This window comes from Heloderma suspectum, chromosome 2, assembly GCF_057233095.1.
Source record: "Heloderma suspectum isolate Gila_16-S chromosome 2, 16-S_ref, whole genome shotgun sequence".
NCBI classification, from domain to species: Eukaryota; Metazoa; Chordata; class Lepidosauria; order Squamata; family Helodermatidae; genus Heloderma; species Heloderma suspectum.
Window position 1 is genome coordinate 13775607 of NC_139459.1, and position 107267 is coordinate 13882873.

Sequence of the window (107267 nt, forward strand, 5' to 3'; positions counted from 1 at the left end):
ACCAACAACCATTTTCTGCACACAACAACCCTGTAAGGTAAAATGGGCGGAGTGAGAGTGAACGGCCCAAAGTCCAACACTCGAGCTGTCACAAGCCATGGGCTCTGAATTGCTTCTGTTAAGTATGTCTTCATACTATTTTGAATGGGAGCAGGGGGGAGGCTGCTACCCTCCTAGAAACATCCAGATAGGAAACAGATTGGTGATAGCTTTGGCCTGATCCAGCAGGGCTGTGGTCTTGAACATTGCATTTTTATGGAACGGCAACTGAAAAAGGAACACTATTGTGTGATCCCATCTCTCTGTTTTGGCAATTCAGTCTATCCATTCCCAGAAGGATGTGCAGCGCCTGTGACACCTATGCTATATTGTGATCACATCACCCCAATCTGGAAAGATCTGCACAGGTGGCCAGTTGTTTTCTAGAGCAAATTCAAAGTGTTGGTGTTTGCCTTCAAAGCTCTCAGGGCCTGGGTATCTCAGGGACCACCTGTCTCAGTAGGAACCTGCTCGGTTATTAAGATTTATTTATTTATTTATTTATTTATTTATTTCTATACCACCCAATAGCTGACGATCAGCAGGAGAGGCCCTTTTGATGACACCCTCACTTTCAGAGGCCTGCTTTTGGGGCACGCAGGAACGTGCCTTCTCATGTGCTGCTCCTGAATCCTGAAATGCACCTGGACTTATGACTGGTCCTCTCTCTCTCTCTCTCTCTCTCTCTCTCTCTGCTTTTGAAATTGTTATGAGATCTTTCTAGGTTGTCTTTAACATTTTACTATGTCTTTATTTGTTTATGACTTTTATTTTCTGAATTTTTGTTAACTGTCTTGGCTGGTTCCAGGAGGCAGTATAGAAATGTCCCAAAAAAATAAAACACAGATTCCATTTCCATGTGGTCACTGCACATCATCTATGAATTAAAACAGCTTTCCTCAACCTGGTTGTGCTGGGAGTTGTACATCAGCACATCTGGAGAGCAACAGGTGGGGACCACTGAATTAAAGCAACCTGGTACTGATCTGTGTGGCAAGCGAGTAGCGTAGAGAGTGGGAAGGTAAAACACAAGTCACTTCACCGCTTGGCCTCACCCTGGTTAAAAAACAAGAACCAGATGCCTCCTTCCTTCTGTAGCTTTTCCACTCATCACAGCCTGGTGAATAAAAAGACCTGTCATTTGACCATCCAAATGAACTCACTTCTTCCAGAGTTAGGGAAAGTCCAGCTCCCTCCATTCTACAGAGGGGAAATGCTGTTGCAGCATTTCACCCTACAGTGAACAAAGTGTGGATCCAATCCTATCAGGAAACCAGCCTTACAGTGGAGCAGCCCAGAAGATGGAAGGTGCTGGCTTCTTTTTGACATGTCTGCTTTGCATCATCAAGAAGGGTGAGTTTGGCATTGACAGCTTTTCCCCTTTGGTGCTTACACTGTTCTTGGAATTGCCTGAATGCCTGCGGAAACAAATGGAGGGGGAAATTGTTGCTGTAGGTCTCAGTCTAAAGCCCATCACAGTCAACTGCTTCACTCCGCCTTTGGCAAAACCACCAAGTTACCTGATGATCCTCAGGCCACTTTAACTCAGCCTTCCCCCACATGGTACCCTCCAGATGTGTTGGCCAAGCTGGCTGTGAATGATGGGAGTTGCAGTCCAACTGGTGGAGGCTGGTGGCTCCAATGTCAGTGGGGCAGTGAATATACTCTGGGTTTCAGTCAGAAGCAGTCAGAACTCTGCAGGAGCTATCCAAGGTGTTTCACACTTTGGATAGCTAGAGTTCTGGCTGGTTCTGACTGAAACTTGGAGAGGATTCACTGTCCCACTGACATCGGAGCCACCAGCCTCCACTGGGTCCAAAACATCTGGAGGACACCAGTTTGGGGAAGACTGCTTTAAATAGTGATTACAATGTTGTTTTAAAGCATAATTGTAATATGGTGTTTTAATCTTTTTATTCTTTTACTGTTTTATCTTTTGTGTTCACCGCTCCGAAATCTGTTTTAGATATGGAGCAGTTGTAAATAAATAAGTACATAAGTAAGTAAGTAAATAATTCGGGCCAATATCCATAAATGATAGCCTGAATGGAAACATAGCCCTATGAGGAGAGACTGAGAGAACTGGGCATGTTTAGCCTTGAGAAGAGAAGACTGAGGGGAGATAGGATAGTGCTTTTCAAGTCCTTGAAAGGTTGTCACAGAGAGGAAGGCCAGGATCTCTTCTCGATCATCCCAGACCTAGGGAGGTGGTGGGCTCTCCCACACTGGAGGCGTTCAAGACGAGGCTGGACCTGTCAGGGATGCTCTGACTTGGATTCCTGCATTGAGCAGGGGGTTGGACTTGATGGGCTTATAGGCCCTTTCTAGTCCTACTATCCTGTGATTCTATGGTTCTAGTTGCTTTGCTTCTAGGCATGTCTTCCAAAGGATGGTCCATGCATGTGCCGTCAGAGGTGACGGGTGAAATTGGCAAGTCCGTCACCTTGCCCTGTACCTTCACACACCCCCACAACACGTACGACAAGACCCTGACTGCCATTTGGCGGGTGAAGGAGCCTTACAACGGGACAGTTGTTTTCAAGTGCATCACTCACAGCTCAAGCGACCTGTGCAAAACCACGATCGGCTTGAAGGACGGGTACAAGCTCTTGGGGAAGCCACGACAGAACAACCTCTCGCTCCAGATTGACAACCTGACCTGGAACGACAGCAACAGATACTTCTGCAGAGTTGAGTTCTCTGGAGACTTTCACGACAAGTATGAGAGCCGGATGGGGATCCGCCTCCGGCTCCTAGGTGAGAGGAATTTAGACCCAGCGAGGAGGTTTATTTTGTATGGAGGCAGAGCTGGAAATGGAGGGCCAGCGCCAGGGGTCCACATCAGTGGGCCAAACCAAAACAGGAGACATCTCCCAACCCGTAGAAATATAGCAACAAAACAACTGGGCTGGGCTTACTGGTGATAAATATAAATAGAACTGAATCTAATAATAATGTTTTTTATCTATGTAGTTACAAAGTATGTACATAAAAACAGTAAGAAAGAATATAATGTTATTGTGCTGTAAAGAAACACACATCAAACCAATAAGGGAGAATGCAATGTTGTTGCGTTATAGAGCATCTCCACACCAGCCTAAAATCCTGCATTTAAAACGGGGCTTTCTGCTTCCGTTTTAACTGCAGGATCACAACGGACTCCCTTTACACGTTCTTCCTTTCCCCCCTCCCCTTTCCCCCTCCTTCTCCCCCTTCTCTGAGTCTTCCATATGTTTAATTGATCTCGCTCCTCTTCTTGCTGCTTTTCCTTTTTCATGGAGGGAACTCAAGCCGAACACAAGCAGAGTAATTTGATACCTCATTACCTCTGATCTATTTACAAACAGAATAAAGGCCATTTAGTGTGGGAGACATGGAGGTTCATGATGTCATCTAAAGGGCCCACAAACTTCCATGAGTGAGCAATCTCAATAGCAGGATAAAAGCTCTGTGTGAAGAAGCGCATAAAGGCCTAACTAGATTCAGTTCTATTTATATTTATTGTCACCAGTAAGCCCAGCCCAGCTGTTTTGTTGTTGGCATCGGTGGGCACCAGCCAAGGGCCACACTCCAGTGGGGCCCCACTGCCAAGCGACAGAGTCCCTCAGCTCTACTCCAGTTCTTCCTTGCTGCCTCTGCCTGCTCGCCTGCTCTCTCAGAGTGGGTGAGCACAGTGATGGGAGCAAGGAAAAGGACCATCTGCCTCCACTGGACTTTCCCTCCCCTACCAGGCAATGGTGTGGATTGAGCCCAGAGGGCAGTTGGATGGGCAACTGGTGACAGTGGCAAAGAGGTGAGCCCACTCCAGATGGGTACTCGCAGTGGTAATTTTGGACAGCCCCCATAGCCACGCCCCCAAGAAGAGTCCAGAAATGCAGGTAGCTGCATTGGTCCCCATCAACAAACTTGTGTTAGCACTTATCTTCTCCACCAGGAGCAGGCCTTTGTAAAGCTGTTAGGTGTTAATTGCCTGTTGAAACCCAAACCACCCCCAAATATTTTGTATTACAACAGGAATAGCTCTCAATAATAGGTTAATGTTACTGTGAAAATCCATTCCCCCTGGCCTAGCTTCTGGGAGGATTGCAGCTAAGCTCAGGGGAAACAGTGAAGCCAGAGGGCAGTGGGGGTGGCAGATGATGGCATCATTCCTGCTCATCAAAGAGTCCCAGGGCTTCGACTCTGTGAGCCCTGGTTCCACTACACCACCAAGAACATTTTGCCTACAGGGTCTTCAAAACCAGGAGGAAATGCTACAAATTTAGCCTGAATTCAAATGTGGCTTTTAGGCTATTCAACTCGAGAAAGGCCGCAATGTAAGTGCATCAGCTGCAAAATTCCTCAGAAAGCCTCCTTTTCCAGGAGCTGAGGTGGCCAACTGACCAGAAGAAAACCCAGCCTGGCCTGCTCCAGTGACTTTAACACCAGCTTGTTCTGCAGAAACCAGCAGGTGAAGCTTTTCACAGCATAAAGATAAACTTTACCATGATATTTATCTCCTGCTTAAATTTCCGGAAAGCAGGCTGCTGCGAAATGCCCAGAAACAGGGGCTGGGGAAAAGATAGTAGCCCTAAGGAGCACCATGCCATCAGGACTGAGTGACCTTTTATGTTTTTCCGATGAGCCTTAAGGCAAAGACAGACCCAATGTCTTCAGAGCGACAGGAGCACTTAGCTGTTCTCTAAACAAACAGGCTGTAACACTGGCCCCAATTCTCCAAGCAGTGAGACTTTCCAGAGGTGTAGTGGTTACTCAGGTTCAGTTTCCTTGTTAGAAGGACACAGGAGGCTTAAGGCATTTTGCAAGATTTGCATTTATTTACCAATGTACAGGTTGAGCACAGATGGAGGGGCCCAGCTTAAAACTCCAGCAGACAGCCCAAGGCAGGGTGGCCAAGTGCCAAAGAGGACCTACACCTTCGATAGTGATGGAGAGGATTTGTCATGGATTTCGACACCTGTCGAAATTCCCTCTTCTATCCAACGCGTAAGGGTGCAAGTGCGCTGTTCTCTATTACCAGGAGTCCTCTTTTGCAGAAGGATGTCCTCCGTTTGAAGGGCTGTGCTGTCGTATTCTGGTTTAAAGACAGAGAACCATCAGAACTGTTGCCCTTCAAGGGTTAGCACCTGGGCAGCAAGCTGGACGGGCAGGCACACAACTGACCTGGTTGCAGTCTTCTGCACCATGCTGAGATGCCCTGTATTTTTATTTAAATTATGATTTCCAAATTTGCACCCACACACATAGATTAACAGAAGCAAGTTTTATGCCAACCCGTGTTCTCTTTTTTTGTGATGTGTTTGCTCATGTTTGGGGAATCGAAAGTGGCCACCCCTTAATTGCATCTGGCCAACCCTATCCTCAGCCCCTACCAGGTATCATTGGGTCCTGCCCCTATCCTCCAGGTTCCCGCCCTCTCCCTGATCTGCCAGGCCCCACCCTTTAATTCCCATGTTCCACCCTCTACATTTCAGGAACTGAGCCTCAGAAGAGCAACATCCGGGGTTACTTCAGCGCTCAACTTCCTTCTGTGTTAACGTCTGTGATTCAAGTTGGGGCCTCATTCCGCATGACAGACAGACCCCCTGCCCTTATCCAGGCCTGCCACAAAGGTGATGGCCTGCACCACTTGTGGCCGCAGGCTGTCCATGAAGCATCACTTGCAGGAGGATGTTTTTTACGGGGGTGGTTTTATTTTGGGCATATGTACATTTCAGGAGAATGTGTGCCTCCCAGTACTGCTTTGCTTCCCGAATCTGCCACCCTTCAGAGGTGTTGGGTTGCAACTCCCATTGTCCCCAGCTGCTTTCTGGCAGGGTTGATAGGAGTTGTAGTGCAGTGCCTCTGGGGAGCCCCAGGTTGGGGGATGCTGCCAGTACTCTGACACAGGGAACGTAAGATCGTGAGAAGAGCCCTGTGGGATCAGAGCAAAGGCTTAAGTAGTCCAGCATCCTGTTCCCCACAGTGGCCAACCAGATGCCCCAGTGGGAAGCCTGCAACCTGGGGCCTAAAGGCAATAGCCTTCTCCCACGGTTGCTCCCTAGCCACTGGCATTCTGTGGCATGTGGTCTCTGCATCTGCACATACCCATCATCAGAAACAGCTACTGCCAGACTCGTCCTCCGTGGGGTCGGCGAACCTAAGCTCGTGGCTATCACTACCGCACACGGTGGGAGCAGATTCCGTACGTCTGGATTTGGGTTGCGCAAGGGGCTTCCTTTTGCCCATCTTGAATCTCCTGAAAGTAAGTTTCACTGGAGGGACCCCAAGTTCTGGCATTGTGGGAAACAGAGGGGAAAGCTCCTCTTCCCGCTTTCTTCACACCCTTCATAATTTTCTAAACTCCAGGGAAGGAGAATACATTGCAAATCATGCATACTGAGCTGGTGAGGTTTGATTCCCCGGGTTGCTTTGTTGTGGTTGTTGCTGCTGCTCATGCTTTGGGACGTTCTGCAGCTCCCCCCAGGATCGTGAACATCTCTGTCCAGGGCAGCCAGGATCACGCCGTCCACGCAAAGTGCACAGCGGAAGGGGAGCCGCTGCCCACCCTGACGTGGACCGGTCCTCTCTCTGGCAACAGTGCCTCAGTGCCAAGTATGACCCACCAGATCACCAAGGAGCTCCAGCACCTCGCCCGCGATGGAAAATACACCTGCACAGCCGTCAACAGCCTCGGACGAGCCGAAGGGGCCGTGTACTTCTACAGATTCAAAGCTGGGGGCGGCTCTTGGATCCTGGTCATCTGGTTCGTAGCCTTGGGGATTAAACTACTGGCGCTGGTGGTGATACTTGGGATCGGTGCTTTCTGGAAGGGAGGTAGGCGCCCCTCAGTCGGAAACTTGTGTGCTGGGAAGCTGGGAAAACTGGGTTCTCGCATGTCACAATTTCTCAACCTCAGTTCCCGGGGGAAAAATAAGTGATGTGTTTCAGCTATGTGGCCCTACCACCGGGGGGCCCAGTTCAGCTGTCCAGGTTCACCAGATGGCCATGCCCCTCCCCTGGCTCCGCCCCCTTTCCACCCAACCACCAGCCGTTTGGTGGTTTCCCAGCTTTTGTGCAGTTTCCCCCCCATGCTAAAAGGTTGAAATGCCTCTCCTAAGGTGTTTTATTTTACTGGCAATAGGAGCCTCGAGCTGAAACAGGCTGGTGTTCTTGATCTTTTGGCCCTGCCCCTTTTGCCTTTGGCCACACCCCTTTTGCCTTCAGCCCCACCCACCCCTGGAATGGGGCACCCTGAAAACTTCTCCAAAGTGGAACTTGGCCCTTGGGCTGAAAGAGGTTGAACACCGCCGTGTTAGGTAGAGTGAGGGAGCAGGCGCTGGGAAGCAGGAAGCAGTGGCTACCGGGGGTTGCAGCTCCGTGGGTAGAGCGCCTGCTTTGCATGCCCAAGGTCCCCGGTTTGATCCCCGGCAGCTCCAGGCAGGGCTAGGAAAGAATCCTGCCTGAAACCCTGGAGAGCCATTGCTGCCGATCAGTGTTGACACTCTTGGGCTAGATGGAGCGATGGTTTGACCCAGTATAAGGCAGCTTCCAACGTTCCAGGCTGGAGAGCAGTGCTGTGCGTGCCACAGGGCCTGCCTTGCATCTAGGGAAGCCAGAGAATTCCGCCACGGATCTCGGTGAGGCCGAATGCCAGTGCATTCAGCCCCACGAAATCCATGGCGGAATGAAGCCCCCCCCCCGCCCCGCAAAATGGGCCCGGAACGGAGCGGCTACCTGCTGCCGTCCGCGCTGACTTGAGAATGGCGTCCGCAGCCATGGCCGCCATTCGCTTCTTCCATATAGCCGTGATAGGCTACGTAAATACTTACGTAGCCTATCACGGCTAACGCAGGGACACCATTTGCGTCCCTGCGGAAGCCGTGATAGGCTGCGTAAGTATTTACGTAGCCTATCATGGCAAAACTAAGGGGACGCAAATGGCGGCGGCTATGGCGGCCGCCATTTGCTTTCCTTTTTTTGCCATTTTAGCCTACATAAATATTTACGTAGGCTATTACAGCAAAAAAAAAAAAAGAGAGAGAAGGGGAACGCAAATGGCGGCCGCTGTAGCCGCCGCCATTTGCGTCCGCTTTTTTTTTTTGCTGTGATAGGCTACGTAAATATTTACGTAGCCTATCACGGCAAAATACAGGGACGCAAATGGTGGCAGCTACGGCCGCCGCCATTTGCGTCCCTGCAGGCTGCCCAGCGGCCAGATGTCTGGCTGCAGGTAGCCCTGGCCGGCAGCTCCGTGGAATCTCTGCGGAGCGGAGCTGGCCAGAGAGAATTTCCGGGGGAGGGACAGAGCACCTCCCCCCACTGCGAATGTCACCCTTCGAAAAGGCAAGTGGCTTTCGTACATCCCTACTTGCATCTGCAAAGCCAGCCTCAGGTGTGGCGGGGGATGCCCTTCTATCACCAGCGTTGAAGCATGATCCCATTCCTGGTTCCATATGCGCATGCCTGCACTTTGCAAGGGGTGTGGAAACTCTTTCAGCCCATTGGTCAAATTCAGTTAATTCTGGAGAAGTGCTTGCGGGCCGCATTTGCATCGTGGGCAGGGTCTAAGGCAAAGGGGTAGGGCAAAAATAGTCCAAACACCAGTATATTTTAGCTCAAGGCTCTTTCCTGCCAGTAGCTAAGCCTTAGGAGAGGCATTTCTACATTTAGACTACACAAAAGCCAAGAACCATCCAACCATCGGCAGTCAGGGAAAGGGGCATGGCCATCTAGGGAAACCCCAAAGCCCAGACTAGGACCCCAGGCAGGCCAGGTTTGGCCAGTGGGCCTGAGGTTCAACACCCATCTTACGATCATCACCTGAGGCCCTGCTCTGTGTCCCACCACCAAATGAGGCTAGATTGATGGGAACATGGAACAGGGACTTTTCTGTGGTGGCACCCCCTCTGTGGAAGTCCTTTCCCTGGGGGCAATTAGATTTGGTCCCTCACTTTCAGCGAGCAGTGAAGGTGTTTTTATTCCGCTTCTTGTTCTGATTGTTTATGAGTTGATTGCTGCTCTTCCTAATGGTTTCACTCCGCTTTTAGGCTTTTTAAGGGGTTTACATTCTGCTGGGTTGTAGCGTTTTAAAAATGTATTCCTTGAGAGTCTCTGACTGAAAGGCTGCATAGAACTGGGTTTAATAATAAATAAGAAAAGCAATTGGCCTCGGTAGAGTGAATGGTGGGGCACCATCTTGTCCTTCACCTCAGGAAGCAACATGTCTGTCGTGGGGCAGCCCGGGCTTGATTATAGGCTTAGTTTCAGTATGGTGTAGCAATCTCCTCAAAGATGAAACTATTGATGCCCATGGAAAGCTAGCATGTCAGGGAGGAGGCTAAGCTACTTTACTATGTGCGGGGAAATTTTGCATGGAGGAGCTTTCAGTTAGGCCCCACCCTCAAGTGGTTCAGCCCAGACCCAGCTTTACTACCTAAGTGAGAACTAGGCACTAACCCAGCCTTCCCCAACTGGTGTACTCCAGATGTTTTGGAGTGCAACTCCCATCAGCCCAGCCAACATGGCCAATGGTCAGGGATGATGGGCATTGCAGTCCAAAAATCTGGAGAGCTGAGGAAGGCTGCCTTGCACCTTTGCTGTCCAATCTTCACTATTTGCTCACTTCAGATTGATTGATTGGATTTTTATCCCGCTCTTCAGCCAGAAAAGACTCCCAGACTGGCTTATAAACAATCGGTAAACAAGACAGTCTCCCCCATCCCACAAAGGCTTACAATCTAAAAAGGATACAACACACAAGGAAAAAGGGATGGGGAGGGAAGAGGAAAAAATGAAGTTGACTTTCAGCAGGGCTGGTGAATGGCCCTGCTTCCCCTCTCATCTCCCAGGGGGTGGGCAGTCCAACTGTATCAGGCTCAGATGTTCCTTTTGCCTGCTTCTGCCTCCCTCACTCCATCTTCCCCACAGCTCCTGTTGTTGTCAGTTAGCCCTGTATGTGTGCATGTGTGCGCGGGGGGGGGGGCATTAAACAATGATGCACTGAGAAAACTTTCTTTCTCCTTTTTTTTTGTCCCTTGCATTACAGATAGCTTTATGGGTCAGAGTAGCCGGTCACGGTAAGAAACTCATCTCAGCTTGCAAGTTAAAAATAAGCACATTCCTAGCCTTTGTGGATATATGGATAGGTTTCAAATGGTGTCAGCAGTTATCGGTGAGTGTCAGAAGTAAGAAGGGGGAAGGCGCAGGCTAGGATTTACAGTGGATACAACTGGTGCTTCAAGACCTATACACTAGCATCCCTGATGGGATAGCTTTCCACATTCAGGCTTTCAAAAAAATGAGGGAGCACTGCAACGTGCAACCAACCTGCTACTCTCCACTTCATGCTGTGTGCCATGCCAAACTGTGCAATGTGCTAAACAACTCTGCATTTGGGGAACAGGCCAAAGTTAGAAGTGCAGCATTTGTCACTGAACCGCACAGGCAAAAAATATAGTTATTTGTCATGTTTTATTCCACCCTGAGCTCCTTGCATGGAAGAGTGGGGTATCTGTCTGTCTGTCTGTCTGTCTGTCTATCTGTCTATCTATTAAATACATACATATGTAATTAATAGTTTTATTATCTCACCATCCCTGTGCACTAAGATGTGGGGTGGTTGGGGGTAGTGTGTGTTGTGTGTAGGGGGGGGGGAGGTGTGTCTGGTGGGTAAGAGTGTGTCAGAGGGGTGTAAGAGAGTGTGCACGTGCACACGTGCAGCCCCCATTCATTACCAGATGGGGCCCTTAGGGCCAAGAAGGATGTGCACCCGTTTTAAACGAAGAGAAGGGAGGTATGCCAAATGAGGAAATTCCACCCCAGCTATTCCCTCCCCAGTAAAAGGAAGCACCATAAACCTCAGAACACAAGAGAACTGCTGAATCAGACCAAATGTCTAACTGGCCCAACGTTCTGTTCACAGGCCCATCAAATCACTTCTGCTTTCAGAACCATTAACAGCCATGCCATCTTTTGCATTTCTCTCCCCAGCTGCAAAGGGCAGGATACAGGCAGCGCAGCATACACTGTGATTTTTTTATACTGGATGTTGCCATTCCCCCCCCCCCCCCCGGGCTCCAGTCATATAGCATTTTTTAGCTATGTCTCTCAAGGCGCTTTCTTAGAGGAGATTAATAATTATTGCCAACCTCATTTAACAAAGGGCAGGATGGGAAATCAATTTGTGGTGGCAGTGGCAATAGGGGGAAGGTTGTCTGATAGCAAAATATCCAACAGAGGATGCCGTTTTTCCATTTCCTAAAAAAAACAGCGTCTTGGGGACTTCTGCAGAGTTGTTAGTAATACACAGATCTTCAGAGTGCAGAAGGATCAGCACAAGTGATGTGTCTGACCTGGGAGCAGATGAGCCAGCATTCCATTGGAAAGGCTCATACAGTTCGAAGTGGAAACTTCTCAAACTCAGTAAGACTGAGTTTGACTCAAAGGTGCCCTTAAATTTTCCCATCCATGCCTTCTTTCCACCATGGCCTGGGAAGAAGCTAGGTGCTGTTCCCCGCAATTGGCGTTCACGTTGTTGATGCTTTCATCGGCAGGCAACCAATGCAAGAATCTCCATACGAAAACCTCAGTTGCAGGATCAGCTCCGTAAGTCAACGTCTGCCCCTGCCCGAGTGAATCTAAAGAACCACGTGTGTGTTAAAGATCCAGGACTGTGTGCCTCTCTCCATTTTTATGGAATGAAGTGGAGATCTTGCCCAATGCAGATCTGTCACAGATATCTGGATACAAAGTAACTGAAGCAGACAAAATCAGTAATAATGTCTTGTGGGTTCGACACGCAGTGAACCCACCCAATGGCGAACATCATCTTTGGAGGCTCCTTTTTGGGTGCCACCACCCACAACGGTGTGATGGTTGGCTGCCAGGGACAAAGCCTTCTCTGCAGTGGCCCCCCGTCTGTGGAATGCCCTTCAAAGAGATCCACCTGTCTTCTTCACTGTATATGTTTTAGATGACAAGTTAAGACCTTCCTCTTCCAGCAGGCATTTCGCCTTTAATCTGTTAATTTTACTGCTGACTCCAACATTTTAAATGTTTTAATGCATTCATATCTTAACATTTCGATACTTTCATTGTTGTATTTATTGTTAAGACAAAGGTACAGTTAGCGGGTGGCTCTTCTGCCTGAATGAGTGATATTCATCCTGTTCTGAGGCGGGGGGATGCACTCCCCCTAACGGATCAGGTTCTAGTTTGGGGGGGGGGGGCTCTTAGATCCAGCACTGTTGGAGGAACAGGTTAGCTTAGACTGATATACCTACTACAATCCTATCTGAACAGAGATAGCCTAGCTACAGTAATCCACGATCTGGGAATTCCTCCTTCGGATTACTGCAGTGCATCACAGGCGGGGCTGCCTTTGAAAATGGTCCAGAAACTTCAGCTGGTTCCAAACAGGGCAGCAAGATTGTCAACGGGGACTGGCCAATATGATCATATTAGGCTAGTTCTTTATGACCTGCACAGGCTGCCAGTCCATTTCTGGGCCAAATTCCAAGTGCTGGTGTTCATGTACACAGCCCAAAGCAGCTTGGAGCCAGGTTACCTGAAGGATCATCTCCTCTCATATATGCCTGCCTGCCCAGACCCTAAGATCATCCTCAGAGGCCCTTCTCCATGTGTCCCCACCAAACGAGGCAAGGTGGGCGGCTACCAAGGAGAGGGCCTTTTCAATGGAGGCACCCTATGGAATGACCTTTCCAGAGACCCTCGCCTAACCTTTTTTATTTCCCCAGGCATTTTAGCCCTTCTGTTTTAAAAATTGTGCTAGTGCATTTTTAGATCTTTTGCACTACTGCTGGCTTTTATCTTGGTTCCTACTTTGGTTTTATTCTGTTTCAAACTTAGGGTTTTTATGTTTTACTATGTTATTGTATTTTATGGTTTTAAGCTATGTTTGATAAACTGCCCAGAGAGTTTCAGCAAATTGGGGGGGGGGTATAAATGTAATGAATAAATACTCTTGCTTGTTCTTATTTATTGTTGTTGATTACTGCAAACTGCAGTAAAAAAATCCAGCCCCCCGGAGTCCGTGGCGGAACAGCTTCCCCCCCCGCCACCCCCCGAAATCCCCCCTGGAACAGACCTACCTGGCGGCAGATGCGGCAGCAGTGGCGGATGCGGCGGAGGATGCAGCGAGGGCGGATGCAGCAGCCAAATTTGCGCGCCTGCATTTGCGTGCCTGCATTAGGCTGTGATACGCTACGCAAAGACTTATGTAGCCTATCACGGCAAAGAGCAGGGGCACAAATGGCAGCCGCTACGCCATTTGCGTCTCTGCCTTTTGCCATGATAGGCTACGTAAATACTTACGTAGCCTATCACAACTTCATGCAAGGACGCAAATGGCGGCCACTACGACAGCTGCCATTTGCGGCCGCAGCAGCCCAGCAGCTGCCCAGCAGCTGCCGGAAGTCCGGCTGCAGCCGGCCCCAGCCAGTGGCTCCACAACCTTGCCGCGGAGCGGAGCCAGCTGGGGAGGATTCCGGGGGGGGGGGGAGGGACGGATTGCCTCCCCCCCACAGCTGAAGCCCCAGAGGTAAGGGATTTGTACATCCCTAGCGAATCCTGGTGCGTTTTCTTGATGTGCCCCATTCCTCCTCACCGCCACCACCCCAGGTAAAATGTGAGACAGGAGAGATAAAAGGAATACTCCAGCAACACCTTTCTGGCTGGATGACCTCCTCATAGCTGGCAGCGGAATGCTAGGAGTTGTAGGACGTTTTTCTGTCTAAACGTGCATACGTTTGCATCCTAAACCACTTTTCCATTCCTCAGGCTGTTGCAGTAATTTTTGTTCTCCCCCTCCTCCATCTCTGTGATAGTTTCTCCCTCTGGAAGAGGACTCTGTAGCCTCCAGTGAATTGCCATTTTAGTGTTTATTGCATTTCTGTTCTACCCAATAGCTGAAGCAAAGGGCTGAATGTGCCCTATCTTGGAAGCTAAACAGAGTCAGCCCTGGTTAGTACTTGGATGGGAGACTGCCTGGAATCAGGCTTCCTACATTGAGCAGGGGGTTGGACTCGATGGTCTTGTCGGCCCCTTCCAATCCTACTATTCTATGATTCAACTGTTACCGCTGCATCACTGGGCACGTGTGTCTGGTCCCTATGGTCACTTTTTGAACCCTGTTCAACATTTTGCCAGTGAGATATGCTAAAGCTCTCATTCCTCAGGTTCTCTAGGTTCTCGCACCACCACCCAGGCTTTCTAGAAATTAAACCCCTCAAGTAGAGTGATGTATCTTGAGAGCAGCAAGAGAAATGCACCTGATCTCAGAAGCCAAGCAGGGTCAGCCCTGGTTAGTACTTGGATGGGGAACCACCTGGGAATCGGGCTTCCTGCACTGAGCAGGGGGTTGGACTCGATGGTCTTGTAGGCCGCTTCCATGATTCTATGAAGTCCATTTTAATGCTTTAGAGCAGCCTTCTCCATCCTGGGGCCCTGTGTGTGTTGGACTAGTTTTAATTATCTCCCGATGAAAAACTAATGATCAGGCTGTATGAGAATGATGGGAATTGTAGTCCAAGGAAGGCATCAGGGCAGAGAAGGCTGTGTTAAGAGTATCATCTTGGCTCTTATGCGCACCCAGCGGGCTAATGTGTGATATGCCCAGCACCGTATTTGCCCATTAATTCTAAGTTTGCAATGACTATGTAAAGGACGGACAATACTTTTTCTATGTTTTGCAGTAACTCTGACTTTGTGTACAAAATATAAAATAAAATCAATGAAAGTCTTGTTCTCTATTCTTGGGGGAATATTCTTATTTTGAAGTTTTATTTCCATTAAAGAATGCACATATGCGATCAAGACATTCTTCTGGAATGAATGGCAGGGCTGTGGTGGCAAATTGTTATTTATTTATTTATTTATTTATTCATTCATTCATTTCATTTCTATACCGCCCAATAGCCGAAGCTCTCTGTTAAATTGTTACACTCTCCACCCCCAACCCCCAATGCTGGCAAAACTTTTATTGGGTGTCATTTTCTACCCTGCTCCCAGTTTCTCCCTTGCCACCCGGCCTGAGGAAAAGAAGGCTGCCAGCAGCGAGAGACCTGTGATCCTCCTTCCTCCCGTTCACTGACAGTGGTAGCATCACGTCTTCCTGCTTCATGAAATCCTGAGCCTTTACGATTTTGAAGGCCTTATAAAAATTAGGGGCATGATCCATCCAGGATTAAGCGTTTTAACATCTCATCGATTCGAATCGAAGAAATTCCCAGCACGTGCCTAACTCCCCCACTGAAAACGATGGGAGATGAAGAGTATTTCACCTTGACTGGATCGTAAGAGCCCTGCTGGATCAGACCAAAGATCCATCTAGTTCGGCATTCTGGTTCCAACGGAAGCCAAGATGCCTTGGAGAAGCCACAGCAGGGCATGAAGGCAAGGTGAGCATCAGCCCCTGGCATCACTGAGCAGCAGCCAGGGCCCACAGCCAGCCCCTGCCCTGGGCCACCCCTTAAACCAGGGACGGGCAGCCCGTGGGAGGGGCAGCCAGGTGTTTTGCTCTGCAACGCTGACAGCGCTAACCAGCGCAGACAGTGATGAGGGTTAAGGGGAGTTGTAGGCCGAAACGTCTGGAAGCCCTGAAGTTGCCCATCCCGGTATTAAACGTTTCCTTCCTGACCCAAAGCAGCTACAGGCAGATGGGTCTGGCTGCCATTTTGATTTCCCCCAATACCTTGAGATAATGTTGCTCTGGGGCATGGTAGAAAATGAGAACAGCAGCTAGACACTGCTACACAGTAGGGTTTGGCATGTCACTGCTGATGGCTACCTCCAGTTAAGTCCAGAAAGGCCCACCAGAGCGTACTTGCCCTGGGCGGTCTTCAAACCTGGAACCCTCTCTACAGGAAGGCAGCAGCCCTCTCCCTGGCACGCCGATTGCTTCCCCGCACCCACACATCAGCAACTGGTATCCCAACTGACAAAACCAGCGATTTACAGTAAGCGCCGCAGCAATATTTCAGCGTTTCTCATTGTTTATTTCACATCGCCCTTGCAGACACAAACCATTATAAACACACATCCTGTAAAAACCACATCCCAAACAATAGCTTCTGCAGTAAAACGTATCATGCCAGATGCACACATAATATTTTCTGCACTTTCACGGGTTTCTTTTTTAAATTATTAACACTGAGCAGAGTAAAAGAAACTCCTTTACTTCTTCTCTTTGAAAAAAGAAAAAAGCAGCAATTCTTTTTCCAGTTGTGAGGTCTGTAGAAAGAACCTCTAAAACAACCTCCTCAAACCTTGGGCCATCCAGATGTGGAAGATGGTAACTCCCACGTGCTGACTGGGGAGGGTGGGGATTGTAGTCCACACATCTGTAAGGCACCAGATTGGGGTCAGCTGCTCTAACATGAAGCCCACCCTCCACTATCGCTTCTACCAGTGAACTAGAAGGGGCAACTCGTCTGGAAGCTTAATCCATACCACGAGTTCTGAAGATCCCGCTGCAAAGACCTTATTTGCATAATTTGGCAAGATGAGAAAGGGAAACATTTCAGAAATGGCTAACTCCACAGTAATTAATTGAAGGCAATCACTGAACTGTACCACATCAGCTGCCAGTGCAAGATGCTGATGAATTGCTAGAGATTGTTAAGACAGAAAAACCCACCTGCTACGTGGAGTTAAACGTGTGAAAATGCGATTACATTTTCAAAAGGAAATGCATCCTCATTTTACTGGTGAGCTCAAAAAGAAAAAGGTGTTTTAAAACTGGGGGGGGGGGGTGGACTCCCACACTATGCACGCAGTGTGCCAAATCCGGTTCAAGGGAATGAAATGCCAACAAGGAATGATCAAAAGACCTGACAAAGCGGTGCAACATCACAACCTTATTTCATTCTGGTGAGGCTTATATGGTTGCATCAAGTCCATCGAAAGGAACTGAACATCTGCAGCAATTGTACTTGTGGGTTGCATCTAATGTGTGCTTGCGAGTGTGGGTGGGTGTTGTTGTTTTAAAATAAGTTTGATATCCGTTTTCCCAACAGGAGGGTGGGCAAGAGAGAAATGCACTCATATAAGGCAACAATAACGGAATAATCAGTATGCCCGGAAACACAACTTTAGAGGTCTGATGTACAAACTCTGATAAATAAAAAACATCGCAAGCAGCAGTTGGAACTCTTCATATTCCAAGCCCTTTCTGGAGTATCATCTGAACATCGCAAGACAGAGATACAGGAAAGACCACACTGTCTCGTCTTCCATAGCACTGGTGCCCCTACCCTAATGATGTTCACCTATAAGCATCAGCTTGTTTTCTATAGAACGTACTCTTCGATGTAGGATCACAGCTTTGCAGTCTCAGTTTACCAAAAACTTATTTTGTGATATTGACAAAAGGAATCCAAAATTATTCACATGATTACATATAAGGGTAGGGAAACAAACTTTTGAGTTGCACAGAGCTCTGCTCCTGGAGGGAACTCTGTGAACTTTGAAAGGTTGTTTCCCTGCCAGAATACATGGTCCAAGACGTACCACTACAGGAAAACCATAGTTTTCCTAATTAAACTCTCCTGTAATGAATGCACTGTTTTCTTCTCCACATTGCCAAAATCCAGAAAACTTTGTTCTTTGTTCATTCTGCTTCCTCATGACTAAAGCAACATGGAAACAAATGACTCATTGCAAGCACATGATAAGGAAAGAAGTTTTGTAATGTGCGGAAGGCTTCTCCCTCCCCAAAATCCTTAAACAAATAAATCCAGCTTTTGCCTAAATAGGTGGAGCGAAGATGTACGAGGTTCACGTCACCGGCAGAATTCAGTGAGATCAATTTTTATCATGAAATCATTGCAAACATCCAGGACAGGTAAATGAAAATGAATTAAGCAAAAGCAGAAGTTCAAGAATGGTCCAAAATTCTAATTAGCTATAGAAATTGGCCCATGAATTTCACAGTAAAAAAAAAAAAAGGCACACACAAGCAAAATCAAGTTGAAAAAGTGCTGGAAAGACACACTCAAAGATACACTGCATTATTTCCAAAAGAGTGACTGTTGATCTGCAAATACCCTTTTTACAGATGTTGCTCTCCAGGTCTAGTCAGCATGAGCAATGGTCAGGGATGAGTTGTAGTCCAGCAACATCTGGAGGGCCACAGACTCTCCACTGCTGCTTTACAGCCTTAAAGCACAATCCAGTGTGAAGATCTTCTGCACAAGCCCCACTGGAATGAATGGAGCTCTGCTTCACACTGAAACATGCCATTAAGACCATGTGCCCAAACCCAGAGAAGCGTTGTCTTGGCAGAAACTCAAGTGATTCCCGCAAGTTCTTAAAAGGAACAATGGAAGCCTATCTACTCAATCTCCACCCTCTCTCACCCCTTTCATAAAGGAGAACCCTGGGAACGAAAACTATTGTGCAACATCATGGTCAACTGTAAACTGAAGACAATCTGTGATTGTAACAAGAGGCACAGCAATGGCTCCCTGGCCCTTGCATAGTGCTATCGTATGGCATCCAAGTAATGCACTTCTGGGTACAAAGTGTTGACGAGGATGGCCAGAAGGTTAGTCCCATCATGAAGGCAATGGCAAGAGTCCTTGATGAACTGGGAGGCTTGTGAAATCTGCTCTTGGTATTCCGTGTACTGCTTGTTCGACGCCAGGGACTCAAGAGTGTTCAGTGCCTGCAAAGACAGGAGGCAAAATGACTTGCTGTTTTATTAACAAGGCACCCCATCCACGCTCTGAGGCTGCAATCCTATACACGCTTAGCTGGGTATAGGCCCCACTTAACTCAGTGGGGCTTACGTCTGAGTAGACATGCATTATTGCACTGTAAATATTCTTGTTATAGACAGCAGATTAAGAGTTGTAACCACTTGGCAATAACACTTAATGTTAAAGCAGCACTTCGGAGAAGCCAAAGCACTCTCAAAAACTCCACAACGATGCTTATAAAGGTAAAAATAACCTATGCCCATCCTGCACATCCGGGGGGCGGTGGGGAGCTGAAATTGAGAGATATTCTAACTTTTGAGCAATTGAGGCTGAGCTGCAACTGCTATTTAATCATTGTACTGCTTTTTATTTTTATGAGTGCTGGGCCAAACAGTGTTTTTGGCATTTCTTGGAGTTGGGCGAACTCCTCCCCCCCATTGAGACTGATTTTCTAGGAGAGGGGGAGAAATTCAAAGGGGGGCGGCGTTTACCTTAATACAGGGTGATCATGAGTATTTTTCTTCTTTTTTTTCTTTTACCAAAGCCTCTGTGAAAATTCTAGTCTACCCTGATCGGCAGGAGGTTTCAGACAGAGGTTGCTGTATCCCATCACCTGCTGCATAATCTTTTTATCCAGAGTTGCCAAGAACTGAACCTGGAACCTTCTGCAGGCAAACCATGTGCTCGCCCAGGAAGCCGACACCTCCAAGAGGTGGAGACCTCACCTGCGGTGTGGCCTCCATCCATCTTAGACTTTCTCAGGCAGTCTATAATTCCAAAAATGCACTAGGATCCTGATTTTTGAAGAGTCTCTGGCAAAATGCTGGCCTGGCTGCTGACACTGATGAGTAAGAAAAGCTTATACAGGAGACCCGGATGGACCCAAACAGACTGACAAAAGCAATGGGGACCAAAACCTGCCTGTTGAGCTTTGGCAGAGAGCTGCAATTCCACGCCAGGCCTCAGCCGGACCTGATTCTCCATAGGAATCTGTACCAACAGGAAGGTTGACATACTCCGGGCAACCACACGGAATCTTCAGTGAGAAAAGCCAAGAGAGGAGAGTCAGCATTAAAACCGTTGTGTTCAAGCAGTCTCCATCAAAGAGGAATGAGAACACACACACCTCTTTCCTCACAATGTTTATCTAAAATGTATGGTTCTGATCCAGCTGTATTACCGCACTGCATTACATGACAAGTGTTACACCCTGGGGTGACCTTGTGACAGTCTCTATCTCTCAACCATGGGGAGGCCTTTTTGGTGGTGGGACGCCACCTTTGGAATTCTCTCCCCCCTGCAGTATGACAGGCACCAATCCCTAATGGTGTTTCAGTGCATGTTGAAAACAGATTTGTTCAACCAAGCATTTGCTGATTTTAATGCCTAACTTTGTGAGATTTTCTTTCACTGTGGATTGTAGCTCAATTTTAATTGTTAACGAATTTTGCACACTGCCCTGAAATCTATTAATGAAGGGAGGTGTATGAATATTATAAATAAAACTTGACCCACATCTATAGGGACTGTGTAAAATCTGTTCCGTCTGTGTTTTGTGGATTGTCAGGCACCTTTCGTTATGTCATCCGCCCTTTGATGGACTGAGATTTTTTTTGTTTCCAACTTTGCACAAATGTGCATTGGCACAAATTTGCATGTGCGGAAATGTGCAAACTCCTACAAAATGTGTGTTTTCATGCTTTAGCCTACGGGGAAAATGTGCATTTTTGGCCTGGATTTTTTATTTTGCGTATTCTTCTACGATAAAATTTACACAAAATTTGGGAAAGTTAGAAAATCAGTCCGCACGTCTGCAGAATCCACCCAACAGAGGAAAAGCCAGTCCTCTGTGGAATCCATGGATTCATGAAGATCTAAACTCATTTGGTTCTGTTGCGGATTTCTCCAACATCCCTACCTACATCACAGGTTTATTGTGAGGATAAAATGGGAGAGATGGGGGATGGTGAGAACAGAACTTTGTACTCTGCTCTAAGCTTCCTGGAGGAAGGACAGAATAAAATTATACAAATGCAATGATGCAACTTTAACACCTTTGAATTCAGTCTTGGGTGATGAGAAGAAAGGACATTGTGGATGGACAAATTGCTCTTATGGAAGACCACATAAGTGTCTGTCCTTTGGATACAGCAGATCCTACATTGGAGGTGTGTTCAGACTACATCTGGGTCCCCAATATGGTGCCAGTGGGCACCAATATGCCCATGTACACACCTCTTGGTGCCCATCAGACTCCCTCTCCCTCCAAACCTTTATTTAGATTTTCTTTTAATTTAAAAAAGCCTTGTAACTGGAAGACTGGCATAGTGCAAAGCAAAGTGTTAGCTTCCAGCGCCATCTTTATTTCCAATTATGCCTCTGGGCCTGTTTGGGCAGGTTATTTTTCTTTTAACTTCAGCAGTTTGCCTCCTGGGAAATGGGTACTTTGTGACTGGCCAAGGCTACCATGGCAGTCATTTTGTGAATGGGCAAGCAGCCCCCTTGCAGCCATTTTGTGAGAGTGCCCACAATGCACTCTCAAGATTCCAATTGTGCCCACCAATCCAAAAGGGTTGGATTACATCATCCTATGGTTTTCCAAACATGGGGTCACGAAGAGTCGGACACGACTCAACGACTGAACAACAACAAATGGTTTTCCAAAAGCCATCTTTTTCATTGGATGTCTCCTTCCAAAGCCTTTACCTGTTCGATAATGGAGATTTCCTGCCCAGCCCAAAAACACCGAGTATCCCCGATGTGAGCCTCTCTTCAGCCAGCAGGTTCTGCCTGCCTTGCAGAGACATCAAGATCCGAATGACCGACTCCATCACGACGGCCTCCTCCTGCACCATCTGGAGGAGGCAGAGCTGCAGAACTTTGTGCCACCAAAGAAATAGCTTGGCTTCGTCCTTCGCAGAGCTTGCGTGGGGAAGCAACCCACAGAGAGAGCTGCAGTGAGAAAGCTGACCGTGTCCCTGACTCTGTTCTTCATCAGCAGCCCCCCTTCTTATGAGAAGTATATGCAAGACCCCACCAAAACACCAGAATACAAAACTTAAAGGTCCTTCCCTCGGATTCTACTGAGTCCAAGCCAGAATAATCCACATCAGCTCCTCCCTAGATTCATCTGCCACCACATAAGGACATGTGTCGACACACGCACTGGTCACGGACTGGAAGGGTCCCACGATTCCCAGTGGGTATTTAGGGCCTATAAGGAATACTGAAGATGGACTCGGACCTTCACAGGGCTGGGACTTTTCCAGCACGGTACTCAAGCCACACTATCTGACTAAAGCACAGGTGGGGAAACTCAGGCCTGGGGGCCAAATCCAGCCTTCCAGTGTTCCCCAGATGGCCACACCGCCTTCTCCACTTTCCCCCAACCACCAATCATTTGGAAGTTTCCTGGCTGTTGTGCAGTTTTCCTCCCATGCTAAAAGATTGAAATGCTTCTGTACAATATACCTATGTACACCAGTTGCTGGGGAACATGGGTGGGAGGGCGCTGTTGCACTCACGTCCTGCTTCTGGGTTTCCCATGGGTAGCTGGTTGGCCGCTGTGTGAACAGAATGCTAGACAAGATGGACCCATGGTCTCATCCAGCATGGCTCTTTGTATGTTCTTATGTTCTCTCCTACGGCTTAGTCGCTGGCAGTAAGAACTTTAAGCTACAATGTGCTGGTATTTTTTGACATTTGGGCCCCGCCCCCTTTGCCTTCAACCCCGCCCACCATGTGAATGAGACCCCCGAGAGAGTCTCTGAAATTGAATTGGCTCTCGGGCTGATACAGGTTCTCCACCTCTGGACTAAAGGGATGAGACAATCGTGATGGGAGAGGCAAGCTGGTACTCAGCCAGTCGCTGAGGCCATCAGAGGGCTTGCTCCTGGCAGTTCCACATGGACCTATGGCCCAACTGGAGTCCACCAGGAGAAGAGCCTTCAGTGTGGCGACCCCTTTCTTTGGAATTCCCTGCCCCTGGAGGTCAGGCAGGCACCAACACTGTTGTTTCTGGCACCTTCTGAAAGCAGCACTGTTGCAGGAGGCATTAACTGGCCAGCCACGGTTTCTACTGGCATTGTTTTTTTAAAAGCATGATTTTAATGGTGGTGTTTTAATCTTTTTAACCTTTTACTATTTCATCTTTTGCATTCACCACTCCGAAATCTGCTTTGGATATGGAGTGGTCTACAAACATTGTAAATAAATGAATAAATAAATGCAAGCAAGCTGGCCCAGGGAGAGAGGCAGGCCGTGGGGAGAGGTGGGCACGAGGAGCCGCCAGGCGGCCATTCAGGGCCAGGAACAAGCAGGGGCAAGACAAGGGTCTGGGAGAAGCACATAGTACAGGGGTAGCAACCTCATGCCTCCCAGATGTGTTGGGACACAACTCCCATGAGCCCCAGCCAGCAGGGCTAGGGGCCAAGGGTTATGGGAGCTTTAGCCAAAGACATCTAGAGGAAACCGGGTGGCCTACCCCTCCCTGACATGGCTGCTGCTTCGGGGCAGACACAGGGGCCCAGCTCTTACTGAGGTGGTAAACCTGCACCCCAGCTCCCCCTGTGCCACTTCAAACTACAGGTGTGAAATGCTCCTCCATAACCCCCCACAAAAAATCCATCTGCATAAAAAATTACGAGCCCACCCTCTTCCCTAACTTGTGGTTGCTGCTTTTTAAGACGTGCAGGGTTTGTTTGTTTGTTTATTTATTTATTTATTTATTATTTTCAGTCATAGGAGCCCCAAACTGCAGCCTGAGCTGATTCAGCCCAGACAGAGGAAGATCATCCCAGTGGGAAAGAGGCCAAAGTCTGCCACAAGGAAGGGGAAGTTTCTATAAGGCCATCTTCCCCATCCTGGTGCCCCCCTGATGTGTTGGACTGCAACTCCTATCATTTCCAGTCAGCATGGCTGGGAGTGAAGGGAGCTGCAGCCTGACACATCAGGAGTGTACTAGGTCAGGGAAGGCAGGTGCAGGGGCAGGAAGCGGCCCTGGCCAGTCACAACAGGGAGGGGCCGACCAAAGAAAAATGCTCATAAAAGTGACCTGGTACCTCAGAAGACCTGTTTCCCCTCAAGCACAGAGCTGCAAATGCAAACAGAAAAGAGGTTGGGCTGCCATGGCTAAAACTTACACAACCATGTGGGGGGAGAGATTCCCACACACGGGTTGCTTCATGGAGGGTGCGTTTCCAGCCGCCACTCACGCCGAGAGGGAGAATCGACTCCGTGATGCGCCCCCAAGAAGGTTTCAGCAGCCCACCATTCTCCAACCTTTGATTTAGCTCCAAGCGCTCAGAACATTACTAAGGGCCCACACCTCTGGCCCTGCAGTCTTCCACCTGTCTCCTCTTGATGGAAACTGCAGAGCTTCGCACTACGAGGAAGAAGTTCCCTGGCTGATTATGTTTTACAAGGCTTCCAAAAATAGACTGGCTCGGTCTGAGCCACAATTTCCAAGACAAAACATCGGCACGAGACAGCCTGCCTCATGCACAGCCTGCTCTAAGATGCAACGCTGGCAAAGGAGGCACATACAGGTTTTAGAAAAAGGCTGCCTGCCTTTCTCCACCTTGGGCAGAATAGAAATGAATTAAAGAAAGAAAGAAAGAAAGAAAGAAAGAAAGAAAGAAAGAAAGAAAGAAAGAAGAAAGTCACTCTTGGGGAATTAATGCTTCTGTGCTTGAGTATTCACTCTTTACGTTCTCGGCACTTCCCACATTCTGGTTGGTAAAAATAATCCACAGATAATCTTTACACATTATCTGTGGAGATAATCTGTAAAGGGCTGCAGAACCTCTTTCAGCGCCAGGGCTGGATTCCATTTTGGAGAAGGTCTCGGGGGCCGCATTCCATGGTGGGAGGGGCCAAAACACCAACATATTTTAGCTTAGAGCTCTTAGTGCCCAGTAACTGAGCCTTACGGGAGACATTTCAACCTTTTATTCTGAGGAAAAAACTGCACAAAAGCCAGGCAACCACGACAGGATCGGTGGTTGGAGGGAAAGGGGTGGAGCCAGGGGAGGGGGCGTGGCCTACTGGCGAACCCCAGAGGGCCCAATTTAGCCTCAGGATTAAGGTTCTGCACCAGGTTTACAGTGGTACAGGAAAAAAGGCTCTGCCATTTGGACTGGGCCCTTAAATCTGCCCCAGGGTGCTTCCAGACAAGGCTGCCATATTGCCATTGTGTTGCTCATCCGCATGATTTTATGTGGTCCAGAGGTCATATTCCCCTAGTAAGCCTCCCATGTTTTCCTCCACCGTGTCTTGCATCTTTTTTCTTGCCACGGGAAATCATTAAGAGAAAGATGGAAGACTTGCACAATGTGCTTGGGTTATTGCTAGGGCCCCTCCGTATGGAAGCACCCTGCCCCCAAACAGGGGACAAGTGGATTAAATTAAGTAAAATGCATCTTGGGGCTGAACTGTAGCTGCACTCACACCACGAACATCTGGACTGCCCTCCAGATGTTTTGGACTTCAACCCCCCATCATCCCCAACTAGCCTGGCCAATAACCAGGAATTCTGGGAGTTATGGTCCAAAACATCTGGACGGCATAATGTTGTGGAAGGCTGATCTAGGGAGAGAACTAAAATAATCTGTTCACCATCTGTAATATTTCAAAAGTTACCAGTGTGAGGAGAACATCACAATTACAACTAAAATTAATTTGCCACTGGTAACAAAAGGGCTGAAAGAGCTTGCTACAAACTGTGATAGGAAAGCTATTTAAATGAATCTGCATGTTTATTGGTCTATCTGGAGTGAAACGAATGCAAGGGAATTGACAGGAAAGAACGTATGTTCAGTACAAGTATGCAATGAAACACCAAAGAGTCTTGTAGAACTTAAAGACCAAATTCAAGATGGAATAAGCTTTCGTGAAACAAGGTCAGATGACATAGGAAGAAGTGGGCTCTGGGTGCCACAAGACTCTTCATTGCTTTTTGCTGCAACAGACTAACATGAGTACCTCTCTGGATTATATTTTTAAGTACTCTTTAGGATTTGGGGCATTTACTTGTTAATTACTTGATCATCTTTTTAGTTTTTAACTTGCATATTTGCATTTTAATACTAACACAACTAGGGTTTCAGCTGTAGAATGTGTTATTATTGGGGGTTGGACTCGATGGTCTTACAGGCCCCTTCCAACCCTACTATTCTATGATTCTATGCTGCGTCCTGAAACATAGGAAGCTGCCTTACACGGAGTCAAAACACTGCTTCATCTAGCTCTGTATTCCACAGTGGCTGGTAGTGGCTCCCCAGGGTTTCAGACTGGGGCCTTTCCCAGCTGTAGAGCAAGATAGTGGGTATCGGCCCTGGCATGCAACTGATGTGCTCTATCACTGACTTACAGCCCTTCCTGCAGGAAGCTGCCTTATACTGAGCCAGGCCATTGGTCCATCCAGCTCAGCACTGTCTATGCTGATGGGCCACTGAAGAAGACTACATGCTCAAAACATCTTCAGCAAGTCAAAATGGATTTGGGGTTAATGAAGACCGATTTTTACTCTACCTGTTAATAAGTGTTTGATCTCTTATTGGACAGCACCATAATGCATATTTATTTCAACGGTGATTAGGTCACATTGTTGGTTTTTGTTGTTCTTGAAAATCTTTACAGTCCTGCTGCAAAGCAGAGGAAGGGTGAATGCAGCGGAACAGCGGGGGGAGGAAATGTGCATCTTAGAAGGCCAGGATGAAATCATTTGTCCAGGGAATCTGCAGTCAGAATAAGAACTCCTGTTCCCTTCCTCTTTCCCTGGTTGCTACCCTACGCCCCAAGATGCCAATGCACGGGGTTAGGGATGGGTGAGAATTTTGTTTCAATTCGGTTTTGATAAGAATTTACCAAAATTCGCTAATTTGGGACAGAAACCGTAACGGACAGATTCGTCCATCCTAGTCCAAGGCTTGAGTGCTTAGCTCTTACAGTCTGATTTTGAATCCCTGGGTATTCAGCCACAGTACTACTCGGTTAGGGCTGCCACCTCTTTTCTCTGACAGGCTCTTCATCTCTAACAGCCATATGGCAGGCAGGTACATGCAACACGGTCCTCTCCATGCTGGGAATAGTTGTACCTATTGAATTTGGCTGGCGCAGAAAGGTGAGACTTTAGTTTTAGTCCATTTCTAATAAGAATTTACAAAAAAAGGACGAGATTTTAAAAATTCGAATGTGGGCGAAAGCGAAACTGACCGATCTGTCCATCCCTACCTGTGATACACCTGCTCCAGCCACTTGCTCAGCCTTGACAGCACCCTCATTTCATTGGCCAGGGTCTGCTCAGCATTCAGCTGCTGCAGTGTGTAGACGTAAAGAGTTAGGTAGCCCCCCAAGGAAAGGCACTCCTGCAGGAAGTCTTCGGCTGTGAGTTCGGGAACTTGCAAAGAGGCCAAGATTGGCCCCCAGCCCAAATCCTGGTTGAGTGGAGAGTCTTCATACAAAATGGGAAGGGGGTGGGGGGTGCGGAGAAATAGAGGAAGCAATGTTAGGCTAAACAGATCAACCAGAGCTCAGAGCTGCTTGACTAAGTTCCTTTAAATATGAAACAGTTCCTTTAAATCCCTTGAAATCAACAACTTCAGTCATAGAAGCTAAGGCAGCAAAAGGATCACAAAATGCTAAAGGAGTACATAAATAAGGCCAAATGACACACCAAAAAGGGTCAAAGCTGCACCCTGAATAAATTGTCTCTTTAAAACCTGTTTATGTGCATATAACGTGCATACAATTGTACACAGCTTTGCACATTTTAGTATGATTCTGCTTGTTATGCTTGTTATGGGGGAGGGACAAAGTATTGTGCAAAGCATCGAAGCATAACATCCTAGCCAGTGAAAGTTCTTCTCAGCACCCTGCTTACCATCCACATTACGCAAGCTTTCCAGTGCCGTAAGGGCGAGAAGCTTGGATATGTATTTTAAAATCCTTAGGTTCTCAGGATATTGAAATTGGCATACTAACATGAAATAATAAAATACTAAATAAATAAATAAATGAAATGTAATTTTAAAAACATAAATATTAATAATTAATAATTAATTTTCTTAATTCTTCTTGTTAATAACAACAACAATAATAAACAATCTGTATTATTATTATTAAAGTGCCTGAATATGGAAAAAAGACAGCAGAGGGGACCCCTTGAGTCCACAATGGGCTGCCCAAAATGCTAAAAACAGCAACAGGGGCTCTTGCTCACCTTCATTAAAATAGGCTGTGACACAGGCTTCTATGGTCTCGGCCATGTGTTGGACTGATGCCAGACTCTGGCACGCAGCTGTCAAGAGTGGCATCACCCCCAAGCCGTGCACCGTCGCACCAATCCAACCTCGCAAACTGACCCGCAGAGACTCGGCTGTAGCCACGGTGGCATTGTTCATCATCGTCAAGGCTTCTGCGAAGAGGCCACTTAAGGCCAGGTGGCGAGCGTGCATGTCTGTGTCTAGGGGGACGACAAGCAGAGAAAACACAAGTGAGAACAGGTCAACTTCGAAATTACAGGAAGCAGAGGGGAAAGCCGATGTCTAGCCTAAAGTCCCGGGCCATTTTGGAAGTGCCAGTCGAAAACAGACCCCACGGACCAACCGTTGAGAAATTAACCCTGTTTATTTCTTTGAATTTCTAGCTCATCCCCAACAATACTGGAAGCTGATCTTGCCCAGTACTGCTTACTTTGACTGTCAGCAACTCTCCAGATCTTTCCCAGTCTTGCTACCTGAGGTCCTTAAAACGGGGACTGCCATAGACTGAACCTGAGGCCTTCCGTATGCAAAGCACATCCTCTGCCACTGGGCTACGGCCCAGCCCTGGGTTGAGAGGAACGACAGAAAGAGGATCGGGCACGTGTGCCGGCACTCTGCCTTCGGTGCCTTGCGGTGGACAGGGGAAGTTGGCATCAGCGAAGCAGCGTCATCAGGCTGCAGATTTGGGCTTCAAAGTGGGATGGCGGGAGGGAGTTAAGCATACCCTGATTCAGTGGCAGAAGCTGTGGTTCCATTCAGCATTTCAGTGACCACCAGATAAAACTCTAGTGGCACTATCCAAGGTGCTGAAAGGTGCTATCCAAGGTGCTGCACCCATTTTGGATAGCACCCATCAGCACCTTGGACACTCCCATTAAGAGGTTTGGCTGGTGGTAACAAAACCCTGAATGGAATCACAGCCCTTCTGGAACTGGACTTCCAGAAGGGCTGAATTTATTACCAGCCACCACTGAATTTATTAAACACCGTCCTTCTCTCCAGCTCACCACCCCCTCCACGCAAAACAGAATTTCCCTTAGAGCCAACCTGGAGGGTTAAAGATGACAATATCATCTAGCAGCTTTGACATCTCCTGTTCCAGAGTGGAAATGGTTATTTTCCCATTTTGCTCCAAAATGCTGAGAAAATGGATGACCTGGCGAATGTAGGCTCGGCACTTGAGGGTTGCATCCTAGGAGAAGTTAAGAAGAAAATGGTAGTTCAGCCACCCTATCTTCCTAGAACAGCGATGTTGAACCTCAGGCCTGTGGGCCAAATCTGGCCCTCTGTCAGGGTGGACACTGAGCCCATAGAATCCCAGAGTAGTTCTGATTCTGAGGAATAGCAGTCGCTCCTGGGAGGGGAGCGCGCTCCTCTTTCCCAGGGCCAACAGCTGACGGAGATTCCTCCCACCAACATTCCTAGCTTAGATAGCAGTCCAGGGAGTAATGGAGCGTAGATAGCAGACTTGGTGGACGCGTGACGCAGACGCAGAGAGCGGCGCCAGATGGAGGGCGTGGAAAGGAGGCATAGTGCCCGGTTGGCGCGCAAACAACGGCTGCGCCCAGAGGATCCAAGGGAAAAGGGGAGGGACTCTCCCTAGTCGTTACGTTCAGGGGTCTGCCAGTAATTCCCTTTCAAATGGGGACCAAATGTTCCAACTTAGGGCATAGGTACTGTGCTACTCAGATCTAATTGCAAACGGTATAGTTGTTAAGTTGTAAAAGAAGAATAAAGCTTTGAAAGGAATCCCTTTGTCTGTGTCTGGACTTGGCTACTGGATTAGACTGAGAGAGGCCTCCTTGACACCCTCTGTGGTTCTCCAGATGGCCATGCCCCTCCCCTGGTCACACCCCTCCACTGGCCATGCCCCTTTTCCTTAACTGCCCACTGTTTGATGATTTCCCAGCTTTTGTACAGGTTTGTTTCCTATTTCTAAAAGGTTGAAATGCTTCTCCTAAGGCTTAATTAGGGGCAGTAAAGGTGTTAACCTAAAGTATGTGGGTAGCTTTGGTATTTTGGCCCCTCTATTTTTGCCTGGGGCCTAGCCCACCACTGAAATGCAGCCCCCAGAGTTTCTCTGAAATTGAATTCAGTGCTCATGCTGAAAGAGTTTCAATACTCCTGTCATGCATGTTTAGATGGGAAAAAAGTCCTGCAACTCCCAGCATGGCTCGCTGGGGAATGCTGGGAGCTGTAGGACTTTTTTGTCCATCTAAACATGCATAGGATTGCGGTGTTAATGATGTCCACACAGAAACCAGAACAGGGCCATGCGGCGAGCGACCACACAAGAAAATCGCTAAGCAGCAGCATGCTTACGAGATGTACGTGGCTGTTGGAGGAGGCACCAAAGCCTGCGGACGCTTTCAAGAGCTTCACGATCAGTTCAGCTGCAGGTTCCTTGGCCAGAATGATGGACGGAGGGTAGTGGCTGCTGAAGTAGCCAATGATGCTCTGATAGGACACAATGCTGATGAACTGCCAAGGGAGGGAGCTGGTCTGGCCAAGGAGATTGAGCAGTGGCGACTCCTGCAGAAGTTTGGAAAGCAGATTAGTTCATTCATGCCGCCATCAGCCACACAACACACACTATGGAACAGAGGAAGCTGCCTTATATCAAAGAAGACCATTTGTCCATCTAGCCCAGTATTCTCCATTGACAACTGGCTGGGACAACTAGACAGAGAACAGAAGCTGTAGTCCAACACATCTCATGGATGCCAAGTTGGGCTACTGAGCTTTTGCTTCGGTCATTCTACTGTAGGCTTTCCATAAACACATTGGTTATACGTAGCCTAAGAATTATAATTAGTGAATTCCCTTGTTTCTTTAGCGATCTTGATTTATTATTATGTACGTTCTTCTTTTTGTTGCCTTATTTTGTTAACTTTATTTTGAAATCAAACAAACATTTCATGTAAAATAATAACAACAGCAGCAGCAGCAGCAGCCCCCCCCCCCCCCCCAATAAAGGCGGGGGAGAATTGTCTTCCTCATCCACTGTCTTCTCCAGAAGTTGTTGGATTCTGACTATGTTGGCTGGGGGGATATATGAGCTGTAGTCGAACACATCTTGTGGGTGCAAGGTTGGGAAAGGCTGTTTTAACTGGAGAAGGTAGGGATGGGACTTTGTATTTTCTGCATGCAAAACATGTGCTCTACCACTGAGCTAGAGAACCCTCCCTTTAAGAGGAAGATGCAAGCTCATTCTCTACTGAACCTGTTTGCGCCATGTGCATTGTTCCCTGTGCCTCACAGCTAGGCAAGCCCAGAACTTGGAGGGGCTTGCTCCTAAAGGAAGACGTAGGCCAGGGGTGAGTAACCTGCCGCCTTCTAGAAGTTGTTAGACACCAACTCCAAGCCAGCAGGGCCAAAGGTCAGGGATACTGGGAGCCATAACAATCCAACAACTTCTGGAGAAGACAGCTGATGATGAGACAATTCTGATTTGCAGAGCCTTGCCTGCTAGAGGAAGTGAGATGTCTAACCCCTTCAAGGATGCCCTCCTCCACTGTAGGAAAACGTGGTACAGCTGCCACCAGTGAGTGAACAATACTCTTTTTGTTACAAAGTTAAAATGTTTCTTTTTGCCCAGGCATTTTAACATCTGAATATTTTAGAATTTTACAACAGCAGCAACAACAATTAACTTTTAAACTGAACTGACTGTTGTTTGGTTTTGCTGGTTGAAGAGTTGCTGTTTAATTTGCTTTTTCGTGTGTCACTGTATGGTTTTCATACTGGATTTGTTGTCTGTTTTTCATGTTGGTGTACACTGCCCTGGGATCCTGTGGATGAAGGGCAGTTTATAAATAAAAGAATAAATAAAAATAAAATAAAATAAAATAAAATAAAATAAAGGAATAAAAAAGAAAAGAATAAAAAAGAATAAAAAAGAATAAAAAAGAAAAGCGAAATAAAATAAAATATAAAGTAAAATAAAAGTAAAACAAAATAAATAAATAAAACAAAATATTAAATAGTAAATTTGATTTAAAAATTAAAATAAAATAAAATAAAATCGTGGCTAGGGGGACAATAGGGGGACCAAATATTGGCCTAGAGGGACTCAGTATTGGACAGCTTTATATGTCCATGGATGTGTCCCGTTTTAAGTAGCTGCTCGTGACAAAGGTGACAGCAGTAGAAGTTTAACTACAGTGTTGTACCTTGTAATAAAAAAAAAGACATGGTGGCAATACGCGTATTCGTCTTTGGCAGCAGGATATGGTATGACTTTATATGGAGATTTGTGAAGAAGAAACCCTCACCAAATTTGCTGAGTGCAGGAAAAGTCTGAAAAGCTCCGCTCTTGGGGAGGGCCTAGCAGACAAAAGCAACCGTGGAAAAGTGGAGGGGGGGTGCTCCCTTTTGGACGTACCTCTTTGGTTATAAGCTGCTCCTCCTTGGCCAGCAGGACCACCATATAAAGCAGACACACAATCATGTCGTGAGTTTCAGGAGTCGGGTTTGGATTCCAGGCACTCGAGAGGACACTGACCCAGTTGACTTCACATAAGATCGAGCCCAGGAATATGAAACAGCTTTTGGGGCTGCCTCTCTCCACCTAGGAAAGCAAGAAGAAATAGGACAACAATGTGGGACCTGCAATGAAACGTTGAAGCGGGGAGTGCTTCAGTTCAGGATTCTAGCCACTTCATTTTGTCTTTCCGATCCCAATTTTATTTTCCTTTCTATAACAGTCAGTCAGCATTGAGCATGTTCAATCCTCATTATGCTGTTTTGGGGGTTCCCCCACTGTAGGGCTTCCCCCCTCTTCAATGATTTTTTGTACTTCTGCAAACTACAGGGTTCAAGTGAAGCCTCCCTCTTCTGCATGAGTGATGCCATTTTGGCTACATGAACAACAGCACTCACAGCCTGAACATCAGAAATAGCGAGAATGATAGCCTTTTGGTGGCAAAACTGGAGGGGGGAAACTGAGGCAGTGAAGCTGTGTCTGGGTTGTACCACTTCAGGCTACAGGTGGGAGCTCACCTGATAGAATGCTCATCTATACAAAAATCCCCCCCCCACACACACAGAAAATTAGTGTATTAGGGGTAAGGTGAACCCTTTCCCCTAACATGCTAGCTTTCTATGTGCGAGAAACTGCCAGAGAGAGCGGGGGGGGGGGGGAGAGACATAGAAGCACCCATCTGTAGCATGAAGTGGTACAGCCCAAGCACAGGTTTACTACTTCAGTAAGAATAAGGCCTCAGAAAAACACAAAAGTGAGCATGCCTTTGCACTACCCACCCACCCAATAAAGCCTATGCAGAAGCTGGATACGTGTCCAAGAGTCAATATTCCTAAGGCCAACTATTATTTAGGTTTTTTTAAGCTCTCCACCTCACCCAAGCCTCAGGCTGGGCAATACAAAAAGCAAGCAAAGACATTCATAAAACAGAATACGATCTCTTCCAAAGCGGTGACATTCTTTCCACCTTCTGCCAACTTAACTGACAGCACCAAAGACCAGCCCCAAACAAGGCAGACCTTGCAGCATTTCCAACTAGCTTGGCAAGGTGGCAAGGGGAGGAGGTCCTATGATCAACAACTGAGAACGTCTCCCCTTGGGCCTTTGCTCACGGAACCTGATGCACAAACAGCCTCATTAAAGGGCGCCTTCAGTGCATATCTCAGAGATCGTAATTGGCCACAAGGAAGCAGGCCTGAGCCACTCAGGGCTTCGTAGGCTAACCAGTGTCTTGAATTGAGCCCCAGAAGAGAAGGGAGCCAGTGTAGACGCCAGAGCCCACACGGCTACCCCTGCTCATCTGGTGTTATTCTTGCCTCCCCCACTCCTCCTCCCCTTCTCTCTCTCATCTCTCTCTCTCCAGCCTTTTAATCCCCTATATTTTCTGCGTAGTTCTATCTTTATATTTTTAACACTTATTTCCTGATGCTCCTTTTAGCCTCTACCGCTTTTAACTGATTGGTGCTTGTGACCGTTTTAAAGGGCTGTTGGCTGTTAATGGGGATTAGGGGTTTCATTTATGCTTTTATTGGATGTGGGGTTCTAGCTATAGTGCAACTAATAAATTTGAGAAACAAATAAATAAATCATGCTTTACAAGCATTCAGCTCTTACTTTAAAGAATTCTTCCATAAGGTGCCGGTCTGGGTGCATTTCCTTCCAGGGAAGGCGATGAAATTCCGTATGCAACGTATAAAGAACGTGCTCTGGCATTTTGGGGGCTGTGCATGACTCACAGTAGTGTGTCAGATGTAGCCACAGGGCCCCATGGTGGCCCGGCAACAGCTTATCTAAAGGAAAAGGAAAAGAGCAGATGAGAAGAGTGAAAGACAGCCATGGGGAAAGATTTCCTAAATTAAGGCCAGTCGGGACCACAACGAGGGCTGAAAAATCGGCAAGCATATTAAGAGCCCCTGGATATATCAAGTGTCTCTCTCCCTTATCTCTAGTAGTAGTAGTAGTAGTAATAGTAAGAAGAAGAAGAAGAAGAAGAAGAAGAAGAAGAAGAAGAAGAAGACGACGCAGAAGAAGAAGAAGAAGAAGAAGAAGAAGAAGAAGAAGACCCAGTAGTAGACCAAGGAGAAGTCGTCCCAGAAGTCCGCAAGAACCTGAGCAAGCACTCCCAACTCCGATTCCAGAATCGGTTTCACCCATGCAGACAGGCAGAAGTATTGGCAGAAACTTGAGAGGGAAAGGAAAGTAACAGATTGTTTGGGGAACCAGTGATCTTTCACCCAGTAATGTGTCCCTTTCCCCAAGTGCCCTGTCCCCTAAGGAACCTCGCAGGGGAGTATCACTTCTTTGAGGAACCATCAGTGCTACTGTGACGTCAGCAGCCACTAACCCAGGGGTGCAGAAGCCCTGGCCTGCAGGCCTAATCTGCCTTGCAGAGATTCTGTGGGTCACCACGACCACTTCGCTTAGAACTTTCGTTGTCCAGGTCACCAACTATCGACTGCTCTCCCCACCACCTTTTTCCTCTTTTTTCCTCAGTTTTAAACTTTATCAAGTTGGGGCACAAACTGCCCTTCCGGAAGGCGCTCCAGCTTGTTCTCACATTCCGGTGCCTTCAGGTCTTTCCAGAGACCTTCATGGCAAGCCAGAATCCGCGGGGGAGGGAAAGAGAAGACATTCCCATGACCCAGGTCAGTTCTAGGCCATTTCTTGGGTGTCAGCGCTCTACTCTGTCTGCTCCCGTGTCTTAGTGGCAGCTGCGAACTTATGGTCCAGGAGGAGAAGCCTTAAAATGGCAGCCCTCTTAGAAGCAGACGTGGCACCATTGTCAAGGAGAGCCATTCCCCTCAGAAAGGAGGCTGGGCATTTCCAAGGGAAACGTACAACACGGGTGGGCAACACATGGCCCATGGGCCACATGCTCCTGGCCTTTTGTACTTCCCCCACTGAACCCACCCATCCACCGCTCCTGCTGAATTTAGTGCCACTCCAAAAACTTTTGCCATGCTGCAAAACCACTTTTTTTGCCATGCTGCTGAATTTCAGTGGAAAATTCACCAGCTGGGGACAGAGGTGAGGGCCTCAGTAGGGTCCTGGGGGACAATGCATCCCCATAAGCTTCAGAAGTTGCCCACTGACATTCAATATCTGTGCTGGATCCTATGTCCACTGTGGTTTTTCATCAGGATGGAATGGGCTCAGGAGAAACGCCACACTTCGCGCACCACTTAATTTTAAAACCAGAAGCAACAGACGTAGTAGTAGTGGGGAACATCTTGTGCTGAAGAGGTAACAATAGCTCCCTTCCCACCTACCTAATCGAGGCTCAGGTGGGGAGTTGGAAAATCCATTTCGAATCTATTATCAAAATATTTCAAATAAAGCTGAAGACTGAGACAGCGGTCTCCAGAATCTGGCAGGTTGAAAACTGGGAGAGGGAGGTTACTTCTCTGACAGCCAGGGGTGAAGTTTCTAAACCTAATTTACATATGCCCCGCCTGTTGGAGCAAGTGGGAGGAGCAATCTGCTCCAGGATCCCATCCTCCACTGCCAGAGCCTGGGTAGCACAAGCTTAAAAAGAAAATCGAGCCAATACGGTGGAAGCCAGAAAGACTTGGGCAGATAGGGGACTGCAGAGCAGATATAGATAGACACAGATATAGGTAGATATATGAGAGAAAGTTAGAAAGACAAACAGAGTATTCAAAACCTATACTTCAAGCTAAACGGTTTGGCTTCCACCCTCATCACTAGCTGTGCTGTACAGCTACTGATGAGGGCAGAAGCTGAAACATTTAGCTTAAAGTATATTTTTTGAATACTCTGTTCTTGGTCTTTCTGTCTTTCTCATACATTTTACCTTAAGACTGACAGCATCCACAGTGGATCCAGGGCCTCCTTGTTGCTTTGTTGTTGTGCCGCTTTACACACACACCCCACCCCCCCATATATATGAATACGGACTTTTGCCTACCTTTAAAACTTTCATGTATAATGCCTATGCTGTATGCATATAACTGCACCATCTTTGAAGCAATAGGTGTGTCACTCTCCAACCACGGGTAGCAGGGCTGTTTGCTTTAAGAAAAATAAGAAGAAAAAGATTTTAGCCAAGAAGCTTTTTCCACCAGTTTCCCGGACTTCAGTGCAATGTTAGAGGTCAGCCAATATGAACAGAGGAAAGTAGCTGCCTTATAGTGATTCAAACCACAGGTCTATCTACTTTGGCTGGTGATGGGACTTCAGGGTCTCTGGCAGAGGTCCTTCCCAGCTCAGGAAACACCAGGAGAAATCTGGAGAGCCACACTGTTAAGGGAGACAGGATGGGCTGGATGGGCCAAGAGCAGCCCTTTGGAGGCAGTGTCTGCAGGCCAAAGCAGTGAGGGAGCCAGGAAGGTGCTTCTGGTGGTTGTTCCACAGCTTTGTAACTCCCCTTCTCAACCAGATGCCTGACCAACCCTGAGTATCTTCCAGCACTGAGGCATGATTTTTCACACAAGTAAGCATACTGTAGAAAAGGATGAACGCATATGAAGATGGGGGGGGGGGGGGAGAGCTATCCAACAGACTATTTGAAACCAAGAGGTGCTCACGTATTTTAATTATGCGTTTCTAAATTAACCACCATTCGAACCTTCAGGAACAAATCAGTCTGGAAATTACTGTATTTAAAAAAAAACCTTGATTTTCTTCATCATATTAAATGAAGAAAATGAAAGCAACCTGAAAATACTAAAAGAAAAATATCCAATGCTCTATTAAGTAAATACATAATATTTGTACACAGCTGTAGTGTAGATTTAAAAAAAAAAATGCTTTCACATCAATAAGGTAGTGACAGATTACCATGAATGCAATCACAGAAACCGAGATCTTGTCATCCCTTTAAATCATTTTACAAACAACAAGTTCAATGTTTGCTCTTTCTTTCAATGTATCTATTTTCTGCAATAGACTAAACAGCTTCCTGCTTACCTTGCATCTTCTCTCACTAAAACTCCAATCCAAGGCTTAAAGAGTTTGGTGATGATTAAATGCAAAGAACGCAGTCCTGGGGAGAAGAAAAAGAAAAAAATTCATTAACAAAAGAATGAGATATTTTCCAATTCACACATCAACCACTTTCTGCAAAAGAGGTGAACACAAGGCTGCGTTGTCAGTGACTGTACTGTGCAAGCACAGAAATTGTATTCAGCTTACTGATAGCCACAGCTTTCAGTACTGGGTCTGTTTTTGTTTTTAAAGCAAGTTTCTATCCCTTAAGGTGGTTCAAAAGGGAAAGGAAAATGCCAATACAGTCCCAGGAGCAGGCTGAGCAATATGCCTCGGAGTCAGGGCTCAACTCCCACATGACTCTTTGCTATTCCCTATAACTAGCTGGAGCAGAAAACAGTATACAAAGTAAGCAAACGTAATGCTTAAGGCTGCAAACCTATACCCACTTAACCTTATACCCACTTAACCTCACTGAAGTCAACTGAGCAGACATGAATAGGATTGTGCTGTGATTTGGAGTTGCTTTAGACTACATCAAACCATCAGTTCGCCAAGTCCGACACTCCAACTCTGTTTTGCAGCAGCTCTTCGAGATCCAAGGGAGAAGCTCCTCTCAACTTGAGATGCTAGGGATTGAACCTCAGACTTTCTGCATGCAAGGCATGTGCTCCACCAATGACCTACGGTGGTCCCTCTCCATTTTTTCTATGATTTATGCAAGTCCCAGGATCCAGCTTTTCTTTGCCCAGAATCTGGACCACCTCGGTGCCTGGAGCTATGGTCTGAAGGCACCTGATACAGCAGGCTTCCCCAACCTGGTGCCCTCCAGATGTGTTGGACTACAACTCCTGGGGAAGGCTATGATACAGCAGCAGTACTGATGCTAAGCAGCTCTGCATCCAGTCAGTGCCTGGACGGGACGGGGACTTCTGATGAACCCTGGGTAAGGTGCCCTGCGCTGCCCGGAGGAGCACTGGGACAGAAACGTAATCACGATACTTTCTATTTTATATATAGATTTAGCACAGAATAAACACAGTCCTGGGTCAAGCAGGAGAGGTGGGAAGAGAGATAGGAAGCAGGACCATTCCATCAGCTCTGCTAAGAGAACAACTCCATCTGGCTACTCCTTCTCCTGAACTGTTTCCATTCCAGCTGGTTATTATCATAACTACTATGTAACTTCAAGAACTGGTGCCTGTGCTTCCCTGTTTTCCTCTTCCCTCCTCATCTCTTTTTCCTTTTGTGCCATGTCTTTTAGACTGTACACCTTTGGGCAGAGAGTCTTCTTTTTATTGAAGCCATTCTGGGAGCCTTTTTGGCTGAAAAGCACGGTAAAAATGCTCTAAAAAAATTAAACAAACACACAGATGTTGTTGGACTCTACTTTGACCCAACACTTTGGTGGACTCCTATGTCTGAGCTTTCTCCTATTCTGGATCTTGGAAACTCTTTGAGCCTCCTAGTTTTGATAAATGGCAACCATACAACCAGCACCCAGCTCCTGTGTCTTACCTGCCAGAACCCTGCTGCTGCCTACTGGCTCTCGTGATAAGCTGGCAGCTTCTGAGCCAACCAGGCGGTTGACGAGATACTCCATGAAGCATTTCACTTCGGTGATGTAGGGAGTCCACTTTGAGAACAACCCAAAGCTCTGGAAGTCTCGTGAAGACATGCGCAGCTTGAAAAAGTAGTCTGAAAGCCAGTCTATTGTCTCCATGACCTGCAAGGAGGAGGAGAAAGGTCTGGATGTACAAAGGTTTGGTGTTTGCAGCGGGGCACACTTTCAACATCACTAGGGATGTTCCTCTGGGATAGGCTGCATCAGCCTTCTCTGATCCGGTGCCCTCTGGATGGGTTGGACTGCAACTCCCATCATCATCAGCCAGCACTTCCAACACAACTGGAGGCCACCAAGCAGGGGTGAATAGCTCCTTCAGAGTTCTGATGGAAACCCAGAGGGGATTCACAGCCCCACTGACATCGGCGCCACCAGCCTCCACTGCATTTTAGGGCTCACATGGGCCCTGACACTCTGCTCTCTTAAAATAAGTGCCCTGAGCTGTGGTTTTTATCATGTACTTAGTTATAATATTTTCATTCTATCCTTAGCCCATGGAACTCAGGGAGGTATACATTAAATACACACACACCATTTTGCCCTCAGAACAACCCTGTGAGGTAAGTTACACTGAAACATAGCAACCTACCCAAAGTCAGCCAAGTCAGCTTCATGGCTGAGTACTCAACCCAGATTTTGTTCTGGCATTTGCAGGGGGCAAGGCAAGATGGCCTCTAACGATTTTTGTGATTTTCAAGGGTTTTCGAGGGAATTCTTGCATTTTTCATGAGGGCGGATGGCTTACCACGATAGATATGAGGTGGCAGAATATTTTGCAGTCTCTCTTATCATAGAATCAGAGAATAGTAGGGTTGGAAGAGGCCTACAAGGCCATCGAGTCCAACTCCCTGCTCAATGCAGGAATCCAGGTCAGAGCATCCCTGACAGATGGCTGTCCAGCCTCGTCTTGAATGCCTCCAGTGTGGGACAGCCCACTACCTCCCTGGGTAATTGGTTCCATTGTCGTATTGCTCTAACAGTCAGGAAGTTTTTCCTGATGTTCAGCCAGAATCTGGCTTCCTGTCACTTGAACCCATTATTCCGTGTCCTGCACTCTGGGATGATCGAGAAGAGATCCTGGCCTTCCTCTCTGTGACAACCTTTCAAGTACCTGAAGAGCGCTATCCTATCTCCCCTCAGTCTTCCCTTCTCAAGGTTAAACATGCCCAGTTCTTTCAGTCTCTCCTCATAGGGCTTTGTTTCCAATCCCCTGATCATCTTTGTTGCCCTCCTCTGTACCCTCTCCAGCTTGTCTGTATCCTTCTTAAAATGTGGTGCCCAGAAATGGACACAATTCTCCAGATGAGGCCTAACCAGTGCTGAGTAGAGGGGAACTAGTACTTCCCGGGATTTGGAAGCTTCTATTAATGCAACCCAAAATAGTATTGGCCTTTTTTGCAGCTACATCACATTGTTGGCTCATATTCAGCTTGTGATCGACAACAATTCCAAGATCCTTCTCACTTGTAGTGTGGTTGAGCCACGTATCCCCCATCTTGTAACTGTGCATTTGGTTTCTTTTTCCTAGGTGCAGAACTTGGCATTTGTCCCTATTAAATGTCATTCTGTTGTTTTCTGCCCGGCGCTCCAGTCTATCCAGATCATTTTGAATTGTGTTTCTGTCCTCCAAAGCATTAACTATCCCGCCCAATTTTGTGTCATCTGCACATCTGATCAGCATTCCCTGCACCTCCTCCTCCAAGTCATTCATAAAAATGTTGAAGAGCACTGGGCCCAGGACTGAACCCTGCGGTACCCCACTCATTACCTCTCCCCAGCTTGAGAAGGCCCCATTGATAAGCACTCTTTGAGTCCGATTCTGTAGCCAACTGTGGATCCACCGGATCGCTGTTTCATCTAGCCCACTTTGAGCTAGTTTGCTCATCAGGATATCATGGGGCACTTTGTCAATATCACGGGGCACTTCGTCTTCTACTGGGGGAAAAACAAGATTTGCCACCAGTGCTTCGAGAAGCAGCAGAGCTGCAGGAAACTGCAGTACCCCAGCGGCGTTTTGCATTTGAGAATAGCCCAAAGGGGAAAATGCGATGTTGCGATGTCCCCAGGGGCATTCTAGGGTTGCTGTTGTTTTAAAAAAGAAGTCTGCCCTGCTGGCCAGTGGAAGCAAAGCCTTTCTCCCAGTGAAAAAAAGGCTGCACCATTCATTTGCTTCATTGATATCATGGGATACCACCTCTGCTCTGGATGAAAGAGAATTATTCCACCCACCCATGAAAGTCTACAAAAACGCCTCCCGCACACACTTCTGGGGAGGTGACAAATGGGCCTGCCAAAGTGGGAGAGCATTTCTGAGCCAGCGCTAATGCATGGCAGATATCTGTAAGAACATTTAAGATTGCCAGAGGAGGCCTTGCTGGTCATTCCAAAACGAACGGAATGTCGCCATGCAAAACCCCGACAGCGGGAGTTCTCTGTTGTGGCACCCACCCTCTGGAAAACCCTCCCTTGCGCAGTTCGGGGGGCAGAAAAGGTGGCATCTTTCAAACACCGCCTGAAAACACACTTGTTCATGCAGGCTTTCCCTGGCTTGCAATTAATTCAACCATGCTGCTCCATCTTACTGCTTCTTGTATTGCTCTTGCTGTAATTAGAATTGTTTTTAATGTTGTGTTTTTAAAATTAAATCTGAAATGTGATTTTACTATTTGTATATGAACTGCTTAGAGATTTTATTATATTTAGTGGTATATAAATATCACAAATAAATAAATACGAATATAATTGTTTTTCTTTAGAAAACGTGCAGTTTGACTTGCTATTATTATTTTTAACCACTGGGAGTCAGAAAGTTTTGCCAATCTACTGCAAATCACCCAGAGATGTACCAATACATCTCAGTCTACACGTTCTGCCTGCCGCTGTCACAGATGATACATTACAAAGACCTCACTGTAGGAAATGAAGGAGCTGTCTTGTGATCAATGTAGCTAAGTAACGTTTGCCTTGACTGGACAGGGTCTTTCCCAGCCCTGCCACCCACAGATCTCTTTAAACAGGAGGATCCCCATTTGGCCATAGAAATGCCACACCTGTGCTTTAGACACTCAGCCACTGCTGCTTCCTGGAATGCCACCACCATTAGCAGTAGTCCAAGACCTGTCTGGATTTCCTCCCTTAGCACCTCTTGAGGACCAATTCCATGGACATGACCCATACTGTGCCACTCCACAGATGGCAAACGTGGTTCAGAGGCCGGATCAAGTCAATATGCTCAAGGTAGTCTGTGCAAGATCAGCGTCCATGACGCAGCCTAAAGATCGCTCCCGGAGACATCACAGTGCTACAGCACATGCCGGTCACCCACCTGTTCTGCTGACAGAAACGATTCTGCCGGAGTTTTCCAGGTGATGCCCTCACTGGTCTCCTCCTTCCCAGCATCACTTTTAGCTGCTGTGGAGGTGCAGCCCAAGGTCTTAAGGGATATCTTCCAACAGTCCGGACTCAGAAGTTGATCTGAGGAGCCTGAGGAGTCAAGCCCAGGGAGGGGATCATTCAGTATCACATCCTACCCATCAAAATTAAACTACAGCAGGCTTATGCAACCTAGCACCCCCCAAGATGTGCTGGACTACAAATCCCATCATCCCCACCCAGCATAGTGGCTGTGAATGATGGGTGGCATAATTATACACATCTGGGAGGCACCAGATTTGGAGAAAGTTTTAATTACAGCTTAACATTAGGTACTTTAACCTGGGGGGGGGGACGACACGATCTGTCGACTTCGAAGTGTCAGACTACAACACCTATCTTTCCTGCCCACTGGCCATGCTGGTTGAGGCTATTGGGATTTGTAGTCCAACAACATCTGGAGGGCCACAGGTTCCCCACTCCTGGTATAAACCAATGCAATTTTTAAAGCAAGTTTCTAGCCCTTATGAAGATGCTTGGAAATGTGTAGGCAACATGCATGCTAAAGTCTCAGAAGCCAGAGGGGAAGGTGAAGATGATGGTCACTGGTTGAGAGTTTCAGTGCCATGGCTGGCTCTTTCTACTCCCCATGACTAGGATAAGCAGAAAAACAATCTGTTGAAGTGTGAAAGTTGCAGAATAAGTTATGCAAAGTAAGAAAAGTTCCACAGTGTCTCTTTGATTTGCATAATTTATACAGGCCACAAAATCCAGCTTTTCCTTAGTGCAGAATATTAAATGTTTTACTGCAGAGTATATTAGAAAGCAGCTTCTGTTTCTAGGAGAAAACAGCAAGCAAAAGCACCAGAAATATAAATCTCCCTTAAGGAAGCAGGTGGGGGAAAGGAAGGGGTGGGGAATCAAATAGCAACAGAAGCACTATCATTTCCTAATGATCCTAATAATAGCTAGGGATCATTAGAAAAACAAAACTGCCAATATTGTAATGCCTTTGTATCATATATGCCAACATCATAATGCCCTCACCAGCATAGCCAATGGTGATGGATGATGGGAATTACAGTCCAGAAACTTCTGGAGGACCACAAGTTGCCCACCCCTGCTTTATACATATCTATGGTGCAACCACAGGAATACTGTATACAGCTGTGATCACTGCACCTCAGAACAGACATTGCAGAGCTGGAAAAGGTGTAGAAAAGGGCTGGACCAACTCCCCTGTAAGGAAAAGTTACAACAGCTGGGGCTTTTTAGCTTAGGAAAAAAGATGTGTAAGGGGGCGGGGGGGGGGGGACTAAACAGAAGTAGATAAAATTGTGTGGAGAAAAAGGATGGGGAGAATATTTTCCCATAATTCCAGAACCCTGGGTCATCCAGTGAAGCTGAATGTTTTGAGATCCAGGACAGACAAACAGAAGTAGTTCTTCAAACTACTCATAGTTAAACTATGGAATTCGCTGCCAGAAGCAGTGGTGATGGCCAACAACTTAGCTTTAAATGGGGTTTAGACAAATTCATGGAGGATATCAGCAGCTACTAATGGTTTATTTTCTTTCTTACATTTTTAGACCACTCAATATCTGTAGTTCTCTGCTAGTGGCCATTAGGGACAGGGGAGAAATTCATCTGATTCATATTTTAATACAAACTAACCTAATTTGCACTTCCTGAAGCAATACAGCCGCCTTCCACAAGCTGGTGTCCTCCAGAGGTTTCGGACTTGGGCATTGGTTAGAAATGCTGGAAGTTGTCATCCAAAACACCTGGAGAGAACCAGGTTGGAGAAGGCTCGGACCAGAACACAATGATCCTTTGGCTTTTGCACCCCTCTGAATTTTGCGATGCAGTTTTCCAGTGAAAAAATATGTGCGCTAGGGGGAAAGTGCGTACGTTGGGGGAAATTGCATACAAACCTCAGGGAGAAATCATGTTAAAAATGCATACAAATTTTCATGTAGACGTTATAAAAACATTCGCAAAGTGATGTGAAAACAGGACAGAACAAAGTTATGCTTAAAATAACATGAACATTATAAAAAGCCAAACAGACAGTCGTCCATCTCATGATGGCTATGTGCTCCCTGCAGAATCAGAGGCAATGTGCCTAGGAACAACAGAGGAAAATGGATATTGCTCTCACGTCCTGCTTCCGGGCTTCCCATAGACATCTGGTTGGCCACTGTTGGGGAACAGGATGTTGGAAAAACAGGGCTTCGGTCTGATCCAGAAGGGATCTTCTTATGTTCTTACTTGCAGAGGACCCACCAGAAAGATCTAAGATGGTGCCCACCAGGTGGTACGTACTTTGCACAAGCAGCCTCAGGAAGTCACTGTAGTGGTCAGGGAACTGGTAACAGAGAAGACAAGTCCAGTGCTTGCAGAAGATAGAAAAGGGCATCATGACATCTTCCTCGGGTTCAAAGCCACAGGCCTTGAGAGCCAAATGGATGGACTCCAGAAGTCTGGTGCGCTCAGACAGTGGGGGCTTGGTGCTGTGCAACCATTGCAGGAGGTCAAACTAGAAGGGGAGGAAGAACAACAAGTTACCCAAAGGGATCCGGGAGAACCTGAGACTCACGGGGGAAGAAGGGCTGACAAAACCAATCAGAAAGGAAGGACGTTCTGACCAAATAAATAGCTTTGGGTGGTAAAGAAATGCAGTAAATAGAATTAAACAAACCAACGAACTGCCACCTCCCTGCACATTCAAAATGAAGATATCAGAGAGGGCCAGTGCAGATTTCCCGCTCCTGATAAGAGCTGCGAGTAGACTGGGTGGCCTTGCAGGTGCACTCCCTTCTCCTCCCTCCTGCGCAACCCCCGCCCCCTTCCTCAGTAGTCACCACAGTTAATACAAAACAGCTTCAAACCCTGGTTTGATGTTAACCATAATTAACACTGACTAGAGATGTGAAACAGAAGCTCACAACGCACTAGGGAGGAGGAATGAGGCAGGCAGGCATCCCCTTCTGGATCTCTCAGCACTGATTAAGAGCTTGGGAATGTAACTTTGACGCTGGCCTGAAGATGGTCAGGCTAGAACAGGGGCTCAGAACCTGAGGCCTGTGAGCCAAATCCAGCCCTCCGGGATACCCCAAATGGCCATACCTGTTCCCCTGGCCCCACCCCTTTTCCCCTAATCATTTGGTGGTTTCCCAACTTTGGCATGTTTTCCCCACATTATAAAAGGTCAAAATGCCTCTCCTAAGTCCTAGTGGCTGGGAGCAAGAGCTTTACGCTAAAACACGCTGGTATTTTTTTGTATTTTGGCTCTGCCCACCACTGAAATGTGTCCTTAGATCTTCTCTGAAATCAAATTCGGCCCTCAGGCTGAAAGAGATTCAACACCTCAGGCTAGAACTTTTCCCCTGACAGATTAGCTTTTTACATGCACCACATAAGAAGAGCCCTGCTGGATCAGCCCAAGGGTCCACCTAGTCCAGCATTCTCTTCACACAGTGGCCAAGCAGCTGCCCATGGGAAGCCCACAAGCAGGACATGAGTGCAACAGCACCCTCCTGTCCGTGTTCCCCAGCAACTGGTGCACATAGGTTCACTGCCTCTGGTACTGGAGGTAGCACATAGCCATCAAGACTAGTAGCCATTGAGAGCCTTCTCCTCCAGGAATCTGTCTAACCCCCTTTTAGATCCATCCAAATTGATGGCCATCACTACATGTTGTGGTAACAAATTCCATAGTTTAACTATGCGCTGTGTGAAGGAGTCCTTCCTTTTGTCTATCCTGAATCTCCCACAACTCAGCTTCATGGGATGACCCCATTAGGTTCTAGTATTTTGAGAGAGGGAGAAAAATGTCTCCCTATCCATTCTCCACACCATGCATACACCTCTATCATGTCTCCCTCAACCTCCTTTTTTCCAAGCTAAACAATCCCAGCTGTTGTAACCTTCTCACATAGGGGGAGATGCTCCAGCCCCTCGATCACTTCAGTTGCCCTTTTCTGCACTTTTTCCAGCTCTACAATATCTTTTTTTAGGTGTGGTGACCAGAACTGGACACAGGATTCCAAGTGTGGCCGCACCATAGATTTGTATAGGGGCAGTACAATATTGGCAGTTTTATTCTCAATCCCTTTTCCAATTATGCCTATCATGCAGTTTGCCTTTTGTTGCAGTGACCGCACATTGGGTTGACATCTTCATCTAGCTGTCCACCACAACCCCAAGATCTCTTCCTTGGTCGGTCACTGCTAGCTCAGATCCCATCAGGCTATACCTGAAGTTGGGATTTTTTGCCCCAATGTGCATCACGTTGTTGGTTGTTGTTGTTTTTAATGTTGGCGAGCGTTTGCACGTTCAGTGTCCCACCTGCAAGTTAAAGGGATGCATCATGTGTGTGTGTGTTGGGGGGGGGGTGCTGATCGTCTCACTCAGCTCAAATTGGGCTGCAGGCCTTCCACACCTAGGAACTCACTTCAAAAAAGAGAAACCCAGGCAGGAGCAACTGTCAGGTCATAAAGGGAGCATCTGAGAGCCTCTTGCCTTTGTGAGCAGCATGAAAATGACATCGCTGTTGTCGCCGCCGCCGCCAAGGAAAGACACAACCTTCTCGTACAAGCTGACAAATTCTGCCGGGGAGGCGGCAGGGGTGAAGTAAGGTGACAGGAGGTTGCAGAGCCGCCGATTCTTCAGAATGGTCTGCAGCACTGGCCTACACTCAGATTGGGTCCCTGCAATGAACACCTGGAAAGAGATTTGGATACAGGGGCTCGTTCAACATGCGCACAGCCTTGCGTGGCCCCTATGCCGCAATTCCTGGCGGAAAACTCGTCTGCATTTGGCCCGTTGAGCATCAGGCTTCAATTCCCCCACAACGGATGTGATCACACGTAAGCGACGGCTGAGGGCGACTTTACACGAGGCCCTTAGACAGAACCCAGCATGACGTGACTGTCTCATTCACTGGCCCGGATGGTACTTGCCCTCTGTGGACTGATATAGCTCAGAGGTTGGCAACCTTTTTGGGCTGAGGGCACATTTGGCAATTGGAGAAACTGTCCTGGGTACCATCACAAAATGGCTGCAATGGGAGGCATGGCAAAGGACAAGGAACCTGGCCAAAAGACTGAGTAAAAGGCAGAAGTGGGGTCTCCCCAGTGCACTGAGCAACTCCTTTGAACCCAGTTTTCAGCACCAGCAGAAACCTATTTCACAGCAATTGCAGCTGCTGGTCAGAAAACAAGTTTTGTTTTTTGTTTTTTTAAGGGAGGTGGAAGGCACCTTGGCGAGCACCAAGAAAGGTGACCGGGGGTGCATTGGTGCCCATGGGCACTATGTTGCCTACCCCTGATATAGGAAACAGTCCATTGATCTGGGGCTAAACATTCTCTGCAAGACTTCTTGCGGGGCTGAATGGATCAGGCCCCAAATAGATTGTGGCACCCTCTTCGTTTCGGACAGGGATTGGGAATAGCTGGCCCTCCAGATATTGTTGGACTACAACTCCCATCATCCTGATCGTTGGCTATGCTGGCTAGGGCTGCTGGGAGTTGCATACCACCAACATCTGGAGGGCCACACGTTCCCCACCCCTCGTTTAGGAGTTCGGGGCCAGATGATGCCTAACCTGGGGGTCAAGAAGGTCACTGGAAAGGATCCACCATGTATTGAAAGAGCTAAAGAATTGTGCAGAAGCTGCAGGAGGGTCTGCTCTTCACAGGGATGAGGGCCACTTTATGGCTTACTTTCAACCAAAAGGGATCCAAAGGCACACAACAGGGTCCATTTTCAATGGAAAGATGGAGGTCAATTTCACTGCCCTGGACCACTTTTCACAGTCTTGTTTTCAATGAAATTATTAACACCCCAGCTCTTCTCAGGTCCTAAAACCATTTAAGTCTTTAAAGATTTGGGGGAAGTGTACATGAAACTGGCTTTAATCTTCAAAGGCCTACATGGCTTTAGCCTTGTAATGCCCCAAGAAGCATGGGGGTTGGGGGCAAGGATGGCCCAGGCCCTTCTTTGCCAGCCCTTGTCCAATGCTCAGGTAGCCATGAGATGGTTCCAGTAGAGGTTTCACTAAAAGGCACAAGGAGGTCCCAGGTAACAGAGAATCCATCTCACTACATCAGCGTGCTGGTTTTGCTCTCGCTCGCTCTCTTTTGTTGCCTGCCCCGTCTTCCAAGAGCTGAGGACAAGTTACAGTCATTTCATCAGAAGCCAGTATCTAATCACTACCCTCCAAAGTGATGAACTAAAGATGAAAACAAGGCCCCTACTGCCACACGCATTCGCATGCATGCGCCAAGCCAGGACCACACAGCGGGGCAGAGAAGTGTTCTCAGTGGCTGACCCTGATCTGCGGAGTTGCCCTCCCCTGGAGACTCGCCAGAGCCTGAGCATCTTCCGAAGGCAAAGAAAGATGTTCGCATTCAACTTCACACTCTGCATGGTCAGGGATAAGGAGCAATAAAGTAAGGCAAGGGAGAGTGATTTCTGTACTGCCGTTGAGGTTTTATGAGTGTCGCTTATTACTTGCTAAGATCGCACGGGTATCACCAAGAACCTAGGAGTTGGGTGGAATCCTCTATTGCTGGACTGAATTTTAGATATATATATTTTTAAGACTTCTTAGTGGAACTGGAAGTCAGGGCTAAAAATGCAATGGCAAATTAAAACTGACAACAGCAAAGGGATTCCATCCCGGAGCAGCTCACCTGGCCAAGGATTTCAACACAGGAGGTGAAGAATTGCCTGGTAGGCGGGTGGCGCTGCGTTTCGTCACACACAAATTCCACCACTGCAAAGAACAGATTGATCCCAACTCTGTGAATCCTGGGCACAGACTGAAGCTTATAGATATTTATTAAAGCTCTGTAAGTTAAAAAAAGACATTTAAAAACATTTAAGCAAAGGATGCAAGTCATCACAATGAATTTTTAAACAAGATGAACATTGGCATCACTTGTTCACTGAAGTAGCATTCAAGAGCCATATAGGGCAGCCTTGTATTTCACAACTCACCTGCTTGCCATAGGCGACATGGAATTCCAGGCAGGCAAGTGACTGGGCCTGGCAGAGGATGGTTGGACTGCTCTGTCTTTCCTCTGCCAGCCCTCTTGGTTTCCAGGCTAGCCAGGGAGGAAGGGGAGTCCCCTTCTCCCTGGCCATCACAGAAACTCAGGATACTACCCTCTCAGCCAGGTAGTTTTAAAAAAACATGCAGATAGTAACTTTTGTGGGTGTATTTATAAGGCTGGTGCAGACTTTTTTTTTTCTTTAATAGATTTATGTACTGCTGACCATCTTTAAAAATATCTCTAAGCAGTTTACAAGAAAATTAAATGAATTAAAATGCATGATATACATTAAATTACAATTAAACTACATAATAATTGCTAAACTATTTATATAAAACATTAATAAAAACATTAAAACCAATTCAACACCAGAATAACAGACAAACAGACTAGTCAGCACACTCAGAGGCAACGCAACAAGCAACTTACGTGATAAAGTTTTCCATGTGAACTGCAGCTTCTACGACACTCAGAGGAGGAGGCTTAGTGGCTTCTGCTTGTAGATGTTTCACTTCTTTCTTCAAAGCGTGAAGCTGTTGACCAATGGTGTCATTCTTGTGCTTTCCTTCAAACTTAAAAAGGAGATAACTAGTTATAGCAGAGCCCATGCATAATTTGAGCTACCTGTACCTATTTTTGATCACAGAGACCCAAAATGTGAATCAAACAACACAGAATCAGCCCTGGAGTTTTGAGGATTTGAATTTCCCTTAAAAAAAAAAAAGAGCAAGTGTCTAGTCCTCGTGGTTATAGGGAAGCAAAAAACAAAGAAAAATAGGAAGTGGCTTTATACCAAATCTGATCTTTGGTCCATCTATTGCAGCACTGTCTACTCCAGGAGTAGGCAACCTTTTGGCTGTGGGCACATTTGGCAATATGAGAAACTGTCCTGGGCACCACCACAAAATGGCTCCCATGGTACACATGGCAAAGGACAAGGAACCTGCCCAAAAGACTGAGTGGAAGGCAGAGGTGGAATCCAAGCCTCCACATGCTGAACAACTCTTTTGAACCCACAGTTTTCAAAGCACACAGAAATCTACTTCACAACCATCCCAGCTGCCAGTAACAAAATCTGTTATCATTTTTTTAAGATGTGGGGAGGGATAGGGCATCTTGGCAGGTGCCAAGGTGTCCAGGGGTGCATTTATGCCCATGGGCGCCAGGTAGCTTACTCCAATCTACTTTGACTGGCAACAACTGTCCAGGGCTGTTGGCAGGGAAGGGTTTCCCCCATCATGTGCTACCCCCCGCTCCTTTTAACTGGAGACAGCAGGGACTGAACCTGGGACTTCTTGCATGCAAAGCTCTACCACTAGGCTACAGCCCTCCCCGCAGCCTGCAGAAACTAGAGGGAGGCTGGATGAGGCCTTCGAAACAGTAGGAGGGTGGGGCTTCTGTTCCAACCTGGATCGTTACAAGAGCTGCTCCCTGGCAACTTTTACCGGAGCTGCCACGACACTCCAGCTGAATGGTAATTTGCTCTTCTCTATTGGTATAAAGTTTTGGCAGCGTGTCCAGTATCTCGCTGTTGAAAGCCACATGCTGGGACTCTCGGAGCGCTGCAGATCTGAAAAAAGGAACAACCCCTGCATTTACCCAAAAGCTCCAACTTGCAGTCTCCTCAAAGCGTTTCGGCTACTAGCATTTCAGATTTTTTCAGCCATGGATGGTGCACGTAGGAAAGGGAGCAGGGAGGGACGAGGGCGGGGGGAGATAAACATGCCAGGCTTATTTAACAAGGCTACATACAGCACTCTGGCTCTAAACACAGGATTGCAACAGGGTTTCTCCTAGTCCAAAGGAAGAGAGGGAGGAGAGAGTCTGGAGGGTGGGTTATACTTAAGGGGGCAGTGACCTCACCCAACATGGGGCACAAGGGAGGAAGAGTCCAAGCACAACTACAAAAACACCCATCTCTCACTTGGCGTGGTGCTGCAGGACCATGAGACTGGTGCGGATCAGTTCTTTGGCTTCACTTTGATTTACCAAACTAGCAGGAGAAATAACAGGCACGGGCGCTTTCATGTGCTGAAGGGGAAGAGAAGGGTGGGGGGCCTCGTACTTCTTTAAGCGGCTGGTAATTCTTTCTTTGGCTGAAAGAGAAGAGACACAAAGCATTCACCACCAGCTCCTGCTCTCTGGACAATCAACACTGGCCCATCAAACATCTGCTCCAGGAAATGGTTTAGCACCTAAAAAACCCCCACCCCTCCCATGTTCCTAGAATGTCCGCTGAATGTGCTGATGCCTCTGGGAGGGGCCATAGCTCAGTGTGATGGAGCATCTGCTTTGCAGGCAGAAGGTCCCAGGTTTGATCCCCAGCTTCTCCAGGTAGGGCAAGGAAAAATCCTGCCTGAAACCTCCGAGAGCTGCTGCTCTCAGTCAGTGTCGACAACACTGGGCTAGATGGACCCATGGTCTGACTCAGTATAAGGCAGCTTCTGATGTTCCTATGTTCCTACCGCCCGCCCCCTTGCCATTTTGAAATATTACAGATTACAGTGGCAATCTACAGGGTATGTGTGGGCTTTTCTTTACAGATAATTTCCATGGGTATGGAAAGTTACAGACGTACTCCCAGTTGACGCAAGAGGATGTGAATGGGGCCCTACAGACCTCTCCTCTAAAGACAAAGAAGGAGAAAGCATTCCCTTCACCCTAGTTCATACAGGAGCTCATAAGCAAAGAAGTGTCCAATGGACTGTAGGAGCTACTGGTACCAACAGCAACTACAGGTACCCACAGAGAGCACCCTTCCAACAGCCCTGCCCCCCTACTCACTTACTCACCTGACCCCCAGCAGCACTCAGCTTCTGTTTTTAACCTGGAGTACCAGCTAGTGGTTCTGGCAGCTACTACAGGCACCCTTATATCCCTTTAAAGCAGCCATTGGCCATGCTGGGTAGGAATTATGGGAGTTGGCAGTCCAACAAATCTGGAGGGCACCCGTTTGGGGAAGGCTGCTGTAAATGCAGGAATCAACACCGCCTCTTCTTTTTGTTTCTTTTCTTTTCAACACTGTATGTGTCACTTACCCAGCAAAGGGTCAGTGAAGTCTGTCTGCGCCGACAAAGTACTCAAGGCCGCATGTGATTCTACCCTGGCTTGAAACCAAAAGTCCAGCGCTTCCTGGAATTCATGCTGAATGCGTTCAACATTGACGAATTCTATCCACAAATCCTGTGGCATGACAAGGGGGCGGGGGGAAGCACAGGTAAGCCAAGGGAAGGTAATGCTCTGTGTCCGATGCAGTTGTTTAATCTACTGCCCGGATATTGAAGGGACTGGGATGATGGGAGCTGTAGTCCAACACATCTGGAAGGCACCATATTGGGAACACCCCCAGGTTTGAGCATTGGCAAAGGAGCAGGAAATGACCTTACACTGTTATGTTTCAGATGGGCCTCTAATGCACTGGGTGGGGTGGAGGCGGGGGGGGGTTGTTGTCAGGTCGAGGACTGTGGACTGATAGGTCCATCCTTTTTACCTGCTGGTTCTGCATGATTCTGGCCAGCCTGTGGGCATCGTATTGCTTCGGTAAGGAAGGAATATATGTGTTCCCCTTCTGAAAGCTCTCTTCTTCCAGCCATAGAACGTACATGTTGAAGAGCCTAAAAGCGTAAGAGTAACACACAGTCTACAGCATGAGCATAAATGGTTTTCCTTTAAGTACACCGACATCCATCCACAGTATATCATGCAACAACAGCAGGGAAAAAAAAAGTTAAATCACAATTCCTCTTAAGGTGCAAAACAACCTGCCTGGGACGCAATTCCATGCATCGCCCGGATTTGCGTGATGCAACAGTCCACTGTGTCTTAACTGACCCAGGGGGCTGTTGCATCATACTGGGTGCTTGCAGGTGCCGTTTTTGCATGGCACCCGCCCGGCATGCCGTCTTGTGCAAACCCGAGCAGCAGTTGTTTGGCGGTTAGACAACTATCAAAGAACCCATGGCTTGTTTTAGAGTTATTTGAGGGCTGTCTAACCCACAAACAACCCCTGCCACCTGAGTTTGCACAGCATGACAAGCCACGGCAAGCTGGGCAGCTGTGGGCCACCACGGAACAACGCAATGGCCTGCAGGGGCAAATTAAGCCATGGTGGGCTGTCATGACCAGCCCAGTACCAGAGGCAATGAGTACACCAGTTGCTGGGGAACATGGATGGGAGGGTGCTGCTGTGCGCATGTTCATATCCTAGAATCATGGAATAGCAGGGTTGGAAGGGGCCTATAAGGCCATCGAGTTCCTGGTCAACAGCTGCTTGGCCACTGTGTGAACAGAATGCTGGACTAGATGGACCCTTGGTCTGATCCAGCAGGGTTCTTCTTATGTTCTTATGACATGCAAAGACGCGGCCTTCGAGCAGTGTTCCCAGGAAGCCTGGAGCATCTCAGAAGCTTCTCAGGGGATCCTCAATAAGCACATCACCAAGGATGGATGGGCTTTCCCAGATGACAGCTTGCCTGCCACTGCCAATCTGCCCACGGAGGGGAGTGCCCCAGGAGGTATTCCCATATCCACTCCGAGCAGCAGCGAGGCCCCTACAGACCTGACCAGCAGCTGCCTGAATGGTACACCCCAGAATATTTCCCAAAATCCTTTGCAACACATAAGGCTTGAACCTTAGGCCCATGGGCCAAATCTGTCCTTCCAGGGATCCCCCGAGGGCCACTCTCCTTCCCCTTGCCCCACCCTTTTCCCTGACCAACAATTACTTGGTGGTTTCCCAGCTTTTGTGCAGGTTTTCCCCCCCATATCAAAAGGCTGAAATGCCTCTCCTAAGCCTTAGTTACTGGCAGTCAGACCTTTAGGCTAAAATGTGCTGGTGTTTCTGGCCTCCGACCCTGTTGCCTTTGGCCCCGCCCACCACTGGAATGCACCCCTGCAAATGCTCCCAAAACGGAATTTGAACGAGGTTCTGCACTCCTGCCCTAGAGCCTCCTGAAGCCTCACTTGAAGCTTGGCCTCATCCAACCTGAAGTGCTTTGCCAACCAAGCTGCCAGGCCAACTGGCTTCCCGGCTGCCCACACTGCCAGCCAGCCAGCCAGCCTGCTGCCAGCCCTGATATTGCTTGTAACAAGGGCAGCTGCAGCATCAGGCAGTTCAAGGAAGAGTCCACAGCCCAGCCCCTTATTCCAAATGCAGGACCGCTCACGGATCAGCACAAGCAGAAAGAACGCGCACCACAGCAAGACGCCCACAGAGACTCTCCACCAGCTTCGGCAAGCCGCGTTTGCAGAGGCTGGGAGAAACAGCATCCAGGATTGGGCTTAAGGACAAGGCCTTCCTTGCAAAAGCTTCAGGGAAACCAATTACCTGACGAGCTCCTTGTGAAGTTCAGGGGACGTCAGGTGGTCGGGCTTGCCGGAACCTTTCCCCACTAAGCTTTCGCTGCCAGCTGCCGGGCTCTCCAGCCGGAGCGCTTTGCTGGCCAAGTGGTGGAAATCTGCTACCTCGATTAGGCGCTGTTTCAGGTCGCTTAAGAGGCTAAGCTGAGCAGGACTTTGGAAAAATCTTTTCCCGATGCAGCCGTCTACAGGTAGCCTTAAAAGAAGAATCCTTGTCATTTACAACCAACACCAGTGGGCGCACATGGAGAGGCTGGCAACTTTTTTAAAAATAAAGCTTTTCTGACGTGCAATTAATTTCATCGGGCATAACAAACAAGGGATGGACAAATTCGTTGCACTGTGTCGCTTTTGCACATGTTCACTCAAAACTCCATCCCATATCACATTGATCTGATTTTTTAAAAAAATGGAAACAAAGTGTGCATTTTAAGTACACATTTCAAAATGTGTTTTCTCTCCCAAAGAAACAGGCATTCCTAAAACATGCTTTTCTCTCAAACATACATGTTTTTACACACGTCTTGATACGTGTTTGAGCCAAGAACTTGTTGGAGCATTTGGAAAGTGTGAAAGCCGGTGGATAACTAAGCTGCTATGAGTCCGGGAGGTGCAAATCAGGTCCGTCTTCATCAGAATTTGCAAAGAATGACATGGTTTGCACAATCAAAATCACCCATGGTAGCTTAAATGAGACCCCGTGGTTTGCAGGTGCCCAGGGGCACCCGTTTCATAACCCAACCGCTGCTCATTGTGGCGCGGCATCCAAACCCGGCAAGGGTGGGTTGCTGGCATGGTTAACAAACCATCCACAACCCTAAAACAGCAATCTGGTTCCCACGAAGAACAGCCCACCATGGCTTAATTTAGCTGTGGGGGCTGTCGTGTTGTTTCCATGGGCACCCTAGCTTGCTGTGTCATACGAACCTGGCATCATGGGTTATTTGAAGGGGTAGGCAACCCCCAGTTAACCCTAAAACAAGCTACGGGTTATTTAAGGGTTGTCTAGCCCCTCAAACAACCGACAACGCTGGGTTCGCATAACATGGCAAACTACAAGCACACTGCCGCTTGCATATTCAAAATGGCATCCTGTGTGCTTTGCTGGGAAATTAACCCACAGTGTGAACAGCCTCAGCCCATGGGTTCTGGATGGTTTGTTAACAATGCCAACAACCCACCCTCACCAGGTTCTGAAGACACAACAAGCTACGAGCAGGGGTTGGGTTACAGAATGGGCGCCCGAAAACCACAGTGGCTTACTTAAGTCACCAAGGGTTATTTTGATTGTGTGAACCCAGCCAATGACTTTCTCAAGCACCGCTATAATGAACCAGGCATTTCTCCTGTGCAAGCCCTAGTGAAATGAGAATGAGACTTGCACCCAGTGTGCCAAAAGGCAATCATCTGAGCTTGCCATGTGCCCTGTCTGAGAGATGTTCAGAGGGTAGGGCAAAGAGAGAACAGGCCTTTTCTGTGGTAGCCTCCCCAATTATGGAACGCTCTCCCCAGGGAAACCCGCCTGGTTCTGACTCTATCATCCTTTCAGCACCAGGCAAAGTTATTTCTCTTCTCTCAGGCTTTTGGATAGCTTTATGTGTCTGACCTTGGTCAGCTGTTCATTCCTATGTTGGATGGGGGAGGGCATGGACATTTTTAGTAAAATTGCATGGTTTTAATGAATATGCTATTATATATTTATACTTTGCATGTTATCCTTTCCTGTAAAATCATTTTGGGATTTAGTTCCTGGTTGCATGAGGAAATATATAGGTTTCGTAAACTAAACACTAACTAAGCTCACGGAGAAGCTGGATGGAAAAAACTACTAAAGGAAGTAAGAGTACCTGAAATGCATTTCAACAAACTCTCCACTTCAGTGGCAACAGCTGTCAGTTCTCCTATTTAAAGAGGCCTCTTCCTCAGAGTTCCAGTCCACACAGAACACAAAGCCAGTACTGCCCGGACCCCAAGATCATCTTCAGCGGTCCTTCTCCAGGAGCACAGATGGAGCCTGGTTTTGGAATGGAAACTGCCTTGGTTGCCCTGTGGGATGACCTCTGCCGGGAGGGGGACAGGGAGTACAACCCTGTTGATTCTCCTGGACCTCTCAGCGGCTTCCGATACCATCGATCATGGTATCCTTCTGGACAGGTTGTCTGGGTTGGGAGTTTGAGGCACTGCGCTGCAGTGGTTCTGCTACTTGGATGGCCAATTCCAGAAGGTGGTGATGAGGGATTATCGCTCTGTGCCTTGGCAACTATGCCATGGGGTTCCATAGCGCTTTATTCTAACCCCCATGCTGTTTAACATCTGCATGAAACTGCTGGGGGAGGTCATTCGGAGGTGAGGGCTAAGGTGCCATCAATACGCAGATGATACCCAGCTCTACCCCTCTTTTTCATCAAATCCAGGAGAGGCAGTGGCTGTTCTGAATCAGTGCCTGGGAATGGTGATGGACTGGATGAGGGCCAATAAACTGAGACTCAATCCAGACAAGATCGAGGTATTGTTAGTGGGTGGTTCACCCGCCCAGCTAGGTGATGTTCAACCTGTTCTGAAGGGGGTTGCACTCCCCCTAAATATCAGGTTCATAGTTTGTTGGTGCTACTGGGTCCAGAACTGTCACCTGAGCCACAGATGGACTCGGTGGCATGGAGCACCTTTTATCCGCTTAGGTTGATATACCAACTACATCCTAATCTGGACAGAGATAGCCTAGCTACAGCTCTCCATGCTCAGATAACCTCGTCGGGATTACTGCAATGTGTTATATGTGGGGCTGCCCTTCAAAACGGTCCAGAAATTTCAGCTGGTCCAAAAGAGGGCAGTGAGATTGTTAATGGGGACTGGCCTATGTGATCATACCATGCCAGTATTTTTCCATCTGCGCTGGCTCCCAGCCCATGTCTGGGCCCGATTCAAACTGCTGGTGTTAACATTCAAAGTCCTAAATGGCTTGGGATCAAGTTACCTGAAGGATTGTCTCCTCCCATATGTACCCGCCCAGACCCTAAGATCATCCTCAGCAGTCCTTCTTGGAATTCAAGTGGATGGCTACTAAGAGGGCCTTTTCTGCTGTGGCACCCCAGTTGTGGAATGAGCTTCTCAAAGAGGCTTGCCTGGTGCCTACATTGTGCTCTTTTAGACCCCGGGTGGAGACCTTTTTATTTATCCAGGCATTTTAGTTTTCCAGTTTCTGTTTTCTGGTACTGTATTTTAAATTTCTGCACTGCTGCTAGGTTCTATTTGGTTATTATTTTTATTTTTTATATGGTAGTTTTAAACTTTTAAATTTTTATGTTGTATTTTATCATCTTGTATTTTATAGTTTTAATTGTTGTGAGCCACCCACAGAGCTTCTTCTAATGGGGGTATAGAGATGAAATAAATAAATAAAGCCTCCCCTAAGAAAGACAGTTGCTCAAAATGTACTAGGGAGTCAGGAGAAATTGCAGTTCCGTGAAGCATCCTGAGCTGCCATTGGCCATAGCACTGGGGATGATGGGAGGTGCAGTCCTAACACATCTAGAGGGCACCAGGTTGGGGAAAGATGAGTCAAACTTTTTGTCCATTTAGCTCAGTACTGTTTACTCTGACTGGCTGGGTCTGACTTGGTCTCAGGCAGGGAGAGGCATTTCCCATGTCACCTGATCCTTTTTTTCTTTTCTTTTTTAAACTAGAGGTGCTAGGGATTTCAACCTGGGACCTTCTATACGCTGAGGAACTGTCTCATTAAAAAAGCCTCCAAAATGTGAACTCACCCATACTGTGGCCCTGGGTGATGAAGGTAGAGGAGGAAGAATTTCTGCCAGATGAGTGGAAGGAGGGGGTGATCTGCAGGAGTGACCAGGGCTTGATGAGCCCAACGGTAAATCAACAGCCGCTGGAGAGAAGGCACTATGGGTAGCTTCAGCTGGGTCTGAACTTTCTGCAAGCCAAAAGAATGCTTGTTACATGGGCTTCAAAAGTTGTGCAACCGAGTCAATTTCCACACCAGGGGTGGGTGTGTGTGTGTGTGTGTGTGTGTGTGGTGTTATTGTTAAAGGAGGCATTCATCACAAGTCAACACTTTTGTTTTACCTTCAGGGCCTGATCAGGAGTCAAAGAGTTGATGACTAATTCCCTTTCCACAACTCTACGAAGCTGGGAATCTTCTTCAAATATGGACTCCATATTCAGAATGGTCCACGCAAACCAAACCTGTAAAGAAATGAGGCAAAACCTACCAATGAAGAAAAGACCTGAAAGAAGGGCGGTATTTCCTCCCACATGGCCCTCTAACCATGTCAATTACCAGAGGCAAATGGTTTTTCACAGTGAGAGGCCAAGGATGGGCAACATCGCCCAAGCCCACTCTAGCAAATCAACTCTATGGCACTTCCCTACCTGTGTGGGGTTAGCATTTCCCTCGATGAAAGAAGGTGTGACGTTGCCTGCCACAATCCAGCTCACTAAGGAAGACAGCAGCCCCTTGTCACCGTGGTAGCCCAAAGCATTCTGGGAGGTTTGGATAAGGGAGAGAATGATGGTGAGAAGACATTGTGCCATTACAGACTAGAGATTCAGGCTGTAATCCTGAGGATGAAAGTAATGGGGCTTTAAGCAGCCTTAGCAGGATTGCACGCTCCTGCTGGAATCCAAAATCCCATGCTTGGACTTCTGAGGAAACATTTTTGTCCTGAATTAGAGATCATAAGAAGCGCCATGCCGGATCAGACCAAGGGCCTATTTAGTCCAGCATTCTGTTCCCACAGTGGCCAACCAGATATGCCAATGGGAAGACCACAAGCAGGACTTGAGTGCAACAGCACCCTCCTGCTCACATTCCCCAGTATCAACCGAGGCATGTCGCGTCTAATACTGGAGGTAAAATACAGCCATCATGACTAGTAGACATTGACAGCCTTCTCCTCCATGGATTGGTCTAACCCCCCTTGGAAGCCTTCCATGTCGGTGGCCATCATTACAGGTCAGGGGAGGCTGTTTTAAACAATACCTGACATAATATTTGACATAATATGTAGAGCGCCATTTGGAACGATAGCACACTCGTGTGCTAGAAAATACAGATAATTCTAAGGAACCTGGGGGTAAGCTGCTAAAATGCTGTTTTAAAATGCTGTTGTAATGTTTTAATATAATTTTAATTGTATTGTTGTTTAATTTATATTTTAACTTGTGTATATTTTCATATGTTTTAATTGTATATATTTTAATTTTTGTAATGTCAAAAATTGTGTCCCAGTACTGGGGAAAAGGCAGGGTATAAATAAATTAATAATAACAACAATAACAATAATAAATGCATATAATGCAGGTTGATACATCACCATCACCAGGAGTGGGAAATTCAAAAAGCTACCCAAACACCTCCATTCTAGGATCCATTACATGGTAGTAAAGAAGGGTGGATCGCCCATACCTTGTGTTGCTGGTAGAGCAGCTTTTGCACACTGTCCTCTTGGTTAAACTGGAACGCTGCTTGGCACAGATGATCCATCAGGCAGAGGGTAGCTTTCTCCCTGTGCCAGAGGGGCTGGCTGGTGAGGGCCTCGGCCCAGAACTCCAACACAGCCGCTGGCCCAACTCCGTTGGGATGGCTGCTTACAAAAACGTGACTCTGTCAAGATAAAAGGGTGGAACGATCAAATGGCTCACCCTAAGGAGAGGAGATCCATCCCAATGCCTGGACCACTGGATGGCAACACGCAGGAAGAACGGTCCTCCATAAGGCTCCATGTGGCTCCATAAAGCCTTCACTTCGACATGCACTCAGTGCGTGGGGCTTGCTCCCACTGTCCAGTACCCAACGCTCACGCTAATGTGTCACATAGTCAAGTCACTGCCAATGTGTCTTTCGTTCATCACGTTTGCATGCTTCTTCTGAAGGCCTGAACCTATGTTTTCTTCTATAAGTGCCACAACTTATTATGTTAGTGCCACAACTGAGAAGACCCCTCCCCTACTGGACATCCACCAGGCCTCATTCAGTGGGGGTACCTGGAGCAAGAAGGTGGACCCAGATGCTCAATTACCCCATCTTGAGACCAACACAGCTTGGGACCACAATACCCGACGGCACGCCTCTCCCGAAATGAACCTACCCATACGCTACGTTCAGCATCTACGGTCCTCCTCCATGTGCCTCCTCCAAGGGAAGCTTGGAAGGTGAGGGAGAGGGCCTCCTCAATGGTGCCCCCCCATTTGTGGAATGAGCTCCCCAATGAGGTTCGCTTGGCGCCAACATTGTTATCTTTTCGGCGCCAGGTTAAGACCTATCTCTTTTCCCAGGCATTTGGCAGCACATTATCAGTTTCAATTGGTCCTGGATGCATCTTTAGTTATGACTAACTGTTCAAAGTTGTTTTTAGTCATATATTGTTTGTGTATATTGTCTGTGTGCTTTTATGTAAATGGCTTTTAAACTTTTTATATTGTATTTAATGTTTTAACTTCTGCAAGCCTCCCAGAGAGCTTCGGCTATGGGGTGGTCTAGCAATGTAATAAATAGTGATAATAATAATCTTGCAGGTCAACCAGATTCTCCTGACATGGTAAGTCTCAGATGTCTTCATCAGCAGGGGTACACACATACACACGCAAAAGGTAGGTCCCACTTTACACTTGTTCCCGCACGATTCGGCAGGCACAAGACACGCATACAGCATCTGGGGCACGGGGCACCAATCCCTGCTCTTTCCTTGCAGCACCCGGCATTTTGCACACCTGGGATGATCTACAGAGGATGGAGGACTCCAGCTGGGGAGCAGGGCAATTTCAAGCACCTGCTGCTTTCCATTCCGAAAGGGCCCAGGACTCATGAGAGACACTTCCAACTCCTGACCTGAATCATGCAGTTGAGCAGCTTAACGTTTTCGCCGTAACTCGTGCCAGTCAAGTGCTGAGTCACTTTGTGTGTCATCTGCTGAGTCATCCCTTGGGGAACGCCACTATCCAGCTGAAGGAACTGGTGGAGGCATGACAGAAACCTAGGAAAGTCACAGACAAGTTGCCATCTCGTTCTCGGATCACAGGTAGAGATGTTTCAGCACCTGTGCATTGACGCACTCACCCTCCGAAAGGGCCCTCCAACTCAGCCGTCCAAGGAAGCGTCAAGGTTAAGCAACAGAACACAAGACCTCAGTATTTGTTATGCTCCAAGCTATAAGGTCAAAACCGGATTTTGTAAGCATCAGAATGTGCCAGTTCGCTACCAGGCCAAGTTTAAGGTTTTGGTACTAGTGTAAAAAGCCCTAAACAACTTGGGACCAGGATGCCTGAAAGACTGCCTTCTCCCCTACAAACCCGCCTGGTCACTGTGGTCATCAGAGGGCATGTCCCTGGTGGTTCCACATGGACCCATGGCCTGGCTGAAGTCCACCCATAGAACAGCCTTCAGTGTGGTGGCCCCCTTGCTATGGAGGTCAGGCAGGCACCAACACTTTGTTTCCGGCACCTCCTGAAAACGTGTTTATTCCAGGAAGCCTTCCTTGACTGACCAGCCATGGCTTTATTAGTACTTTGTTTTAAAAAATAAAAATTTTTTAATATGGCATTTTTTTCTTTTATCTTTGTATCACTGCATCTTTTATTATTCATTGCTCTAGAATCTGTTTTTTGTAGTAACGTATGGCTGTGAGAGCTGGACTATAAGGAAGGCTAAGCGCCGAAGAATTGATGCTTTCGAGCTGTGGTGCTGGAGAAGACTCTTACGAGTCCCCTGGACTGCAAGGAGGTCAAATCAGTCAATCCTAAAGGAAATCAACCCTGAGTGCTCATTGGAAGGACAGATACTGAAGCTGAAGTTCAAATATTTTGGCCATCTGCGAAGAGAAAACTCTCTGGAAAAGACCCTGATGCTGGGAAAGACTGAAGGCAAAAGGAGAAGGGGACGGCAGAGGATGAGATGGCTAGATAGCATCACCGATGCAATTAATATGGACTTGAGCACGCTCCGGGAGAGAGCACAGGACAGGAAGGCCTGGCATGCTATGGTCCATGGGGTCACGAAGAGTCGGACACGACTCAACAACTGAACAACAACAACTAGAATCTGTTTAGATGTGGAGTGGTATATAAATGCTATAAATAAATAAAGGTAGCTGTAAAGGGGCACAGCAGCAAGGCAACAAGGGGGATCTGGATCCACTACGGATGCAGTCAGTCTTGAGTTAAAATATATCTGGAAGATAGTCTAAGAACAGAGTAATTTCAAAGTATATCTGGAGCTAAATGTCTCGGCTTCCACCCACCCTCATCAGTAGCTGTGATGTTTAACAATGCAGTTACTGATGAGGGTGGAAGTCGAAACGTTTAGCTCTAAATGTATTTTTAAATTACTCTGTTGTTAGACTATCTATCTTTCAGATATGTTTTTCTAGCCTTCCTTATCTCTTATGTTCAGGGTAAGCACTTCTTAGAACAAGGTCTAGGTAGAGAACTGGAACAAGGAGAGGCAGGGATTAGGTCACCTTGAGGCTGTAAGTCAGGGGTGGACGCCGCGCAGTCCTGAATTTTAGTTTTTTACTTGTTGGTTTTCTGCCAAACTTTAGCGGCAAACCACTCCGTGGCCCTAAAAGGGTTCAATTTAGCTTGCTTGCAAGCTAAATTTGACCCTCTTGGTGCTCTGTAGTGGCTACAGAATACTAAAACCTCCAAATTAACTGCAAACAAACTAAATTTAACCTTCTGTAGCGCTAAACGCGCCATTGGGGTAGGGTGCGGGTAATAATGCTTTTCAACTGTCACTGAACCCAGCATAGTGGCAGGGGGCGGAGCAGGGGGGCCGCAGGGGACACACGCTGCCTGTGTGTTGCTCACCCCCTTCCCTCAGTGAAAGGTGGGAGCTTGGAAGCTACAACAGGGGCACCAGCAAAGTCCAAAAGGTCAGTCTCCTAGAATTTATATCTGGCTTGGCCAACTCAGAGGCCTCTACTGCGTGCCTGTCAAAGAGGCTGATATTGGGGATCCCATTTCCTGGCTGGGGCTGAAGAGAGACTGATCTCCTTGGAGTATATAGTACACTCTGGTGCCGTCCCAGTTCTAGCCCCATGTCTCCTGACACAAGGTATCAGGGGAGGGACCGCAGCTCCATGGCAGAGCACACTGGAATCTCCCATTTAGCAGGTAGTAAATGATGTGTAAAGGCTTCGGTCTGGACAGCTGCTGCCAGTCCTAGAGGACAATACTGGGCTACAAGGACAAAGAACCTGGCATGGTCTACAAGGCAGCTTCCTATCTCCCATGAGCAGCTCTCCTTGCAACAGGCCATCAGGAGGACCTCACTGGGATGCGGCAAGGACAAAATGGGATCAGCCCTATGCGTATCATCCGGAGCTCCTTTGCAGATGGGCGAGAGGGGCAAAATGCAATCCACGGTCCAGCCGCATCGCGCTAGACATGAAGCTTACTGTTCATTCTTCAGGAGGTAATACTGGCACGGGTAGAACATGGGCAAGATTTTATCTAGCACATCAACGACGGTTCTCAGATGCCGCGACTGCACCAGGAGGCCCAGGAGAGGGATCCCTTCAGCACAGAACTTCTCAATGCTGCCAAAGGAAAGAGAAAAAAACGTATTTCAGGGACATTGGACGAAACCAAAGACAGCAGGACGATCTGCCTCGAGTGTGTGCTAGCCACTGGCTCTGCTAAGATCGCTGCCACCCCACTAACGCCTCGGGACAGTCTGGAAGCGGTTGTGGGAAGGGAGAGAGGGGGGAAGGGAGAAGCATTTGGCAAACGCTTGCTTGGAAATGGAAAAGGGGTGCTTTAGCATGAGCGGGACCAGGGATGTTGAACCTCTTTCAGCTCCAGCGCTGAATTGCATTCCAGAGAAGCTCTCGGGGGCCGCATTCCAGTGACGGACGGGGACAAAAACATCAGCGCCAAGGACCCAAGGGTCAACTCTGACGCACCTGAAGCCCCAATCTAGCCCTCCGGGGTTCCCTAGATGGCCACGCCCCTTCTTCTGACTCCACCCCTTCCCCCAACTACCAATCGTTTGGTGGTTCCCCCCCACTCTAAAAGGCTGAAATGCCTGTCCTAAGGCTTAGTGATTGGCAGTAAGAACTTTAAGCTACAACATGCTGGTTTGGGCCCCACCGCTTTGCCTTTGGCCACACCCCCTTCTGCCTTTGGCCCCACCTGCCACTGGAATGTGGCCCCCCAGCACTTCTCCAGAACGGAATTCGGCCCTTGGGCTGAAAGAGGCGCGACACCCCTGATCTAACCCTTTGACTTGATATTATGGGAAGGACTGAATGGTGCCGTCTCTCTTGTCTCAAAGTGAAACTGTTGCTCAGCTTTTGGACTGAAAGCGAACAGATTCAAGACACAAAGAAATGCAGTGCTTCAAGAAACCTGAAAAGGCGCTGCAGAGAAATGCCCGTCCCAAGCACAGGCATCAGGAACCCTCCCAGCACATACCTGTGGCCCACCGTTGTCATGGCCAGCGCAAGGTAGCAGCCAATGGGGAGGCCTGACCTGACGGCCTTCAGCAGCGGGTGAAACGTGGGCGATTCGGTCAGCTCAGGCACCTGACTGGAACCAGCAACCAGAGGCCAACCTTTCTGTATGCCATAGTCATTCATGTGGAGTTTTAATCTCAGAACCAGTCCCCATGCCCACTGGTTAAAGGAGGCTTCAGGTGTTTCTCCATAACGGACAATGCTGGCCAGGTAAGAGACCTAGAATAAAGACACTACATCACTCTCAGCTTAAGAACATAAGAAGAGCCCTGCTGGATCAGACCAAGGGCCCATCTGGTCCAGCATTCTGTTCACACAGTGCCCAACCAGTTGCCCATAGGAAGCCCACACGCAGGACATGAGTGCAACAGCACCCACCTGCCCATGTTCCCCAGCAACTGGTGTACCCAGGCATACCACCTCTGGTACTAGAGGTAGCACATAGCCATCGGGACCAGTAGCCATTGATAGCCTTCTCCTCCAGGAGTTTGTCTAACCCCCTTTTAAAGCCATCCAAATGGTAGCCATCGCTACTTGTTGTCTATCCTGCTTGTCTGTCCTGTCAGCTTGTCTATCCTGTGTGGCCTACAGCAGTGCAAGCGCATTGAGCACTATGTTACCTACTTTTAAAGCAAGTGCCAAAACTATACATAGCACTTGTTAGCTGTTTGGGGGTGGGGGGAGTACTGTGGGCTGCTTCTGGGGCCTCAGCTCCAAGGCTCTTGAGCAACATTCTCAGCTGATCAGGAATCTCCAGCTTACTTAAGCCCACGGTGGAGCGGCACGTGCCTCACCTCCTCTCCCACAAACAACGTGGAAACATTTCTCGTTTCTGCCAAGGGACTCATGCCCCGCCTCTTCTGGCCCCCTAAGTCCCCCAGTCCTGGCCAGATGGTTCTAAAGCATCTCAGACAGACCCACACCCAACCGGCCTCGCACACTTACCCAGCTTGCCATCTCCCCTTCCCCCCATTTTGTCAGGAGAGTGCCTTCGGCCTCCTCATGGCTGCCCTGTACTAAAATGGCCACCTCCTAGCTTCAGCGAATGACTTTGCCTGCCCAACCGCCACTGCTACGGTGGGTGGGAGGGGTTCCGTTTCTCTGCCACTCTCACAAATCATCATATATACCGACAGCGGACTCATTTTCTGAGCGTGGATCCTTTGCTAGCCAAAATGGCACCATCCACGTGCAAGAGGGAGGTCATCACCAGTTTTGGGGGGATGCCAACATTTGCAAAGTACACAAATTATTTAGCAAAGAAAATAAAAAAAAAATTTAGGGAGGGAGGAACCCCAACACAACTCAATAAGAACTGAGCATCAAGCTCAGTGAGCATGGAATACTGACTAGCTCTTGCAGGAGGGAAAGGGAAACTACGGAGGGGTGGTGGTGGAATGGAGTGTCGCGAAAAGGGCACAGCTGGCTGGAAGTGTTTTTCACCAGATGCCTGCCACTTTCTTCACAGACCTGTAGGTTGGCTGCTGCTGAAGCTGACTTCCCCTCAGCATGGACTTGTAATAAACATGCTAATGTAGACAAACCCTTGGTAGAAAAAACACACACCCTGAAGCAACATTTGTACACTCGTTGCTACTCAATGAAAGGAAATGGAGTTAAAAAAAAACCCAAAACCCAGCTTGCAGTTTCCTCAGCCACACTGAAGGAGGTACCTGTCTGATGCTTTCAGAGATTAGCCCACTGTATGGTTTCTGAGACAGGTACTTCTGGTAAGCTTCTAAGACCATGAGTGCAACTTCAGCATGGACCGCCGGATCGAGATGAAGGCTTCCCTGTTCAAGAACAATGTGCTTATTTTCAAGGAACAGACCTAAAGTGTACAGTCCTTCCACACACTGCATGCTCTCCTTGGGAGCAAGAGCTTGTCTTTGTTACCTCTGCTACGTACACTGGTCGCTCTGTGTAAATAATAATACATTTTAAAGCCCCTTTCCACTCAGTGCTGGGGCAGTTCATTCAAAGGAATCAAAACAGTCTCCAAAAGAAATATTTGGGCAGAAGGAAGCCGCCAATCTGATATTATGTTTGTGGTTTCTAAGCATGCTGGCTGGGGAATGCTGGGAGTTGTAGGATTTTTTTTGGTCTAAACATCCGTAGAATGGCTCCCGGACGGCACAATCCTACAGGGATAGTCAGCCGCCTCTGAATTCAGAGGCGACCGACTATCCAGTGCAGGGTGGGCAAAGCATGGAGGGGATCTTCTCCTCTGCGCTCTGGCCGCCCTGCATTTGCAGTTAGATGGCCAATTTCAGCTGTCTAGCTGGGATGGCTCAGAGCGGGGCGAGGCTGGGCGACACATAGGAAGTGTCATACCAGCACTTCTGCCGTCCCCTCCCTTCCCTGCCCCCAGGAACGGCCCCTGTCCCCCCACTCCATGCTGCTCTTACGAGCATGGAGCCAGGGATGAACCGTGGTGTCTACGAGGCGGCAGGAGAGGGGGCAGGGATGTGGTTTTCTGGGAACCAACCTTGGACACTGGCTCCAAGGTCTGTTCCCAGGGAAGGAAAAATCCTATGGCCATCTAGCCGCTGTCCAGCGGCCATAGGATTGCACCCTAAGTCACTCAGACAGCACAGACACATGCTCACTCCACTCTTCAGCACACATTGGGATGGCTCGTAGATTGGTCCCAACTTACTCACCTCCAAGGCAGCAGTAGAACCCCCAGTCCAGCTACACTTCTAAGAACAAGCACAGGCCAGGAGGCCATCCCAAACAAGCTTAAGAGACCCAGAACAAGTCAACCCTGCTTCTGGGGAGGTGAGGGGCAGAAAAAACCAACAGGAATAAGGGTGCACTCTAGTGCAGGGGTTTTTCAGCCCAAGGGCCAAATTCCATTTCAGAGAAGGTCTCAGGGGCCGTATTCCACTGGTGGGTGGGACCAAAGGCAAAAGGGGCAGGGCCAAGAGACCCCCAATACCAGCACATGATGACTTAAAGCTCCTACTGCCAGTAACCGCGGCCAGGCCGGCTGGGAATTCTGGGCATTGCAGTCCAAAAGATCTGGAGGGCACCACGTTGGGGAAGACATGAATCATCATGAGGAGGACCCCTTTTCCTATTTCTGTCAACTGTTCCAAAACAAAGGTCACAACCGAATAACCATCTGGCCAAAGATCCCTTTGGAGCTGCTTTCATATTTAATTAGGGCTGTCATTCAGTCAGCAAAATCTTAGTCAATTAATCAAATTAGTTTAAATCAATCAGACACATCTGCACAAAAATGTGCACGCGACTGAAACAAGAGCCCAATTCCTTTGCTTTCAGATGGTGCCTGCAAATGTTGCAAGAGGCGCCATCTTAGAAGAGGAGCCCTTTCCTCAGTGAGAGTGAAGGGAGAAGGCCTCTTCTAAAAGGCTGCCTCCCCATCTGCAGCTTTTTGAAGGACTGGCGTTATTAAAAATAATTAAAATGGTTTACATGCACTGCCCAATTAACCAATTAAACATTATAGCCCTTATTTTCAGTACGCACGTTCTCACAAGGTCCCCAGTTCAGCCCTTCCAGGATAACGCAAGCTAGCTTGTTTTTGACTTCAGTCAGGTCGTACTTCAGGAGCCAGCTGCGGATCAGGGCAACCTCCGAAGCAGATGGCTTCCAGAGAAGCATTGGCAGCTCTTTAAACAGGTAAAGGGAAACCTAATAAGGAAAAACAACAACAGAGTTGGAGACATTGATGAAGGATGTCTTCAAACCCAGTGAAATCCTTTGCTCTTGCAAATGTTCCAACTAACCAGCAATCAGACCAGAAGGGTTCATAAAATGGTGAAGAATGGTGAAGAAGAAAAAGTAGCCTCTCTGAACCTCTACTGAAGGCTCTTAACGGTAGTGGTTCTATGGCAATTTGATTCTTCGGGCTCTTATCTCCGGCAAGGGTCTTATCTCCAAAAGTGTGATGAGTGCAAGTTTCTAGCCCTTATTGGATACTCAGAAAAAGTGTGTGTGCGTGTGTGTAGGGGAGGGCAGGCAACAGCTAGTAAAATATCAGAAACCAGGAGAGTGGACAAATCAGATTTGCGCTGGTCAGGCATTAGGCTGAAGGTCCTGGCCATCCCCCACAGAAGCAGAGAGGAGGCAATATGACAGCCATTTGCAAACATACACAATGGAGCAAATTTGTCCTCTGTCACAAAGATGATGGAGCAAATTTGTCCTCTATTGCTCCAGACGAGAAAAGGGATTTCAATTAAACATTAGGAAGGACTTCCTGATGGTCTCAGCTGTTCCACACTGGAACAGACAGCCTCAGAGGCTAGCAGACTCTCCTTGAGAGGTTTTTAGGCAGAGGTTGGATGGACACCTCTCTGGGATGCTGCAGCAGTGGGTTTCTTGTGATGATGGCCGGGGGACAGGGGTTGTTGTACTAAATGGCCTTTAAGGTATCTTTTTTGCTGAATAACTCTATGGGTTGTATCTAATGATGTTCTAATTTAAGTCTCATTCATTTCAATGGGTCCATTCCTGGGGTGGGAAACTTCTGGGGGGCCACATTGCACCAAAATCGCCACCACAATTCAGGGGTGCAACAGCAAAAAAAAAAGTGGTGCTTTTGCTTTAAAAGAAGGCATGCGGGGAGCGTGGGACTTGTTTGGAAGCCAAATCGTGCTCATGGTAGTTGGGGACAAAGGGGGCTGTAAAAAAAAGGTCGGGGGGCTGCAGGCTGCATGTTGTCTAGCCTTGGTCTAATGTAAGTAGGACTAGTATTGGATACATCCCTATGAAAGAAAGTACCTGCCCACTCTACCACCTAGGGCACGTTTTTAAGTTTACAAGTTTCTAAGTCTTTCGAGTTAGAAATCACTTTTAATTCATAATGAAATCCAGCTTCTCTCAGCACAGGATTTCAGTTTGGTCTTCTTAAGCCACAGTTTAGACCTGGCCCTGGTCAAAGGTTATTAACCAGTTAACGGCCTGAAGCTGCAGCGACTCAACGTGGTTCTTACCATGCCGACCCTGTCAATGGTCTCTCTGACTCGGTCCAGCAGAACAGAAATCATGCTGGTATGGACGGCAGTGATGGCTCCCAGGAGCTCCCGGCCAACCTTGGAAAAAGTTTCTCTGGTGGAAAGGCTGACGTACGACACCTGAAAACACACAAAGGAAAGGAAGTGAAAACACACACACCTTACTGAGGCTTAACATCACTCCCAGCATCAGGAAATTAAGGTGTTTGGATGGTCCAAGTGAATCAATGATCTCCTTTTTGATTGCTCCTTGTCCAAACCTAGTAGAGCTGGGTTCTCAACGGCAGGGTGGAAATTGGGAGAGGGCCATTCCTTCTCCAAATGATTCAATGCTAATTAGATTTGAAGCAGGGAGTTCCTGGTTCAAAGCTCTGCCTCACAGCCCCAATGCTGAAGTCACTCTCAAGTCAGAATGTTTGGTCCACTTCCACAGAGCCCCCTCACCTATCCAATTGCTCCTTGCTCACCTCGTAGATCTCCAGCACAATGACCCTGACAAAGTCCTCGTCCATGTCATCCCGTTTTGTCTGAGCCATCTGGGCAAATGTCGTCAGCAGGCAGATCTCCTCCGAGCCGTTCATCGACTGGAGATACTTCTCGAAACACTCCAAGTGGGAAGGGTCTGCCAGAAGCATGGAGGGGACAGAATCTATTTGCAGGTCAAAGGCTGAAAGTCCTCCTTGAATATATACTTTTTACTCTGTATTCCACACATGGGCCACTCGCGGGCCACATGAGACCCTCGCCAGCTCTTGTGGGGCCTGCAGAGTCCCCAGGATATCCCACCCGCCACCCAGCTGAGCAGTCATCAACTGGAGGGCGGGGAGCAGATCACTGTTTCTCTGCTGCGAATTCCCAGACCACAGTGTGACATCAGAAGGGTAGACACATTGTCAAACAAACAAACAAACAAACCTGTCCAAACCTTTCTTTAATATGCAAAGGGTATCAAACCAAGGAGTCAAAGCAACAGGGTGAGACGCTTTACTCTATACTGCTAAAGCAGCCTTCTCCAACCTGGTATCCTCAAGATGTTTTGGACTACAACTCCCAGCATTCCTGAGCATGGACCATGCTGGCTGGGGCTGGTGGGAGTTGAACTCCAAAACATCTGGCGGACACCAGGTTGGGGAAAGCTGTGCTAGACGAAGGAGCTGCTGCCCTGTTCTCCGCTGCATTTTAGTGCCACCCCGATGATGGCCAGGGAGTGGGCCATCTCAACTCAACCGGGATCAGATGATAGAAGCGGCCAATAGGGTTAACACCCAGTCGTTGTATGAAATGGCTGGCTCTGGCCTGGCTCCTCAATTTGAGTAACCCATTGCTCAGGAACAGGCTGATCTGTTCTTCAACTGCTCATCCCTGTTGGCTGCTTGACCACCAGCTTGGTTTCAGACCACCAGCTCTAACACTTGCACAGAAAACACAGGAATCTCTAAAGGTAAACTGGCTGAAATCCCCGCCCCGCCCCGCCCCTGCAAACAGAAAGAGGCCGTACCTTTGAGTTTGCGCTTGCAGTCCTCAAGCTGCAGAGAGGCACACGTCATCTCCAGGTTCTCACTTTCTGCACAGTGCATGATGAAGAAGAGCTTCCAAAGCATGTTACTGGACAGCGTCCCGTATGGCATCTCGGACATGAAGAGCCACACGCCCAGCCTGTTTGGATTTGAAAGCCAAAAAGAAATGGTTTGTATGTGGACAGCTACTCCTGCCATGTTTCTCAGCGTCAGAGGGTGCGCAACTGACCCAGCCATGCATTTCCATGTGTCTGTGGCACTCACGCAGTGCTATTACAGAGGAGATGGAAGTATCTGAATGCGAGCACAGCTCACACATCCTTCTTTACACATGGACCTGGGAAAGCATGGAAAGAGAACATGCATCTTTCTTTCTTTTTTCGTTTTCATTCTGTTTGAATACTCTCCTCTTTTTTTGCATCAGTGTGTATGAAAGCAGAAAAAAACACCTGCTCCAAAGGCTAACAAGTGAAGTATATCAACAACGCAGGGTAAAGATGGGAGGCAGCGAGAGGTTAGGAAAAGGAATAGCGAGAGTGGAACGTTAATGGCAGTAGAGAGCTCACAAAAATGAGTCCAACTGTGGACTTGTGAATATAGGAAGTTTTGTCTATTCCAGCCTTCCCCAATCTGGTGCCCTCCAGATGTGTTGGGCTACAACTCCCAGAATCCCCGAGGTTGGGGAAGGGCGGTCTACTCTGACTCACAGGGGCTCATGAAGGCCTCGGTGCCAGAGGTTCCTTTCCCAGCCCTCTGATCACCAAAGGCCGGGATCAAAGAACAAGGGATGGATCTCTCTGTCATCCCTGCCTTTGAGCTGCCAGTTAGCTTCTGACAGGCTACTGCTGGAAAGGACACGCTGGCCTAGATGGCCCCTTGGCTCAATCCAGTACAGCCTCTCTCACGCTCTTGAAAATAAATTAGGCCAAGTAAGCACATCTTCGTATCTCAAGGGTTGTCCTACATAACTCTGAAAAAAGACTAACATGGTTTTCACAGGGACAGAGAAATCTCTGTAAGGGGTTGGGGCGGCTGAGGGCAAAGATGGAGGAAAAAGGGGCAAGGCAAAAGGAGAGAGGGAGGGAGAGATTAGCATGGTCTCGCTCCTTTCCCAATCTAGATGGCCTATCAAAAGGGTGGAACAGTAGATGTCCAGAGCTAGCAACAATGAAGCAGGAAGTGTTGCTGTAAAGCAGACAGGAGCAGAACTTTGCAGGGAGGGGTGTCTCATTCCACTGGAAGGAACAAAACCCAGTTTTCACTGCCCTGCTTATGGAGCAAATAGCAGTAGCAGCCCATACAGTAAGGCAGGGATAGGGAACCTTGGCCCACGGGGGTTCCCCATTTGGCCTGGCTGCTTCCTTCCCTGGCCTCGCCCCCTCTGCCACATAGAGAAAAACTCTTATCTCCAGTCAGCAGCTGATTGGAGATAAGAGCTTTCCTCTGCTCAGCACTCCCTTTCTCAGTGCTTAGCAGGGGAAAAAACTCATATCCAATCAGCTGCTGATTGAAAATAAGAGCAAATGGAGCAGGACCATGGGACGATCCTGCAGAGAGATTCAGTCTTGCTTCCTTCTGAGCATCATCCTGCAGAGGCACATGCTGCCTATTTCCAAGTAGACACACACCCTACTATATAACTTGGTAAGATTTTTGTTTGTTTGTTTGTTTGTTTAAAAAAAAACATAGGTTAGGGTGTTGTTGCTTTTTAACTCCTGCAAAATCTAAAGGAGTCACAGGGTTTCGAGAGCCTGTGTGGCGTAGTGGTTAGAGCACTGGACTGGGGAGACCTCAGTCCAAATCCCCACTCAACAGTGCAGCTCACTGGATGACTCTGAGCCAATCAGTGACTCTCAGCCTAACCTACCCCACAGGGTTGTTGTGAGGATAAAAGGGAGAGGAGGAGGATCATGTATGCTGCCTTAGAGGAAATGGTGGGATATAAACGTAACAAATAAATAAACATTTCACAGTTGCACCGTAAAATTGGATATGTAGAGTACATAGACCTGGTCTTCGGGTTGCCTTCCCTGTATTCGAGGTAAGGCAAATTTCCATAGCGACAAGCCAGTATTTAAAGCCACTCCCTTTCTTGGCAATTAACTGCATGCTGAAAAAAGCCAATAAAGGCAATTTCCTCTCACAATTTGAAAATTTCAGAGCTAGACTGCTATGACTTCACCTGACTTCACAGCTCTCCTTATTTTCAGCTAGATTCAGCAAGATTTCCCCAACTGCCATTAATACTCCCACCCAACACAGCCCATTGCTTCCTACCTTTTTGCTTTCAGTACATGGAGAACAGCCCTCAAAAAGAGCTCATCAAATTCCACTTGCAGTTTTTTGACAGAGTAAGGGTGCATTGCGTAGCTGTAGTCTTTAGCATGGCTGACATATTGAGCCCAGTGGTCACTCACGTGGCAAAGCGTCATCCTACAGGATCAGATAAGGAAGAGGGGGGAAAACAGTGAAGCAGAATCCAAGTGTCTTCAAATCAGTAATGGAGGTACGCTAGCCCAATCCAGTCCTATTGTCACCCTCCTCAACTGTCTATCAGCAAGGGAGCAATTCATTTATTTTATTTTATTTTATTTTTGCAAACCTTTAGGAGTCACCCAGACTCTTTAGGAGCCAGGGCTGGGATGTGAATGAATGAATGGTTTATTACCGTCACAGACCAATACAAATTTTATACAAAAGATACAAGTAATTAAGAGTAATTAAATAAAACAATAAATTTTAAAATGGGGCCACCATAATTTTTCCCTTGTTTCCACTGAAATAAGAAAGAACCTAGTAACTTTTGCAGTGATATAGGATGAATCATCCTTCAAATGGAACACCACCAGCTCTTCCGAAGGTCATCCCGGGAGAGTTCTTAATAAGGGGGAAATCAGCTTCTCTCTGCGTTCTTTATACAGATTACAGTAAAGGAATACATGAGCAACAGACTCTATTGGACCCATTCCATATGGACCCAGACATCCATTAATCGGGATCTTATTGAATCATCCACTTAGCAGCGCAGAGGGCAACTCATTGAAAGGAGCGAGCATGAATGCTCTCCTGTATTTGGAAACAGTCAATGTATTCAAGTACGAAGTGCTAACAATTCCATATTTTAGAGGATTAAAGGTATCAGGGAACAAGATTTGTCAGCTGAGGCTCTCAAGACAATGGAGACCTAAATCGATTAATCTCTGCTTAACACAGAGTTGTGCCTCCTTTAAGCCATAATTGCCCAAAACTTCAGGAGACAAACCTAACCTATCCATCTCCCTCATCCACCAACTAACAGAGGAGTCAAGAATCAGTAAATGAATGTAACTAGCAGGAGCTGCAGGGCTGGGATGTCTATTTAGCCCCTTTTAGGGGGAAAGGCCCATAGCTCAATGGTAGAGCCACTGCTTCTCATGCAGAAGGTCCTAAGTTCAATCCCCGACATCTCCACATAGGACCAGGAAAGAATCCTGACTGCAGTCCTGGGAAGCTGCTACCAGTCAGCACAGACAGTTCTGAGCTAGATGAATCAGTGGTCTGACTTGGCTTAGGGACCGCTTCCTATGTTTTTCTTCCAGCTCCTCCACCCCAAACATAACTGGATGAGGAACCTGTGGCCCTCCACATGTTGCTGAGACTCCAACTCCCATCAGTCCCAGGCAGCATAGCCAAGGGTCACGGATGGTGGGAGTTACAGTCCAACATCTTGAGCGACGCAATTGCCCACCCCTGCCACATCCGAAGGAGTTCTTATTTTTAGGCAGCAGGACTTTTCCTGCCCTGAGGGTTTTAGACCACATCAACCACTGTTTTTTTAAAAAGTGCCATTTTTAATAAGACTGACTCCAACTCATGACATTAGTGGAGACAGTGTAGCAAAGGATTCACCCCACTACCTGATGGGTACCTTTTATTTTGCAGGGGTCACTTTTAGGATTTTCATAGTATGTTAGTTTCATTTAAAAACTTAACCCATGTTGTTGTTTTAATTGGGATTTATGCTTAAACTGAACCTTTAATATTTCTGTAAACCACTTTGAGGATTTTACTGAAACGTAGCATATAAGTGCTGTAAATAAACAGAAAGAAGTTACAGGGAAATTACAGAAGAACCAGCATGCTTGTTGGACAGACTTGCATAATGCCCAACAAAAATAGTACACAATACAGCTGCTTTTGCATACACTTGTAATGAAAAAAAGAATTGGGGGGCCAGTGTTCCTGCAGACGCAGAGCTCTATTTAATTTCATCCAGAGAGGTGGGCTGTGTTAGCCTCTTTCACCAAAAATAGCCAAGAGTCTTGTGGTACCTAAACACCCAACGAATGTATTATGGTATAAGCTTTCATAGACTGCAGTCCGCTCTGTCAGATGCATGAAGTTTTACTCTGACTTACAGGTACCTCTCAGCTTGAGCATTCTTTCTAAACATATTCTATGTTTTGTCATCTCTTCCATTCACCCAGCACACCAACCATCTGTTTAACAGCACAGCAGACAGGTATCCTTGCGTGGAGATGCATATCTGTGGCCTGCTGCTGCATACAAAGATCTGTGGATTGGGACCCTAAACACCCTGGGTCTTTCTTAAAGACACACACGGGGGACTGCCGTTAAAGTAGGGGTCAGCAACTTGTGGCCCTCCAGATGTTTTGGCCTACAACTCCCATAATGTCTTACATTGGCTATGCTAGCTAGGGCTTATGAGAGTTGTCAGCCAAAACATCTGGAAGGCCACAAGTTGGCCACCCTCAAGACTGGCTGGCATGCCGAGGCAAATGGAGGACCATCTCCCCACCCACCCCAAATCCAATATTTAGTCAACAAGGAACTTTGGCCAGTTGGCTGCCTGGTCCCAGACACAAGGCAATCAAGCCGCTCTCCTTGCCTGATGAGGCGGCCAATCCGTTTCACAAGCTGCCGGTAACGGGCTCGGTTAAAGGTTTCCAACCCCACAGCTAGAAGTTCCACCAAAGAGTTAGCGAACGCAAAGATCTTCATCATCTCTTGGGGCATGGTTTTCTCAGGAGCATAAGCACCTGTGCAACAGAAAGGAATAGCGTGGCAAAAGCAGATCAGAATGTCATCAACAAGTTTATCGACAAGTTCCCTAGAAATCCGGACACGGTTAAAAAAAAAAAATAAGGAAAGTTGGGATGTCATGTAATCCAGCAATTCTTAGTCTTAACCACTGTCCCAGTTACTGGGAAAACTGGGCTAGAGCAGCCTTCCAGCCAACGGCCATGATGACTGGGAATGATGGGACTTGCTGTCCAACACATCTGGAGAGCACTAGGTCAGGGAAGGGTGGGCCCCTCTATTCTTGCTTCCACTCCTATAAGGTAAAGACACCTTCATTTCCAACCACAGACATTAATGTTCATGTGTAAGCATAAAAGCTGTGGCTGTCACGTTCCTTTGTCCTCCCCCTTCGCAATCAACACACTCCAGACTTCAGGATCACTACTTTATTAGTTAACAAGAGGTCCTTTACAAATGCAAATTCTAGGAAACTCTCAGGCTACAAAGGAAACAGCTACTCCACAGAATTATGAATACCAATAGAAGAATCGAAGTGAAAGTCGGAGAAGTTGCCGGCAGTTTGAAACAAGAACTTCCTGGTCAGACTAGCTTAGGGGGGATGCCCCTCCCTTGGGTGGCTCCCTTCTATGTAGACTATCACGCATAGCAAACCTGGTGGAGCATCTGAGCTCTGCCTCTAGCTTTTCCCACTTTGCTCTGCGATGGACCCTAGGATCTCTCAAGTGACGCCCCTCACTCTCCTCCTCCTCCGAGACCTGGGTTCTCATGGAGGAGGAAAGGGGGGGGGGCCCTCAGGCCGAGCCATCTGTGTGCCAAGGTCTTGAGAAGAAGGCCTTGCCATATCTGAGCTCACTAGGTAGGGAACCTCCCTCTGTTCTGGCTGTTCCCATTCTGAATCTGAGCTGCTAACTATCTCCATCCGCTCAGATTCATTCCCGACAGTGACCAGGAAAGGTTCTAAGCAGTGCAAATTGATTTGTAAGAACTGAAATAGTCCTCTCATTACCTAATATGGTCCAAACTTTACATTAGGCCCAGTCTACATGAACAGCAGATCACAAGGTTAAAATTGTTCATAGACTATACCACAAGCTACAGACAGAAAACTGTTTGACAGTGGTGCCCAGTATAATTAACTGCACATAGAGAGGTTCTAGCCTTCTTCCCAATATGCTCATTTTCTATGTGCAGGGATTGTTTTCATGGCAGAGAAGTCAAACACGCCACCCACACACACACACGTGCCACTCTGAAATGAAACATCCAAGGAGAATTTAACAACAAGATCCATTTGTGAAACGCTCATTGGTAGAAAACATGAATATTGGGTTTTGGCACTCATTTCCACACCACCACCACTCTTACGCTGTCAAAACATGGGCTTGTAATCTCACAGCACTTGCTTGATATTCCACATCATAAGCAATGGCACTCACACCCATTGGAAATAGGGGGAATGATCCCTAAATATCTGGCCAGTTATTCTGCCTACGTAAAATACCAGAGAAAACTTTGTGGATGTGGATGATTTTTAAAATATATATACTAATTATGTCTCTTGACATTCCACATCATTTTTTCCTTTTTAAAAAAAACAGAAAACATTATTAAATGTTATTACATATCAGATATTCCACATCATTTTCTTACTACCAGACACAAATTCCTTCGGAAGTTCAATCACCTTTAGAATCAAATCCAAGAATATGCTGGAAGAGTTCATGAAAGGGGAACTGGGACAAAAGTGCAACCAAGTCATCTTCAAGAAGAAGAATCCAGCTAGTATCAGGGTCTTCATCCTAGAAGGAAAGAAACTACATCAAGAGGGTGCATTTTCTATTGTTAAGGAAGAGCACAGTACTAGTAGGAAGCACAGATGAACGCTAGCCTCTCCAATAAGACTATTAAGGCCAAGAATGCAGAAAATTGACTGGAACCTACTGGTAGACAAAGAGATTTGAACTAGGGCAGCAAGGGTTTGTACATCCCAGTCATTTCACAGCATCGAGCAAAGCTGCAAGTGGAAACATTCTCTGTCCTGGCTGACATTGTGCTAATCAATTTGCTCTCTGCTCACCTGTTCCTCACCTGTAACATATTCATATAAATTGGTTGCCTTTGACCAGGTCTTGACGCAGCTCTGCAGAGTGATTTTAGAGTTGTGTGTCAAAATCCCTGATCCACAGTAACTCAGAAGCAGATCTGTACTTATACAACCTCACCCCACCCACAAGCTACCATTTTACACTTAGCTCCAACCCAGCCCACTATTTTGCACCTGGCTCCAGTTGGTGGACTTCGGTGTTCTCCTAAAAAATAAAATAGATTCCACAAAGCTGAAGACAGTCCATGTTTCTGCACCACATCCCTTCCCTCAACCTCTAAACCGAATTGTGCTCTTCTGGGAAAAGGGGAGGATCTTGTCATGCGGGCTTCCACAAATTCACTTGCCAGAGGCGAGGACCCATGTGCAGAATCACATAAGGAATGCCTTTCTCCCTTATCAGGAGTCCTTCCAACTAACAGGAACAATTAAAACAGGGAAACGACAGGCCTGCTTTGTTCCTGCTTCCTCGAGTCTCAAGTCTGAACTCAAAGGGTGTAAATCCATTTTTTTATGATACCTCTTCTCCACCTTCATCTACTAAAATCCAGTTTCCTGATTCCTTCCCAGATGAGGAAGTCCTCCGTTCACTCGGCTTCATATGACACATAAACTCTGCTCGATTTCTGCAAGTTATGAAGTGAGACAAGCCACGAAAATTAAATAGGCACAACAAAAGAGGGAGGGAAAGGGCTGTTCATCTTTGCTAATATTCTCAAATGGATTTTCCAGCTCCTCCTCCCCACACACACACTCCCCCTCTGGGGTTCTCCAAAGGGCCACACCCCCTTCTCCTGCCCCGCCCTTTTCCCTGACCACCAATCCTTTGGTGGTTTTGTGGCTTTTGTGCAGTTTTTCCCCCATTCTAAAAGTTTTAAATGCCCCCCCCCCCCCCGGCTTACTTACAGGCAGTATGAGCTTTAAACTAAAATAGGCTGGTATTTCTGGTCTCACCCTTTGGCCCCATCCACCACTGGTGTGTGGCGTGTGAGTTTCACTGAAATGGAATTTGGCCCTTGGGCTGAGAGAGGTTCAACACCCCTGACCTAGGCCCACATTCTCTCTCCTTCGTACTTACTTGGCAGGTGACATAAGCAAAGCGAGGGACTGCATAAAATGGAAGACCCCAGATGGATTACCCAGAACCTGAATCTGGAAGTAAAGGGGGAGGGGGTTAAAAATAGGTATTAAATCTGAGTTAGCTATCATGTGGAGAGGAGCAGGCGAGCTCACAGAGAGAGCCTAAGTCTCTGTGGACCAGATGGGCAACCTCCATGGGCCCGAGGTAGCCTGCCCATAGTGTAAATGGTACAGCCCCGACAATATGAGCACTAGATTTCTGACACACCACCTTAAAGGGAAGATTAAACATACACACCTGAATGAATGGAACAGCCCATTTGCTGACACCGGCCGGGCAACGAAGGATGTGGTTTAGGATGAAGAGATGGTCCCCTGGGGAGCCAATCCTTTGCAAGACAGACACCTGAAGGGATGGGAGACCATTTCAAAGGTAATTAAAGAAGGGGAGAATGACAAAGCCACAATTAAGATTTAAGTCATGCTGAACTTAAGGGTGCTATCACTCTCCATCTTGGCCACATGCTTTACAGCGCTCCTCTCCTGATTCTCTCTAATAACAGACGGACGTATAAGGAATTTATTTATACTCACAGTTCCTCTAAAATCAACAAAGCACTGTACATAAAACCAGCTAAAGATACAGGCCCTGCACGTAGAGCCTTACCATCTAAGAGATGAGAAATATGTATGGAAAGAGGTAGAAGAGGGCAATCAATGTGAGAACACAAGGGAAAAGGGATGTTTTTAAATAGGAGTTTAAACACAGGGCACAGACCTCTTTAGAACAGGGGTAGGGAACCTGCGGCCCACCAGAAGTTGTTGAACTACAAGTCCCATCATCCCAAACCATTGGGCACACTGGCTTGGGAATGATGGGAGTTCGAGTCCCAAAACACGCCTGCTCTAGAAGGCACGCTGTGACTGTTGGTCCTCTAGCCAATGTATGTGGCCAAGCTAATGTCCCCTTTGCAGGCATTCTTGCACCCTCCCAGGGCCCCTTCATTCTCTGACCAAGGACCAGGGGTGTAGTGGTAACCTCTGAAGTGCAGGCGCTCATCATGGCAGTCCCCCGTAGCCACACCCCCAAGGAGAGTCCAAACATTCAGGCAGTTGGGCTGATCTATATCAACCAACCAGTTCTAAGAGTTTTCATCTCCATCAGGAGAAGGTCTTTTGTGGAGCTAATGGGTCTTAACTGCCCATCCACCCCAAAATACTTTGCATTACAACAGGGAACTATACATTGTTGCTGGTAAAATTCATCTCCCCCCCCCCCCGCCCCCAGCTACTGTGAGGATTACAGCTCAGCTCAGAGGGAACAGGGAAGCCTGAAGGGGGCTGGCAAATGACACCAGCATCCCTGCTAACAAAAAAGTACCCCGGCTTCACTACACCACTGCCAAGGGCTGGAACGAAAGCCTGTCCTTCCCCTTCCCTTCAACAGCCATGAGAAAACTTCTCCCTCTTCTCCTTCCGAACGTCCTTAAGAGCTCCAGCGGGGGGATCACTTACACTAGAGGTTACTTAAGATAATGACTAATCCAGCATGCCTTTATGAAGCCAGGGATGGGAAGGAATAGTGTTCCCTTTACTGTGACATTTGGAGCCTCAATTACAAACAGCCTTTCATCCAGCATCTTGCTTAGCCAAGGCCATGTCTTCTAACAGAATTCATACATCTAATATTCAGAAATGCCCCTTCATTAGAAGCTTTTTTTAAAAAAGCAAACACTTGTGTTGCTTGAAAGATTCACTCCATCCATATGCAGGCACCAAGGAGCGTAGAAACCTTTGATCCACCCGGATACAGATAGGAAACTGTGGTTAACGCAGGGTTAGCAGCAACTAACCCGTATCAAGTGATCTGGAGTGTGCTGTGTCAGTGGTTATGCTAAGCCGGTGTGTTAGGTGATTTGGGTCAGTGTCTCTAAGCTAAGTTGATGTGCTGTTCTCCCCTGCCTCCCCACCCTCCATAACAGAAACAGAATCTAAAGGCGCGACCCTATGCATGTTTAGGGAGAGAAAAGTCCTACAACTCCCAGCATTCCACAGCCAGCCATGCTATTTTATACATCCAAAGCTTTGTATAAAATAGTTAAGTAAATACCAGCACATCTCGCAACGCTTCAGACACCAGCAGATAGGAAGCAGCAAATCCTGGTGCATTCTCTCAGTCTGACCCACTTCCCTTCACCCTGCAACCCCACTGGGTAAAATGTGGGACAGTAGATATAAAACAAACACTCTAGCAACACATTTCTAGCTGGATGACTGGAAGAGTCAGCTCCTGCTGCACTGGGTTACTCACCAGCCTCCGAAGCCATGAGAGAATGTCCTGCTGAAACTGCGGGTCTTCAACCACCCGGCGGGTAAAACTGAAGAGAACGCTGATGCATTCCTTCAAGGGCCCCAAGTCTGAGGAGATGTTTTCTGTCAGTTTAAGAGCTGTGAATGGGGGAGCGGGGAAGAATTAGGAGGGCTTAGAGCCAGCATGGTATAAAGCAGAATGCCGGGCTTCGGCTGGGGAGCCCTGTACTGGATTCTAAACCCTGCTCAGCCAGGAAGCTTACTGAGTGGCCTTAGTAAGGTTGGTATCTCTCACCCTACCTCACAGGGCTGTTGCAACACAGCACGAACAAGACCCCACTTCATTAAGGGAAGAGCAAGATTGGTGGGAAGAACCAAATTTTGGCGGGTTAGCAAAGGCCTGCCAAAATCTGTGGACCTCTCATGAGAGCTCAAGGAAGAAAGCCCACATTCTGTAGTGTTATTTATTTATTGTTTATGTAATTGATACCCCGCATTTCCTCCCAAAAATGGTGCACAAGGCAAATAACAATACCATACCGAATAAAAATAAAACCTTAATTAAAATGAAACATAAAAACAAATAAATTAGAAGCACTATTAAAAACACATCAATAGAAGAAATAGACAGCACACAAGCAATGAAAAAAGCCTTCAGTAACAGGCAGGCTTACGTGCTAAAGGCCTGCATAGATAAAAACATCTTTGCCTGTCGACAGAAGGGCAGCGAAGAGGAACCTAGCCTCCCTCGGCAGGGAATGGGGCACGGGAGCAGCCAACAAGAAGGCCCTGTCTCATGCCACCATCAAACATGCCTCTGATGGTGCCAGGACGAAGATCTTAAAGCTTGGGCCAGCTATGGGAGAAGGCGGTCTTTCAGATTGAAGCCTGGGCCACGGAGATCTGAATTCAAAGCCAGTCACTCTCAGCCTCACCTACTTTACAGGGCAGTTGTAAAGCAGAAAAAAGGGGAAACCGTCACCTCGACCTCCTTGGTTGAAATCACTTGAAATCAAGAAAATTTCAATACACTTGAAATCAAGAAAATAAGTAGCGCTTTGCTGATACCCTTGACTAGCAGAAAGAGAAGGAAGGTTCAAGCAACTGTCCTGACACATTCAAAGAATGCATGAGGGCGCTGTACAGGCTGGCCCCATCCCAACAGCCAATGTGCCTGATGGCCACACACTTCGTTGTCTGTTCATTCGGCACATGTGACCAGGGGCTCTATGTGCGTACCACTGTACGGATGTAGTGCTCCTCTGCGTGGGAAGGGGGGGGGAGGGTCAAACAAGAGCCCCCAATGCATGGAGGAGTTCTCTAAGCACATCTCAGTATGTGTGGAGAGCTCCTTCTCACACACACTGAATGCATGGCATGGGAGCAGGAGTTACTCTCATAGCAATCTTGTACCCAAATTCTATTGCCTATTAGATTTCTTATGCAAGCTAAGTTTAAATGACCCCCTCACAAATTGGAGGGGGTCATCTGAACCCCCCTAGTGCTTAATTCACATCATTTAGGCAGGTCACAGGATTTGGGGTCCTCAGTGCAAAACACCACTATTTTTTAGCATGTAGCACCCTGAGCCCTGCACATGCCGTGCAGCATCCTGCAGACTTCCACCGGAAGCAGAAATCCAACTTGGGGGCACGCACCTGGCTCCTGCTGCTGAATGCCCATGGACATCAGCCAGGAAGAGCCGCTGAGCAATCCATAGAGGTAGGACTCCACCTGCAGGCGGGACAACACGGAGGTGTACAAGTGCAAGGCCAGTGTCTGATGCACATGGCCGGCCTGGGCATCAAACAGCTTCTTCAGATCTTCCAAGGCTCCTTCGTTCACCTCAACCGTCTGGTAACGATGGTGGCCGGACACTTTGCACTGATCGGCGCAGACGCCCTGCAAAGGGAGACGACGGCGCCGCAGTTCAGAATGCGAGGATAGGCAATTGAAGGGCGGCGAGGCAGAAATGTGAAGGGATGCAGCCATGCAATGTAAAATCTAGCCGTGAGCCTGGGACTGCATAGCCTGCCACGTGTACAATCCTCATTATCTCAGCAAAGTCATTTCAAAGGTATCTAGGCTGGCCTTCAACAAAACTAGCAGGGCCGCATACCATCAGGATAATAAAACACTAGTATAAAATATGGTTTTAAATATAGCATGCTTTATGTGGTGTCTCCCTGGGAACATTTCAAATGCAGCATTTTTTTTTTTTAAGTTCCTGGGGTGGGGAGGCTGTGGAAAACAGGGAAATACTTTCTCCTAATGGTTTTAGGGGCTACTGGATGCAAGAGTCACTGAGATGACTTTGGACTAACTAATCACAACCAATCCACTTATTAAGACTCCAATCCTATATCCATTTACTTGGGAGTAAGCTCAACAAACTCAATGAAACTTCCTTTTGGGTAGACATGTATAGGATTGAGCTGTAAACATATATACTGCAACACTTACAGGTCTATAACAGGCAACAGCTATTCTTATGATTTTCAAATTATAAAAGTGTGTGTGTGTGGGGACCATATTACAAATTAAATCTGTAATTTGCCTCTCCCAAACAGCCATTGGGGGTTTCTTGGCCATGAGTTTAAACGAACCAGTTTGTTAATTTTATTAGTTAAGCTGTTCACAATATCAGCTACACTAAATACCTTTTCACAGAGCTGGGATATGGAGTGCGCTTTGTCCATGTTTCATGTCCCCTTGCTCACGCAAGAGTTCATTTTGGAGCACAAAAGAGAACCTCTATACACCCCAGGGGGAAATCTTCCTGATCAACAAGTATGCTTTGATGAACACTTTAATCAATTAATCACACTAATGTGTCCACTGAAGCTTGCAGCCCCAGATCTTTTAAGTCTCAAAAAAACAGCCCATTTTGGTTCACACACATAGATCTTACAAACAGGATACTGTAAAGATAAAATATTCTCATAATACAAGAACTGTAAGACAGCAAATCCCATTCTCTGGCAGTAAATTCAAGGCCTGACATAAATTAAATTATGGAATTCACAACCATAAGATGTGATGGAGGCCATCAGCTTAGATAGCTTTAAAGGCAGAATAGACATATTTATGGACATATATCTGGAGGACCACATAGAATCACAGAGTTGGAAGGGCCCATTTAGGCCATCGAGTCCAACCCCTTGCTCAGTGCGGGACTCCAGTTTAAAGCATCCTTGACAGAGTCTCTGCAAGAATACCTCCAGTGATGGAAAGCCTACCCCACACCTGCTAGGACTTTGGTTCCACTGTCTGACTGCTCTGACTGTTAGGGAGTTTTTCCTGATGTTTAAACAAAACCTGTCTTCCTGTAACTTAAGCTTTAACGGTCTTGGATGATAGGGAACAGGTTGCAGCCCTCTTCTGTGTGACAACCCTTTAGGTACATGAAAGTGCTATCGTATCTCCCCTCAGTCTTCTCCTCTCAAGACTAGATATACCCATTTCCTTCCATTGTTCCTCTTAGGATATAGCTTCGAGGCCCCTGGTCATCCTCGTCATCTTTCTCTGAACTTGTTCCAATTTATCAAAATCCTTTTTAAACAGGTGTCCAGAACTGGACACAGTATTCGAGGCGAGGTCTGAGCAGTGCAGAGTAGAGTGGAACTATTACTTCCTGTGATTCTGAAACTACGCTTTTAGTGATGCAACCTAAAATAGTGTTTGCCTTTTTTGCATGTTCCCTATCCCTGATGTACACAGACAGTCAACATCTGAATATTACAAAACCATCTTGCTAGCTGTCGCTGCTGGAACAAAAGAATGTCCGACCAGATACACCACGGTCAGATCCAGCCAAGGTCCACTGTTTACATGTTTATGTTCTCTTACAAAATCATGGGCCACTAGAACAAAGCCAATCTATAAAGGTGCCTCGTGCTATTTCCTAAATCCTAAGGAGTCTTCTCTGCACAGGGATGTTAACGGACACATAACAGAGAGTTTCAAAGAGTCCACAGTTAAAATCTTTGAAATCAACTGAAACGTTCTTGCGATTCAGAATGGACTTTCAAGGCTGCAGGCTAGAATACAGGGTGTTTCAAAAAGATGAACCCGATTTGAAATCGCTGTATCTCTGCAACCACGAACCGCCCATGAATGAAACTCTTAGCACTTGAAAGAGTGGGGCATAGAGTTTCAAATGATTACCGCTAGATGCCTCTCTCAGCGCACAAACAGCACCACCACATTGGCACCTGCAGGTTCGACGTTTTCTAAATGACACACTGCCTCAATGTTGGATAGGCTGCATGGGACCCCAAGACTTGACGCTACACTCTTGGCCCCCAAGATCTCCAGACATCACACCCTGAGACTTTTTCTTGTGGGGATACGTCAAAGAACGTGTTTTTGTGCCACCATTAGCGACTAATCTGGATGACCTCAAAAACAGAATCACAGCAGCAGTGACTTCAGTGGAAGAAGACACTTTGAGAGGCGTTTGGGGCGAATCCAACTATCATCTCGATATTGTCCATACAGCAGGTGGAGGGCACCTAAAGCATTTATAAAATGGTTAGTAAAACTCGATAACTCATTAAACCATTCGTAACTTTTGGTGTAATTGTAACATGTTGCCATTGTGAAATATACTGCTTTGAAATTGGGTCCATCATTTTGAAACACCCTGTGTTTTCCCATGTGAAGGGCTCCCTGCATGAAGGAAACTGACGTACCAGAGACAAGCCTTATATTTCGTGACTCACCTGGCCCCCACAGGTGACTAGGAATTCCAGGCAGGCAGATAAGTGGGCCAGTGGAGGAGGGAGGGATCGCTCTGTCCTCCTCCATCAGTCCTCTTGGCAGAGGGCACTTTTGCTGACTAGCCTGCTAAGGGTGCAATCCGATGCGAGTTTAGACAGAAAAAGGTCCACAACTCCCAACATGCCCCAGCCAGCATAGTTGTAGGCCTTTTTTTCTGTCTAAACTTGCACAGGATTGTGCCTTAAGAGGCTACATGTGTTTCCATGCTAGCCATGGAGGAGGTAGCTTCTCTTCATAGAATAGTATAGTAGGGTTGGAAGGGGCCTACAAGACCATTGAGTCCAACCCCCTGCTCAATGCAGGAATCCAAGTCAGAGCATCCCTGACAGGTGGCTGTCCAGCCTCGTCTTGAATGCCTCCAGTGTGGGAGAGCCCACCACCTCCCTAGGTAATTGGTTCCATTGTCGTATTGCTCTAACAGTCAGGAAGTTTTTCCTGATGTTCAGCCAGAATCTGGCTTCCTGTAGCTTGAGCCCATTATTCAGTGTCCTGCAATCTGGGATGATCAAGAAGAGATCCTGGCCTTCTTCTCTGAGACAACCTTTCAAGTAAAATGGCCAGCATGGAAGAATAGGCTATTAGCCTCTTTGCAGGCTGGTAAAAAAGAAATGCAGACTATTATCTTTTTTTTTTGAGGGCTTGTTCACGCTGCTGCCATAGAGGAAACTATGCTGATGTGCTTTCCACATGCAGGAACATCTGCAACGGAGAACTCAAACAAGACATTCCCCAGCACTACCTCAAAGTTGAAATGGCCAAGCCTAAAGAGGGCTGAACCACATGATTCTAGACAGCTTTCCACAACCTGGCGCCCTCCAGATATGTTGGACCACAACTCCCATAATCCCCACCCACTAGCCATGCTGGATGGGAATTCTGGGAGTTGTGGTCCAACGCATCTGGAGGGCGCCAGGTTGGGAAAGGTAGGTTTTCATGGCTGTTTTTGTCGCTGTTCTAATTGTATTTATGTTTTCAGTGCTTTTAATACCTTAATAGTTGTGTGTTTCATTGTTGTACGGCACCTTGAGAGGGCTTCTGCCCTGAAAGGCAGACAATACTTTAAATAAATAAATTAAAGCTGATTTTAGGGAGCGCATGAACCAGCTCTTAGAAACCAGCTTCCGTTGCTCTACCTGGACAGCCTGTTGCTTGTCCTTAAACGTCCAGAGGCGGCCTTTAACACCTTGGCAATCCGAGGCGAGGGTTTGCAGCTCCACTTCTGCCAGAAGCAGCTGCTTCCGACAGCGCCAGTAGTTCAGCAACAGCTCAAAGAACTCGTGCCTGTCTTGGTGAGCGATGCTCCCGAACTCCTCCGCATAGGACTCAACGTTCTCCAGCCAGGAACACGGCTCAAAGACCTTCAGCTGCTCTTTGCTAAAAGGGGCCAGCTCCAGTTCAACTGGAATCTCAGGATAGAGTCTCCCCTTTGGTAACTGCGGTTTGATGGCAAGCCCCGGCAGCCGTTCGCAGAATAACTCCAGCGGCAGGTCTGAATACGGCGTTTGGAGACCGGCATTCTGAACGTGTTCTTTGACTTCTTTGGTAGGGACAGAGATGGTGGCAAGACCCTCTTCAGAAGAATGGGCGAGCAGTTGTTTTATATGGCGCACCTTCTCAATTTCTGGGTCCTGGGCACTTGCCATCGGTGCGGGTGTGCAAAAACTGCTGTCTTCCGAGGGGCCACTAGTTGCCATTTCAGCAGCATCTGCTTCCATGAGGTTCTGAGTACCAACTGTTTCTTCCCCAACATCTTTTCCCTCCTGCAGAGCTCCTGCTCTGAATTCTTCCGCCTGTGTTGAAGGTTTTGGCAGGGCAGTGACTGGGGATCCTTCCTTATCTAGGGTTAGCTCATTCAGTGGGACACCCTTCACATTTTCTCTTTCCCCAGCTTCGTTACAGAGCCTGGACTCTGGAAAATGTTCCACCTGGGGATCGCTGGATAGACTAGATCCTTCTTGATCTTTATCTGTACCAGGAAGGGACAGCTGAAATGGGACTGTCTCCTCATCACACTTTTTCTTCTTTTCCTAGTGGAAAGAAGAAGAGTAACATTAAGTTATCTGAGATCTGAGCAACAACAACAGTTGTGAGCTAGTAAATCCAGTCAAGGGACAACACCACCAGCTCTCTCCAAATTAGCAAGGGTGACTTCTCCTTCTCCTTTTAAGCCTTAAGTGACTAAGGATGCCATCCTATGCATGTTTAGACAGAAAAAAAGACCTATGCCCCAGCTAGGGATTCTAGCAGACATTTGTCTGGACTCATAACTTTTGTAGACTTATTTGCCAGTGAGCCAAATAAGAGAGTTCACACAAGTGGTTTTGACCTGCTTAGTTCATATCAGACTTTCAATTTTCAGTATCTGTGGAGTTTTAACTTATTTCCTTATTTTAGAGGTGTGTTTACCGGCCTTCACCGCCAGATCCCAGGGCAGTGGGCAACATGTTAAAACAACAGTAATTTAAATAACAGAATGCTAAAATAATACTAAAAACAGGAGAAGGTAATGTTCATGACAGTATTAAATATACTTAGAAGATCTAGGAAAAGTAAAATAATTTTGCCTAGGAGATAACAGAGTAGGTGCCAGAAAAAAAAGTCCTTGGGGAGGGAGCCGCAGAGACAGGGTGCCACAGGTGAGAGCACCTTCTCTGCTCACCCCCCACCTCACCTGATGGTGGGGGCAACTGGAGGAGAGTATGAGCAGACAATCTTAGCATGTGAGCAGGTTGATATAGGACTAGGTTATAAGGAGGATTTCTTTGTCCCTTGGTGCCAACTGGTGTCTTTAAGAGGCAACATTATTTTTGGTTGAGAAGTGTGCTCTTACACACTTCCTATTCACTTGAAAGGGGCTTGCATCCTGAAGGTGCAGGTACAAGGTGTGTGCAAGAAGGAGCTTCCAACTGCAGGGTTGGATCCAGAATCTTCCTTCCAAAAGAGAAAGAGACCTTCTGCAAGAGGAACAGTTCTGCTCACAGAAGGTCCCTCTGCCTGATTTCGGGGGGCGGGGGGGTCCTTCTCTACAGACACCACAGCTCAGCCCATTCAGTAGGGTCTCCTGGCTCTGTGTAACATTTTGGAGGGAGCACTGTGGGAAGGAGCAGGTCGGGAAGCTCACTTCCATGAGCACGCTTGATCCAGCTTAAATCTGGATCCAACCCAAGGATTTTATTGATTCATTTTAATTCTTGCTTGGGCCACAGGCCATTGGCATACAAATCAACTAAAACAGATTAAGTCAAATACAACATAAAACAAAAGTCTAAAATGCTTAAAACTAAAGTAGTCTCACAATACATTATTTAAAATTCATTTATACCTGCAATATTAAAATGAATAAATATAATCTAAGAATTAAAACAGGTAAAAGGCTGTTAAATCAGGGCATCCCCAAAACAATCAACTGCATTATCAAGAATAAATTTTGCATGAATTCTTCATGCTGCCAAAGCAAAGAGAGAGAGACCTTGTGAGTTACAATGGTGTCTATATCAGACAAAAGATTAAAAAATCTTCTCTGTAACAGTATTACAGTACAAAATTTGAACCTTGGTTCAGAATATAGGGGGCAGGACAGCAAATAATGTGGTAAGTCTTCAATCTCTGGAGCACCATAAATACATAAATGTTGAGCCAAAGGACTTTGGGAATATCTGCCACCACTCATGGCTGTTGACATAGTTTGAAAACTATGAGCTGTAAAAAGCTTGCGTCAGGCTTTTATGACACCATCCTCTGGCCTTATTCATTGAATTTTACATTCAATATTCCATTCATCATCATCTTCCACTGGTAATGCACCCGCGTTTTCCTACCACTCCTTCTGTCTTTCTCTTACTACAGAAAATCCATTAAAAAGGAAAAGATGGAATAGCTGCGCAACGCCTTCAGATTAGAAGCGCGAGGAGCCCTCCAGCTGGAATCACCCATAAGATCGCAACATGCATTCTACATCAATGAATTCGACTTCAAAATATCGGAAATGGGTTGGATCTCAGCTACTACAAGCGGACACTGTTTTCCTACCTTCTCCTTCCCATTGCTGCCACATTCTCCCCACCACCATCACCACCCAAAAAAGCCGCTCCTGAGGGTCAGGAGACCCTCAGATCATTGTGGGCTGGGTCAAAGATCAGGACACAAGAGCAGAAGTATCTTCCATTCACACAAGAACACATTTAGATCCAAGCCACAGATTAATATTTATATATTTATTACATTTATATCCTGCCTTTTTTCCTCAAGGAACCCAAGGCGGCGTACATTATCCTCCTCCTCTCCATTATATCCTCACAACAACAACCCTGGGAGGTAGGTTGGCCTGAGAATCTGTGACTGGCCCAAATATGCCCCCTTTTAATTGCCTGATCGGTTTTTGGGGATTTTTTTGTCCTTGTAATGGCCAACCGTACATGTGTATGTTTTAAATAAGCCCCCTTTTAAGCCATTTTATTTGGAGGGTTTGGCCTTTAACTGCCAGCCCATTCTGTCTGTATTTTAATTTGCCAGTTTATTTTGCTGCTTCCATTGTTTGTTAGCGTAGGGTTTTTTTAAATGTTTTATTGTGTCTTTAGTGTTTTTACTGTACGCAACCTTGACGCTGTTGCAGCAAATGGGATAAAAATGCCTCCTATAAACAACCTTCCCTCTTTCTTCTGCGGCTATCTCGACTCCCAGTCCAACACTCTAGCCACTACACCACACTGGTTCTGTTTAGCTCCCCTCATCATGAAATACTTCCCCAGTTAATGAAAACATTTTTTTTTAAGATGAGGAACCAACACACGGGATGTGAGCCAAGAGCCTAAGGAGATGCCATGTGAGAGTCACACTATTCCAAAGTATGGAGGTCAGCTGAAGCCAAACAGCACCGCTGCTCTGACAGGCACACAGAAGAGCACACTTAACCCCTTTTTAGGCAGAAAAATAACCCTGACCCACAAAGGCAGCGGGCCTTCACAAACCACCATGGCATTTCAACTAGAGCTGTGCACACACGGCCTCTCAAAATTCTCCAGCCTATTTGCAGGCAGAGAAATTGGGGGGACAATTTCACCTAGGGGAGCAGAAATTCTCCAGCAGTTTCTCACAGATAGGGCTCACTACTGGCAGAGGTTGTAGCACAGCTTCTTTCTTTTCTCCTAAGGGTTTTCGGTTTATTGCACTGCTTCTGTAGGTGGCAACAGCATCAACTGTGGCTTCCACTCTCTTGAGGCAGAATGTTGAATTTCTTTTGGTGACATTTTTGAGCTTCCCTAAGCACTGCGAGGTGGCTGAGAGTGCTGTGTGTGTTTTCTCTACCTAATACACATTTTTCCATGGCTCTGCAGCCTCCGAGGCCACCTGCACTTCCTGGACTGAAAAAGCCCCATGGGAGGAATTGCCTCATGATGCTTGCCTCACGATGGCTTTAACTGAAGGGCAGGAAGCCAAGAAGGCTACAGGCTGCCACAGAGATTACTGTACAATGACAGGCAGGACACGCATGCACACTCCTTAGCCACCTCACAAGTAACATAAGCCAATCCCTGACAATTTCTCCAAAATTTCTCCTCCTTTGAATTTCTTTCCGAAAGCGATTCCCTTTCTATCAAGTTGAATGAGAATGGTCGTAAAACATGTGGGAGAACTTTTCAGCACAGCATTAATTTCAGCACAGAATCTATTCCAGGGTGCCCATCAGATTCCAAAGAAACTAAGCATTCATTTCTTTAAACCAGCCTTTCCTAATTCCATGTCCTCCAGATGTTTTGGACAGCTGCCAGTATTCCTGATCCTTAGCCATGCTGGCCGGGGCTGATGGGGATTGATGTCCAAAACATCTGGAGGGCACCAAGTTGGGGGAGGTTACTTTAAATAAAGAGTAAGCTTCTAGACCTCAAGAATGCAGACATGTGCTTATGAAAGCAAAGACAGTAACCACACTAAGGGACTTTTACTCCTCTTTACAACAGAATTTGGAAAGCAGCTCTCCAGCCACATCAACCCCTTTCTCCCCTTTGCTTTCTTTTCTTCCAGTCACTTTCTGATATTCTGCCGGGGGAGGGGGGGATTGTGAGGGTGGCAGGTGGGGAACACCAGCAGATCTACATGCAACTCAAAGTAGCCCACCAGACAAATGAGCTCCTGACCAGGGTTCTATATGTCCCTACCCAAGAAACCTTTAGCTTTTCTCTTTCCTTCATACTTTTCTAGCAGGACTACCAATGGAGGCTGATGGGTCTGATGTCAGTGACACCATGAATCCTATCCGGGCTTCAATCAGAACCAGTCAGAACTATATGGATAGCTCTTTTAGAGTTCTGACTGGTTCTGACAGAAACCAAGAGGGGATGCACCGCCCCACTGAAATTGGAGCCACCAGCCTCCACTGAACTCTTTGCCATCCACTTTCTTGGCCTCAAAACCCACCTTTTCCCCAAAGACCTTGGCTTCAGCCCTTAATCTCCTTCCCAGCTGAAAAAAAGCCTCTGAACAGGCAAGTGCATTTCTTTGTCTGTCCCTGCCTTGGTGCACCCTCTGCCCTGGCCTCTCCCATCCCTCCCCTCTGCTTTGTGGGCTCCCAACCTGCCAACATCTTGATTGTTGCTTCTACAGGGCAAATATCCAACTCCTTTGCTCATGAAACTCTGCGAAGTGCCATGAGCCTCAATGGATAACAACAACTACTGCCTTACTAGGACTCCTCTTGATCTTTCCATCACCTGATGCTTACTGAGTCTGGAGTATCGACCCATGACAACCCTAGCAACGTTACGTGCTTTGATCTCCATGCCCCTCTTGGATTGCCAGCCTCATGTCTTCAGCAGTGGCCGACCTGCCAGCCATCTACGAGCTCGAATGGGACAAAGGTGACAACAAAAGATCCTCTCTTGCTTTTCTCCATCACCTGGTATTCACAGGTATACTGTCTCTGACCACTGAGGCTCCACTGACTTAGCATGGCTGTTCTATCTAAAAGAGGTAAGTGCCCTATCACAGCTAATAGCCTGTTCTATCTAAAGTTGATGGTAAGCCCTTGATGGCAGCCTTCCCCAACTGAGCACCTCCAAAGATGTGTTCGATCCCAACTTCCTTCACCCATAGCCTGCACAGCCAACTCTGTTAATCCGTGCCATCTCTGTTCCACAGACTGTCAGGCGTCTTTGATTCCATCATCTGCTCACTAACGGAATTGGATTTTTTTTTACCAGCATTTCATTCTACTTGGATGAATTCGCATTAGCAAAGTGCGCACTTGTGCATTAGTGAATGCAAATTAGCACTAATGCACATAAGCGCTACTGCAAAGCAGCGCAAATCCCCCCGAAGTGAAGAATTGGTTCGCAAGTCCTTGAAATCCACGTGACTCAGAAAAAGTCGGTCCACTGCCGATTCCACAGGTCAGAGTCACAAAAATCCAAACTTATTTGAATCTGTTGTGAATTTCTCTAACATCTAAGCCCAACACATCCAGAAGGAGCCCAGTTGGGGAAAGCTGCTCTAAAGAAAGGCCTGTGTGAATCACATGTCCTCTACAGCATCTGGAACCAGGCAGAAGCTACTGCTTGTGTCAACGTGCATGCACATGTGATGGTAGGAAGAGCTCTTATACTGCAAAGACCAGTGAGGGGCTGCAGCATATCAACTGTGCACACAAGGATACACTACAGTATCCTTGTAAGTGAGGCTCAGCCAGCCAGCACTGGTGGTGGAGAGCAGGGGTTCTGCCTTCGCTGCAGATGTGCAGTACTTTGCCATCCATTCACACTGAAGAACATACAGAGGTACAGCTCAAGGACATAATTGGAGAGACAGAATAGACCTTCCCTTCATGGATCACTGCCTTGGTGCGGCGAAGGGGCTTGCGTAACTCAGTGAAGCCAGAAGCTATGCTGTGTAGGGCCACCCAAGACGGACAGGTCATGGCGGAGAGTTCTGACAAAATGTGGTCCACTGGAGAAGGAAATGGCAACCCACTCCAGGATTCTTGCCAGGAAAACCCCATGGCACGTAGCACAAGGCTAAAAGACATGACGCCGGAAGATGAGCCCCTCAGGTTGGAAGGTGTCCAATATACTACTGGGGAAGAGCAGAGGGAATTTCCAAGTAGCGCCAGAAAGAGTGAAGCAGATAGGCCAAAGCTGAAAGGACACTCAGCTGTGGATGCGTCTGGTGGTGAAAAGAAAATCCGATGCTGTAAAGAACAATGTTGTTTAGGAACCTGGAATGTAAGATCAATGAATCAAGGTAAGCTGGAGGTGGTCAAACATGAGATGGCAAGATTGAACATCGACATCTTGGGAATCAGCAAACTAAAATGGACAAGCAAGGGCAAATTTAATTCAGGTGACCATTATATCTACTACTGTGGGCAAGAATCCCTTAGAAGAAATGGAGTAGTGCTCATAGTCAAAAAAAGGGTGGGAAAAGCAGTACTGGGGTACAATCTCAAAAACGATAGAATGACCTCAATACAAATCCAAGGCAAACCATTCAACATCACAGTAATTCAAGTCTATGCCCCAACCACTGAGGCCGAAGAAGCTGAGGTTGATCGGTTCTATGAAGACCTACAACACCTTCTAGAACTAACACCAAAAACAGATGTCCTCTTCATCATAGGGGACTGAAATGCTAAAGTAGGAAGTCAAGAAATCACCGGGATAACAGGCAAGCATGGCCTCGGTGTACAAAATGAAGCAGGACAAAGGCTAATAGAGTCTTGCCAAGAGAACACGCTGATCATAGCAAACACTCTTTTCCAACAGCACAAGAGGCGACTGTACACATGGACATCACAAGATGGTCAATATCGAAATCAGATTGATTATGTCCTTTGCAGCCAAAGATGGAGAAGCTCTATACAGTCAGTCAAAACAAGACCTGGAGCTGACCGTGGCTCAGATCATGAGCTGCTTCTTGCAAAATTTCGGCTTAAATTGAAGAACGTTGGGAAAACCACTAAACCATTCAGGTATGACCTAAATCATATCCCTTATGAATATACAGTGGAGGTGAGGAATAGATTTCAGGGATTAGACCTGATAGAGTGCCTGAGGAACTATGGACGGAGGTCCGTAACATTGTTCAGGGGGCAGCAACTCAATCCATCCCAAAGAAAAAGAAATGCAAGAAAGCCAAGTGGCTGTCTGATGAGGCTTTACAAGAAGCTGAGGAAAGAAGGGAAGCAAAAAGCAAGGGAGGAAGGGGAAGATATATCCAACTGAATGCAGAGTTCCAGAGAATAGCAAAGAGAGACAAGAAAGCCTTCTTAAATGAACAATGCAAAGAAATGGAGGAAAACAACAGAATGGGAAAGACTAGAGATCTCTTCAAGAAAATCAGAGATATCAAGGGAACGTTTTGTGCAAAGACGGGCATGATAAAGGACAAAGAAGGCAGGGACCTCACAGAAGCAGATGAGATTAAGAAGAGGTGGAAAGAATACACAGAAGAACTATACAGGAAAGATCTGATTGTCCCTGATAGCCATGATAGTGCGATCACTGAACTTGAGCCAGACATCCTCGAGAGTGAAGTCAAGTGGGCCTTAGGAAGCATTACTAACAACAAAGCTAGCAGAGATGACGGTATTCCAGCTGAGCTATTTAAAATCCTAAAAGATGATGCTGTTAAAGTGCTGCACTCAATATGCCAACACATTTGAAACACTCAGCAGTGGCCACAAGACTGGAAAAGGTCAGTTTACATTCCAATTCCAAAGAAGGGCAATGCCAAAGAGTGTTCAAACTACCGTACAATTGCGCTCATTTCACATGCCAGCAAGGTGATGCTCAAAATCCTACAAGCTAGGCTTCAGCAGCATGTGAACCGAGAACTACCGGAAGTACAAGCTGGGTTTCGAAGAGGCAGAGGAACTAGAGATCAAATCGCCAACATTCGCTGGATCATGGAGAAAGCAAGAGTATTCCAGAAAAACGTCTATTTCTGCTTCATTGACTACGCTAAAGCCTTTGATTGTGTGGGTCATAACAAACTGTGACAAATTCTTCAAGAGATGGGAGTACCAGACCACCTCACCTGTCTCCTGAGAAACCTGTACAAGGGTCAAGAAGCAACAGTAAGAACCAGACATGGAACAACCGATTGGTTCAAAATTGGGAAAGGAGTACGACAAGGCTGTATATTGTCGCCCTGCTTATTTAACTTAGATGCAGGGCACATCATGAGAAACGCCGGGTTGGATGAATCACAGGTCGGAATTAAGATTGCTGGGAGAATTATCAACAACCTCAGAAATGCAGACGATACCACCCTAATGGCAGAAAGTGAAGAGGATCTAAGGAGCCTCTTGTTGAGGGTGAAAGAAGACAGTGCAAAAGCTGGTTTGAAACTCAACATTAAAAAACCTAACATCATGGCATCTGGCCCTATCACTTCCTGGCATATACAGGGGAAAGAAATGGAAGCAGTGACAGATTTTATTTTCTTGGGGTCCAAGATCACCGCAGACGGTGACTGTAGCCATGAAATTAAAAGACACTTGCTCCTTGGGAGGAAAGCTATGGCCAACCTAGACAGCATAGTAAGAAGCAGAGACATCACCTTGCCGACAAAGGTCCGTATAATCAAAGCTATGGTTTTCCCAGTAGTAACGCATGGCTGTGAGAGCTGGACTATAAGGAAGGCTGAGCACTGAATAATTGATGCTTTCGAACTGTGGTGCTGGAGAAGGCTCTTACGAGTCCCCTGGACTGCAAGGAGGTCAAATCAGTCAATCCTAAAGGAAATCAACCCTGAGTGCTCATTGGAAGGACAGATACTGAAGCTGAAACTCAAATATTTTGGCCACCTAATGCGAAGAGAAAAGACACTGGAAAAGACCCTGAGCTGGGAAAGATTGAAGGCAAAAGGAGAAGGGGACGGCAGAGGATGAGATGGCTAGATAGCATCACCGATGCAATGAATATGAACTTGAGCACGCTCCAGGAGAGAGCGCAGGACAGGAAGGCCTGGCGTGCTGTGGTCCATGGGATCACGAAGAGTTGGACACGACTGAGCAACTGAACAACAACAGAATAGAGCTACTCTTCTGCCCCTAGTCACGTATATGTTAGAAACTCGCTAATACAGAGATAATAAACGGGGCTGGAAGCCTCCTGGGGACTGGAGGGGATATCTTTGCTCTTTTCCCTTGTCCTTGTACCTCTTCCCTGGCCTCTCCCGCTTCAGTAAGTTCCAGCTTTGTTAGCTGTACAAGAATTGTCAAATATGCATACCTCCAAGAATCAAGGTACGAGAACGTCTCTGTTCTTGCACACAAATGTAAAAGTGCCTTTCTGGCACTGTTTTGGGAAGGCAGCATGGAAGCAGATAAGAACATAAGAACAGTCCTGCTGAATCAGGCCAAAGGCCTATCTAGACCAGTATTCTGTTCATACCAACTGGCTGCCTGTGGAAAATCCACAAGTAGGACATGAATGCAACAGCGCCCACCTACTCGTTTTCCCCAGTAACTGGTACAACTAAGGCATACTGCCTCCAACACAGGAGGGAATATATAGCCATTGTGACTAATAGCCATTGATATCCTCTGTGAACTTGCCTAATCCCCTTTTAAAGCCATTCAAATTGGTGGCCATTACTACATCCTGCAGTAGTAAATCCCATAGTTTAATTATGTGCTGTGTGGAGAAATGCTTCCTTTTATCTGTCCTGAATCTCCCACCATTCAGCTTTATGGGATGACCCCAAGTTCTAGAGAGAAAGTGTCTCCCTAACCATTTTCTCCACACCACGCATAATTTCATACACCCTCACTTGCTTTTTTTTTTTTTTTTTTACCTAAACAGTTTCTAGTGCATTTGACAAATGTCAAACAAGAGCACAGGGCAGAGAAGAGGGAGGGAGGTTTTTTTTTCTGTTTTACTCTTGCTATTGCCCTAAATATTTAATGCCCCAAAAGAAATCCTGTCAGTTTACAAGAGCAGCGGGGAGAAAGAGCAGAAAAGTTGGAACACTGCACTCCTTACACTTGTACATTTGCCTGGGTTCATTGCTGCCTCAAGTGAGAAAGGAAAATAGCCACCCACACAAAACATTCCCGAAAACCTGGCAGCCATGTTTCTCCAAAGCACTTTCTTGCAGTGAAGTAGCTTGTGCCAATTTTGGCAGCCACGACAGTTGCTGTTCTCCATCCACAAGCAATGGAGCAGTTGCATTTAGCATACTGTGTACAGTTCCGGTCGCCCCATTTCAAAACAGACATCACACAACTGGGAATGTTGCACAAAAGGGCAACAACAAGACGATAAAGCATCTGGGGGCTTTCAGTTAAGAAAAAAAAGGCAGCTTAAGGTGAACATGCCAGACATGTTCCTAAGATGACACACAAAGCGAAGACAGTGGAGAGAGAGAGAAGTGTTCCTCCTTCTCTCAGAATACTAGAAATTGGAGTCATCCAATGGATCCGACTGGCAGAGGATTCAGAACCAACAAGGAAGTTACTTCTGCACATAACACATAATGAATTTAAGAAATGCTGCCACATGTGGCCATGGACACTGACTTAAATGGCAATAAAAGGAGTTTAGACAAATCCACGGAAAAGGGATCTATCGATGGTTACAAGTCATGACGCCTATGCACAAACCCCACATTCAGAGGAAACCCATCAGTGAAGACCATTCGCTGGGGAGTGACGGCATGAAAGGGCTGTTGCCCCCACATATTGCTTTTGGGCTTGCCACGAGGCACCTGGTTGACATTGTGGGGAACAGGATGCTGGACTGGGCAAACCTTTGACTTGATCCAGCACAGGTCTTCCAATGGAGGGTGAGAAGAAATCTACCATCAGCTCTTAGCCAAGATAGCTAAATGGAGCCCCCAAATTCAGGGGCAGTCTACCTCAGGGGCAATGTTAGTCCTACTTAAAGCAGACCCACTGAAATGAATGGGGATTAAGTTAATCACGAGTAACTTAAGACCCATTCACTTCAGTGGGTCTGCTCTAAGTAGGACTAACATTGGATACATCCCAACAAGGACAAAACAAATCAGTCAGCCACCGTGAGAAAGAAGATGCTGGACTACACAGGCCATTGGTCTGGTCCAGCAGACGGGCTCTGATGATGATGGAGGAGAAGGAGAAAACTGCACCAGCAATTAGCCAGGAGCTTCCCCAACCTGGTATTAAATGACACTTCCCATTCTCCTGCCAGCCAGGTGTCTTGAGCTACACTTCGCATTCTCCCCCAGTCAGGTGTCTCAGACTACACTTCCCATTCTCCCCCCACCAGGTGTCTTGGACTACACTTCCCATTCGCCAGCCAGGTGTCTTGAGCTACACTTCCCATTCTCCCCCCACCAGGTGTCTCAGACTACACTTCCCAATCCCCCGCCAGCCAGGTGTCTCAGACTACACTTCCAATTCCCCCCCCACCAGGTGTCTCAGACTACACTTCCCATTCCCCCCCCCACCAGGTGTCTCAGACTACACTTCCCAATCCCCCGCCAGCCAGGTGTCTCAGACTACACTTCCAATTCCCCCCCCACCAGGTGTCTCAGACTACACTTCCCATTCCCCCCCCCACCAGGTGTCTCAGACTACACTTCCCATTCCCCCCCCCACCAGGTGTCTCAGACTACACTTCCCATTCCCCCCCCCACCAGGTGTCTCAGACTACACTTCCCAATCCCCCGCCAGCCAGGTGTCTCAGACTACACTTCCAATTCCCCCCCCACCAGGTGTCTCAGACTACACTTCCAATTCCCCCCCCACCAGGTGTCTCAGACTACACTTCCCATTCCCCCCCCCACCAGGTGTCTCAGACTACACTTCCCATTCCCCCCCCCACCAGGTGTCTCAGACTACACTTCCCATTCTCCCCCCACCAGGTGTCTCAGACTACACTTCCCAATCCCCCGCCAGCCAGGTGTCTCAGACTACACTTCCAATTCCCCCCCCACCAGGTGTCTCAGACTACACTTCCCATTCCCCCCCCACCAGGTGTCTCAGACTACACTTCCCATTCCCCCCCCCACCAGGTGTCTCAGACTACACTTCCCATTCCCCCCCCACCAGGTGTCTCAGACTACACTTCCCATTCCCCCCCCACCAGGTGTCTCAGACTACACTTCCAATTCCCCCCCCCACCAGGTGTCTCAGACTACACTTCCCATTCCCCCCCCACCAGGTGTCTCAGACTACACTTCCCATTCCCCCCCCCACCAGGTGTCTCAGACTACACTTCCCATTCCCCCCCCCACCAGGTGTCTCAGACTACACTTCCCATTCCCCCCCCCACCAGGTGTCTCAGACTACACTTCCCATTCCCCCCCCACCAGGTGTCTCAGACTACACTTCCCATTCCCCCCCCACCAGGTGTCTCAGACTACACTTCCCATTCCCCCCCCACCAGGTGTCTCAGACTACACTTCCCATTCCCCCGCCAGCCAGGTGTCTCAGACTACACTTCCCATTCCCCCCCCACCAGGTGTCTCAGACTACACTTCCCATTCCCCCCCCACCAGGTGTCTCAGACTACACTTCCCATTCCCCCCCCCACCAGGTGTCTCAGACTACACTTCCCATTCCCCCCCCCACCAGGTGTCTCAGACTACACTTCCCATTCCCCCCCCCACCAGGTGTCTCAGACTACACTTCCCATTCCCCCCCCCACCAGGTGTCTCAGACTACACTTCCCATTCCCCCCCCCACCAGGTGTCTCAGACTACACTTCCCATTCCCCCCCCCACCAGGTGTCTCAGACTACACTTCCCATTCCCCCCCCCACCAGGTGTCTCAGACTACACTTCCCATTCCCCCCCCCACCAGGTGTCTCAGACTACACTTCCCATTCCCCCCCCACCAGGTGTCTCAGACTACACTTCCCATTCCCCCCCCACCAGGTGTCTCAGACTACACTTCCCATTCCCCCCCCCACCAGGTGTCTCAGACTACACTTCCCATTCTCCCCCCACCAGGTGTCTCAGACTACACTTCCCAATCCCCCGCCAGCCAGGTGTCTCAGACTACACTTCCAATTCCCCGCCAGCCAGGTGTCTCAGACTACACTTCCAATTCCCCCCCCGCCAGGTGTCTCAGACTACACTTCCCATTCCCCCCCCCACCAGGTGTCTCAGACTACACTTCCCATTCCCCCCCACCAGGTGTCTCAGACTACACTTCCCATTCCCCCCCCCACCAGGTGTCTCAGACTACACTTCCCATTCCCCCCCCCACCAGGTGTCTCAGACTACACTTCCCATTCCCCCCCCCACCAGGTGTCTCAGACTACACTTCCCATTCCCCCCCCACCAGGTGTCTCAGACTACACTTCCCATTCCCCCCCCCACCAGGTGTCTCAGACTACACTTCCCATTCCCCCCCCCACCAGGTGTCTCAGACTACACTTCCCATTCCCCCCCCACCAGGTGTCTCAGACTACACTTCCCATTCCCCCGCCAGCCAGGTGTCTCAGACTACACTTCCCATTCCCCCGCCAGCCAGGTGTCTCAGACTACACTTCCCATTCCCCCGCCAGCCAGGTGTCTCAGACTACACTTCCCATTCCCCCCCCCGCCAGGTGTCTCAGACTACACTTCCCATTCCCCCCCCCACCAGGTGTCTCAGACTACACTTCCCATTCCCCCCCCACCAGGTGTCTCAGACTACACTTCCCATTCCCCCCCCCACCAGGTGTCTCAGACTACACTTCCCATTCCCCCCCCCACCAGGTGTCTCAGACTACACTTCCCATTCCCCCCCCCACCAGGTGTCTCAGACTACACTTCCCATTCCCCCCCCACCAGGTGTCTCAGACTACACTTCCCATTCCCCCCCCACCAGGTGTCTCAGACTACACTTCCCATTCCCCCCCCACCAGGTGTCTCAGACTACACTTCCCATTCTCCCCCCACCAGGTGTCTCAGACTACACTTCCCAATCCCCCGCCAGCCAGGTGTCTCAGACTACACTTCCAATTCCCCCCCCACCAGGTGTCTCAGACTACACTTCCCATTCCCCCCCCCACCAGGTGTCTCAGACTACACTTCCCATTCCCCCCCCCACCAGGTGTCTCAGACTACACTTCCCATTCCCCCCCCCACCAGGTGTCTCAGACTACACTTCCCATTCCCCCCCCCACCAGGTGTCTCAGACTACACTTCCCATTCCCCCCCCCACCAGGTGTCTCAGACTACACTTCCCATTCCCCCCCCCACCAGGTGTCTCAGACTACACTTCCCATTCCCCCCCCACCAGGTGTCTCAGACTACACTTCCCATTCCCCCCCCACCAGGTGTCTCAGACTACACTTCCCATTCCCCCCCCCACCAGGTGTCTCAGACTACACTTCCCATTCCCCCCCCCACCAGGTGTCTCAGACTACACTTCCCATTCCCCCGCCAGCCAGGTGTCTCAGACTACACTTCCCATTCCCCCCCCCACCAGGTGTCTCAGACTACACTTCCCATTCCCCCCCCCACCAGGTGTCTCAGACTACACTTCCCATTCCCCCCCCCACCAGGTGTCTCAGACTACACTTCCCATTCCCCCCCCCACCAGGTGTCTCAGACTACACTTCCCATTCCCCCCCCACCAGGTGTCTCAGACTACACTTCCCATTCCCCCGCCAGCCAGGTGTCTCAGACTACACTTCCCATTCCCCCCCACCAGGTGTCTCAGACTACACTTCCCATTCCCCCCCCACCAGGTGTCTCAGACTACACTTCCCATTCCCCCCCCCCACCAGGTGTCTCAGACTACACTTCCCATTCCCCCCCCACCAGGTGTCTCAGACTACACTTCCCATTCCCCCCCACCAGGTGTCTCAGACTACACTTCCCATTCCCCCGCCAGCCAGGTGTCTCAGACTACGGCTCCGATCCTTCCCCCCCCTCAGGCCAGGTGTCTGGGACTACCCTCCCCATCCTCCCCAAGCCAGGTGCCTCGGACTACATTCCCCGCCGGCTGGGGACGCTGGCGCTGCAGTCCGAGGCCTCCGGGGGCGCCCGCCTGGAGGGCCGGGAGGGCGCGGCGCCCGCCGGCTCGGTCACCTTGGCTCTGCCCCGGCCGGCCTTGGCCCGGCTCCGGGGCTTCACGGCCTCCGCCATCCCGCCGCGGCCGCCCTTCCCTTCCGCGTCGCCGGTTGCGCGGCGGCGCCCCTCCGCCCGCGACAGCGCGGGGTCACGTGGCCGTGGCCGCGGCCGCGCCCCTCCCGGGCCATAGAGCTAGGGCCGCCCGGAACGTAGAGGCCCGCGCCCACTGTCCGGCCGACTCAATCTCCGCAAAACGAGGCGCAAGCGTCCGGGACCCGCAGGTCTCTTCCTCAGCCTGTATGGGCTTTGGGGTCTTTCTTGCGGCCTTGGGGCGGAGGGGGCTTCATAGGAAATCGACAGGTTTTCAGTAGAGCCTTTTCCCCTCTAAACATGCTTAGGGTCGCACCCTGAATATTCCAGGGTGGGCACAACCGCCTTGCGCTGACCCTCCAGACGTGCATCGGCCCGCACACGTGTGCTTTCTTTTCTGTCTTCGGTCTTCTTTGAATAAGGACGTGAATGCTCAGGACAAGCTGTGCCGTCTTCTTCGCCAAAATGTGCGGGGTGCACATCCGTTGCGCAGCTTTGTCGTCCTCGCTGTTCCTGGATTTTTCTGTGCCTGTCATCCCGTCTCGCTTTCCGAGTTGTCGTAAACTACCCCCTTTCACCATCAGCTCCACTCTTGCAATAAGGGAACAATGACAGTGGACTACAGCTCAAGGTTGTTGTGCCAACCCTGGAATATTCAGGGTGCGATCCTGTGCAAGTTTAGAGAGGGAAAAGTCCTGCAGTTCCCAGCATTCCCCAAGCTGGGAGTTGCAGGACTTTTTCCTCTCTAAACTTGCATAGGATTGCGCCTTAAAAGTCGGCTACATTGCAGGGTTGTCAGAAGCTACTTGTCTTACTCAGCCCCAGACCCAACAAGCAATGTGAGGGCATAATAACTGGTGTACATTCCTGGGCTGCCCTAAGCCAATCTTAGCTACACTCTTCGCCCCATCTGAGAGCAAACAAAAGAGAACTGTATTTTGCAATACAATTTTTTATTCATTTTTATTAAATGACGTAACACCACTTAAAAGGGTATAAACTTTGCTTCTCCTTGTGGAGGGTGGGGGGAGATATTGCTGCCCAATCTTATTTATTTAATATCCCGCCTTTCCACCAAAAAAAAAAAAAAATGGCACTCAAGGCCGCTAACTATACAATACAGATTAGAAACAAAATCTTAATTAAAACATAACATAAAAACAAATAAATTAGAAATGCAGTTAAAAACACAACTGTAAAAGGTATTTATTTCTCATAGCTGAGCTCTGGATTTCGACGCTTTTTTTTTTTTTTAACCCTTTTACAATGCTAGGGAGGGTTAAAAAAAAAAGTGTAAAAACTAACAAGGAAGTAGCGTCTCCAGACAATGGAATGGTTAGTCTAATTTTTTAGTCTATCGTCTCCTTTCGTCTCCGCCAATCCCTATCGACCGAGACAAGGAAGCAACGGGAGGCGAGGAGGGTGAAATTAATGCAAAAGCGCCAGTAACTTCAGGGCTGTCATTGCAGCAGCGACCCCTCGCCGCTTGGGGTGGGAAAGGCACCGAAAGGAAATTCCGAATTTTAGAGGTGGGCTGGGTGAATAGAGCTATTATATCCAGTGGTTATTTCACCTGCCTCGTGTCCAAAAAGTGGGAGGTGCTGAGGTTCAAACCTACCTGGAGCCTTTTTTTCAACCTCAATTTCCCTATAATCCTAAATGTGCATGGGGTAAGGGGCTGACTATGAAAATGTTTAGGCTGCAGTCCCAAATACACACGGTACCTGGAATTAAGCCCCATTGAGTTCAGTGGGGCTTACTTCTGAGTAGACACGTATTAGGATTTGTTACTGCGGTAAGGGAAACTCTGCACAGGTTCAAAGGCACAAGTTCCAAAACAAGCATAGCATTTAACAGCATTTCCAAAAATAAAAACAAAAAATATGGGCATTGGTTCCAGATTAAATGCTTGACTACTATTCTGCCCATATTTCACATATTATAAGCACCTATTATAGCTCAGCAGTAAGATCCAGGTTCAAACCTTGACAGCTCCAGCTAAACAAGGATTGGGCAGCAAGCAAGTGATGGGAGATCATTCACTTGAGACTCCCTGGAAGCAGCCTTCCTCAAAATGGTACCCTCCAGACATTTTGGGCTTCAGCTCCCATAAGTCCCAGCCATCATGGCCAATGGTCAGGACTGCTGGGAGTTGTAGTCCAAAAAAATCGGGGGGGTACCAGGATTGGGAAGGTTGCTCTGGAAAGATAATGCTTATCAGAGTAATACTGGGCTAGATACAGATACTTGGAAGTGGCACAAAGCTCCTTCCTACGAGAGTGACTCGTTCCATCAGGCTCGGATGTTTTGTATCTAAAGTCTGGCAAATGAAGCATCAAGCCACAACTGGCAGTCAGGTGGTATGTTGTTTAAATTTGCCTCCCCCCAGAGATGTTGGACTACAGCTCCTGTAATCCACAGGATATTGGGAGCTGTAGTCCAACACTTCCGGAGAGCACCAGGTTGGAGAAGGCTAAACTCAAGCATCTTAGCCCTTAGCACTTCCATTGCTCACCAGCTGATCCTGCACCCACAGTATGTTGATTGTTCAGTCTGCATAACATCACTCTTTGGCCTTGTAGAAGGAACCTTGCAGCCCTTGGGGAAAAGAGAGTAAGAAGCAACCATGGTGCAGCTAGATGAGTTTAGAACTTGGGCTTAACAGTCTTGGGGGTGGGAGGTGAATTTAGACAGCCATGCATTACTTCCATTGTGATGCACACAACAGACATAAGAACATAAGGGCCATGCAGGATCAGACCAAAGGTCTATCTAGTCCAGCATTCTGTTCACACAGTCGCCAGCCAGCCGCCCATGGGAAACCCACAAGAGGACACGAGTGCAACAGCACCCTCCCGCCCATGTTCCCCAGAAGCTGGTGTACATAGGCTCACTGCCTTTGATACTGGAGCTAGTAGCCATTGATAGCCGTCTCCTCCAAGAATGTGTCCAGTCCTTTTAAAGCCATCCAAGTTGGTGAGCATCACTACATCTTGCGCCAGCAAATTCCATAGTTTAACTAGGCGCTGCATGAAGATGTCCTTCATTTTATT

At 47.7% G+C, this 107267-nt stretch overlaps 2 protein-coding genes across 3 annotated transcripts; one reads left to right on the plus strand and one right to left on the minus strand.

Annotated features, from left to right (window-relative positions):
• The first annotated feature begins 1340 nt into the window (after positions 1–1340).
• SIGLEC15 (sialic acid binding Ig like lectin 15) lies at positions 1341–11655 on the plus strand. Its single transcript, XM_084829636.1, has 5 exons — positions 1341–1392; positions 2413–2796; positions 6496–6855; positions 10067–10097; positions 11574–11655. Exons 1-5 carry the CDS (start codon positions 1341–1343, stop codon positions 11653–11655), a joined length of 909 nt encoding a protein of 302 aa, XP_084685762.1.
• Positions 11656–16016: 4361 nt separating this feature from the next.
• EPG5 (ectopic P-granules 5 autophagy tethering factor) lies at positions 16017–104294 on the minus strand. Of its 2 annotated transcripts, XM_084832846.1 has the most exons (44): positions 104143–104294; positions 88272–89165; positions 84015–84258; positions 82358–82494; positions 80345–80452; positions 80045–80118; positions 79487–79592; positions 78547–78661; positions 76708–76858; positions 74097–74252; positions 71801–71958; positions 70770–70924; positions 70282–70422; positions 68813–68977; positions 66991–67110; positions 65277–65536; positions 64259–64399; positions 61693–61837; positions 60271–60468; positions 59235–59345; positions 58929–59048; positions 58610–58776; positions 54814–55041; positions 52978–53101; positions 52526–52670; positions 51412–51583; positions 50895–51057; positions 49917–50059; positions 49125–49281; positions 46951–47151; positions 44752–44965; positions 42380–42537; positions 38949–39156; positions 37413–37488; positions 36412–36515; positions 34098–34273; positions 32385–32570; positions 30323–30532; positions 29048–29192; positions 27958–28200; positions 26970–27189; positions 21444–21659; positions 19659–19773; positions 16017–18703 (listed from the first exon to the last, which is right to left on the minus strand). In XM_084832846.1, the coding sequence occupies exons 1-44, from the start codon at positions 104197–104199 to the stop codon at positions 18521–18523; spliced, it is 7710 nt and encodes a 2569-aa protein (XP_084688972.1). In that variant the 5' UTR covers positions 104200–104294; the 3' UTR covers positions 16017–18520. The 2 variants fall into 2 exon arrangements, with proteins under 2 accessions (XP_084688972.1, XP_084688973.1); XM_084832847.1 differs by lacking the exons at positions 88272–89165; positions 104143–104294 and adding an exon at positions 88127–88244 and having other exon boundaries at positions 21444–21689.
• Between the last annotated feature and the right edge of the window lie 2973 nt (positions 104295–107267).

Coding starts and splice junctions, on each gene's coding strand:
- SIGLEC15 (XM_084829636.1), top strand. CDS start 1,341: ATGGAAGGTGCTGGCTTCTTTTTGACATGTCTGCTTTGCATCATCAAG. Junction 6,856..10,066: donor CGGTGCTTTCTGGAAGGGAG/GTAGGCGCCCCT, acceptor CTTGCATTACAG/ATAGCTTTATGGGTCAGAGT. Junction 10,098..11,573: donor GGTCAGAGTAGCCGGTCACG/GTAAGAAACTCA, acceptor TTTCATCGGCAG/GCAACCAATGCAAGAATCTC.
- EPG5 (XM_084832846.1), bottom strand. CDS start 104,199: ATGGCGGAGGCCGTGAAGCCCCGGAGCCGGGCCAAGGCCGGCCGGGGC. Junction 59,346..60,270: donor TGCTCTACCAGCAACACAAG/GTATGGGCGATC, acceptor CAAACCTCCCAG/AATGCTTTGGGCTACCACGG. Junction 36,516..37,412: donor TTAGTGAGAGAAGATGCAAG/GTAAGCAGGAAG, acceptor TTTTTCTTAAAG/CAAACAGCCCTGCTACCCGT.